The sequence below is a fragment of the Myiozetetes cayanensis genome, unplaced genomic scaffold, assembly GCF_022539395.1.
Source record: "Myiozetetes cayanensis isolate MyiCay16 unplaced genomic scaffold, myiCay2020 scf7, whole genome shotgun sequence".
In the NCBI taxonomy this organism is placed as follows: Eukaryota; Metazoa; Chordata; class Aves; order Passeriformes; family Tyrannidae; genus Myiozetetes; species Myiozetetes cayanensis.
In genome coordinates, this window is record NW_026087964.1 from 9,844,961 (window position 1) to 9,951,882 (window position 106,922).

A 106,922-nucleotide genomic window follows, 5' to 3' on the forward strand; every position below is an offset into this window, starting at 1 on the left:
AGGGTCTAGTCTAAAGTAAATGGTCAAAATAGGCACTGCTAGAAGAAGGTGTCTACCACAGGTGTCCCTTAGAATGAATGGCACACTTTACCAAAAGGGTTACTGGCTGTAGAGGTGGCTAGAGAATGACTCGAGACTGTGTACCAACTCTGAGATTATTTAGAACTAAGGAGTATCAAATCTTTCCTTATTTTCCCTTTAGGGACTAAAAAGAAGGATTTCTGCTCTAAACTGAAGGTTCATCATTTGGAAAAGAGAGATGGCCAGGAAAGCCAGGTCTCTGACTTTCAGTTATCAACATGAAAAAAACAAATTGGCTCTAAGACCCTGTCAGGTAAGGTACTTTCTGTATTGCAATAATAATGCCTTTGTACAAGTCTAAGCTGAAAGGCTAAGGGGATATGGTTACACTTTGGCAGAAACCATTCAGGGCACTAATACACTATGGATATGCCAGTCTGCTTGGAGCCAGCTCGGGGATCTCTATACAGCGTTGCTATGCAGGCTGCAAACATGCCAAATGTGCTCCAACACCTTTTTAATCTAGTTTAACTCCTGCTTCTACCAAAATAAGCAAGAATAGTGTCAAACACACTGTTTCTATGCCTCATCCACTGGCTTTGTGGATTTACGAAACTGAGATGATGCACATGAGAATAAAATTATTCTCTATAAGGCTACTGCATTTCCCATTCCTTCCCTTGTACCCACAGTAGTGCTTTGTGCAGCTGGGTTATGAAACATTCAGGGAGCTTAGCTGCAACAAAACTAGGCAAATACTGCAAGAACGTACATAAGTTCTAGTCATAAGTAATAGAACTACAGATAACATAATTTTGAGTACTGCAATGTCAATTAATTTGGTGTCTTTATTGGTGCTTTAGTTATTGTGAAAGCCACTGTGACAAGCCACTCTATTGCTAATCTGCATGATATCTAGCAGATAGTGAGCCATTGCCTAACCTCAGAAATGTCCAAATTGGAGCTATGGAATTACTCCAGTCCTCTGTGGGTTTGGCAAAGACTTTGTAAAATCTCTAGTGACGTAGGCTGGGCCTGATTCAAATCCCAACAACGGAAATGTCTTTGATTTGGCTTACTGTTATTTCTGACCCTGTAAATGTGGGAAGCACTCAGGCACTAGGACATTGTTTTGCTGACATATCAGTTGGTCATTGAAGTTTACATCAATTGAAACAGAATTAAAATTCATTTGTTTTTTCCTCTTTTACTTTTAAAGTACACATAATAACATAAATTAAATGCCCATCCAACCATCATGTTGGATGGTTTGTTATGTACACAGCAGGATTTGAGTTTCTTATGAGAAAATGGAACAAAAATGATCCAGATTTCACAACTCCTTTTCTTGTATCATTGTTTGTAAATAACTTCACTTTTGCTTGTTGTTAACATGAAATCAATGGAAGATCACATTTATATACAGTTCCTGTTTAATACAAGACATCAGTATACTTGTGTTGTGTTCCATGAGTGAAGTTCATCTTCATATTCCACAAGAGATTTTTTCTTATCCATTTTTATTAAGGGGTTGGAATTTTAGAGAGTAGCTAGGTTGCTTTCACTTCTAAAACCATGAATATTGAGAGATAAATTGAATCTGGTCTAGGTTATGGGGAACAGCTGTGTATGTACTGCTTTTCAGTCTTCATAGAAGGATAGTTCCAGAAAAGTGGGGTTTTTTTAACCTCTCTCCTACTCTTTTCATAGTTGGCCTACCAACAGTATTTTTCATGGGGAATTTCTGAAGGATCTCTTGCATACATTCTTTTATCTCTGCTCACTGCCAGGAACTCAGAACTTGTGGGACAATGTGACAGTCCCACATATACAGTATCTATTGCATAGATATTTTCAAGCCAAATCCTCTTGTATTCAATATTGTGGGCAGGGGCATGCAAAATTCAGGCCTGTCTTTTGTGCTTATTGTATCCCACTTCTAAGGCCTCATAGAGTGACATAGTGTGTAGTTGTTAGCAATATTCATTTTCTTCACTATCTATGTTAAATTATATGTGTAACAAGTCTGCATTGATTTCTTTGTGTTGGTTGCTGCTGTGTTTATAGGGGTTCATCTACTCAGGGAAGCTTGTGGCAAAAAACCAGGCTGTGAATGTACAAGGCACTACACCTGAACATTTCTGAGCTGCCTCTTAATATTCATCAGTGTCATTTAGAGCATATTCAAAGGAAATTCTGCCTCAGCTGTATATTTTCACAAATCTTAAAGTTCATTTACTCTAACTACTGCTGCCGTTGGATCAGCCAAGGAGCAGCAGTGATAAGGTGGTCAAAACAACCCTAATATACACTGCATTATAAGATTTTACACTCTGAAGTGTGATGCTTTGAAGAATAACACCTATATAATTGGGTTTATTTCTTTCTTACAAAACCTTGGCTATAAAGTAATTTTCTTCTGATGAAGACCTACAATTTTCTTCCTCACTTGGAATTATACCTGCTTTTTACATATAATGTCCAAAGGCAAGGACAGTGTTTTCATTTAACTGAGGAAGAATCATCACTCCTGAGGATTGTTCTTTCATGCAGTAGCCAGCTCTTTAATATTTCAGTAGTTCAAACTTAATTGCATTGAACACACACACATAGAAGCAGAAACACACACATACACTTCTTTGGTGATGTAATCTGGATAGCACGTATCATGTTAGGATTTACAGTACAACTAAAGGATGGTTTTATAACTGATTTTCTTTTGAATGAAATATGCTTCTGAACAATTGGAAAAATCGAGTTATCATTTTTTCTAAAAATTTATACATCATATATACACACCTGTTTTAAGGCAAAAATATATTTTACATAAAGGGTTTCTATTTTCGAACCATTTTTGGTGTAAATTTTAGTTCCAAGAAGAATAACAGAACCTTGATGTTCCTGCCAATTGAACTGGTTTCTAGCAGTAAATATTTGTTGCCACAGACAATATAAGTTGCCTATATCTATGCAGTTCACGTCCATTCTATCCACAGAACTTTGTTTCAATGTATACAGTGACCATACTTCGTTTGTACAGGTTGAATTGTCTTCCAGTTCTACTTTTAAACACCAAAGAAGATTTCTTTACACATCCGCAAAGTTGTATTTACTTTAGTTTGTATTTAAGTTGTATTTACAAGATGCGTGCATGCTGTTGGTTTAAAAGTCTAAACTGTCATCAAGTAACAGTTTCTCCCTTTTTGATTTGTCTTGATTACAAATGTGCACTGTGAGCAAACTGCCTTCCTTTTGATATTTTGTTCAGTTTGCCATCACATGAAGAAAGTTGCTGGGTTTATGCCGCTAAAAACATGAAATGCATAAAAATGGAAATCATGTAGTTTTCCATTGTCTGTGCCAAATATGGACCTCTGTTACAATGGAAAGGAAGAAGTTCAGGAGCTCTATCCCTGTGTTTACTTCGGACACCAAAGGATATTTGAGGAGTTCCCTGTCTGAGTGGAGAGAAACCCCACTGGCCCCTCTTCACTGGGCAGGTTCATCGACAGTCACAGGGAAACGACAACTCCTTTTCACTAGCAGGTTTGCCCAGGACATTTGAGTGGACGTGCCTGTTAAGAAGGTACACCAAAACCTGATGATCAGCAGGCTGCTCTCACACTGCACACAAAACCGTTGTAGTTTGCAAAGCCCTAATTTCTTCTCATCCAGACACGCTCCTGCTGAGGCACAACAGAGTGCACAGCACCTGTGGTCTTACAGACTTACCTGCATTGCTTGTGGTGGGACTGTGGTCCTTTGTGTGTTTTTGGAATTTCACTCCAACCTCAAAATCTTAAATTTCAAGATCAGGTTTTTTAGCTATTACAGGAAGCTCCAGCATGTACTATTGAAACCTATCTGCTCCAAAGTAAGCCTTAAGCTTTCAAAAGAAGGTGGCTGTGAAAGTGCAACTAACTACTGAGCAGATGCAGTTACTGTATACAGGAAGCTAGGATCAAGTTCAAATAAAAGCTCTGGGCACCAGTTCTTAACAAATGATTTTAAAGTAGTTGTAATCTTCAAAGGTATCTATTTAACTCTACAGCAGAGGCACTGGGTATTATATACCTAATGAGTTAGACCACTTGAGCAACCTTCTTTCACATTAAAAAGGTACTTCTTCTTTTACCAGATCAACTTTTCAGTCTATTTCTGACAGATGAGATCAGCTATATGGAATTTTAATACTCTGTTCCTTTTAAAATGTGTCTCTGTTTGTTTCCTTCGGCCTGAATGGAAGTTTTAAGACTGTTAACGTTCAAAATTGGTTGTGTACTATTACTATTACTAGTACTGTTTTGGGGTTTTTTTCAGTAACTATTGGTCACATACATAAAGCACAAATAAATAAGTAAAAGTAGAAATAAGGACATGATCTTGTTCCTGAAAAAAATGTCCAGGTAAGGTCTTGATCCAGTGAAAGAGTTATGTGCTTAACTGTGTGTGCTATCTGTGGTTCCACTGACCTCAGAGGGAATATTCACAGTAGTTTAACATGTGCATAAATCTTTGCAAAGTTAGAAGGTAAACTACAGTGTGTCTTTTAAAATTTACTTTGCTTTAATAAATTGTAGTTTCTGTTTTCTTCCAAAAATGTATAGAGTATTCCAGTTATTTTAAAGAATTTAAATTTCATTAGAAAATTATTAAACTATTACTTCACATAGGCACCAATAAGTGTTTTTCTCCTAAAAGCAGGACAGGAAGGTAAAGTTCAACATTTCAAAATAACTTTCATATTTTCATATTTCTACAGTTTAAATGTAAAAAAGCAGCACCCTCATAGGAAAAACTCCGTAGATTCTTATCCAATGGCCACTTAAATGGGAATACTTCAAGGGAGGGTAAATGTTTGCTTTATTAAATATTGGAACAAACTACATAGTTGAAGGTGCACTATCTGTGCAAGTGCCTGTGTTTGTGGAATGAGTTATTAGTTACTGGCAGAATCACAGCATACAAAGCATGTAGCATTCATGAACATGCCTCAGAAGAGCATTCAAGGAGTTTAAGAGTGAAGGTTGTCAGTGTGATCACAACATTCCTGGAATTTTATTAAAGGTACTTGCTTTGTTATGCAAGGAAAAAAAACCATCAATTTTAGGAAACATAACTGAAAGTATCTGATTTACCTTGTGTGAGTTTCACGCAGCTTTATTAAACATGTCCAAGTATCTTTATACTGAATTTTTTTATCTTTAAAGAGCAAAGCATTTGACTCAGGGTACAACCAAATACTGCTGGCCTTCCCGGAGTGACAACTTTAATCTCCTTCATTGTCCACTATTTTAATACTTTAAATATATTCTCATGGTAAATCCAGCACCGAGGACAGGGACTTAAAACAGTCTATTCCTTTAATTAGAAATACATATCTACACCACAATAAAAACACAATTTAAAATGGAACAATAATAACAAAGTATGAATGAATACTAATTGCAATATAACTATGAGGGAACCACTAATGTATAGCTAAGGCTGAGTTGATGGGAACTGAACTGAAAGTAGAATAGTAATCAACAAGAAAAGAAGGCCTGATACCCTGGAGTAGATAGGAAAAATAGTTGTGGTTGATTAAGTTCCAGTCCGCTGAGGCGGGGTAGGGTTTTGAAATTGTGTTCTTTGGAAACTGTCTCAGGGAATGTGCTTCTGGTCAGTGAAAGGACAGTTAGGAACTACACGATATTTGCTGGAACCCAGAGCATTAGAAAGCATATATATTAGATGCATATATTTACACATACATACACACTTACATATACATCTATATATATATATATATAAACACTACCACTAGTTAATTGGTCAAAAGCTTTCCTGTCTGTGGTATGCAATTTCACATAGCTAGTCTACTGCACAGAACATGGTAAAATAAAGTTGCCTCAATACCAAAGGTTACTCCATAAAGTTCGTATCCAGATTGCAAACAGTGCAATACATCTTACAGGGATGGGTGTGACACTGTTCCAGTGCAGGCTGGCCACAGGTGGGAAGCCCTCGCAGGTCAGCTTCCTGGTGCAGAAGAAATCATTGTGGCATGTTCCAGGTGATCACAGACATAGACAGAGTCACAGAATGTGCTGAGTTGGAAGGGACGTACAAGGATTGTTGTGTCCAACTCCTAGTCCTGCACAGGACCATTCCCGAGTCACACCATGTGCCCGAGAGTATCGTCCAAACGCTCCTTGAACTGTCAGGCTTGGTGCTGTGATCACTTCCCTGGGGAGCCCATTCCAGCCCTCTGGGTGAAGAACCTTTTCCTGATATCCAGCCTAAACCTCCCCGGATGCAACTTCAGGCCTTTCCCTCGTGTCCTGTCGCTGGTCACCACAGAGGAAACCACCACTGATCGCACGTGTGGCCATTTCCTAGGGGAGTCTCACACCAGCGCCCATCCCCAAACCCATGCAGATCTGCTAACGTGTATTAATCAACTCTAAGTAACCCATCTTTCCATGATGAAGCTGCCGAGCCTGGGACACCGCGGGTATCAGCACCACCGGGCGACACCTGCCACGGCGAGTTTTGCTGGGATATGACTCTCGTTCTCCGCAGAGCCGCTGCTGTATCGGAGGAGGCGGCAGCCCCGTGTCCGCGCTCCCGGCGCCGGTTCCCGCGGGGAAGAGCCGCTCCCGAGCGCTTCCCGACGGGAGCGGAGCCTCCCCCCATCCCGTCCCGCCCCGCCGCGCAGGGCGGAACGCGCCGCGCGGGGCCGCGTTGCGTGGGGACGGGCGCGCGGCGGCACCGGCGGCCGCCATGGCGGTGGACATCACCCTGCTCTTCAAGGCCAGCGTGAAGACCGTCAAGACCCGCAACAAGGCGCTGGGGGTGGCGGCGGCGGCGGGGGACAGCCCCCGGGACGAGCTGCTCAAGCGGGGCGCCGCCCGCTCCAAGAGCGACTTCACCGGCCGCGCCCGGGAGGTGGTGAGTGAGGCCCCGGGGGGTGGTGAGTGAGGCCCCGGGGGGAGGGCGGGCTCTTTGCCCGCCTCTCACCGCCGCCCCGGAGCGTCCGGCGGGACCCGGGGACAGCGAGCGGGGCCCGGAGCCGCCCGCAGAGAGCCCCGGGGCAGCGCTTTCCCACAGGGGTGTGGGCTGGGAGAGGCGCGGGCCGGCGCGGCGGTGGCGGGCGGGGACGGCTCCGAGCCCGGCTGTCGCCTCCAGGCTCCTCCGGGGCGGCCCGGGGGCTCTGGGGCCGCTGCCCCTCCTGCCCGGGCTGCGGCTCCTCGGTGCAGAACCGCCGTCCCTTCGGCCGTGCCGGCTGCGCGGGTGTTCCCTCACGCCAGCTGCCACGTAAGAGAGCGATCCCACGGCCCTTGCGCTCGTCAGCGTTTGTAATGCCTCTGCCTACCTACTGCCCTCAGTTTGGTTGCCTCCTCTGCCACACGGTATGGCTGTAAAATGCCAGTCCTAGGCAGGTGAAATGTACAGAGGTAATCGGAACGTTTTAAGACTTGAAAAGACAAGCACTGGAAAGTTAAAGAATTGCAGAGCTGAAAGCTGACTGGCACTAGTAACTCAGTAATTAGTAAGAACAGTTTTGTCACAGATTCTTTTCCTCCATACTGAGTTAAAGGCAGGGTTTGAATAACATATATTTAATAAGACACTGGACTGTACTTTGAAAACTAAGAGAAAAAGGCTGCTTAATACAATCTCTGAGGATACAGGCTTACAGAATGCAAATGCAAGTTTAGGACTAAATGAAGAATGCACGGGTTATCTTGTCCCCTCATTTTCTGACTTAGGAATGATTTAGTTTTCAAGCACAGATATTAATGTCATATTTCTGTGCTCTTTGTAGGTTTCCCCATTGTGAGAGAGAGTACATAAAAACGGATGTATTTTATAACACTTTATGTTTAGTAACTCAGTGATTGCTTCGAGGCCTAAGCAGAGGGTACCTGTGAAATGAACATATAATTATTCACCATTACAAAAAAATGATATGTGACTTATCAGCTGTGAGTTGCTAGGGGGTATCTATCTGCAACAATCAGACCTGTCCGTAAAACTGTATTCATGATCTTTGTCCATGAGATCTGCCTCCTCCCCCCACACTGCATTTTTTCTGATTTTAACTAAAGGCAGTGTTAAAGAGAACAGGCTTCTTTAGTCTTACCCCAGGCAGAACAGGGCAGACTTTTCAATCTTCTTCATCAACAAGGCTGCAACTTTTAAATCTACACTTGGGCTGGTGCTGAGGGCAGGTTGTTTCCTTGTAAGGCTTTAGCAGTAGATGGTGTTTGGATGTATTAATGAAGTGTTTTACAGCAGAGTAAGCCTGAGGAAATCTGAGGTTTTGTTCCTTCTGAAGCTTTTTACCTTCTACTCCATTGCCACCACTGTTATTTCTGTCCACACTTCCATTCCTTCTTCTCAGTTTTACTCTGTATTTCACATAACAGCCTCAAACTAGATTCAGGCTGTACCTCTTTGACAGCGAGCTAGCAACATGCCAGACCACATGTGAACATGTGAATAAAGCATTGAAACTGCAGCTAGAAGAATAAGCTTTATAGTAAAATAAATTATGATTTTAACTGCTTGTTTCAGCCAAATACAGTTCAGTTTGATTATGTATATGCCATACCCTCTTTCAAATACTTTGTTTAGCCTTGCAATTAAAAACTTAACTGCTTCTGGCAACACTGTGCAACCTGGGGGTCGGGGCATCGACCATCTCTCTGGGAAGCCTGTTCTGGTGTTTGACCACCCTCTCGGTAAAGAAATGCTTCCTAATGTCCAGCCTAAACCTCACCTGGCATGGCTTTGAACCATTCCCACTCATCCTGTCCCTGGACAGGGGATGTATTCTTTTTCTTCTTTCTGAACCTGAAGGACTATGAATCTTGCTCTAGAATTTGAGAACTGTGGAGATTGTTTTTGTTTTGTTTTGGGGTTTTGTTTGGTTTGTTTTTGTTTGTTTGTTTTCATTGTGTACAGTCTTAAGTGATGTTTAAGAAGGAAGATAGAAGGTGCTTAGCATTTGAGGAAGAAGCTGGCAACATTGTAGCAGGAATCCTACACAGCAGGCTTCTGTATTTATGGTGAAGTTTCATTGCACTTGGGAGATAGAATTATAAAGTCCTGGTTAACAGTCTCAAACTTAATGTGATTTTTTTGGCGGATTGACGTAGGCATAGAGAATGTAGAATATGAGTTTTGACTTGAATAGATATGGTGTGGGGAAGCTGGTTTAGAGATGAAAGGATATCTGTGTGCTCTTGGTATTTTGCATTAGTCACAAGAAAATACTTCAACATTTTGTATTACTTTGTATTTTTTTCAAGCTGACTATTTTATGCTCAGGTATACTGTATTTTTGCAGTCTCTGGGGAGCTGATGAAGGTTTTTGTATTTGAGACTAAGTTGTTAACACAAGGATGTTACAAGGTCATCTATGACCATGGTAATGTTGATTGCAGAGACTGGTGTTGATGGTGATGTTGTTAATCTGTGACAAAACTGATCCATATAAATCAAAGATTAATGTAATGTCTGTGAACTTGTTGAAAGGATTTTCTTTGCCCTGGCATTGACCCATCACTGTTTGTTTGGTTTGGGTTTTTCTTTCTTGTCTGTCAGCTGCATTGTACAACCATTGGGTTGCCTGATATGTAATGAAAGATGACTTATGCTTTATGTATGGTGAATGTTTCTGGCATCTCTCCATCTCTTCACTGGTTGCATATTGATTAGGACCAGGTAAGAAATGATTCTAGAGGGATTCCCTAGAGGAAACCTACAGTTACAGTGACAGACTTTCCATTCCTTGCAATTTATAAAAGATTGTTAGAATTCATTATGTGTACGTCAGTGCTTTTTGATGAATTAAAACAAAAGCCGTATTTTATTTCTCTTAGACTTTACAGTGACATGGCTATTTTAAATGCAGTATACAGGGATATTTAAGTTTGCATTTCATCATCACTTGTACAGGCTTATGTAGTTGTAGCAGGTTGATCCTGACTGGATGCCAGGTGCCCACCAAAGCTACTCTATCACTGCCCTCCTCATCTGGACAGGGGAGAGAAATTGGAACAAAAGGCCCATAAGGACAAGGAGAGATCTCTCAGTAGTTATTGTCATGGGCAAAACCGACTCAAACTGGGGAAATGAATTTAATTTGTTACCAGTCAAATCAGAATAGGATTGAGAAATAAACCAAAATCTTAACAACTCCTTTCTCCCACCTCTCCCTTCTTCACTAATTCTCTGCCTTCTCCTCACCAGTGGCACAGGGGACTGGGAACAGGGGCTGCGTTCAGTTCATTGCACAGTGTCTCTGCTTCGCATTCCTCCGCAGGGGAGGACTCCTCGCTCTCTTTCCTTGTTCCAGCATGGGTCCCTCCAAAGGGGTGCAGTCTTTCAGGAATGGGCTGGTCCTGCTTAGATCCCCTGTGGTGTCACAAGTCCTGCCAGCACACCTTCTCCAGTGTGGGCTTCTCTCTCCATGGGGTCACAGGTCCTGCCAGGAGACTGCATGAACTTCCCATAGGGTCACAGGTGCCTTTGGGCACCTCCAGTTGCTCCTGTGTGGGGTCCTCCAGGGGCTGCAGGTGGATCTTCATTCCACCATGGACCTCCATGGGCTGCAGGGGCAGCTGCCTCACCATGGTCTGCACTGTGGGCAACAGGGACATCTCTGCTCCAGTGCCTCTCCTTCTGCGCTTGTCCTTGGTGTCTGCATAGTTGTTCCTCTCATGTATTCTCCCTCCTCTCTCCAGCTGCAGTTACTGTTGTGCAGCAGCACATTTTTACCCCCTTCTTAACTCTTATCGCAGAGGCACAACCACTTTTGCTGCTGGGCTTGGCCTTGGCCACTGACATGTCCATCTGGAAGCTGGCTGGTGTTTGCTCTGGCAGCTTCAGGCAGCTTCTCACAGAAGCCACCCCATAGCCCCCCGCTACCAAAACCCTGCCACACAGACCCAATATATTTGTTCCTTGGTACGGTGTCAGATTTGGAATTAAGCTAAATGATTGAAGAATTTTAAGGATTAGAGCAGAAGTATTTAATTAAAAAAAAAAAACGGGCTTGCAGTAAGTGCTCAGTGACAATGTAAGCAGCACAGAGGCTGAGTTTGTGACACTGGTTCACAGCTTTACAATGCCTTAAATCTGTTATTTTGGATATTTTAAAAGATTGTCAGGTTTGGAAGGTGGTTTGCATTTGAGTTTCTGTTTTAGGACAGTATTAGGAAATTGGACTATTTAAGCCTCTCCTGTTTTTTTTTATGGCAGGTATGAGCTATTGGGAATATCGTCTGTATCATATGCTGCTTAGGTATTTGAAAATACTGAAGGAAAGAGAACATTTTGTCACTGCTCACTATGTGCTCACTATGCTCAGTGCGTGCTGGAGAAATGGAATCAAGGCTCATACAGCCTATTAACAGAAACAAATATAAATTAATGGTCAAGCAGAATTTCATGGTGGGCTTGATTGCAGGCATGAATAAAATCTCCTGATTTGCTATGGGAGGTTCTCTTCTTTTTTAAGGTTTTGCAAAAAGCTAAAATATGAAGTGTTGGGGCATGAAGTCTTCAAAAGCAATACCAGGCATATCTGAAAACATATCCTTGAGATTGGAAAAATTGAAAGGTTAAATGTTTCTGAGTCTTTAAATGCAAAATTTCAGAATGATCAAATGTCCATGTTTAAAGCTGTTGAACACATAAGGATGCCAGATTCATGAGACTGCAACATCTGTTATTCATATAAACTCTGTGTATGGATTCTGTAGGATGATTAACTGATTCTTCAAAAAAAATTGGTATGATAGGCCAATATTCACATAAAAAATATGTTCAGCTGCTCTGTACAAATGTGTAATGAGGAGGAAAAATCCTCACATAAAACTTGTCTCCAAAACTAGTTCTCGTGAAAGCCAGAACAAATGGCATTGAATATAAATTTTAAGCAAACCTTTTAATTTCAAGGCTACCTGACTTTTGTAGTACACTGCTTTGGCTACCCAGAGGGTAGTGGTGGCTTTTTTATTTATTTATTTATTTTTAATTTGACATACTCTGGGTAAAACAGCTTTTCATGCATACCTGCGAAACCCAATGTATTCCATTGTTTGGAATGCAGCCCATGGGATAATTCAAAAGAGCAATGCTTTTAGAAGAGATGGAGAGCTGATGTTTTGTCCTTGGTCCCAAATGTGGGGTCTTCCTGCACATCATTGCACAGTTTGGTATTTAGAGCATTCCCATAGGAGAAAAAAGGCTAGGAGTGTTTGTATATGGAGTTTACAATGGCTTCATCATTGCCACTGTCACTTCATTAATAAAGCCCAAAAATGCCCCAAACCAGTAGCTGGTCCCCCAAATTGACTATAGAGGACCACCTTGAATAGCATGATGTAACTGTTGACATAGCACAATTAAAACTGAGTGTTTTTAAACATCCATGGCTTCTGATCCCTTTCAGACTATTTGGGATCGTTTGAAGAAGAACCAAGAATAAAATTCAGCCACCGAGATTGTGTAACATATGCAGTACTAACAGAGAAAGACAAGTCTACACCCTTGTTGGAAAATTTTTAGGGATTCAAAAGCAAAAATTTGAAAAATATTAGTAGATGAAATCCAGAGATCTAGATTTCAAATAGAGGATTCCTTGTGCTTAATGCAATTTTAATATAATAAGAAAAAGAGTAGACTTGCAGACTGGGAGGTCCACAGGCTTTTCCACTGCCTGCTATTTTTGGATGTGTAATAACTTTGGTTCTTGGCAGGTACCAATGTGCTGATGCAGGGAGTAACACCATCTCTGTTCTAAAAGTAAAAGGTATATAAAAATGAAAATGCCAACTATTAAATGTTTTATTGGAATATACAGTAATTATGCTGCTGGTTCTGAGTCAAGGTCAGGTTGGTGACTCCAGAATTAATCACATTATATCTGAGCTTTTCAAAAGACTCAGAAATATCCAAAATAAAGAAATAACCAGTTTGCTATGTTTACTTTTATGGGATGGGACATGGATTTGCCAGGTCTAGGATAGACCTGAAAGAGACTTAATCCTTAAAACTTCCATATCCAAGAATTGTACCATTAAAGTCTGTGGCAGAACACAGGCAGAGCATCAAAGACTGTGTGGTCATGTAGTGAACTGCTTCTGTTGTGATTGAATAGCTGATACTAACCAGTGCTATGAGGGAAATAGCCAAAAATGGTTAAAATTGTTGCTTTAATGGTTTTGGTTTTATACTCAAACTAAAAAATTATAACCTGATTTAATAAGGTTAGTTTATACGATCGTTTCAACTCTAATGATTACATAAGAATAACTCCCATGAGAGAATATTTGGATACAGGGGAAATATATACTGCTTGTGGTATAGCCAATTATAGTCTTTATTAGAAATTAATGACTGTGCCAAATTTTGGACAGCGAGTGATATTTCAGTTCTCTTCTTAACTTTTAATGAGAGGTAAGTTCTAATAAATTGGGCCCATAGCTGAGGTCATTAGGATTAATTCTGACTTCTCCCATATGCAGTTATGAACAGTCACTCTTTTCCCCAAAGTTCACCAGTGATGCTGCATTTTGTACTCATTTACATCCACATGGGTTTCCCTCTCTCTCCCAGGTTGTAGGCAGAAAATATAGTTTTGAATTACACTTTTTCAAATAGGGAGTTAGAGTGTACTGCTGTCTAATATTTCAGATTTATCTTGTTCCCTGTGCAAATTATGGTTAATGTTAGTTTTTAATTATGGGCATTGTTTTTACTTCTCATTTCCTTCATCCTTGTTAGAGAAAAAGTTTAGCCTGACAAATGGAAGGGAAAGAATTTGGTAATTGTAATTAGTAGAGGACAAATGCATTAAAAAGCTGGTTAAAGAAATAGCAAAGATTTTTTTAAAAAAATACTTTTGGAGAAGAATGAAATGCTGACCTTGTTCAATGCATTAGGATTAAATACCAAATCACTAATGTTCTCCATGTAATGCTTCTGGTTTTAACAAAACTCACATCAGAAACAATGGTGAGAGTATAGATTGGCCTTCAGGGAAAAGTTATGAACTCTTACATTTTGGGAAATGTCTGTACAAATGTCTGTCATTGTGTCCCTCTGTCCCCCAGCTTTGTTTGTTTGTTTTAAAGTACATTCCTAACTCCATGGGAATTATTTTCTGAATATAACAGAATAGCAGGATTGAAAGTTGGCTTGGGAGACAACTTTCCTTAGTTGCCTGTTAATTTTGTTTTGACTAACTGGACTCCATGTGGTGCTGAGGAATCCAAAAGTATCTAAGGCTGCAGTTCCCATTTTGAGGATGTTTTCTTCGTCCTCACCTCCTTCCAGGATGGTTGTGGAAGGTTCTTTCCTTTCTTGGGATTGTTGGAGGAATTGTATCATGTAGCTGGTCACTGTGAGCTCTTTCCTGAACTGTGTTTGTCCATTAAACCAACACTTCTTGTGAGTTCTTGCTTTGTCATTCTACCACAGATAAGGGTAATGTTTGTGGAAGTTTCTAGAGCATATGGAAGTGGAAGAAAGCTGAGGTTTGTCATAGGTAGCTTCCTTCTTTTCTTAAACATAGTATACATTAGGATGACCTCTGAAGTAGAGAGGTGGGCTAGGGGCAGGATGGTGGGGCTTGAGGGGTCTGAAAGGCAGAGAGAGATACAGTGGAAAAGAAAGACAGTAGTAAGTGAGCAGGCGTAGCTGGAAGAAAATGGATGTACGATGGAGAAGAGATAGTCTAACATTAGAGGTAGAAATATGGGTTAAAAATAAAAAAGAAAAAGAATGAATATCAGGAAATGACATGGAGGTTATACATCTGAATAGGAAAAGAAAGGAAGGGAAATGGAAGAAGGGAGAATGAAGCTGAAAGTTAATATTTTCAAGGTTAGTGAATTTAATTGATGCATTTAGGCTTTTTACTATTTCTCTGAGTTCTTTATCAATGATTTTGGAGCGAGAGGAACTCATTATTTTTAGTACTTAGATACACTGTCATTGCTACAGTCTTTGCACTCTGTATTTATGTATGTTGAAATATAATCTCTTGCTTGGGACAGAAATGAACATAAAAATAAACATACTCTAAAGAATATCAGTGCGATTTGTTAAGAGATTTAACTGTTGGTGTTTATTTCCCCAGGTATTAGCAGTGAGGCCAAAATAAATCTACTTTCCCTGAAAGTTAGTTACTTGAAGGTTCTGATTATACTCCTCCTCTACTTTTTTGAAAATACGACAAGTTTGGTGGATAGCAGCTGAGAGAAGGACTTAGCTGTGACTCTTCTCACCATCCTGCTGTTCTCAGTTTCTGCGTGTGGAGTTTATCCTGCTTCTTCACTTACAAAGAGAGGGGTATTCTTAGACGTTTGAAAAGTAACTTCTTTTATCTGCTGCTAAATCAAGACTTGAACTGAGGAGTTTTCTTCTCTCTGACAGTTATCAAACAATTTCTGAATCATTTTGAATCATTCTGAATCAAGTTGCTTTGAAGTCGGAAGTGTATTAAAATATTAATTAAATGGGGAGATACTGTTATTTAGGATGCTAATTATGCTTCTCATGTGTGATCAGCAAAAAAGAGTTTAATTCTAATCTCAGTGAACAGCTATTTAAAAACATAAGGGTTTAAAAACTTCTCACAAAAATCAGTTACTTATCCTTGCTTTCAGTGAGTAGTACTAACACTTGTGCTTTTGTAATTGAGGCTGGGTTTGGTCATCAGGGTTAGTTCTTGCTGTAATGCTGAGCTGATTACTTGTGATTTTTGGTAATGAGTGGATTAAGTTTTTCTGTGTTTCACCATGGACAAAAGGATATAATTTTTCAGTGAGAGATTAGGTAATTATGGGCTCTGTCTTTGAAACTTCAGTTCAACTATACTTAAAAATATTTTTCAGACTGGAAATATTAAAACCTGGCATAATAGCTTCAGCAGTGAGAGCAATTAAAGGGTGAAAATTGGAGGCATGAATCATTTCCAGCAATTTGAGGAAACTGTTCTTTACTGTTGAAAATATTACTGTGATATAATTGCATAGAATGTTAAATGATGGATACTTTCTTGAAAATGTAAGTTTCCTGACTTCATGGTGGTGTGTCAAAGCTTTGTCTGCCAAAACATGACATTTTATAGTGATCAGGTGTTTATTGTCCCCTTTTACCCCTTCATTCTGACTCAGCCTTCCCTTTTGTAGTGAGAGCTGTAGAAAAGCAGATGTGCTTCATCTACTCAAATTTACATCTATTTAGTTTCCGTAGGTATTGTCCAGCATTTGAAAAACAAGCAAAACAAAACCCAGATACAATTAAATGTAATCCAGATTCCTTTCAGTCTTTGCTTTTCCATTATTAATGGATTGCCTGACATTTCCCTCTGGATATTTCCTTTTTTGGTTGACTTTTAAATGATTTTGAATGTGGGTATAATCTCACTGATTCTGAATTGAATATTTCATTTCTGTAATACAGAATGCAACTGACTGGTGCTTCCCACCTCTCCATGTCTCAGCTTAGGTAGGAAGTGTGAAATGGTTTTCAAGTGAATATTGGTGGAGGTTCTGTGAGGATATCCAGAAGCTCCTAAATATTATGTTGGTTTATGGTTGAAAATAAGAGAAGGGCTCTTGGTTTTACTCCTATGTTCATTAGACCTCTAATATGAAGTATTATTCTAATATTCTCATTAAATTCTAATATGGTCATTCGGTGAATTTTTCATTTCTTAATGGGAGGGGGGCAGTAAGGCCTCCGAAGTTGTTTTTCCTGCTTTTACTCTTTCCTGAAAAGGAAGGAAAACATTGTGTGAGCAGTAGAAGAACACAGTGCTTACTTAGGATACTTTATGTGTAATGGAAGGCATGTTATACAATGTATCTGTCTGTTTTAATACCAGTGCACTTATATTAAAAATAAGAAGTGGTAGCAAGCTGACATGTGAAACACCAACATGTAATGGTGATGGAAACCTCTTAGTGATTAGTGGAGAAACAAATATTTATTGAAAATAAAAACCGTGTCTAAAGGCTCTAATGGTGACTTCTGGAAATATTACCATGTTGTGGTATTTGCAGTGCTGTATGTCCTGTACAGTAGATATTGTTCAAAATTGCTTGGGAACTGGAGCTTGCAATTGTGAGCTTGGAATGTCCTGCAGATAATTAAGTTGTGGTCAGGCCTTAGAAAAATAAAAAGTTCTCGAACTATGATTTTATAAACATGCTACAATAACATTTCTTTATATTTAACAGTTTCTTATAGAAAGCCGATACTCTCACAAGGCATTGACTAAAGGTAAAACATCAAGAAAGAAAAAAATATTAAATTAAAACTTCACTTAGGATGTTGACAGTTGGCTTGTAATATTAAACAGATGTGTGTGTTCCTGAGATATTCTTTCAGAACCTTGTTGCATACTAGTTTTCAAGTGGCAGCTACAAATTTTTGATTAATTTAAAATTCTACTTTCTTCAGTTGTCTTTGTTATATGTTATTTTCTTTGGGTCGACTCAGCTGGCCAGTGTGATGCATACTGTAGTTTCTGCTGTGATATTCAAGGAAAAACATCCCTTTATGTGGGCTTAAATTGAGGCATGGCTCATTCATCCATATAGAAAATTATTACATGTGTGCAAAGATTCTTGAGCTTAACATTACCTTTGCATGTGTAAGCAGGGTAGTTATTGCTTCTGATTGTGAATGTGATAGGATATAATTTGGTCTCCTTGGATCTTTGGAGAGGAAATATTGCACATAGAAGTCAATACCGAAATAAAGGAACTGAAGTTTTTAAAAGGTGTAAATTTAACAAAATATAGAGGGAATTATCAATTAAAGGAAAAGTGCAGAGCACTACTAAAATGACAAAATCTTTTGTCCAATTCTGATGTCAACGTTTTTCAGAAATGTGATAGTGGTGGGAGCTTGCTTTGTTGTTTTGTTTTGGGTTTGTTTTTAATAGAAAGAGCTACAAAAATGATCTAAAGTCTGAAAAATCTACTTTGTGGTGAGAAATCCTTTAAATCTTATTTTGTTAGGGTACATAAGCACAAGAAACAGAAGTGTCTGATTTCTTCATGGATCTTATGAAGAAGCAAAATAAAATACAGGGCTGCAAGCAGCACAGATTATTTGAGGTGTGATTCAGCTGATCCTTCATTCAGTAGATTATGCATTAACTTAAAGTATCTTAAGTCAAGTGCAGGTATTTCAGAATACATAAAGTACTTAACAAATAATGCAGGAGTTAATGCAGAAGGATGGATGAGGAATTCCTTTTTACATGTGGGACACTGCTTCATACCAAAGCAAGGAATTGGATACTGGTTTTTCAGATCCCAGACTACTGCTCCAGTGACCTGTGACTCTGATCAGTCTGACCTTGGACTGTGAATGTATGAATGTTCTCTCTTCGTTTTTAATAATAAATGAACATATAGGAAACAACATGCTAAAGTATTTCTAAAATAAAATAGCCATATTAGACTTCACAGGCTGCTTAATCTGCCATAGAAGTTTGTTACTGTGAAATAAGCATCCACTTTTTAAAGTTGTTTCTCTTTCGTCAGACTTCTTCCTCACAAATTTCAGAGGATGAATTATGTACAAAGATGGTTACAGTGATTTTTTTTTTTTTAAGAGTGAAGGCAACACTAATGGATGTGAGGTGTTCATTGATTAAATAATGCGACATCACTGTGGTCTGCATACTGACTCAGTTTCATGTACATGGATTGGATAGCTCCTTTGTTTTTTTAAAGACTCATGTCAAGACACAGGGAGTGAGAGTAGCTTATTATAAGAATACACTTTATTTTTCTTGATGATACTGTTTCCAGTTCCCAAGATTTTTAGTTCGTTGTAAAATCCATTAAAGTGTAGATGGGAATACTTACGAGTACTGATGGGAAATACTGTTCGTTATGGTTCTAAATATAAGGAGAACTGTACAGCAAATATAGGAAAATGCTTATTAGAGATAGTGAAAATGTGAAGGAGAAGAAAAGAGGAAAAGATATCAGAGTTGATTAGTTGCCCTAAAATGTGGCCTAGTGTAACTTCCTATATTTTATTTATTTTCTGCCATGTTACAGCATACGGAATTCATGGTGCTGTGGCCTGGCTATTTAGTTACATTAGTATATTAGCTTCACAATTTATTGTCTAAAAATTATAGTAGTTTCAGGAGCAATTTGTGGGTTCACACAAAACACTTGAAATACTTATTTTGTAGGGAAAATAGGACATTTTTTGAAATAAATTTATATTTTTGCTTACAGTGAAGAGGAAGCCTTTTTTATATCTCTCTTAAATAAAAATCAAGATTTATTGAATTAAACATGTAAATTCTAATATGAATATTATTTCAGTTTTAAAGAAATAGATTTAAAAGCATCCATTATAGATGTGGGAAGGAATATAGTGTAAATATTACATGGATTTTATCTTTTGAGTAAAATTGCTTGCTTGTTTAATTTGTTTTTACGTGGTTGTTACAAAAACCCATCATCTGTTTATTGAACTGTTTTGAACAAACTGATTTATATCAATCAGTTCTTAAAATGCAGTGGAAGGAGTTTTTTCTTTCAGTGAGACTTGTAAATTGTGGTAGGAATTCTGTGCAGCCTGATGATGGCAATGGGCAAGATCTTCTGTCTGAGCAGGAGTACAAATAACTCTGTTACTTTATTGCATCTTTCTGCTGGGGCTTTGTGGTGGTTGGTTCTACCTTCAGGTTTTGTCCCTTCTGTGGAGGACTTTGAAATAATATGAATAAAGTGTTAATCATGGAAACTACCTGAGAACTTGCTTTTTCATTAGCCTACTTGGAGGCAGAGGGAGATTATATTAACATAGTTCCAATTATCCTTATTACCGGTGCTTGAATACTGAGTCTCTGTCAGAATGAGTCTATAGATGTCTGATCCTACAAAGATAACTTTTTTGACTGAGCCTGTTGCTGGTGAGATGTTGTTGATGAAACACAAATGTGATGTTGTAACAAAAAAAATACTTTCCTATTGGAATTTTATAAGCAAGACGATTGTTGTAATACAAATAAACTGAAACTCTTGAATAGTAAGTTTGGAATTAGGTTTCCTACGATTTTAAGACTATGAACTGAACTATTATATTGCCTTCTGATTGCATGGTGTGTTTTCTGCTTTAAATTGCTATTACAGTAGCTCTGAGAGTCTCTGAGAGCAGAGCTAGATACCCTTTGCAGAGCATTTGAACTGTTAACTAAGCAAAATGAAATCCTGGTTGTACTGAAACAGGCTGCAGAGTTATGGTGGATTTAATTGAAGAAAATACTTTGCAAAAAGTTCTTAGGAGAATGAAAGTTTAATGCTCACTCATTGTTTGTTCCCCATTTTATCTTGAGAGAGAGTGAAGGTGAAGGTTCAAATAAGAGCTTAAGTTTTCTCAAGTACTGTTCAGGATATTTTTATTAAAGTGTTTTTCTCTTTTTTTCTTTTTTTTTTTCTTTTTTTTTTTTTTTGTTTTGCAAGAAGTAAACTGATTTAGTTGGAACTGTTCAAACGTTGTTCAACTGAGTCCTAAGAGAACATTTTCCAAATGGGAAGGAATTATGAGTAAGGACATTTCTAATTTGTGTTACTTATTTGTATTTCCAAAGATATTCTGTACCCTAAACGATAATAATTCTACAAATATTTATGCATAACAGTTTTTGAGTAAAACTTGCAATTTTCTAAAAAAAGTGTAGTTTTGAAAATCTGTAGGAGTTGTAGCAATTAACCTACATGCACATTTATAATTCTAGAAAATGGACAGCATATTACATTCAAAGACTGGATCTGATAGACCCAAATTGCTTAAAACATCAGTTATTGAAGATGTCCCCCTGGGACTTTGAGAAACCATTTAACAGATGAAAGTACATTTTGAAAAGTTTGACCTTACAGGCAATCATAAAATGAATCAAAACAGTTCTTTCCTCCCCTGAAATGTACAGAGCCCATCTGTATCTAATCCAGTAATTATAGACTGAGTTCAATTACCTTTTCAAACTTAGAGCAGACTGGAGACTAGGCAGTGAACAAACACAGGGTTTTGTCTAGACCTCAATTGACCACAGTCTAAAACTTGAATTTACATCTAATTTTATTTTTAGTGTCGTTTGATAGTTTTTAAAGGATTTATTTTGCTACCTAGTTGCTAGATAATGATGGTTGTTACTTCTTGACTTGTGTTTATGGGTACATTTTTATCCCAGTAAAGTTAATAAAATGGGTCCAAGTTCTAATGGTTTACTGGATAAATAATTTTAATTTTTAAAAAGTGGGTTAAACAGCTACTTTTAATATTTTTAATATTACTACAATGAAACTGTGAAAGAATCTGAACAAAATTATATAATTTGACGTCTGTGCTCGTAGCTATATATTTAATGTTCAGATTAAAACACCTACCTTTGAAGTTTTTCACTCAAATGAACCCCAGACTACCTGACTGCAATATTACTAGTAGCTGACACAGATTAGAAACTATGCTGAAAATATATTTTCAACTATTTTATTATTTAATTTCAGTTAGAGCAAACAAAAACTATCCATTCAGCCCTATGAACACTGTTCAACAATACAGCTACAAGTTGTAGCAGTTAGTAAAGGTTATCACTTTGACCACCGACTGGAAGCCCGGGCATCTTTTGATATTATCCTACAAGATAGGATACAAAACAGACCACATAATATCCACCTAGCTGGGAAGTATCTTGTGCTGCATTCACTGTCTGACATAACATTGCCAACATGACGTTCTTATTCCTCATGTGACAGTTCTGTGCAGCCTTCTCTGGACAAGCAGCTCCTGCAGCAAAGGCGTGTGTAGTTTGCGGGAAGCAGCCCCAGCGTGCAAGACTTTGGTTGTTGCAACAAACAGTACATTTCCTATCTCTTGGACAGCAGAGGAGGAGCGATGACTAAGGATGGAATAAACGCTTTATTTTTAACTTTTTAATTGTACCCTCTGCTTTTGATGGAATGGCATCTCCTGGCAAGTGAAGGCTATGATAATTGGTGCATTTAGTTTAACTTACTGATTCTTAATAGTAATCAGTATTTTGTAGCAGTTGCTGTAATTAGTCAAGAATGTGGTTCATGATGACTTCCAAGTCAACGCGTATTTGATGAATAAGGTACACTGTTGCAATGAGTAGTAAATTTGACATGACAGGCAGGAGTCTTTTGATGTTTAATTGGTTTTCCTTGTAACACTTGAGGAAAAAAAGATCTAATGAATGTTGCGTTGACTGTAAAGCTGAGGCCCAAGAGATTGCATGGAATGTATTTCGTCTCTGTATTTTGTAAACATGGGAAAAGTTCTCTATCTTCTGGGGGTTTTTTAGGTTGTTTTTGTTTGGTTTTTAGTGTGTTGTAGTTTTCGGAATGAATGATACTGTTCTGAAGAAGTAATATGGAAATATATAAAATTATTTTCATGATCATAATTTTAAAGCAAAATTTGTAGTAGTGTATGACCAGGAAATGTAGTAGTTCATGGTATGTAACATCAGTGTTTTCTTTCCTCTCATAAAGGAAGGACTGTCATGCCCTGAGAAGTCAGGAAATTCAATTTTCAGTTGCAGTCCTTTCATCAAAATCCTATTTACAAAACTACTCAGGACTTTTTTCCCCCTGCCTTAACTCCACACTGGGAGCCAAGAAGACCTTTCAGCTGTTGCAAATGGTGAATGTCATAGTCTGTTGTACAATTGTATTTGGTTTAGTAGGTTTATCATAGAAGTTGCTGTCTAAAAACATAGAACACTTCCAGTAAACCCCCTATCACTTTTTTCCCTCCTCCTTACCATAATGTCCATAAGAAATAAAATTCACCTCGAAATTCTAGTAACATTTGTGCTGCGATTCAACATACCATCAAGCTTTGTAACTGAAAGTAGGGATGGTTGATACAAGTTCCTGAATTTTTAATAAAATTCTATTATTATGGCTGGGCTTAGCTTCATAGGAAAAGGCTACTACATCCAGGATGCTGGATCTGTTTCTTAGGCTCTGTTTCATTTTTGTAGGGCTTCAGTGTTGCACAGAACTTCAGCAATGAAAGCATTTCAGACTAACAGCTAAAATGAGTGTGTTCTGAGAGTAAACTAAGGCTGTACCTGTAGTCTGCAGGTTACGTGAAATGGGAAGTCTGGATTTTGCACTGTGTTTACTCTGACCTAGGTAGTTTTACTTCTAAGGTGTAGTGACACTCCTGACCCCAAATTCAAAGACTACTAACAGTAACTTTTTAAGAGGTTCACCTCCTGCAATAGACAGAAATTGTTTCACAGGAGAATGACTGTTTCGTAATCTGTCTCAAGATTTTTCATGAGCACATCAACTGTTTGTCCCAAGTGAAGGCTGGTTGGTTTGATTCCACCTCTTTGCTCATTCGAAAAAGGACTTTGTTTTGTGACTGTTGCAACAAACTACCAAATTTCAGTTAGTTGCATCCAGTTGACACCGCCTAGTAGATTTTCTGCTGTGTGCTTTGCATATACTTCATATTTGTACTGTAAGAGAAAAATAGTATTACTTTAAAAAATAAACAAAACAAAACAAACCCTGTGTTTTCTGTTTAATGGAAAAGGAAATTTTAAAAGTGAAAGTATTTGTTCTTTGTGCTTCAGTGAGTATTTGTGTGTTGGTTGTTTTCAAAACAGATAACTTCAGTCAGGTCTTATAATTGTACATGTCCACTGCCTCAGAGCACACGCTCTAAACCAGGCATAGAGCACATATCTTTTAACTCCCTCTGTTCAAGTAAATGCATTTAATTTTCCATGTAGGATCACTTTTAAATCTAAAGGGAATATTAACTTTATTATTATCTCTGAAATTGACTTTGGAAAAAAATCGTGGTTCTTCAGGAGTCACCCCATTTTCTCCTGTTTCACTTATTTAAAAGAAGTAGCTTTCTTTTTCCTTTTCATTTGTTCCTTCCAACTCTTACTTTTTTGACAATGTGTACTTTCATTTCTGACTCTGTTGTATTTTGTCCTAGTTCTCTGTTGGAATCTCTCACAATTTTAGTGTCACTGATTTCTTATTTTTGGTGTTTACTTGTCATTTAATTCCTTTGTTACGATATTTATTTTCTTAATTTTCAACTGGTTTTTGGTACGTTACAGAATTAGTAGACAATTGTTAATTTAAATGGTAAGAAACCATTAACTACATGTAGGATAATTTGTTTGCCCACAAACATCCAGTCAGTTGTTTTACTTTCATTCTGCAGCAGAAGGCAGACTTATTCTTCTTGTTGCTGTCTATTTTGTTGTATAAGACAAAGAAATTAAAAGTGCAGTCTGTGTGAAGCCTAATCTGTGTAAATAATTTTTCCTTTTTTTTTTTTTTGCCTGTCTTGTCCAGCTCTTATTTTCTTTACTTCATTTATATAATTATTTAGTATTAATAATGGCTACTAATTAAGCAGTAAAAAGATGCATGGAGTCATTAAAGCTATGCTTTAATTTTCTAAAGTGCAAATTCCTCAAATCAGTTTAAATAAAAGAAAAATCATCTTGAGTTACTTAAACTTCGTAAAAAGTCGCAGTTCAGCTAATTTGAGAGATTGCAACTAGACAGAACTAAACAGAGTTACATGAGTAAAACTTTCTATTTAGACAATGGATTTTATTTTCCTTCCCTTTGTTTTTCTACCCTTAGTCATTTTTGTCTCTTCTATGCTTACTGATGCTGTAGTCAGACAGACACTTGGTTTCTTTATGGCAGGAACAAAATTTGAATCATTATGAAGGGGACTGAAGAACATTCAGGACAAAAAAAAGAAAAAATACCGTCCAACTGGTTTAGATATCTTCAGTATTTGCACCGCTGCTATATAGTGTATTCAACAATATGCTTTTCCATTGGTATGACATTAGAGCTGCAGGCATTTGAAATTGTTGTGTGTTTCTGTGGAGAAGAATTATGATTTTGGGGATGCTCTGGTTCTAATGCTGGTGTGCCAAGAAGTAAAACACGCTATTAAAACATGAGGTCAGGTTAACCCCTTTTTTGCTAGCATTTATATAGCATAGTGTTTTGTTTAGGCTGTTTTGAATGCTTTCAGGGACAATATTTTGCATCCTAAGAGATTCATTCAGTAATTGTCTTGGGGGTTCTTTCTTCCCCCATTAAGTGTGGGGCTTTAGGGTGTTTTGGGGGTTTCTGCTTTATTTTATTACCCTAAATAAAGGTCCCATTCTTCCAAGTACATGCTAGCTCTTGTGTCTCTGATATGCCTTTCATTTGCACTGAAATTATAATTACTGCTTTAGCTTGGGTGTAGCTTACAATGTTTTGTGTTTTCATTCTTTATTCTTTACCTCAGGCCATGCCCCTCTGCCGCTTTTTTTTTCCCTCTTTCATCTTCGTTTCTTACCTTCCTTTGCTTTTCAGTGTTTCTCTTATTTTTCACCCCTGTGCCACAGTGAATTTTACCAGTTCCTGTTCCATCTACTCATACAGTCAGATATCTGCTTGACATTTACCACATAATCTTGACCAATCCCTGTGTGGTAAATTCTCTTCCCAGTGTTATGCTTTTGTGTTCTAATTGTGATTCATAGCCTTAACATTTTCATCTTACAGTTGCTAGTGAGATAGCTCCTCAGCAAGGAGGTAACTCCTATTTACCTTTCTCTCTTCTTAAGTTCATGCCAGAGCATGAGCAGAATATTGAAATATTGATGAAATGTATTCCAGTAATACTGATTCATGTGTAATGCAGAGCAGAACTGTGGAGCAGTGATATGACATCTGTTAAATCAGGTGTTTGTTAGTCAAATAGAAACTGGAAAATGTAGTATTAGTTCTGTCCTTGACGTGAGTGTTCACATAATTCATGTAAGAGCTGTGAAACATTCTGTGGCAAACTGCAGTACTATTTTACTCTAAACTTCAGTGAAAATTGTATACAAACCAGTATCAATCTCACAAGAGTTACTCCAGTTTCTCCATCCGCTTGTCTGCTGAAACACAACTGTTTTCCATCCAGTTTTTCTTTTATTTCCCCACACAATGCAGTAGCATTCAGCTACTGCAGCCTAACCTGGGCAATTAAGTTGTTATGGCAAAAGATACAGAGGTAACGTTGATTTCTTCATTGTGGACAGGCTGGTGAGATACAGAGAAACTGCTTGAGGGACACTGAATCTTAACACAAAGCTTCTTAGTAACTCCTATAGCTTAATCTGTAATCTTGTCGACAGTTTACTTGTTGTACATGTTTACTTGTTGACACAGGGGTGTTTTAGTTCCTTGACAGTTCCTTCCTGCCCTACATGCTACAACAGTGCCCATACATAGATTAGCAGCACGTTGTGAAAAGCAAAGTCTCTGAAAATGGTAATATCTTTGAAATGTTCATGTGCCACAAGCTGTGAAAAACTGTGATGTTGCCTATGAAATATCTTAAAACTTGGATAAAGCAAAGTAGTTCCTGTTTTATTCTTTCTACCAGAGTGTTTCAAGTAAAATACAAACTCAAATTAATTTGGCAAAATAGTGTTTTAAGATTTTTGTCTTCTGAAGCTCTTCTCATTCTTTAGAGTTTACTGAATAAGCACAGTCTCTTTCATCACACTGGTAGTTAATGTGATCTCATCTCAGCGTACTCAGGTGCTGGATAGCTGACGCGTACTCTCACTGCCAAGTGTTTGTGAACAGGAATCTGTCAATAAGTGTGTGTCAGTGTGTGTTTCATGATCCTGCTTCCTAAGATTGTCTCACAGCTGGCTGGGCACTTAGTAATTTCAGAATGGAGAGTGCATTCCTTTTGGGAGCAGCCACGAAGATAACTCTGTAGTTTGCAGTGCTCTCTTCTTGGAGGCCTTTGGAGGTGACTGCTGTCTGAAACTTCAGACTTAATGCAGCAGTATGCAGTGGTGGTACATCTCAGTGCAGATGCTGACTGTTTTTATCTAAGCCAACACTTTTATTTCTATATCTTACTTTTACCTTAATTTTTTTTGTTTATCTCTCTGCTCTCTCCCTGTTTACACTTTGTGTATTTTCTTTTCTGTGCATGCATATCATCAAAAAGCCACCTGCTGTGTGAAGTTGTGAGTTCCTATGAATTTGAGACTTTCTAGAGATAGATACAGTGCTTTCAGAAATGAGTTTCAGTGCAGGGAGAGGCAGCCTACTACAGGAAACAGGTGAGCTAACCAGGAGACAGGAGTGGATAGTTGTGTTTTGAGTTGTCATGTATGGCCTTGCAAGGTTCACTTCCCTGAATCTCTTCTTCCCCATTTGTATTACAAGCCAAGGCTTGTTATGTCCATGTGAGCCTTGGTTTGGCTGAGTCTCCCAGATCGTTCTCTTTTACATACTGAGAGTTAAGAAGAGGGGACCAGAAGCTTATATCTCTCAAGGACTTCAGAAGTGGTACTCTGGCTTATAAACAGTTACTGTCTTAATAGAAACTTCAGGCTTTTAAGCAATTTCGTTTTCTTTCTTTCTCTTCTTTGGTAATATCATATTACCATATCATGGTATAAGAGACAGAATAATTGGGTTTAGAATACAGAGTTCTGAGTTTAGCTTCCTAATTGTAAATAAGACTGAACTTTATTATTTTTCTTATATGGTCTGATAATTTTGTGTTGATGTGATCAAGGGAGGCTTAGAAGGTGACCTTATATACAGGCAGTGTAACAGCTGCAAGTGCCACAAAACTGTTCATCATAATACATAAGGGAATTAGAGAAATTATCAATTAGGTTGTATTTCTTTTGATAACGTTTCCTTCTACTTTATACTTCAGTATTTTTCACAACTTCTGTAAAATTTATGTGTCTGTTACAGATCTTCCTATAGGAACCTATATTAATGTATTGTAAGGTGAAGCTTTTTCTATGTTTTGGACTCTGTCTTTTGTTTTGCTGTTATATTGTGAAGCATATCAGTGTTTCCTCATGTGAACTTCAAGTTCTTTTCCTTGCTTCTTGAAAATACAATAAATGCTACAACTCTTTTACTTAAGTGACCTATAAATACTTAATTATTTAAACCTTGAAGTTCTTCATGCATTATGATTGTTGTTGAGGGTCAGTATGCTGGAACGTTTCATGCAAACTTGTAAATACTTAGTCTATGGGACCCACTGTTTTTTTCTAATATGTCATTTTTTTTTTTTTTTAGCTATGCTGTCAAATGAAACGGTTTCTCAGTTTGTGCTTTTCTATTCTTCTCTGCTATTTCCAAGCTTTCTACATTGGAAACTCTCAAAAATTTTCCTACTGTGTTCTTGTTCACCTTGGAATGTTATAGCGATTTCTCATGATTGCTCTTATCATTAAAAATGTTTTGTATATTTAACTGCAGCTTTTTAAATCTGCAGAGTCCTTAACCTTTTTTTTTTAACTGATTGACATCTATATCAAGTAAAATTAAAATACTCAGGAATCTGAATGCTTTGTTCAAATTGGTTAAATGAGTATGATTAAGTTGTAAGAAGTAGCCCATCAAGTAAAATCTTAAGGCTGCATACAAAGCTGTCAGTTGAAATAAAAAAACAGAAACCCAACTATCATTTGCAATAGCACTGTTCTGATTTTCATTAAATAAATTATGTTTTACTCTATTTTGTTTAAACTCAAGATTAATTTCTATGGTTACAGCGGATATAAATCTCAAGATTGCCTTTAAAGGGGTTGTTTATTCAGAAAGGACTGACAGTCTCTCCTTAAGAGAAACTATTACTTAATTTTATTTTTGTAAGTTTAAATGCTTAAAAAATATTTGTAATGATACCCCAAAGGCATCATAAAAATGTAAAAATAATTATACTCTAAAATTACCAAAATTACAGGAAGTGGACATTTAAAAAATCTTACTGAGGTTCATGGCTGAGAAAAAGTGAGAAAGCAAAAGTGCTTTACTTCACAACTTGAAATCTTGTCAGGAGTTTCTATTTTCAGTGATTAAAAATATACTTTTATATTGTCAGCGTTACTCAGATGCAAAAGAACAGCATTGATTTCCCTTTTAATTACAGCTAAAACTTTCTTCTCACAAATTCAGCAAACACTTTCTTGGGAGAAATTTCTATGTGATTACTTACTGGATTTTTTTCAAGTAGGAATTACTCTCCCCCATGGTAGAGGCATTTTTTTCCACAGGCAAACCAGCTGGCAAGTACCCCAGGGCAGATCCAAACCAGCACGAATAGCATCTTGTGATGAACTAATTCTGGAGTCCAGAGTTTTTTTCCAGACACTTCATATGATACCTTGGGAAGCTAATGGTCATTTGGTTGTTAATTTAATGGAACTATGAAAGAGTTATGTGCTCTATAAGGAAGGGATTATTCTCTTGCACTTTGGTCATGTCAGAAGATTCTGGCGTGGGGAGAGAGTAAGGTGCTTTTGTTCTGTGGTGATTTTAGTCCCACTTCTGCTCTGCTAAACTTCTTGCCCTTGCTGTAGAGAACCTGTCATGGTTTGCCTTATTTACCATTGTATAAGAAACTTCTATTTCTTAGAAAGTGACAGGGTGAACAGAACAGGATAATATTATAAGACTGGATTTCAGATTGACTGTTACTATCCCTGTCTGGTCCTACTGAAAGGACTATCATTTTTCTTTGCTATAATTTTTTTTCCTCACCTCAGTTTGCTGTTATAAGGACCAGTGAATCCCCAGGTATGAAGGAGGGATTTTTTTTGCATAATTCTACTTCCTAGGTACTCTAACAGAGGAATAGTGGCTTGCTTAGAAAAGGAAGCAAAGCGGACCATTTGAGGAGAGGTGGCACAGAGGAGATCCGTGTGCCTGATTGAGAAACTCTGGATTTACTGAGGATGTGAACAGCCTCTATCAGTGCGTCACTCTGCATCAGCTAAGGAATTACAGTTACCTTACAGGGCCCAGTAAGTCCCTACCATTTAGAGCAGAGGATCCAGGTCTTGTTTTCCTGTTACTTGAGAAGAGGGGGCAAAAAGGGCCCTTCGTCTTAATTTTTCTGCAGATACCATAAAGCACTTGGATTAAAATCTTAATGTATACAGAATTAGTTTATTTCCAGTATATTTATTTACTGCTTTTGTGCCTGATCTCTACATGTTTTTTACATAAGTAATCATTAACATCTAATTTCTGATTGGACGTTTTCTTGGTCCAGTCCAGTGTTTTAGTGGGGGAAAAACTTACTTGGTAAAAGTGCTGGAGCAATGTTCAATGTGCGTAATACAAATAAAGATGTTGAAACATATAAAAGGATTTTTTGCACTAAGAGCATTGTTGTACTGATGATGGAAATCCAGAAAAATACTTGGACACCAAAACAGAATGGTGCTTGTCCCTCTGAATCCTATCTGACAGGGTGGTAGGATTTTCAGACAGAGAGAGAGAGAGTGTTGTGACAGTTCGTGCTCCGTCAGTGTAGAGGTGCACGAGTGTAAATACGCCAAAGATGTAGAACTTGGAATGGGAATGTCCTGACAGAGCAGTGTGAGGGAGGCTCTGCTCGGACCGCAGCTCCAGCGGAGCACGGTGGCTGGCAGCACAGCTCCTGCCACAGGCTCAGCTGCTCCAGCAGCCTGTGATGGCTTATGCTGAAGCAGATTCACCTTAGTCCCAAAGGGAAGCACGTGCAGCTCTCTGAATTGCGCTGCAAAAACTTGGATTCTGAATTTCGTAGTGATGGCAGAAAGGGTAACCTTTTATTACTTTTGTATCTGTTAAATGAGACTGGAAATCTCTCTTTATGATGTTGTAAAACATCTTTGAGTCCAGAAAACATACTAAAGTGAGTTCAGACTGTGAGAACAAGGGACAAGAAAAATACTGCTTACAGAAAAACACGACGTTGAACGCAGTTACCGAAAGCTTGTAAGTGGAGCATTTTGAACAGCAATGGTAAAGGCCAATTATTGCAAATATGTATTTTGACCAATTTCTTTTTATCTCTCAACCAAAACATTCTGCACAATTGTTGTGGGGTTTATATTTTAGTCAGTGAGGTTTTCGATGACCATGTAAAAATATAAATGTTAAAGAAAGTTATGTTTAGAATTGGACAATAAACAAGAAAAAGAGAAATAGTAAGTTTTATTAAAGTCAGATGTTCTGCTTTTTTTTCTTTTAATTGAAAGTATTTGTTACCATGGAGAATAAATGAAAACTGGTTACTAAAACCATTTACCATGATGTTATATTGTAGAAAGCCTACTGTTAATTTTTTCAGGAGGTCACCTCATGTTCCTGTTGACTCTACAGACTATTTTCAGAATATTTAGATGTGGTTCTCTATGTGATGGTATCAAACCAGTATGTTCCCATAAGACCTAAGAAAACAGGGACAAAGTTAACTCAGACCTCTGTCTTAAATTTTATGTGCATTTGCATTTTTTCTGGTTCAGAGTTGGAATTTGTTGTTTATAAGTAATTATCCTATAAAATAATGTTTTTCCTCTATTTATAGATGCTTGAAGTACACAGCATTAAAATGGTTTAAAGGATATACAATATATTTTGTGATAATTTCACTCTTAAAAAAAAAAAATCAGTGACTTCAAAGTAATTTTTCTATACAGTTGGAGTTTGCTGTAGGTACCATGCAGATTTTTAAAACATGCAGCAACCTCATCCCCAAATAATAGCCCAGTAAAACCTTCATCTAGTAATAATACCGGGTACTTTCAGTCTTTTTTATGATCAGTGGGGGAACTGGAACGTTGAGCTCTTAGATCTTTATTTTGTGTCACTCTTTTTAGAAGAGCCTTGAACAAAAAATGTTTGCAGTCGTGTCACAAAATTACAAGAATAATCTCTTCATTGTACATTTGACCAAATTTTATATCAACTCTGGTTTACTTTAAGGAAAGCATAGTAAGGTGAAGCTTTTAGGCTGCTAGTGAGTTATTTACTACCAAATTTTCCATTTTGTATAATAAACAATGAATAAAAAAGAAAAATAACCAAATGCAGATCTGAAGTGCACTTTAGAGTCAAAAGTATTTTGGTGTGAACTGACAGTAGCATAAATCAATAAGAAAATTTTTGAAACAAAGGCAGTATTTATAAAAATATGTTAAGGAAGAATAAAAAGAAATATTTGTTTAGAGCTGACTGGTTTTTTTTTAATATAGTGTACAAGACAGTGCTATTTTACTTTTTCCTTTTGACAGTTTGATATTAAGCAAAATAATGTGTTTTCTGCTCCAGACCAGGTGCCAGGAAATTGGCTTTGCTTCTTAATGCAGGTTAGGGGTTTCTTAATCGATTTGTTACTGGGCACAGAATACTGCCTGTGGTATTCTTCAGACGAGTTTTAACTTCCAGTATTCCACAACAGCTAATGCAAACTTCTGCAGTGATTCCTTAAAATTTTGTTTTCATTTTACAAACAAACAAACAAACAAAAAAGTCAGAAAAAATATGGATAATATTTCGTTTAATTCAGTTTTGAATGTTCTTACCCCATGTACCACACATTTTATTAATATGACCCCCCTCATTCTTGGTTAATTCCTTTGCTCCAAATGCAAGACTACTAATAAAGTGCAATTAAAATGTTTCCCTGCCCTTTGCTGCTGCTGTAAGGTATATGCTGATGTAAAGCAGAAACTGAACAAAGTCACAATTTTCCTGAGATTAGAGGTAGCCAGGCTGGCTGTCTCCTCGCCTCCTGCTCCCCGCTTCCAGCTCCGGGCCACCCCCACGCCACAGTTTAGATATTATTTGCTCTTTTGGGTCTCGGATTACCAGAGCAATTGATCTGCGTGACCTATTTTAGAAACTTTCACGTTTGCTGGGGAAACCTAAACCAAATGTATCCCCTCAAGAGACAAATCAGCCGAAAACTGGCGGGTTGACATTTGGAGGCAGCAAATGAGCCCCTGCCGCGAATTCTGGGGGGACAGCACCACCTCATGGCCTGCTGGGGAGTCACCAGCCAAACCCCTCTGAAGAACTTCAAAGTCTTCACGCTTTTAAATTCAGAGCTTCAGCTCCTGATTTAAACTTTGGTTTATTTTAATTGGTTTAATCTCTGTTGCATGTTATTGGATCAGGGAATTATATAATTTCATCCTTTGAAGGTTCCAGTTCCTAAAATGTAGAATTCAAGTAACAGTATTTTGAAAACAAAAATCTCTTCTGTTCGTAGCAACATCCAGCAGGAGCCTGCGTTGGTTCCATGGGCTGACAGTGCTTAAAACATAACCTAGAAGGAAGCTATGTGGAACCTGGACTTTCATGTGTTGTATTTTTAAAAAGTTCATAATTCTATCTAATCAAAGGTAATTTGTACTGGAAAACTTCTCTATAGGAGTAATTTCTGCATCAAAGGTTTTCTGACTAGTTTTTCCCACCTGTAATAGTTTAGGTAAGACACCAAACTTTTAATTTTAGAATGTATTTAATATGAATTGTTTTTACTGTATCTATTCTGTTTGGGGTTTATTCCAGATTTCTGAAAACCTTTGCTTTCATTACATGCAGTAACCATGGAAAATTTCATCTGGTGGTTGTTTTTTGGTTTGTTGTTTTGTTTGGTTTTTTTTTCTTGGTTTTGTTTTGTTTGTTTGGATTTTTTTGTTAATATGGTTTAGACACTGGAAAAACAAGCTTGTATTCGTACAGCAATTACTGTATCTCCTAATACTGAGACTGTACTTTTTTTGTCAGAAACATGTAGTCTCTGTACATTATCTGCCACCTTATTGGAATTCTGAATTTCTTCTGAAATAAGCAGTGGGTATGTTTGGGTTGACTATATGTTTGGAACTGAAAACGTGATAGGCATCTAGATGTTCATATTATAACAATTTAAATTTTTCAATTTTTTTGAGGGGATTGTAGAATATAGTCACCTACTCATGAATCTGTAAATAGAATATATTTAGGTAAGACACTGGAGATAAAGCTTTTCAAACATACTGAAAAATGTGAAATTTTGTTTAGGCTTTTTATTTTTTATTTTCCTTTTTAGGGTTATTAAGAAACTTCAGCAGGCAGTGCTTTTCAGTGTTGCTGAATCAACAGTAAATACCCTGTCTCTCATGACTTTTACAAAAGCCTTTCTATTATGTTTTGATTTTGAGTATTTTTAAAGTTTCCTTCAACAAAGTACACCTTTTAAAAAATTCAGAGCGTCAATATAGCGCGAAGTGTAACAGTCAGTTTTATATGGTAGGAAATAGCTGCTTATTGTTCTGATGGAGGAGTAGATTTGATAAAACGCTATATTTGTTCAATGGAAATGACTATTCAGCACGGTTGAATTCCCTCTACAATATGTCACGGGAACCTACTCCAATCATTTTAATCGTAAACAATGCTGCTACTTCTTGCAGTGGGTTAAGCGTATGCAAATTGGAACCTACTGTTTCATGAGTGATCAATTCTTTGTTAGGGGTGGAAAGAAATGCTGTATGTATTGCTAAGAGACTGAAGGAAGCGGAGTCAGCAGCTTCATTCTAAAACCTGTGCATCTCCTCAAGATGCTGCTTTGGAGGGAATGCTTTCCTGTTTCTCATCTTATTTAATAACACAGCCTGCTCCGAGATCATTAGAAAAATCTCTAAATAGGGCAACATCTACCATTTCTAGCACAGGCCCCAAGTATAAATAGAGCTGTGCATGCCACCTGTGGTAGCAGATGGCAGCCATTCAAGGCTTCCTTTTGTGTCAGACCTGCATTAGATGCAATATTTGCCTTTATGTTTTCATAGGAGTTGTTTAAAAAATCTATAGAGGCAACAAAACACAGATATATGTATTAAAGAGATAGCTTACAAACTGAAACCTAAAGTAACTTTTAAAATGTCATGTTACAGGCTTTAATGTGAATTTATAGTGGTTTTCACTTGCACGATGCCGAGGCTTTTGTTGCCACAGAGTGGAAACCTGCTACTGCTTCACTGTAGAGAATCAATTGGGCTTTCATGATCAGAACTACACTTGGGACTTTTTAAATAACACCTGGAGTTTCCAGATTCAGTACCTGATCTTAGGAGGTTATCAGGTTGAATTTTTAAGTTATACTTAAATATACCTTCACACAAGGCAGATACATCTTGTAGGAAGTTCCCTACTGGTGCTATTCAGCATCTGCTCTCCCTTCTGGTGATACAGGTATTTGTGGAGCTGAAACGAAAGAAACCGATTCTTTCTATTTGGGTTTAAGCACTGTAAGCCCCATTTCTGGAACAGTAATCTTAAAAAAGTCATGTGTTTTGGGGTGTGATATTGACCCTCAAGGGGAATGCCAGGGGAAATGGGAAGAGGGAGAGGCTGGAGTTTCTTAACTGGTCTTCATTGTCAGAAGGCAATGTAACCTTCCATATTCTGATAGTGAGCAGATGCTCAAGAAGGTGCTGTTGCTATAATGATATAACTGGTGCTGGCAATATTGTGAGGAAAGGTCTTTTATTCCCCTAATTCTCATAAAAATGTCAGTTATCTGGAAATTCAGTAGAGTTCTCTTTAAAATAAGTTTAGTTGTAATACAAGAGTGTTGCAACTATGAAGGGCCTTTCTCTAAGCCCTCCTATCCCTTCAGGGAGAAAAAAGGGAATAATTTCTTTATTTCAAGGTTGAAGGAGAGGCTTTTCTTGGCTCCAGACATTCAGAAAAGAAGAAAGCTATTTTCGAGATGCAAAGGATGACAAGAGGCCAGTACTGAAATGTGTTTGTGCTGCTTCTTCAAATTGCTGTTACCCATCCTTTTGATGGGTGTGTCAGCTAGTGGTACAAATGTTTTGAAAACATGCATGTACAGCAAATAGGAAGTTGCAGTTATGATGGATGGGTAAATGGAGGACATTGGATGGACAAAAAATGAATGTGCTGAAATGCAAGTTGGATTTAAAATTTGTCTAGATCTACTTGAAAGATTAATTAGAGAAGATAACAAAAAATTATCCCAGAGGCAGTGAAAAGCAGGGGGAAAAAGAGAGACTGGGCAAGAAAACTGTCACAAAAGAGAAGTTATTATTATATAGTGAGGTTTAGCCAAATTCACAAAGTTATCTAATGGTATTAAGACCCTCTGAAAGTTAAAATATTCTTTGGATATTTTAATGAAAAGATAATTAGCAAAAAAAAAGGTGGATTTATCATTCAACTGGAGTATAGATCAAAAATAGTTTAAGCATGAAGTCAAGACTAAATTAATAAGGAAAAAGCTATGGACCAGCAGGGTAAAAGCAATATATGTACTGGGAACCAGAGCACGGAATTGGAAATTGGAACATTTCAGAACTTTAATGCAGCCAAATTGTGGTTATCAAGTAGTCTTTGGATTGAGTTTAGACACAGTGGATTTGAGAAATACCAGGTTCACATGTCAGATATTTTTAATGGTAGTAAATTGGAGATGGTACCATTTGATCAGAGGGAAGCCAATTTAATGCCTTTAATTAGGTCAGCAAAGGGAAACTGATAATGGCATCAGCAGGACCTAACTCAGAAGTGATCCAGGATGCAGAAAATATTTTAAGGTAAAAAAGACAAATAGAAAACAAGATACAATGAGGTATGATTTGCTATCTTACTAAAAATAGAATGTGTACAACTAACTTGATGCTTTAAGAAAATCTGCTTTTCCTCGGTTAAAATGACTTGGAGTCTGATGGTAAAGTGTCTGAGAAAGTACCAGCAGTAAATCTAGAGGAAATTACCAGAGGAAGTATTAACGGAATGAGGTGAATAAGCAGAAGCGATTCTTCTACAGTGAAAGAAGTATTGGACTGAAGAGAGGTAACAGGGGAATTATTTTTTTCATTCCCTAAAACAAGAGCAAGATGAGTCTAAAAATCTGTTCCCGAGTAACATAGACTGATAAAATTTGCTGATGAGGGAATGCTGAGAGGAAGGAGAGGGAGGAGTGTGGTATGTTACAGCAAGTACTGAATGACTTTGGGGTCTTGGAACTCTGGGGAGAAGAAAGAAATTCAGGAGTATGTGTTTGGAGACCTAAACAAAGAATAATCTTGAATGTAATAAATGGAAATGGTGGAAGAAAAGCTATTCCAGCTACAAAGTTATTTAGTTAGTTACAAAGTAACTAATGCCAGAGAATGCCTTTGTAATCATCTACATTGGAATGGGATGGATACAAACTGGAATAAATGCAAAGGAAAGCTGTGGGTTAGGCAGCTTCAGAACTATTTCCTGAGAAGAAATAAAAGGTTGGGGTCAGTTATCTGTGTTACAGAAGTTAGAGAAAGATAGTTATTGACAGTAATGTCAATCAACATACACAGGGAATCAGAGCTTTTAAGGGAAAGGACTGTTATGAAGCAAGAACGGATGAATAAAAGGTGGTAATCAATAAATCTGGAAATTAGACAGTCATTATTTGTAAAATGAACAGTAGGATTCTAATAAAACCACTCAGTTGTAATAGGGAGAAGCCATTATTACCTTTAGGCTGGAGCTTGATACCTTTGTAAAGAGTGTATGGTGTGCCTCTGATAACACCAAAATAATTGCAGCTTGATGACCCTGGAGATATCTTCAAGATTTATATTTGTATAATAAGAGATATTTTGTGTCTGCAGAAGATTGAGCATCATACAAAAAGACCCAATCTTTTTATTTGGATAAAATTCACATTAATGCTAGTGAGACCTTCTTTTTCATAAAAATTGTTTCATTTTGTTGATGTGGTAATGACAAATTGAATTCAAAGCTATTCCAGTAGTACACTGTAAAAAGAGGCAAAAGAGAAATAAATATCAGCAGTGCAGGATCACAGAAGATGTTGTTAGAATTTGAGGGAAAGTAGAACAAGAAGTCTCACTTCTGATGCAAATCTTGGGAACTAAGAGCTTGGTGTGAGTATGGGCATAATGGTGTCATTCTAAATTCATGAAAATAGCTTTACAAATGGAGGAGAGGCAAAGTGGGGTCAGTGCAATTCAAACACACGATGACAATTTTAGCCTAAATAGAATGCTCTTTGTGACTAGATGAATTAATTACTGTAAGACAGTGTTCTTGCTTGTCATTCTGATTCTTTCTGCTTGTTAATCACTCCTAAATTGTAGCTATTGCAGTAATATTAAGATTTATTGCTTACAAAATTTTGCTAATCCATTTTCTAGTTTAGCGTTTGTTCACATATTAATGTAAATGTTTTGAACATGTTTCTTATTTTACATTTGTTTTGTTTTCTGTAGTACTGTCTTTCTGCCTATCAAGTATTTTTGTTCCATTGAAACTCTGTATGACTGTTTTAAATGTTTTGCTTTCATAGTCAAGCGTAATTTACCTATTCAACAAATTTGATGACATACCAAGTCTGAGCTGAGGAAGAGATTACTGTACAAGTAATGAGTTCAAGTGGCAATGAGAAGAAACATCTGCAGGATGCTTTAACTGACTTTGTGCGCCTCACTGGACTTGTAGCGACTGCAGTGTTTCCCTTCTTATTGTGGATGATGGTGCTAATGCGCTTCAGGAAACTTTGGATCTGCTGAGGGTACTGACAGAACTCAGTTTTCTGTGAATGTGATGAAATTCCCTGAGCTGTTAATCACACAGAAAACTTTAAACATGAAAACTGGGGAAATGGTTATCCAATATAATGAGTTATAGTAAAAATGAAACAGAGCAAATAATAATAGGGAAATGGACGCATTTTTATTTGCACACGGAAACATTTGAGTTGTACATATCACTGTGGTCTTATAACTATGTTTTTTTCCCTCTTTTTTCAAAAAGCTGCTGATCTTTTGAAAAAAAGTAATTGGAGGAATTAATCTTCTATTTATCCAAACTATTCTGTGTTCTTTCTCTGTGGTTTTTTTGTTTGTTTAATTACAAGGACCATTTGCATGAAAATAGGATTTTAGGAGTTGAACAGCTTCTGATGCTTTTTCCCAGATACATTGAGTAAACCACATTTATTGCATTTATAAACTAAGCCAACTTTTGTTATGTAAAATTCCCTGTATGCTTTTTTTACACTGAATTATTAATGAATATTTAAGAATATGCTTTAAAAAGGTTCCCCCTGGATCCCTCTGAAAATATATACCATTAATGTATAAAATTCTCCTCCCTTCTCCCCATCATGTCTTCTTCAAGACTTGCCAGGAAGTCATATTGGTAGCCATCTCATTTCTCTGACAAATTAAGCCACATTTCTGTAGTTCCTCCATTTTCCAAAATAAGCAGCTTCTTATGCTACACAAAATCTTCTAAATCAGACTGAAGTTTGCAAAAGTTCATCAGATTTTCCTTTTCTTTCTTCTTTGCAAAGGATCTTTGTAAAGATTTCTTTATAAAGAAAATAGAGTGATTTATTGTAAAAGTTATCCACAGTGAGGTGGAAATCCAGAAGCAGAAATTTGACTGGGGCGTGTGTTTTGGCAAAACTTAGTAATGACTAAGATGATAGAGATGCTACTTCAGTTTGGGCACAAACTGGTCACTGTATTATGGCAAAAATAGAAAGGAGAGGGATGGCACCTTTGGCCTACAAGTTATAATAACTTGAATATTTATCTCATCAGTAAAGAGTTTAGTCTTCCAAAATTAATTTATTTCCAAAGTGTACATTAAATTCTGGATTGACAATTTAGATACTGATTTGTGTTATCATATTTAATATTTTTAATGTTAATATTGTAGTTATATTTAGTGTTTGGTTTATGCTTTTTGGATAGAAGACATGTATTTTTACTATTTTTAATCTGAGCGGAACCTTCATACAGCACATCTTTTTAGATGCTTGGCAAATGTGAAAATGCTAGTATAAAAGAATAAATTTTATTATTTAATTTTATTACAGAATAAATAATTTTACAAATTCTTATTTGAAGTGCAGAATACTGAACTTCAAACATAAAATAGTTATCTGACTGAAATTTCAATTATTTTTGTTCATTTAGATTTCTCATATTGGAAAGCTGAAAGATTTTCTTCTACAACACAGAAAGGATTACATTAATGCTTATAGGTAAGTGTGCATTGTGTTTAAATAGATATATTTATTTATTTAATTATCACTTGTCTTACTGTAAGCTACTGTGAGATGAGGAATAGTGCTGTCCCAAGAAGACAATGTGCCTGAATAAAATGAGGCTCAGAATTTGAAAATTATTTCTGGCTCTTAGGAGTGAGTTCTGAAAAAAAACCCAGAAGTCTGAGTCCCACACCTTTTAAGGACCTGCAGAGTAAGTTTCTGAAGTGGTTCTCGAGACAGCAGGGTACCAGGTTCAGTGATTCAGGTTTTCCCTTTCACCTGTGACACTGCACCTACACAAAGGGTGCAGTCGGTAGCCTCAGCAGGTCCTGGAGAAGAATGATGCAAACTCTTCAGATGCTGGAATACAAATTCCAGATGGAGGACACCAGGGAGGATACAGTGTCAGGGGACAGCAGCACAAGATTTGTTTTTCTGTGACAAAAACAGTAGGGTTCATCTCTGCTAGTTATTCCTGTGTCAAGAAAGTTTTGATTCTCTTCAGCCGTTAGGAAACATTCAAAACTGCTGTATCTACTTACTGCTGACAGCTTTAGTAGTAGGATTTTTAGAAGGTTAATATACAAGTTTACAGGTGGTTGTTAGTAAGAAAAAAATAGGGTCTTGTGGCTTGCAGATACTAAATCAAGTTATCCTAAGAGCTAAATGTTAATGCAACTTGTGTTTTGGTGAACTGAGTACAAGTAATAGTTTCATTTGAGAAATGTAAAACTTGCTTTTTAATGAAACTTTGTTTCATGCAAACTTAGTGAGTCAGCCCTGTCTGCATTCCAGTTCTGCCACAACCCTGACTAAAGCTGAGCTTGTCCTTCAATCAAAGTAGAGAAAATGCAACCTGAGTCATCTTGGGTTGAAAGCTTCACAGATAGCAAATAGAAGCAATATCGAGATAGATATCCATTCCCCAGGAGAAGGCAATAGAACAGACAAGCAAGTCCATGTTGGAGGAACAGTCTTTCTGAGAAATAACTTCAGGGCCTGAAAGGGTCTATCACAGCAAAAGCTATACTGCCCAATCAGTGGAATCAAAATGTGCTGCTAAGTAAGTTACTAGAAGACTTCTGGCACCCTTCTTTTGTCTCCCTGAGATTTTTAAAAGCTGTATTTTGTTGTTTCGAAAGTGAAACCAGTAAAGGAAGATGGCATATTTTTGTAAGTGGGAGACCTTGAGAACTATTTGTAGTTGGTGAAAGTGAAGCTCAGGGGTGTCAATTCTGTGTATGAGGTGGATGAGGGACTGCTTTTCCAAAGCAGCAAGCAGAAGTAACTGTACAGTTACGTGTTACAACTGACTCCCTGCTTTTCAATGCCTGTTGGAATAGGTCACGAACAACACAAGGTGGAGCTGTTTAATGCTGAAGTAACTGGGTTTACTGTGTGAAAATTTCATGTGAATGCAGAGGTTGAGAAACTGCAAGTAACTGCAGCGAGAACAGTCAGAGGCAGTTAAATTTTGAGTACTGTTTGTATTAACAGTACTGTGCATAAAATGAAAGTGATTAGAGGACTAAAAATTTGTCCAAGTTATTTCAATTTCTAAAATTGTTAATGTTTTTTCTGTAAACTCTGTTGTAACAAGTTATCATGGTAATTCTCAGTGCTGTTCCCACAAACACACCTGACCCTCAGGTATTCATTAGGGAGAGGAAAGAAGTGTCATTTCCTTTATTAAACCATAAGTAATCCTGCAGATCTCATCTGCGATTGCAGTTGATCCTGTCCTTAATGGTCAAACTTAAAATAGGTAGTACTGTCAAATTACATACAAGATTGTTTATGCTGTTCTACTTTGTGGATGCTGTCAGTCTGACAGTCTTAGCAAATGCTGCTCTCAAACAGCAGTTTCAGTAACTTTTCAATACTTATATAATTGGGTCAGTTTTTGAACAATTTAATATTAAAAGGCTGTCCTGAAATTTATGTAGGAGATTTAATTTTGTTCTTGAAATTTGACTACTCTGTATTTTGTCAGTCCTGCTATTTGTTTTTCCAACTAGTGCAATATGTTGGTGTAATTCAGCTTTTGAGTTACCAAGTTGAACTATTGTATGCCTTTTAAAACTTCTTCATGATGTGCTACATCCAGGTTCTTGATTGCTTCTTTGACCTTACTTTTTCAGACTATAAATTCTTTAATAATAGAGTTTTTATTTTTGGCATACATAAAATATCCTACCATAGAGGGGATGTCTCTATTTCGTTTTTAGAGGAAAATTTTTAGCAATGTGAAAGTCAACTGGAGGAAGGGTTATTTGAAAGCGAGGCCCTGACCCATTTTATCAAACTTTAAATATTTTACTGAAATACCTAAATTGAGCCCAAAACCCCTCAAGATTGCTTATTCACCTTCTTTCTTCTTGATTTGACTGTTATTTATAAAATATGTAAATGGCAAAGCGCATGAAACTATTGATGCAGTGATCTAAGCTTACTGACTTAGAAACCACTACACCTTTATCTTCTCCTGTTTATCAGGATTTATTTGCTTTCTCCTACATGTAGGTTTTCATTCCTTTTAGATGAGGATTGTTACTTACCTTCCCGTTTTTAGTGTATTGACTGCTACACATTGTCTATATCCTTTCCTTCAATCCATTTGCTGTAACACATCCCTACATTGCTTCTTACACTATGCTCCGTGAGATCCTGTCTTCAGTCTTTGGTAACTTGTCTGATGTTTCATCTGTGAACAACTTGTGCCTTCTTTTCATCATCAGCTCCTTCATGCTTTTGATCATTGAATCACCAAGACAGTTTGTATGTTTGTGTTAAATATGATTTGAGGAACTAGTGCCCTAACACTTGGGAATTTGAAATGGTTCTCGGGATTCCTCTGTTTTTTCTGAAGGCTCTTTCAAGTTTAAAGATTCCTACTCTTTTAATCAGACACTGGAAAGGAATTGAGGGAATTCCAAATTCTGATCGCAGAACCTCATGTAAAAGGAAAATGTTTGAGAGAAGACCTTCCCATCTGGAATTATTAGACATCTAATATATTGTGTTTTGCAACTGCAGAGATACTTATGTAGCCGATCAGTCTGGTGTAGATGGCTTCTGAATAGAAATGATACTTTTTCCATGGGAAAGGCTGGATGAGTGGCTTCTCATACATCTTCATTACATACTCCTGTGGTCCTATGCAATTAAGTGTTTGAACATTCCAATTGTTAATAATATACTTTAAAAAAATTCTGAACAAATTATTTTTCTGTCTTAAAACATGATGTTGGTGCCCAGTAATTATATCTCCTGCCCTAGTATTTATCTGTGTAAGCATTTACCTGTCTAAAGGCAATAAATCAGTTACATCATTTACCACTTGAATGAAAATCATTGGATGCTTACACAGTGCTTCATGGAGAGTGTTTTCATGTCTTTAACAATAAAAGAAAAGAAGCAGCCATTAAAGGACTCTAAAAATACTGTTTTACTGACTCCTGTACAATGCCAGGCTGCTTTCTTGTCTAGGCTTAATCACATTTTTACAGGAAGCAAGACTTTGTTTGTTATAATGATAGTAAAACATAGATGATCTATAGAGACTTTCCTGTTCTCCAGGGAATTATTTTCAAATTATTTATATTTTCTTTTTTAATTGCACTAAGATAATATATCACATTTCAGAAATAGTAGGTTTTTTGTACTAGCACTCCGGAATTTCTCAGCAATATGTTACGAAACTGAAAATGCTAATTCAGGTTTGCCTGTACTGCCTGTTCCAGTAGCTGAGGCTTCCACACAGAATTAAAAAAATACATTTTACGTGGGTTGTTGTGGAATGTTTTGTCATTTGAGTAGACAAGCATTTACCTTGGATTTATGTCAGACAGCATTTAGATGAAAAAAGGCGGTAAATGAAAATGCACAAATCTTTGTTAAATAGGAAATCAGACAATCTAAAACATACTAGATGCCCACAGGGAAGAAGTTTTAAAATGTCTGCTGTATTTGCAACTAAGGTTGTACAGCCATGTCCTTGAATACTGACAAGGAGCCTTTCTTTATGTATTTGCAAGGCAGTATCTGCAGGTGGTAAGTGGGGGAAACCTCTTCTAAAAACAGCATGTATCAATATTTTAGAACTGATTTTTTTTCTGCTTATTGCTTCTCTCTCTTTCGTAATACACTGTTGGAAGAAAACCAAGGTTTTCTTCTTGATTTGTTGTCTTTATTGACTTAGTAAGGAGAAAATATTTTATGCACCAGCAGAAGGTTAGTAATTCCAAAAGCTGATGTAACACCTCCATCAGCTCCTCTCCCTTGTGCTTTGCCAGCAAAATAAGCTGGAAGAAGCATGGCTGAAACATCCAGAAGAGAACTGCTAGTGCTTTGCTTGCTTTTAAATGTTTCTTTAAGTGAGATTTCATATCCTCACTGTAATGAGGACCCATTGTAATGATGACTTTTTATGCAACAACATGTTGTTGTTATGTTTGGTTTATGATCTGATACAATCCCAGCTGACTTTCTGAAGTACTGTTCCCTGATCAGTTCTTCCCCATTCTCTGTGGGTTCAGATAATTGTTCCTGCTCCAGCAAAGAGCCTCTGACCATTCCTTATTGGAATTCTTCATGTCATTTCTCCAGGTTGGCAGTATTGTTTTGAACTGAAGTCTTGTTTTCTTGATACAGTTTTAATTTGCTTAACTTTATGCCTCTGCAGGTTTAGTAAGCATATACTCCATTCTGCTGAGTTGTTAATGGAAGTATTAAATAGCATCAGATTCAGAACAAAATCCTGTGGAACACAGCTCAGTACATCCTTCTGTTTTGGTATACAACTACTCCCAAGTTCAACTTTCCAGTTTCAGATTCATATGGTGCTTGTTTCTTCTAACTCATTTATTCACTGGTAGCTTATGAGAATGTTGTGTGAGATGGTAACAAAAGCCATACTAAAAAATATAGCAATGGTTGCTTGTCCTCCATCCATAAGACCTATTACTGCATCCCAGCAGTAAATTACACTGCCTGTGGCATAGTCCTGATACATCTTGGCTATTGGTGATCTTTCTGTTCTTTCCTAAGTGCTTAAATGTTACTTATTTATTCTTACATTTTTCTAGGCTGAGTGGTCTGTGAGTCCTCTGCGCTTTTTTTCCCCTTTAACGGAGTTTTTTTAAGATAGTTGCTAAACTTCATCTTTTCATTAACCTCTCATTGGCTTAGTCTCTCCTAGTTCTTGGCAGTGAGGATACATCCCTTCATTTGATGCATTTCCTATTTTATTCCAGGACTTGGTCTTCTGTTTCTGATCACTGTATGAATGTGCATACACCCTGGGCTTTTTTGGAAGTTGGTTAGTTCCATTCAAGAGCACATCTTTGTCATACAGATAGGAGGGATATATTAAGTTTACCTTCAGCATTATTCCAGGAGCCACTGTACCTTCAGGTACACTTGTGCTGTGGCCTCATTCCCATAGCTCTCTTTCTCATACACTCATTTACTCAGCAGCCTGTTGTTCATGTATTGTCTGACACTTGATGTGGTTGATGAAAATATCAACAAAGAACTATGATGAGTTCAAAATGAGAGAGGTACTAAATTGGGCTCAGATGATTTAGAAGCAGTAAGCTAAAGGGTCACTGTCTTCGTTGTACTCTTCACCCACCATCTTAGAAATTACAAATAAATCAAGTTGCCTTCCAGCCCAAGTTGTGAAGTTTTCTCATATTAACTAGGATAAAAATCCAGAGGAAGTTATTTTCCTCCTTTGTCCCTTCTTTATCTCCATGCATTAGCCAGTACACGTCTTGGCTACTGTTTCTCATTATTTCTGGAAAACCTGGTTTATTTGGCCTTTCTTGATTTAGTGACGGATCAGTCCATTGCTGTGATACTGCCACTGCACTTCTGAGCAAGTATTTATATCTCTGACATAAGAGACACAGCTGGATTTTTTTTCTGTTCGTTTGTTTTTTGTCTGATATATTCACGTGGTTTTGTTTTTCTTTGGCCTGTTTTATTTTAATGAATGGTTCTTTTTCCGGTAAGATTGGAGGATGATGATTAAGTGAATTTTCAGTGTAATCTCCATGTGCAGATTTACTGGGGAGTGCAATGGGGACTTCAGTACCCTGTTAATACTAGTGGATGCCATATGTGTTTTGACATAATGGGATATGATTGTGTGACTCCATTCTTGCCTTCCCAAGGAGGTTGGGTTTCAGGTATCCTTGCCTCCGAGTTGCTTGACCAGCTCATGTTCAAAAGCACCAGTGCCAGACGCTGTGTAAGCTGTAAGCAGTTAGAAAAGGAAAAGGATTCTATTTCTTGTGTACTGGGTTAAGCTGTGTTTTGCTAGCTTTGAAGCTGTGAAACTCCTGTTTAAGATCGACCCTTTTTTTATTAGCAACTAGGAGACGTAACTTAACAACTTGCTTCCCAATGTTAAAGCTGTTGCAGTTATCCTCAGCATATCACTACATTACCACTAATAAATGTACTCCGTGCTCATTTTCCAGCTAAATCTGTGTGCTCAAGTAACTCTGTAGACAGAGCCCACTGAAGGATGTTATACCTTATGCCATCCATACCAGATGAACTTCATGGTCCCCTTCTGTCTGGGCCTGTGTGGAGGTGGTTGTAGGAATGCATTTTCTGACTTTACACATTCTAAGAGCTTGCTTATGCCACAGACAAGTAACAAAAAGAGTCATCTATACAAGCTGTGCAAAGGGAGTATGGGAGAGGTCTGTCTTAAAATATTTAACAATATGAGTTATGTTCTGTTTTTAACTGCCAATATATCATCTTAGCAAAGTTGGGAAAAGCCCCTCTATTAGATTTTTTTAAAATCAGGCAATTTCAAATCTTTCATCATTCAGAATTTGATTTCTCAGAAAGTGCAAATTAGAGTTAAAAATCACTGATTACAGCTGGGATAGGGATTCTGCTGCAAATTTATGAAACCTGTCAGGCCTGACCAAAGAGAAACAATTCAGCTAGTAAAAGATAAATGGAAACACTATATATGGCTGGTTTTCTGTAAGTATTAAAAATTAATTTTATGACATTTAGAATAGTTTTAACCAGAGGGGGGAAAAAAGCCCTGATACTTAGATCTCCAATACACGGCAGTGTTGGAAATAAACATGTGAAATACAGAATATTCCTTCTAATTTGTTTGTCTTACTGTTTGCTTGCTAATCTGTGCTGGTGTACTAGCTGGCCAGTAAGCAGAAACTAATTTTTAAGGCAGATGAACCATGTGCTGATTTTTGATGTGCAAGCAGTTATGCGGAATGGGAATGAAGAGATTTTGGTATAATACTCAAGGACATTACAGTACACTTAAAACTTTGTGGAAGAGGTCTGATAGGCCCATTCTTACAGTACATCAGTGATGCAGGAAGGAACTGATGTGTTTGTGTATGATGAGAGTTGATGAGGTGGGGTTGTGTGAACTGGTTGTGGGCGTTCCTGTGGCAGGGACTGCAGTAGACACAGGGGAGCTTTGGCGAGCTAGTTTTGCAAATTGAAGATCCTTTCTTTTCACTTGTATTGCTGCATTAATATCATTGCATTATACATGAGGAAATGTTCACTTATAAAAATAGTAAATTCAAATGTGCGTATAAGTTAAGGTTTTCTTTCTGTTTTTATAAAGAGCAGATATAATAGGCTGTGATCACTATATCATCAGGAAACTCAAGATGAATATAGTATAAGCTGCTGTAGCAAAGTTTTATCATGCTGTCACCTATGGCTGTGGAAACACTGTTAAATACCTTTATACAGTATGCTTTTCTGGTGGTTACCTACAGTGTGTTAATATTTTAAAAACAGGCCTCTATTTTTATTAATTTAATAAGAAAAATATGTATTAATACAATTAGAAAATACTAAATGCATTATGTATAGTCTAAAATAGAAATAAACAATGGCAATAGGTTTTCATGAATATTACATTCAACTTGATATTAAAAATGTGCATTATTTTCTAGTATTCTTAGTCTGTTTTGAATTCACAGGTTTCATAGTACAGCTACTTTAAAAATAAAGCTCTGTATTTTATTGAGGCTATTTATTATTTAGGATAATGAAAATATATTTAACTAAAATAAATTCCTTCTTTTTTTTTTGTACTTCTTTCAGTATTTGCACTATTCCATTATCTTAATTTTTTCATGTTTTTAGAATTTAAATAAACTTCACTGGAATAAGTGCTGAGGGCAGTCATATATTTTCTAGTAGTATTTTCTCCTTATCTGCTCAGTATTTGATTATGTACAAGATGATAGGATATATTGCTTTTTAATATATTTTACTAGTAAAAGTGTTTAAAAAAAAAGGTTAAAAAAACTTGCTAGAAGTGGCATTTTTATCAGTGATATTTATTGAACTTTTTACTGCTTTTTCCATGAAAATCAGTGTTCCAGAAAAGTTCTTGTGAAGATGTTGACTGGGAAGGTCTAAGATGTGTACTTGTGGATTTTATGTTGGGGATTTTGTAAGTGACAAGTTTGTCTTGTTTCTCAGCCATATTATGTCTGAGTATGGGAGGATGACGGATACAGAGCGTGATCAGATAGATCAAGATGCTCAGGTGTTTATGAGAACGTGTGCTGATGCCATTCATCAACTGAGAACAGAAGGTAAACTAAGCAGCTCTTACATGTTTTTTCTCAGTTATTGATGAAGGGTAATGTAATGCTGAATATTGCATGGTGAATCTGAAACACTTTTAGAAAGAGATTAGTGAAGTCTCATTGCCTTTCTGTGTATATCTGTTTTGTCCTGTTGGATGTTTAGTACTGTACTTCATTTTCTTAAATGTTAGTGGAAAGAGAGGTCAGAGCATGGAATTTTACTTATTTATTCAAATACACCAGGTAACATGTGTAAAAAAAGAGTCTTAAATATTTACAACTTGAGTAGTAATTCATCACTGTGGCACAGAGGCCTGAACCAAAGCTCCCTAAATTCAATGGTTGCCTCTTTCTAGCTTGTCTATCTGTAAGGTATTACAGGTATAATATGTCCAAGTTCGAGATAATTAAATAACTTTAACAGAGTTCTGGTAAATTAACAGCATTTTTGACAACTTGAATATGGGATCATATCTCTACTACACTATCTTGTGGAAGTTGCGGAGAGAATTTCTGTTTGGCCGTTTTCAAGTTGACTTGCTGTAGCTCTGTGTTTTGTTGATACATCAAAGATTTTCATCAGCTGTGAAATGCTATCCAAACAGTTGTAACATTATTCAGAATCAGTGAAAGTCAGGCATGCATGGGAACTACATAGTGTAAACATAAGAAATATCAATATATGTGAATTAAAAGGATGTTTGACACAATAAATCTCAAATACTTCCACATAGTCTATACACTGGAGAATTTGAAGAAGTTTGATATTTTAAGCAAGTTAAATCTCTAGATCTGTGTTGCTGTGCTTAGCTAGATGATACCTAGTCCTGTTTAGAAATTTAATTGATATAACTTCTTGGCATATATAAAAATAATGTAAGACACTAGCTGGCTTTATTTTTTGATTTCTTGTGATGATTTGCTGGTTTAGAGAACCTATATTTAAATATAGTTGTATTTAAAATAGGCTTTTGAGTATAACTTTCATGTCAACTGAAAGTGCAGACTGTTTTGGAATTCAGTAAAAAGTTACAAGATTCTCCTGTATCTTTCTTTTGTATTTCAGCACACAGGGGTGTCCTGTCTGCTCAGGTAAAGGAGCACAGAACCGCTGTCTTGGACTTCATTGAAGATTACTTAAAAAGTACTTTGTATTTATTGCATGGTTAAAAATAGATGATTGCATTTTCCAAGAAAGGAATCTTGCTCTTCTAACCTGAAATTTTGTTTACTGCTATCCTGAACAGGAGTGTGCAAGCTGTATTCTGAACAAAGAGCTATCCGAGTTAAGCGAGTGATAGATAAGAAGAGACTGTGAGTAGTGTCAAAAATAGTTAACTGTACCTTTTGCTTGTAGGACATTCAACAAAACTGTTATTCGTGGCTAGATTCTAAGGAGATTGTTTTAATGGAAATCTGTGGTTGGATTAAAATCTTCTGCTGTCAGCAGGTGCATTCCAGGGCTCTTTTACAGAGCGCTAATAGAGTGCTGTACTTCTCACGTAGGTAAAGGATTAAAGCACCAAATCAGAAAAATGTGGGTTAATAAACCTATTTGACTTCTACAAATGCACCAAAGTATTTTTATGTGTCCCATTAAGTAATATTCTGAACAAAATTATTTACAACAAAATCCTGCATTGGTAACATGTCTCAAAGATGGGTTGTCTCAAAGATATGCCATTTAGGATACTGTCTGTTTAGGTACAATATATGATCACTTTTCTCTCCTATTCTCTTTCTGGCTTTCTTTTTTCCCCCCCTTTTTTTTTTTTTAAGCCCCTATCTTTCTGCTAAAGCAAGAGACTGTTGTTAGTAAATGCTACTTGAGATGACAGGTGTTCATGGCAAGTAGAAACATGATGTACCTCTTTGCCTCTCTTTATGGATGTAAGAACTAGAAAAGTGATGTTGACCAGGTAGAGTCTGTATGCATTGCAGATGTCATATAATTGCCAAATTGTCATTTAAATTAAAATTCAATTTAAATAAATCACAGGGCATAACCCAACATTTATTACGACTCGAAGAAAAATGGTATAGTTAATTTGTGATTTCCCCAAGGATTTCAGCAGATGCTTTATGTGATGAGAAGTGTACCTTCACTTAAAAGAACTAGGCGTTCTTTAAACAATGCATCCCAGACACTTTGTTCATTTTAAATTGGAAGTTTCCTACATTAGCATACTGTACAAAGTAAGGACAACAAACAATAAAGGAATACATTTCTTTAGAAGTAAATTAATTCTAGTGCAGCTCTTCTTTCCTGCCGTTTAGTCAATTTAAAATATGTATCAGACAATACTGAAAGGTTTGCAATAGAAATATATTTCATCATGTTTCCTTTCATACTGATAACCATCCTAAGCTCTTCAACAAATTGCCTGAGTATTATAATTTTTTTACAGAAGTTGTCTTTGTGTATTAACTCATATTTTTTGATTAAAAAGTTCTGCCAGTTAGGACTAGTTCCCTGTAAATAAAAGCTGAGAAATAGAAACACAAGCACTTATTTCTGTAAAGATACTTGGTTGAGATTTTCAATTTTTGTGTTTATTGGTATTCAAGATTATATTTCATTTCAATTTAAAACTTCTTTTCCCATTAGAGCATTTTGTGAATTATGTATGCAATTATTAAAATCAAGCTGATAGTTTTGTTAGCTGGGGAATTGGTATTTAATATTATTAGTCTCAAAACTATTATTTGAACTGCATAGACATCTAGATAAGTATTTTTTTCCTTATTATTAGGCAAATTAGGACTTGAGAGGGAGGAGATGAGAGAAGAAGAGTTCTTTTTTGTAAAATTACCAAAAGCCCAGTACTTACAGAGGTTTTATAACTAAGAAAGGTTCCCTGCTACTGTTTTTTTCTTGTTAAATAACAGTCACTCAGGGATGACTAATGCATTATATTCTGTTTTTTGTAGAATTTTCTAATTATGGGTTAGAACTTAGACACAATGCAAAGAAGGAAAGGAACACAAAATGCATCACCTGTTAGGCACAGGGGAGAATTGCAGATGATAATGAGATTAACTGTTGATTATATTTGTGAGGGGAGGAAGTGATGAAGTTGGCACAGCAGGTGATTCAGCCCATTGCTTTTTGGTTTTTTGGTTCTTTACCTTCTCCAGTGGCGTAATTGCTAAGCATTTAACTATCTGCTATGTACCAGTTACAGAATTCATTGTAGACAACAATAAATCACAGAAATTTACTGGAAAAAATATGTTGCCACTGATTTTTGACTTTTTTGGTGCCACACTGAAACATACTTGACAAGTACTTAGAATATAATCATAGAATGAGCTTCTCATGTTTTGTATTGCCTTTGTATTAAAATTACATAATAGGGACCTACATGTAGTATAAAAAAAGCTAATTCTGTTGTATTTTGTATTTTCTTACTTTTCCCTTATGATGATTGAAAATATAAAGTAAAATTACAGTTATCACTTGAAAAAATAAAGTAGTAGTGCTGACCATGCTACTAAAAAGAATTTTTCAGTATGACCAAAATGTTGTTGTTTTTTTTTTTAAAGATAAATATTTTAATACACTGGATTTTTGAAAGGAAGTTTATTAAAGTGTCTGTATTTTTATGCTCTAGCCTTCAGTATTCTCCTCAACTCTGAACACGTGGTGTGTTTTGGCCAGGAATACTATTCGTGCTTTCTTTGCCTTTGTAATAATATTTCAGTGAAAGTTGCTAAGTACATTTTGTATCTTGACTGGAATATCTTTAGTGTGAAGTCTGCAAGAGTTAAAATATTGGATTTAGTAACCTGTGGTTCTCATTTTGTGTAGTATCAGTTAAATTATAGGCTCTTGTTCTTCTAGGTCCAGACTTGAACCTGAGCAGACCAATGTGTCCAAATCACCTCTTTCCACTGAAAAATCTTCATTAAATCCTATAGATGATTCTGAAGAAAAACTTTCTGCTGAGGAAAGCAAAGGTAAGAATAAAATGTAGTTATATTTTACTATTTGTGGCAAGGCCTGTCTGGTCAATAGTACTTCTTTCTCATTAGAAGTGCCAATTGCTGTGACTTGAATCTTCCTTGAGCTGATCAGGCTTTTGAGAAGCATACTGAGAGACTGAGGAAGCAAAATCTAAAACTTTTTGACATGGCAGCTAAACAAGTCTTATGCTTTGCTGAATTCCTCATCCTCTTAATGAGTTCTGTGTGAACTTTTTCCTTTTTATTTATTTTTATCAATATCCTATCTTCTGAAATTTGTCTGATTTTTCCATATTCCCTTCACTGATGGCAAGTTATTAGAAAGTAGGTCAGTGACTTTCTGGGAAGATTCTCTAGTTTCTAAGCAGAGAGACCTTGAGTTGGACACTTCTACATAGCAGCTTGAAGGTAGAATATACTCACAGAGGGTTACTGGCTGGCCAGATCCAGTAGTTTTGGGAATTTCTCCACAGCATTGAGCTTCCCTTCTGGGATGATTGAATCTCATCTTTCAGTGGGCAGGAGATAACCAGAAATCCAAAGCAGTATCTCTGACCCTTGGGTCATTCCAGATGGTGCAGTTCTTGACAGGACTTGTGAACATTGGTTCTGATTCCTTGGTGGCCTGTTTCTGAGGCCAAGGGATATAAGTCCCTTCCCTTAGTCATTTCAGTCTGTCCCGGGATGTGTACACCGGCAGATCTTTGGAGCAGAGTGCCTTTTGGACTACCACCCCTAGGCAGATAATTTCAGGTTTCATGCCTAAAGAGAAATCTTGTTTCTGTCATTCTGGAGTTGCTGTCCCTGGCTTGAGTTCTCTGGCTTGAGCTGTCTAGAGGAGACCAAGGTACCCTGTGATTGACAGCAGGAATTTTTTTTCTTTAATTATGTTACATTCGGAAAATATTTCATCAAGATAGTACAAATGCAATGGTTATCCAAGTTATTCTGATAAACAGTTGTTGTTTCTTTAGTGATTTTTATTAAAAGAGTGAAGTTCGTCTGCTTAGTGACTCCAGGGCCATCCAGAGGGTGGATTCATGTGAAGTGGGTACTCCACTTCTGGATGAAGACTCTAATACTGAATTATGGCACAGCGTGCAAACGTTTTTTGATATGTTATTGCTTATCTTCCTAGCCAGTTTGTACTCCTGCAACCCTATCAGTATGCTTTTTTCCCCCCTGATGCTGAATTTATTGTAAGAAGCACAGGTTTTGATTATGTGCCGTTTCTAGTGGTTACTACCTTTTCACGGTCTGTCATGAGTGAGGCAGCACACAGGCATATAGACGAGTTTCACCTTAACACGTTATCAGTGGTTTGCAGCTGTGAGCTGGTGCCACCAGAGAAGCAGCAGCACAGTAGCATCTTCATTGCTTTGTGCTCTTTCCTTGTTACCAAATGCCCCCACAATCCCTGGAAGTGTGCACTCCCACCATGTAGTGTCATTACAGTTTTTAGCTCCAAAAGTCTGCACCACACCATGGAAAATACTGTTCTTTGTGTGCCTTGGACACAGCAAACCACTGCAGTAAATAGAAATGCAGCTTTGTTTATTGCATGTTAATTTTGATTACTTCAGTTTTCACTTTTATGAGTTTATGCTTTAATTTTTATGAGAAAGTAGGGGTCCTGCCACGCAAGTGATGCTGATGTCCTTTAGAAGGACTGCTGACTAGACTTTGAGGAAAATTATGGAACTTGTATATCAAAACATATCTGTCTGAAAGAGTTTGTAAATGCACACAGTCTGTGATTCCTCACATAAGTCCTGGTTGCTGCTGCTTATAGAAATCAGCCTTGTGACTTTGCTGGTAGGTGGTTGTTGAAGCGTGAAAATAACATGAACAAGATGACGAGGAAACCAGAAGCTCAGTTTAAATCTTACAGCTTTTGATTTTTATTTTTTTTCCAAGTAACTTTTCAAATTTTTAAAGAAGTGGAGAAATTATCACATTAAAAATAAACTATTTCATCTTCAGGATGCTGGTGGTTTAGAGAGTGATGATAATGTGTTTTTATGAATTAGCCATCATCAACATGCCTGGATCTCTTCTGTTAAATTTCTCTGTAAAGATACTTGTGAGAGCAGCTTGTGGTCCTGTCCATAATTTGAGCACTGATGAACAGCTGAATGTCCTACTTGGTGTGCTAAAGCACAACTTGGGTTGTATCTGGTTTCTTTGGCAGAAACCAAACCAAAATGTGGTTACTTTTGTTTCGAGGCAAAGCACCTGTTTATATTAGAATTATAGTGGACGTGCCTCATGGTAGGGAAATAGACTCTCTAGAGATTGCTTTTATGTGCTGACAGTATTTATTTACATATTACAAATTTGACAGTTTATGGAAATAAATGTAAATAATGAGTAGCTTTTGAAGTGGTCCACAAGCTTAGCAGCTGTCTTTTTCAGTGTGGAAGAGGGATCAGAGGATTTGATGATTATTTTGTATCTTCATCATGAGTTAACTACTTCTCTTTCTGAATCAGAAATGTAGTTTGTTTTTTGCTGGCTGAGTTGCAGAAAAGCATTATTGTCAGCTCTTTGAAAGCTGCAGAGAGCCCAAAATGTACCATGGTGACAGGAAGAACCCAGGGGAGATATGTGTTTCTTGCTTACCTATTACCATAAGTATAATTGCTTACTAGCAATCACATTGGATACAGGTACTGTTTTTTTAACAGTGCTGAGAGTGCCTGAAAGTAATTGGTTCCACTGGGATAAAATAGGAACATGTCTTTTTTTTTTTTAACTCCTCCATAAACTAATTATCTTCTTTTGTTTGAATACAGTAAATAATTTTAAATTCTTGTAAATTTAAAAAATGTAAATACACTGATTACCTAAATAAATTAGTTTTGTGTTTCTGTGAAATAGACTTGAAATACTGATAATACCCAAGGGAAAAAAAAGAGTAAAATACTTTGTAAAAATCTTTAAAGATATTCTTGGGTTTATTTCTTATTACTCAAAAGAAAGAACTGATTTTTTTTTTTTTAATATATTATATTCCTTATCCACATCCCTCATTTGTAATGCTGCCATTGTTTGTGCCTCCTGGTTTGGTTGTTAGAAAACCAAAAAAAAATTATAAAGGAGGCATACACAACAATACTCCTTTACGATATTTATTTTTCAAGAGTTTTCACAAATACTATTGTGAAGGATAAAAGGGAAAACTTCTAATAACCCTTTTCATATATGTGTTTATAAATAGCCCTACTCTTTTCAAAGGCTTCCCAAGACAGGTTAGTATCTGAATGTTGATGCATCAGTGCTGCATATGCAATTGAAAAAAAAATAGGTTTAGAAGGTTATAACAAAATAAATTAAAACAGTCATAAATGCCTGAAAAAATTGACTGGGATAAATAGGAAGCTGGCATGTATGGAAAAAGTAAAAGCTAAATCTTTCTGTATTTTAATTTGCAACCTGCATCTGATAAGTCCAAGCAGGTTCAGCGTTGATCCATTGTGAGGTGGTGCAAATCTCTGAGTTTTGTAAAAATGTCACAGCCAGTGGAGAGAACAGAGGCCCTCTCAAGGGTATAGTCTTATCATGAGGTTTTTAAACACTGATGCTAAAAAAGCTTCAGAAACCGTAGGTTCCTTTAGCATAGTTTCTTTTCTTCACCGTTCTAACTTCTTTGTCTATAATCAGAAGTGTATAATTAAACCTAAAATTAAATCTTCCAGAAGGGAATATCCCAGAAATAGCTGTTCAAGATCTTTTATGCCCAACTCCTGCAAAGATTTATGCAGATGATTAGCTTTAATCAAAGGGGAAGTACTGCTGAAATAGATGAAGCAGCTTTGATGTGTTGAGGTTAATTTCTGAGATTGGAGCTGATTCCTGTTATATGCAGGAAGACCCCTTGCACAGTGTGGTGTGGGATTTGAGCTGTAACAGGAAGTTTGAACAGCATGAGGAAATGGAGTTTGTCCTGTGAACTTTGCACAAATTATCTTTGAAATTCTGTTTTTAGTTTTTGGAATGAGTAGCTGGTGGTACTGTCAAGTCTCATTGGAAGATAATAGTTTGCATATAGACTGTTATTTTGAAAATTGTGTGGTTTTGTCTGTTGGAAGACGACTGCTACAGTATTTTGTGCCCTAAAAACTCTTAGTGCATTGTGAGTTGTTTTACATCTTTCACTGTAGGTATGTTAGTGTGACTCCTTCTAGTTCCTAAATTAAACATGCACAAAGGCTTTTGGCCCAGTTTGGATGTTAAAGGTTTTCAATGTAATTTCATGCTGTAAATGTAGGGTGAATCCCAGTTATGACAAAGGAGATACAACAATTTCATCAGCAGTCTAACATGGCTGAAAAGTTATTTTCACTTTACTATTCAGTGCCCTGTATTGTCTCAAGTGTTTGGTGGTTTTTTTACAGACAGGAATCTGCCTGATGCCCAAAGTAACCTTGGATTATGGGGGGATGGCAAAGGAGAAGATGAGCTGTCACCTGAAGAAATACAAATGGTAAGTTTATCCTGTGTCTTATTGTCTGTTTTATCATATTTTCTGCAGTATTCTTATGTGTTAAAATGATAGTACAGATTCATCCAAATTAATTTTTAACATTCATTTTATGCAGAATAATGCCATAACAAGATACACCATTTGCATGTGACTTCCTGGTTCTTCTGGTAGCAACTAATATTTAAAATTGCTACAAAATATTTACATGGAGACATGAAATTAGTACAACTAATTTTCAACAATTGAAATTAAAATTGCTTTTTAAAAATTACAATCATTAGCTGCTTTTTTTTGGTCAGGAAACAATAGAAGGCAAGGCAACATCAGAAGCAGCATTATGAAACTTCTGAAAGAATAAAGTGTTGGCACTTTTTTTCTTGGACTGTTTTTAGGGCACAACTTAAGCAGTTGTACTGTTTAACTATAAAGTTATACTTCATTTTATTTCTTTTTATTTTTTTATTATTAAAATCAGATTGGTTTCCTAGAAAGAATAGATATGTCACAACAGAATTTCATGAATTTTAACTTTTTTGCATTTCCCTGTTATTAGCATGTTTATGTACTGATTGATCCAATTATGCTTACAGTTGAACTGATATAGTAGAAAATTTCTGACAAAGTCATGGTTGCTGACAACTTCTCAGATTTTTTGATTATCCCTAAAATGTATCATTTTGAACAGAGTTCAAAATTCTTAGAAAACCTCTCTACGTAAGCACACATTGCCTTGGGTTTATATGAAGTAAATCAAAAATATATTTCAGTCAGTAGTTGTGCAGATTTCAGAACAGTTTAACTAACGGAGAGGGCTGCTGCAGAATGAGTTTGTGAAGCTTCCTTGGCAGTTATTAGAAGTGTTCCCAGACATGCTATGCATCACCCTTCCAGTCAGAGATGAGTAAGTTGCATGTAATTATGGTTTGGTTTGCTAAAGAGGAAAGGTTCTTCAGAGGCTGCTCTGTGTGCTCTCATAGTGTTCTTGAGTGCCACTCTAAAATCTGAAGACTTACTCCTGCTTTCTGTTTTCATATTAAAGAGAGCTTTTTGCATATTTTCATTCTCCTGTCTTTAGTCACAATACCATGAGCCCCCTTGCTTCCAGAGGAACGGGGGAAATGAGAATCAGAGGTGATGATTCTGACAGGGCCTTCTGACTGACTGCTAAATGGGGGTTGTGTTTTATAGGCCTCACACTGTAATTAAGTTTTAAATGTGTTTGTTACATCCCTTGTCATGGTATTTTGGGAGTAAATACATTTCTTTTTCATGAAATCCTATCATACCTTTATACTTTTCAGAGTAAGGCTGCAGATAAGACAGAAATCTATGTTCATAGTTTAATGATTTGAAAGATTTCTGGACTCCTAAAATGTCCAATCCAAAACTGCTTATTAGGCATTACTTGAGTGTTAGTAGGAGCCCCTGGTGGTCTAGGGGGTAAAGGCGCCGCGCTACCACCGCGGAGACCCGGGTTCGATTCCCGGTCAGGGCCACTCCCGGGCAGGTGGGGCTCGTTAGCCCTTAAAGGCAACCCACCTACGTCCTAAGGACCTCGCTGCCACCGTCCAAGCTCGCTTGGCCCCGGCAGATGAACCTTAGGATTAAAGGGTGGGCTCAGTTCCGCGCACACTGTGTCTCACCTAAAAAATCCAATGCGCAGGCTGGAAGGTGGAAAGACCTTCCCCGGATCTTCGCTCGCGAAGACTGGCCATTATTATTATGAGTGTTAGTACTGATAGTAAAAAAGTAGAATTGAAAAAAGCATACAAAGGGTAGGTACCACTACAACACCCTCCTCTCAGCAGAACAGCCTTCCCCAATGAGGGTCATTTCTTGTCACGTAGTTCTTTTCTGTTGGCTTTGAATACATATTATAGGAGTTGACAAACTGTAAACAGAGTGGTATATTTGTGTAATATGTATTTGTACACAGCAGGTTTCAAATGTAAATGTTGCTCCAATATGTAGATGCTGTGCAAACCACCTCTCTGTTCTGTGGACAGATTTTTTTCCCCTTAGGTTTGTTGTTCTGTTTTAGAACACTATAATTAGCTGAATTACAAACACTAGAGATGTATGTGGTGACTATTCCACAGAAAAACTGCTCTTTCAGTGCCTTTTTGAGGAAACTTAGAGCTAAGAGTTGACCTTTATTAGTAAAAGTTGGATTCTATATAATTTCATTCCTAAAAGACTTTAAATTCACTAGATCCATTATTCTGATTTTCAGGTAAATCTGTATCCAAGGTGTAAATGTAGGTGTAACTAGGATATAATCTGAGCATTTGAATGTGCATTGCTTTCTTCACTGCTCATCTAAATCCTTTAAGTTATGCAAGGAGAGGTTAAAGTTATGCAGGGAGAAAATTAGAAGGGCCAAAGCCACCTAGAACTTAATCTGGCTACTGCAGTAGAAGACAATAAAGAAATGTTTTTAGAAATGCATTGGCAACAAAAGGAGGGCTAAGGAGAATCTCCATCAAGTACAGGACATGAGGGGAAACTAACAAAGCCTGAGGACAAGGCTGAGGTACCTAATATCTTCTTTGCCTCATTCTTTAATAGTAAGACCAGTTGTTCTCAGATACCCAGTGCTGAGCTGGAAGACAGGGATGAGGAGCAGAATGAAGCTCTCATAATCCAAGGGGAAATGATCAGTGGACCTGCTTTGCCACTTAGACATACACAAGTCTATGGTTTGAGTAGGATCCAGCCAAGGGTACTGAGGATGCTGGTGCAAATGCTCACTGAGGCATGTTGCGTCATTTACCAGCAGTCCTGGATAACTGGAGGGGTCCCAGTTGATTGGAGGCCACTAAATGTGACACCCGTCAGCCCAGAAGGGCTGGAATGAGGATCTGGGGAACTACAGCCCTATCAGCCTGACCTCAGTGCTGGGGAAGGTCATGGAACAGATCATTTTGAGTGACATTATACAGCACTTGCAGGACAACCAGGGGATCAGGCTCAGCCAACATGGATTTATGAAAGGTGAGTCCTGCTTGACCAACATGATCTTCTAAGATGAGGTGATCCACTTAGTGGATTAGGGAAAGGCTGTGGATGTCTCTACCTAGAGACATCTCTAACTTTACTCAGTAAAGCCTTTGACACCATTTCCCACAGCATTCTCCTGGAGAAACTGGCTGCTTGTGGCTTGGACAGGTGCACTATTTGCTGGGTAAAAATGGTCAGATGTCCAGGCCCAGAGAGTGGTGGTGAATGGAGTTAAATCCAGCTGGTGGCTGGTCACAAGGGGTGTCCCCCAGGGCTCAGTACTGCGGCCACTCCTGTTTAATATCTTTATCAATGATCTGGACAAGGGGACTGAGTGCACCCTCTGTCAGTTCGCAGATGACACCAAGTTGGGTGGGAGTGTTGATCTGCTGGAGGGCAGGAAGGCTCTGCAGAGGGGTCTGGACAGGCTGGATCGATGGGCTGAGACCAATTGTATGAGATTCAACAAGGCCAGGAGCCAGGCCCTGCCCTTGGGTCACAACAACCCCAGGCAGTGCTACAGGCTGAGGGAAGAGTGACTGGAAAACTGCCCATTGGGAAAGGACCTTCAATCCTGTGTTCAGTTTTGGGCCTTTCACTGCAAGAAGGACATTGAGGTGCTGGAGTGTGTCCAGAGAAGGGCAGTGGAGCTGGTGAAGTGTCTGGAGCACAGGTCCTGTGAGGAGAGGCTGAGGGAGCTGGGGGTGTTTAACCTGGAGAAAAGGAGGCTCAAGGGAAACCTCATCACTCTCTACAACTCCCTGAAAGGAGGTTGTATCCAGATGGAGGTCGGTGTCTTCTCCCAGGTAACAAGTGACAGGACAAGATGAAATGCCTTCAAGTTGCCCCAGGGCAAGTTCAGATTGGATCTTAGGAAAAATTTCTTCACTGAAAGGGTTGTCAAGCACTGGAACAGGCTGCACAGGGAAGTAGTGGAGTCACAATCCCTGGAGGGATTTAAAAGATATGTAGACATAGGACTTAGGAACATGGTAGTAGTGGCCTTGGCAGTGCTGGCTTAGTAATTGGACTTGATCTCAGAGGTCTTTTCCATCCCAAACGGTTCTATAAAGAGGGTAGGTTACACAACTGCTGTGTTGGTTTTAAACTGGGATATGTTGTGTGTCAAATCATACTTAACAAATCTCAGTCATGGTTCTGTGATCCTTCCTGTAGATAAAATAATGAATTAAAGCACTGTCATATTGCTAGAGCAGCAATTTCTATCAGTATTTTATTCTCAGGAGAGAGCCTGAAATTGTTCAAAATGTTTGTAGGTTATTGCATGATTTGCACAATAAATTTCAGTTTATAACTCTGAGTACAGGTGTATTAAGGGTTTTTATAGTTACTGTGAGCAGATATCTTCTGGTTGCATTAACTGGGGAAAAATCTGGCTCTGACATTTAGAGTTGTAAAAATATCTTCTCTATCTTTTTTTGGTTGGCTTTGTCTTAAATTCAGGAACAGCATATCTAATGATTTCTTTTATGGTGTAACAAAAAGAAGTGGTGATTATTTCTTTTATGCATTAGATTTTTAGCCATATATTAAGCAGTTTGTCACTTTATGCTATATTTTGCTAACAGAATATTTCACTATCATAAAAGAGGCTACTTCAATAAGCCATAAATATATTGAGCTCTACTGACTGCTAGAGCTTAGTTTTAGGTTCCCATCATGTAAATCCCTTTGTGACACACTGGTATATGATGTGTTCAGTGCTCTAACCCTTTGTTAAATTGACTGTTTTAGCATATCTTAACTGCTGTCTGTGCCAAGTGCTTCATCAGCCATGATTTCAAGTTGCAAAGATCATTTAGCAGTTTAGAAGGTAATCTGTGCCAGTGGAGGATTTTAAGTATCAAAGGGACTTTTTAAAGAATACTTTCTCAAGTGGATTTGTGCTATTTATAAGGGATTAAAATCATTCACTGTTTCTCTATTAAAAATCTGTCTTCTAAATTAGTTGTCATCTCAGTTTTACTAAGGCAGCAAAATAGGGAATTTCTGATGTTGAGTATTTTACAGAAATACTTATCCTTACAGAAGTCAGAAAAACAATTACAGCTTGGTGGCCCCACTTAGTCGCTCAAGGAGCAACCAGTCATCCCAGCACTAGAACTCGTGGCTCTGTTTCACTGCTCTGTTCCTTGGCTTTGTTGTGAGGTGACTCTGCCAAAACCAGACATACAGTGGTGTGAACATAAAGGAGTGCAGTGGTGAAACACCTTTAGCCATCCACCGCTATGAAGTAAATATCACTGTATTTTAAGCAATTATATTTTAACAAATGGTCTGCTCTGTAGGAGGAGTCACTACTGACAGCAATGACTTGCAACACCAATATTTTCTTATTTAACAAAACCATTGGATCTTTAGAGTGGAAATCAACGGGACTTCAGGGAACTGTGTAGTATGTTGCTCTGTTCCCACTCAGCTCATGGGGCTGGATGCCTTCACTGAGGCCTCTACCCCACAGTGAAGGTGACAGTGCCCAATAACCCTCCTCTTAGACTCTCTGGAATCCTTTAACCAAAGAGAGAAAGCTGTTCTTGCCAATCAGGTAGACAGTGAACCTCTAGTACAAAAAGAAATCTGTATGTTAAGGAAATAAAAAGTAATTTTTCTTTATACTTCATGACAAAAATTGCCCATGTCAGGAAACTAAACTGTTTTCTATGAGATTCACTGTTACCCTTCTTCAAACATACCTGTCATTTAACACTCGCTTCTGTGAGATTAAATCTACAAATTTCTGATTTTTAGCAGTAACAACTTCACCTTAAGGCATGCAGTTGACATTTAATATGCTCCTTACAGAGAGTCAGGTACTGTTTCTCTGAGGCTCTGATGGGCCTGAAATAAGATGAAAAATGTTACAGCACAAAGTGTAGGGGACAGGGGCAACGGTGTGGGAGGTGATGGAGGGAATAAAGGTGAAGGCTGTGAAAGCTGCCTTGCCTGTTCTCAATTTCCTACTTTTCTGGGCTGCTCTGTGTCAGTGCAGAATCCTTGCACAGCTCCTGCTCTCTACTCTCCCTTAAGCCAGTCCTATCTTGTCTGGCCCTGTGGTGGGATTCAGTTTACTAATCTCCCAGAAAACTCAGGAGGAAGGAGTGGTTAATGAGCTAAAATGTCATACTGTGAAATCAGACAAGCATCACTTGCTTAGGATTTGTAGGCAGAGAGAGGAGCAGGACAAATTCCTCAGTGGCTGCACTCAGTAATTTTCACATGATTTTCACTAGATCGTTTGCACCCTCAGTAGTGTACAAGCTTTAGGCTTCTCTTAGTATTTGATAGGGTAGAAGTTTCAGCTGGAACACTGCAGATCATTTCAGGGGATGCTCACATCAGTACCTGAAGCAACACACAAGAGGTGTTGCACAAGCTGTATAAGGAAGATCTTACGAAGATCTGGATAGAGATGCTGGTGGCACAATTGGGGCAGGGTGGAGGGATCACAGTGGGGTGCCAAAGATCTCAGCAAATGTGCCCATGTAAATGTACTTCTACAGAATGGCTCTGTGAGAGAAGCAGTGGCTCAGGTGAAATGTCTGTCATAATTTTCATTTTGCATCTTCATGACTGTTGTTTAAATTACTTTGAGTATCAAGTGCTTCATTTTCAGCTATTTCAGTAGCATTGCTCTGAAAGAAAAGTCCCCATTTGCCTTTCACTGTTCTAACACAACCCATGGTATAACCATAGTGCTTTGGGATTCAGACCCTTTCCCTCTCTCTTCTTTTGCTTTTTGCTCAGGACTGTATTTTTTCAAATCCTTACTTTCTTTGGGCAGTGTCTCCTTTTCTTGCCAGCTTAATTGTTGGGTATGTGCTCAGATAGCGAGCAATTCCTGTGGCACCGACTGAGAACCAAGTTGGAACTGTAAGCAGTGCTGTTTTGTTGGCATTTCCACCTTTGACAACACTCTGCTCTGCCTTCAGAAGGATAATGAGTCCTTGCCAGGTGGCTGAGAGGACTGCTGCATTTTTACTGCTAATGAAACTGCAGCATGATTGAATTATGCCAAAGTCCTAGTGTGTTACATAGGATAGTTCAAAATGGGGAGATTAACTGAACTGGAACAGGGCTCACTCTCTTGCACAGCTCCATTGTCCAATTCTTTGCATTCTGAATCCTGTTTTCTGGCACTCACACTGCAGTGTATCTCACTTGGGTTTGCCAGAAGCACCTAGCAGCAATGTTTCCAGCAGAAATGCGTATCCTGCGTGCTCCTGCTGTGTAATTGCACAGGACAGGTGTTTCCTAGCTTTGTGACAGAAGTGCAAAGCCTTGGTCAGTTGTGTCCACACCACGAAGGGCCAGCTGTTACTGAGGCTTTGGCCCAAGAGAACTGCTAGGACACCTTGAATAAGCTTCCCCTGCCCCCTCCAACATTGGGCCTGTGACCCTTCCCAGAGGAACTGCTCTGCTGTCCCTGATGGCAGGACTTTTTGGCTGGGACAGACAGGCTGCAGAGCTCCCTGAGAGCAGCTGGGGGCAGCAAGCAGGGAGCTGCAGGCCCCCATTGGCTTTCAGACCCTAAGACCAAACTCATGCAGGCCCTTTGAAATGAAAATCCGAGCTCTGTGTGTCCTAATGCTAAAACAGCCCTCATCACATGGTTTCCAGTAAGATCCACTGGGAGACCCTTCTCTCCAATATTATGGCTGTGCATATTTTGTTTCCACAAATCCTGTCGTCATACTTAATGCATGGTCACTTGTTCTGTAATGAGTCCCAAATTATCTGGGAGTCAGGTACGCTTGAAAAGCCAAAGCTTATTTCCCTGCATAAAGCCTTCTATTTATGCCTGTATTTGACAAATGCAGTGTTAACAATATATTTAAATGTTTCATTAAATACTCATGAGTTTTAAATGGAAGAGCTCTTCTGGAATAACTAAAGCCAGTGCATTTATAAAGTATTTCATACTGCAGCAAAATCTAAAGGCTCCTAAACTTCATTCCCCCAGCAGTACATGAATGTAAATGACAGTGCAAGAGAATCACATGCTTTCACAAGCATGAAAGATTTCTCCACTAAAATTTCTAAAATAATATAAAAAGATTCATCCACTATATCCTTCCTTACTGCTAAGTAATTTGAGTAACTTTAAGACTGTTTTAGCTGAGACATACTGTAATGGATGGCAAGGAAAGGGTGGGAGTTGGTTGATTGCCATGGGCATTAAGAAGGGTCCCTGAGTCCAAGCATCTGAACTCATGTGTGTCATTTCCTTCCTTTTTCCAGTTTGAACAGGAGAACCAGAGACTTGTTGGTGAAATGAACAATCTCTTTGATGAAGTCAGGTACAATTTTCTGTTACTCAACAGACTGGGGCACAGTTTACTGGCTGCACGACATCTGCCTGCCCCAACTGGAGTGGTGTGGGAAGAGGCGGGATGAAACAGGAGCACCCAGGAAAGGTGCTGTGTGCTGTCCCACAGTGTAAAAAATGATTCTGAGGGTCACACAAACTATATAGAATAGTACTGGTTAAATTGGGAAGGCTTACATTCTCCCTTACCCACGTTTTAAAATACTCGGTTTTCCACTCCCATCCCATTTTCCGCTGCATACACAGACAGCAGTGGGGGAGGAGCCATCACTGACCCTGAGCAGAGACCTGGCTATGCTTACAGTAGCACCATTCACCCTCCCTTGCTGTGCAGAACACTTGAACAACTACTCAAGCTAGAAACTGGTTTCTGGATTGTTAGTCCTAGGCAAGGTGAATTCCACAGGTCACAGTAGCATATAAAGAGGGTATGTTAAAATCAAGTGCTTAGGGCTCAACATGATGTTATATGAGATGGAAGAAGGGAGACAGATGAACCCTGGCAGTGAAGGCAGCTTGCTGAGCGCTGCTGGGTAATGCCTTTTCCAGGGCTCCTCTATGGGCTGGTTGTTTTCCAACCAGGAACATCCGAGCCCTGATCACAGGCTAGTGCTGCCCCACTGAAGGCTGACAGTGGCCACTTACTGGACTGGAGAGTCTCAATCTGCAACAGCAAGACATGTTTTCACTTAGTTTTTTAATGGAGTATTTCTCTTCTTTGCCAAGACAAATTGAAGGAAAAGTGGTGGAAATCTCCAGACTACAAGAGATATTCACTGAGAAAGTCTTGCAACAGGTTAGTGTATTTTAATACTGCGGCAGCAAGTACAGCTTGAAGATTTTCTTGGGGATACTTTGGTCTTGCTTGCATGCAATGTGTAAACGTAAGATCAGTGAGTCTTTGGAGCAAATGTGAAGGAAAAGATTTGTGTTTTTCAAATTCAAAATCAAGATATTCACTGTTGTTACTTATTAGCGCATACTGGGAATGGAAAATACAACATATGTGCTAGGATGATTCCTCTGCCTCAGAACTGGTGTTCTGTTAAATGTGTTCTTTAATAACATCCTTTCTGGAAATTGTGCCACCTCTTCCAAAAGAGCTGGGAAATATCAGACAGGTTAAATTTGATTCTGGATAAGTGAGAGACTTCCTACTGATCTTGGTGGTCTCCATTCAGCCTCATAACAATCACAGATAAAGAAGTTACAACTTAATTGTAATTACTCTATGCCTTTGCATCAATGAAACAAAGATGTTAGTAATAGCAGATTTGATTTTATTTTTGAGTTCTGCCTGTTCCCCAAGTGCTTGGAAGTGTTATTTTTCCTAACATTCATTACTGTTTCTCAATTTTATTTCTTTTTTAAACAGGAAACTGATATTGACAATATCCATCAATTAGTTGTGGGTGCAACAGAGAATATCAAAGAAGGCAACGAAGACATAAGAGAGGTAAAGTCTTGAAGTTGTGTTTTAAACTGACTTGTTTCTCTTATCTGTTTTTCCCAAGTGTTGCTTTAAACAGCTCATGAGAGCTCACCCATAGGGACTGGTGCAGTGGGTGCTGGGTTGTCAGGACATGGGTTTGGGAAAACTGTACAGGTTAGCTGAGGTTCTCATTAGTTCTCACCATGATCTGAATAGCTCACAGGTCTGCAGAAATCTGCTTGGCCTCATCAGTTTTTTAAACATGAAGGTCACCTGGCTTGCATTTAAGCACCTGTGAAGTTGGTTTAAAAAAAAGGTGGGGAGGGACCAGAAATTGCAGACTACAATAAAATACAGTGCTGAAATCGTTGAAACTAGAGTTAAACTTCTCACATGTTCCTAGTAAACAAATCACTTCTGTTATCTTACTAATTAGAAGGAAAAGATGCTTTCTTTCAGTAACTGAGATTTCAATAAAAACAGAACTGAGCCTTTTACTCAATAGCCTAATTTAGGAACTCTTTCTTCTCCCTCCTGAGAGCATATGGAAAAGGTATCAAAAGGATGTTAATTACTGTTCTGCTCTCCTGAAAAGTGCATTAAATGTGGCAAGAACTGGAATTATTTTTCTTCATTTTTCATGTTTTTAAGTAGAACTAAGTTTCCTAAACCACACTGAGAAACAGCAGCAAAAGCTGCTAAATACAAAACTTTGTCATTCACAATAATGTTTGTACCATGTAAAAAAAAAATCTTCCATCTGTAAATCTGAAACATGAGAGCGAAAACCAAGTCCCCTGGTACATGCTGGTCTCAATTTTGGGAAGAAGAATCCTAGAAAAATTTGTTTTAAATCAGATGTTTAGTAGCAAGATGAAGGCCTTATTACTTCTAATCATGGAATTTCACTTTTGGGACTTGACACTAATCAAGAAGCATGTACTTTTTTATGTAGTTCTTAATGTTTTGAGTTCAGTTGTATGGGATCTTGGTTTTTTGTTTTGTTTGGGGTTTTTTTGTTGTTTTGTTTTGGGGTGTTTTTTTTGTTTTTTAAATGTCCAATTTGAAAATTTTCAGTGTGACTTCACTGATAAAATCTAAAGAGGTACAGCCTACCTGGCCTATATTTACCTGAAATTAAGGGCCAATTATGTTACTTCTCACGTGGGAGGGAAGGGTGATGCCGCTAACAGGCATCCTGGGTTGCCATTGTTGAAATACTGTGTGTTTACTGGTGATGGTAACAGGGATAACCTTTTCCTCACAGGCCATCAAAAACAATGCTGGATTTAGAGTATGGATCCTATTCTTCCTTGTGATGTGTTCATTTTCCTTGCTTTTCCTGGACTGGTATGATAATTAATTAAACATACTATTGTCTATGTGCTTTGTTTTTAAAATGTCTTTTTTTTCAAGGGAGTTGGGTATATTGCATACCTACATATTTTATGCATTTTTCATACCTCTATGATGGAAATATTTTCTAATAAGTGTGTGCATATATCCATTAGTGCAGAGGGAACTGATAGCATTCACTTTAAATCCCTTTGTCAAATATAAAACCACACTTAATCCTTTAGAGGACACTCTTTAAAAGGGCTGGGAAGAAAGCTACAAGCTGGAGCAGAGCTAATGGAAAAAAATAAGAATACTGGTTTTGTCACAGCCACCCATCTGTGATGTTGAAAGTCCAGCTCCCATCATAGAGCAAGAGAAAAGTGTTACTGTGCAAAAGTATCTACACTCTCAGGTGTTTATTTACCACTTCAGTACAGAGTGATCACTTTGCACATCTATGACTTCTAATCCTTTGAAACTACTTGACTGAGAAATCAGCTTGATTTAATAGTAGCAATGATGATAAGGAGTCAAAGAGCTTTACTTCTAAGTGAAAAGAGGAAATACAGCACAGACAGATTGTGTAGAGAAACAGATGTTCTGGGATGCTGGAACAAAGCCAAAGGATAGACAATATTAAAGTCAAAGTACTAAAACTGGGAGCAGTTTGTTAACTAAGAAAAAAATACCTCAAAACCAGCTGTAGATAAGAATCAATAAACTCCTTCCTATTAAATCAGAGGAAAAATAATTTTGACTTCAAGAAGCATAAGCAATCTGCTTGTTCTAGATTGTAAGGCTTACTAATTTTTATTGTTTATTGTTACGAGGAGAAAAAGAAGTTGTTTCTCATCAGTATTTACTTGTGCATTAAAATTTTTATTGTCCTAAATTTAAGGGGAAGAGATGTATCATGAATCATTTCTATGTAGGACAGTCTTAGGGAACAGATCTCTCCATCCTGTAAAATACGTTGGGATGAAATGTGTGTGTTTTCATATCTCTTCTGAAATGTATATTTCTATACATTATATGCAACAAGCAGCATCATTCTTATTCTTTAGTCTGCACAGAGTAAAAATGTCAAAAGTTACATGTGAATGAATTACATTCAATAAAGCAGGTGCCTGTTAAAAACTGCAAACATGGTATGTGTTGAAGATCTTAACATAAGCTTTATATTTTTAAATGCAAAGAAAAAAACTGGCACATAATTTATTGCTTTTGATGCATTCTGCATACCATGATGACTTAATATATTAACAGCTTTTACAGCTGCACATTTCATTATCAAGCCTCGAGCACTGAGTCATAATGGTTATTTTTACTGTATTGGAATGAAAGGCTTTGATAAAGCAATTCTGCTGGAGAGAAACAGAAGTAGAGCTAACCATGTTTTTTCTATTACTGATCTTGAGAAACAGCCCATACTGATGTTTCCCTTTCAATTTTTTAATAGACTCTACCAAAAATAAAAGGAACTTTTGACATGTCCACTACCCCTTGTCCCATTCAAGTAACATGAACAAAAAGGTGATTTGCTTGCCTAGATGCTTCACACACTTATTTTGTATGTTAAATTAATAATATGTTCTTTGTAATGTATATTTAAGATTTATAATAAAAATGAAAACATGATTTCACACAAAGAATAGGTAAGTTTGTAATTACAATGGAACTTTAACGTGCATCCACAATACTATGTTCTTCTACGTCTTTTCCCCTCCCAAGCCATACACAAACAGTTCTACTCTTCACTCGGTTTCACATGTAGCTTTAAAACAGCCAGTTGTGGTATCTAATATGCTAGTTTCATTTGTGATGCTCTGTGTTTTAAAAAGTATCAAACTGCAAACCATACATAAACAGAAAGCTCTTTCTAATTAATAAAAAGGGAAAAAATGTGAATGTAATACAAGAGAAAATTTAGACATATTACTCCCTCAGTTGTATCCAACAAATGACATAGTAGACTACATGTACTCTTAAAGTACGATCAAAAGATCATCAAAAGATGTCACTTCTCATTAGAACATCCTGAACTGTATAGTTTTTACACTATCCTCAACACCCACCACTAAAACTGTCTGTGTTTTTCCATAATGTCTATCTAGTTTGTGTTTCAGTGCACATCCTTACCAAGATGCTAAAGCCACAGTGGAAATGCAGTTAAATCCTGTTGACAGCAATAAGAAAACATTGAGCATGCCTTGTTGCAGAGAACTTCATTATCACTTACAAATAAACAACAGTAAAGGAAACGTAAGGAAAAATGCGACCTGACAGTTTCTTTTTCCATACAAGTCATTACATTACGTCCCCGACATCAGTGCTGACTATCGTTCTTGCTTGAGCCCAAACTAAATATTACTTACAGCTTTCAGCTAAATGAGAGATCACTCTAGTTATGGCTGGGGTGTTTCAGTTTGCAAAATGACAAAGAATTAAAAAATGTAATAAATTAAGTATCTGTTCAGACAACAGAACACATCGTTTATCTAAGGTCCAAGCCCTGGAAATCCAGTGATGAAAGCTATCAGTATCCAATAAACTGCAAGAACATATCTAACATTGGACTTTTTTTTTTTTTTAACATTGAAAATGGTGTCAAAGCTCTACAGCAATGCTGATATGCACCTGGGGTTATGCCCATGAATGTTCTGCAGCAAGTTTTTGTTTTGGTTTTTTTTTTTTTTTTTTTTTGCAAAGCAGTATCAGCAAACAGAAGCAATTGCACCATAAACATGAGTAACCTCTAAATTATCCATAATTATATTCAATGAAAAGTTCCTTGAAGTCCCTTAGTTACCTTCAAATTACATATTTTTAATAATTCGCTTATCACACTAAGCTGATTTCTCAGCAGCTTCAGTCTCCTGTTCAGACAGTTTCTCTTCTGACAGTACTGTCATCCACGGGGACACGGAGCGCGTGATGGTTTGTTTGGCCAGGTTGTAGTGGTTTATGACTGTGTAAAATTTCCCTCGAGCGCTGGAATCTTGTTCAGAGTAGTAGTTTTCCAACCCAGCTGGAATGCACTGATTATTCTGAAAAGAAAATCCATCTCTTAGATTACAGATACAGCCCCACACACACCATCAGCAGATTAGGGGTTTTTTTCTCCTTTTCTTTTTAGTCTAAGCCAACAGTCACGTTTTGTGAGTCAAGATGCAATATACAGCAATTAACTACAGTGTTGTCCTACTGTGTTCAGAATGTTCTTCCCTGCACTTCTTAAACTATTCATGCATTTGCCAGGAAGACCAATCTGGGTTTATATGCCAGAATAATTAATGTAACATGCTTGCCTAAAATTATTTTTTTAAGTTTTCACTCTCTAGTTCCAGCCATATTTTGCTGTTTTTTCCTGCCCACTTAGTTCCAACTGTTTGGTTTACAACTACAGCTGTCGGTATCCTACCATTAGATTAACTTCAGGCAATTTGCTATTATGTTTGCAGTCCAAGGGATGGAAATTAATACAGATATATTGGTGCCAATGTATGAACAGTTTTACAGCCCAGTAACTAAGACATACAGGAAAACACTGTGGGTGGCCAAGCGTATGCACAAGTGTGTACACACATACAAAATACTTCACTCTTCATCAGAAAGATGTAGCCAACAGCACACTTAAAAAGTTCTCTGTAACTGTGGGACTGCATTATTTCATTTCCCAGAGTGCAGGAGCATTACATAGAACCTCCTAGATGCTTAGAGCTTTGGAGAGTGAAATAGGTGATTTAGAGGGTTAAATACTAAGTGGGATCCCAATTTTGCTGTCATCTTCAAACCCAAAGTGAGTGTGCCTGGGCCGTGCATTTGTCACAGGTCTTATCTTGCAACTGTTCCAGTGATGGTGGAGTAAGAGCCTGCAGAGAAGCTGGCTGCACTGAAGGAAAAAATGACTTGGACATATACTGTGACCCCTAGGTTTTGCCCCAGAAGGTCATGGGGTCTCTCTGCAGGTCCTCTTTCCACTCCAGCCAGTCCAGGCAGTCTTGCTTGATAACTCAGCATGTTGGGACAGTCACGTGAGCAAGTGAATTGACTCAGGAAAATAAGTTTAACCATCTCTACTCTGGCTGTTTTAAACAGAAATAGGCTGTTCAGTCTCCCTGCTTCCAGCACCAGAGCACTAAAACTTTTAGTATTATGGCACAGCAAGTTTGAACTCCTAATTTTCACCTACAGCTCAGCAAACAAACTTTTATACTGGAAATTTCTTAGCACAAAAATTCCATGGGTTTTAGGACCAGATGCTACCTCAACTGTGTCCACATTTACTTCTGAGTTCACTTTTGTCCTTGTCCACAAAAAAAAAAAAAAAAGAAGAGAAGTGGCATAAATAAGCGCCAGTAACAACAGTTTCAATTGATTAAAATCATACAGCACAAAATGGAGGAAGATCCAGCAGACAGTCTTGGCTTAATACAAATTTTGCATCCTAAAAATGTTAGTGTGAAAGAAAAGGCATCAAAAGGTAGGAAAGGAAAAAGGGAGACCTGCCAAAACAACAGGCCCATGGGTAGTCTTATGAACCTGCCTGCCCCTGGGGAATTCAATCACATGGCACATTTGATGTCTCAAAGAAGCCTCGCTGTACTAACAGCCCTCCCACAGACACAACACCTCACCGGCTCGAACCTGCAGGTGTGACAGAAGCCTTGGAAGTGTGTCAGACTTGTGACAGTGCCCAAAGTTACCACATCTGCCCAGGTTCCCTTTATTTGTTATTTTTTATCAAGGCAGCAGCTGGGGCAAATCTTCCCTCTCAGTTTTGTTGAAGTAGCACAACAAAGCAGAAGGGATTTAACCCCAGCTGAGCAGCACCTGTGCCTACTCAGCACTGTTTAAATCAGCAGAGGTTTTCAGCTGCAAGACTGGGATCTAGATTTATAAAAACATAATCCAGGAATGTGGAATAGAGCTACTTGATACACTTGTTCAATTACATCAATGTGCCATTTTCTGGAAGTATTATCCATGCTTTATCTGGGATAACTGACACTACTGCTGATGTGATAAATGGCTAAGAAGTACACAGACATATTTGTAGTGATTATTTCACCCAGTCATGGGATGTAGTCACAATTCTAAATATTTAGAATGGGGGAAGGAATACAATCCACTGAGCTAATGAAATCTGCAAAGGAAATTCAAGCAAATATAATTATTAGAACTGAAGACAAGTCAAAATTGACAGTCTTAAAAATGCCACAGAATCCTTCATTGCCTTTAGAAGCAGTTTGCTTTGTAACACGCAAAAATGACTCAGTAATGGTTTTTGGTATGTGTGTTGGTTGTTTGTTTTTGGTTTGTTTTTTGTTTTTTTTTTATAGTCACAAAAACGCACAACATCTGACAGAAGAGCCTAAAGAAACACACAGTAGTTTCCATCTTGACTGCATTTTTGCTCATAGGATTTTGTTCTTCTAGAAAAGATGGGAAAACCTTCCCTTTTACTCATTGCCCCTTGTGTTCTGCCCAGGGACAGCCCCATTGCTTAGTTCCCAATCACGGCAAGCCATGCAGCACCCAGTGACTGAGCTATGGGAACTGCTGCCAACTGTTATCCTGGCACTTGCCTAAGACTTTCAGCTATGCAGAACATTTCTCTCCATCCTTTTTGTTTTCATGGTTCCCAGGTAAGAGAAGTAAGAAAGCCACGAGGAGAAAGTGGGATGTTCCACAGTGAGTTGCCAGTCTCTTCTTTGTTTTACAGCCCTTCAATTTTGGAAATTAGTTACGGGCTATGGCCTTTGATGCCAGAGAAAACCCTGGATGCCAGCCTATATCTGGTTGAATTAAGATGACTCCTTTTGTTCCTTTGACATGAAGACCCCAGTGGTATTCACTTATAAATAGTACCTTTTGTCACGTTAACTTTGCTGGGTCAGTAATTCCCAATTACACAGATGATGGTGTGGTCTCCAGTTCCCTGAAATGACTTTGTGGTACCGTCCACAAGTCTGACAGAACGCAGGTGCTTTGGCAAAAAAAGCTGAAGGGTAACAGATATGGTACAGAGCATAATGAAGTCCTGGAGAAATTCTTCCAGGATGTAAGTGCACTCAGGTTCCGAGTCTCCCCAACAGGCTGTGGCCAGTGCTCAGAGGAGTGATCTCCACAGCAGCAGTACTAGGGCTGTCAGCTTAAGCAAGCACAGAATTAAGGCTGGAGCAAGTTCAAGACTGCTGTACAAAGGAAGATGAGCACCTTTTTAAACACACCTTCAAACCCTGGAGGCGTAGGACAGCAGAAATGTTTGGAACTGCTCCATGTATGAGAGCATCAAAGCAGAGAAGAGCGAGTCTGACTCAGCTGCAGTAGCTCAGCCTTTATGCAGAGATTCCTACAGCACCAGGTTTCCTGAAGCAGGGACACCTTTGCCCTTAACCAGGAAATCATATCAGCATCTCAAACGTGGGGACATCCAGGCCAGAAAATATTGTTGAGTCCACCTAAGCATGAAGCCAATCCACTGAGACATTGCTCACAAGGTGACAGACTTCACATCTCCTAGGACATGTGTGCCAAGCTATACCATATCATGGACTCTCCCCAAAACACATGCACAAGCAAACAAATAAAAATTCATCTCAACACTTGTAGTTTCAGGCCTTGTGTCATTTGCCAGTGTGTTTATCCTGTAAAACTCTTTTAGAGTTACATTACCAAAGATGCCGTGTCTCCTGGCATTATGTGATCAAGCAGCTCTAAACAGCCTCCAGAAAACCACCAGGAGAGTAACCATAACACATTGTGCATGTGCTGCACCTTAAAAACAGAGCACAAGCTATGGGGCATTCTGCCTAACTTCTGTCCCAACACAGGACGCTAAGGAAAGAAACACAACCGGACTCAGTGCAACTAAAATGTAGCTAAGAAACTGTTCTTCCCTTAAATATGTGTGACACTAGCAAGAAAAGCCAAAAGAAGCCAGAAGGCTGCAACTCAAAAGGAGAGGACAGCACGGTGCGAAAGGAAGCAGAAGCAGGAGACTGTTGCTAGACCTACATAGGAGCAGGCTGTTCCTGTCAAGTCAGGATCACATCGAGACAAATTTGGTAGGAACATAAACTCCATATTCCAAATTCCTCAATACCAAGAGAAAGCTTAGGGGGGAAAAAATGGCTATTGTCCCACAAGACATGAGCACAGAAGGGTTTCTGTGCTTGTCTAAGACAACACAAAAAAACAATAGCAGAACCAAAAGCTGGATCTCCTGAGTTACAGCCAAGTGTTCTAACCACAGTATCTTTTGCTGGGAAAGTAGCAACCAACTGAATGCTTGAAGCTAAATGAATCCAGCAGGGCATCACTGATTAGAATTCGGCGACTAGATTCTTGTAAGATATTTATGTGCCTGCAGTGACAGATAGAAATCCTGAATTGTCAAGAAGTTCTTTTTTGAAGTTCATAAAGGGTATCCATTTGATTCATTATGTGACTAAATATTATGAAAAAATTAGAGGGAAGACTGCCATCATCACTGCTACTTTTCTTATCTAATTACAGCCAAGTTCAACCCTGCTAAATTTACAACTAAGAAATCAATGTTACTTTTCTGACTTTCAGCCCAGGTCATAGCTGAGGAGCCAGCACTACCATCTCACATAAATGAAGTCAGCCCAGCCTCCCTTTTGGTTAGAACCCGTATTTTTTTCCAATAAATGTGTTTTCCCTTTTTTGGCATCACTTTTGGCCTGTGGCAGTAGGGCTCAGAGGTCACTGTTCTAGAACAAGAAGTTCTTCTTACAAAAATAACCCTCATGTAACTTTACTACTCTTAATGAGAACATCACTCTGTTTCTCTGACACATATTCCAGAATTTTTTTACTCCGGGTTTTATCATTCTCTTATGTTCTAAGACACAGTATTTTGGAAGATCATTCAACATTAAACCATACGACCCATAAATGAGGGCTTTGTCTGGACAACTGCAGATGAAGTCTGAAGGACACCAGTGTTTGGACTTTTGCTATATTTTCAATGTTTAAAGCATTAGCAAAATAAAATATTAAAACTGTGCAACAGTGCAACCTCAATTAATAAGGAAGAAACATAGCAGGAAGCACACTAACCTGTGAGAAGAATCACAAAATTCTGTGCACTACAGCATGACTTAATCAAGGTTATGCATAGAACAACACGGAATATTACATACTCTCCTGTGTTTCTAGAACGGGTATGCAATTTACCTTGAAAACAAATCCTTCCGGACAGGTGTGATCATACTTGTAAACCTTGTAGACTACCAGAAATACAACACACGTTAAGAACGCAAGGGCAAAAAGGACCAGCACAGTTACCTGTAAAGAAAAATAAAACATGCTTATGTTAGCAATGCACTGCTTGTTATACTGCTGCTTGTTACTGCAGGCAGCAGAAGCCAGCTATGAATGCACTTCACAGTAAAATCAAGCAAAGGATAAAACCAGCTGCTTAATTATTGAGGGAGAACAGGGAAGCAGCACATAAGTGCTTTTACCTTCCCCTTCTGAGAGAAGAAGGCAGATCATCTGGTCAGTGACCCACTGTGTCTGTACTGCAAGGCTTTTTTAGGCTGTGTTTCTGTTCAGGGCACACGTGAGGCCAGAAGGACACAACAAGGTAGCTTGGGTCTGCTGTTTTTTCAGTATTTGGATGATGTAAGCATAAGTCTAGTTTATGTCAGCTGATAGACATGTTTGTCTTCTCCCTGTGCCTGTCCAAGAATGGAGTCAGGTGACAGTAAGTTAGCACAGGTGTCACACAGATAATACAAAGGTGACTCTTTCAGGGCTTGGAGAAAGTGATGTCTGCTGTCTCTTGGTAGGGCCAGCATTTGTTGTGCCTGCTCTGAACGTATGGATAGTTACACCAGTAGTCTGCATGCTTGGTTGCTCAGTGCTCCTTAATTTGTAAGTTGAAACAGTACTACTTCATCACACAGAGGTTGTACAGGAATAGTTCACTGCCAGATCTGTAAGGGAACACCCCATGTTCAACACTGGGCAAGCCTGGAGGAGCTCTGTTGAACCTCTTTCCTCAGTGCTCACAGAGAAGCCATTACAGACTCCCTTACATGGCACTGGCTTTTCACATATCCTTCAGTACCTCTCTGGTCCTGAATTTGGGATGGAGAAAAATCCAAGACACACTTAAAATCTGAACAACTCAGTGTCGGTATCAACTGTGAGCAGCTGAAGACTGGCAGCCTTTTAGGTGTGACAGGAGAGAGAACTACCTTTAGAATTACATCACCCATTGGCAAACGAAAGAACAAAATTTTGGCCTACTAGTTACACTGCAAAGCTCTCTAAATCAGACCTATTTTTGTGGAAAGTGTGAGCTGAGCAAATAGCATTCATTACCTGGGACAGTATCCCTGATGTGTGGTATTATTCTAAAACAACTATTCATAGACAAACTAGTACCTCAAGGAGATTACACAGTAAGAGTGGTTAAGGTTAATTTCCTTTTTGGCAAGTTGGAAAGTAAGCCAGCATGTGCTACAGCATAAGAAACAATAATAAACAGAAACAAATAAGATTATGATTAATTTCTTCAACCAAAGTATAAAATTATCTAAATTTTAAAGTTAGTTTCATAAACCAGCTATATACACCTCCTAAAAAAAGAATTTAGGCATGTTAGGGTACAATTAATTGAAACAAGAATAATCTGAAATTTGAGAAAGCAACAACAACAAAAAAATGTCGCTTTGCCTTTTGGTACAAACAAGTCCCCTTACAATAAATCCCTGAACTAACAGACTTTGCAACACCACAAACTGTGTGTGCCAGTGAGATTAGGACACTGCAGGACTGCGATGAACTTTAGGGACTTCTCATGCTGTGGAAGCAAACTTCATCATGGGCAGACAACAGTGAGTGCTAAATTTCCTGGCTGAAACAAGGCTGGGGATTATCGTGTGTTGCTGAAACCAAGGATTTTGTGAGGATTTTTGATAGACAGAAAATAAGCAAAAAAAGGAAGGCTGGAGTGGAGGCAAAGAGAACTGCAGATCAAAAAGTAATTTATCAGAGGAAATGTAGGTATTAATGTAACAATGCTGTTCGAAATGAGACATGGAATGAAGGACATTTTTGGTTAATAGCAACAGATTCAGTTTCTCAACAGTCACTGGATTAAAAAAGAAAATTAATTCAATCATAATCAGCCTCTGAAACCTTCACATTGACATGAATTTTCGTATCTAATTAGTCTTTCTTTATTACTCATTTGCAAACACAAAAGTTAACATGGATAGATCACCCTGTCTTGCCAACCTCATGTTTTCTGCTTATATGTCTCATGTCTCAGAATATCCTGCATGAATCCAAGAGATAAAGTACATTTTCACTTTCCTTTCTGGTTATTCTCTGTTTAATAACAAACACCACACACATGCCCCCATTTCTGGCCCAGCTCAGCCCTTCTGATAGGTTTATAATCAGGCCTCTCCCTTTATTCTTCTATGGTTGTGTTCTTCCAGTGCTTCCTCAGCTATCCCACCCACACATATCCTAGTACAAGTGCATGTACACGTACCCTTCGCACTCTGGCTTGGTCCAAGCCTTGCATTCCACCCTCCAGGGCTTTCCCCTCCCCACACCTGTAATGAGCCTTATTCTCTGTTCCCTCCCTCCAAATTTACCTTGCACTCCAGGCTCTAGAAAAATTGACCCTTCTCCCCTAAGCCTGCAATTCCCACTTGGGGCTCCTTGTCCCACCTCCTTAATGCCCTGCTGGTACCCCGTACCTGTACACAGGTGCCCTGGGTCCTCCTGCCCCATGGGCCTCACCATGCCTGGGCCCCACTGCAGGTCCACAGCCTGCTCTGCCTGCAGGGACGTGAGCCCAAGGCCTTCCCCTGCTGAGCTCCAGCAGCCGCTGGGCAGCATGGGAAGAGGAGGAACCAGAGAACAGGGAGCGCTCCTCACCCAGCCCAGCAGATATACAATACACACAGGGCCCAGTCCAAGCTGCAGGTTTGGGTCATTCACTTCCCTCTGACTCCCAAGCGCATGTTACAATGTTCAGAATGCTCTGACAGTGGCTGCTCTTTCCCTTAGAGAAGAAAGGGAAAAGAGAGATTAGAGAGCTGGGATAGAAAAGCTAAAAGCCAGATAGGATGATTGCTGAGGCTTCCCATGCCCCACAAGACATACTCCATGCAGCCTTCAACAAAGGCTACTCTCTTTAGGAGCACAGGCCTGTGACATGGGACACGGACATCAAGCAGAACAATTGCTATGGCACAGATCAATTCAGTTCACATTTGTCTCTGCCACAGATAGGAGCAAACAGTTTTAAAATGTTTTGAAAAATATTCTCAAACCTTAAAGCATTTTAACCCTATTTCCTGGTCATTCTACTAGCAGGCAGTAGTAGAATTATAACAGTATTTCCCAGTTCTAACTATTCTGACATACAGATGAGGTTTCAGGAATGTACCAAGACAACATGGTATTTTATATCTGAGGATAAGTATTAGACAAAAGAAAAAGACTGTATTTCCACAATCACTGCAATATCACTCTGTTCAAAGCTCCAAAATTGTTCTGGAAAGTGACTGTGTTTTCTGAAAGAGGACAAAAGCCCAGTGCTGTGTGGATTGCTGGAGCCTGGCAAGTTGCTCTGACCGACATGGAGCTGTGATTTCTCACTGCTCGTACAAGTTCTTCCATTGCCACCCAGTAAGCCACTGGAAAGAGCTCTCAGGGCTCCTGGTTCAAAATTCTCTCTCACTTACTGTATTTCCTAATGTTACTAATTTTGGTATTAACATGTAAATTTTTACTCTCATTATCTTTAATGATTTGCAATCACACTCCATTTGCAAGTCCCTAATCAAGTAAGCTCTTGTCTCCTTCCTATTAGGAGAGAATCTCCCTTCTCTTACTATCCTTCAGGATAAGAGTAACTTCTATTTAAGGACAGTCACAGATGCAAACGACAGAGATGGAATCCAGTGATGGATTTCTTTCCAAGGTGATCGCAATCCCCTGTTAATCTGATCTACTTCTCCCTTATAAGCTGACAATCCTCTTTCTTCTAATAGCCATTTTTCTTCACTCTCGTAACAACCCACACTGATGGTCCACAGTTGTCAGATCCCCATGTCAGCTTCTCTCCCCAGCCAGTAACAGTGTAGCCCAACCTCTCTGCTTCACCTTTTGAGCCCTCTCCTACTGGATGCCTTTCAGAAATAAAAGCCTGGAAAGAGAGAAGGCAACAAGCTGCTCTTAGACCACAACCAACACCAAAGCTGCCATTTTACTGCTTGCTTCCACAGTAACTCTGCACACCTGCTGTAACCTAAGTTATTCTTGTCTTCCTACCGACACACTGACAGCAACTTGCCCTCTTCCTCTGTTCCAGGCAGGAGCAGATGCAATACATGCACAAGCACCACTCCCATTCTTGAATCTCTTCTCTCTTTGTGGTAGCCAGCTGGCAGTGCAGGACCATACGCACTGGGAGCAGAAGTCTTGTGAATTACTATGAGCATTCACTGCCATGCACATCCTGCAGAACTCCAAGGTGACTGTCACACTGCAAGAGTGATGGGCTTTTAAAATACTTTTCATGAAATAACTACAAGGTAGGACAAACAACCATGTCTTTTAACTAGGAATTCTAAGTGTGGCTTTGCTTTCATCTTGATTGTGACATTTAAAGTTAGTTTTAAGGGGATCAGGCAGCAAAACCAAGTGAACAGAGAAGATGACAAGATGTATGTGGCAGATTTCTGAATAGATTGAAAGTGAAGAGCAGAAGAAGGACAACGTCTAGCCAGAAGCCATTACAGTAATCGAAATGAGAGATGACTAATGAATGAACTAAGCATACCCACAGCAAAAAAACCTGTCTTCAGACTCTGTAAGTGGGTAGCTAAACAAATGAGATTCACCATATCTGACAACTACACTAACATGTAAGCAGGTTATAAGGCCTTTACCATAAGATCTGCTAGGTCTTCCCCATTAGTCCATCCTACTTTGCCTCAGCTGTGCAACACTGCAAGCTGTATTTTCTCTGCCTGGCTACTGCAGTCTCCTTCTTCCTTACTCCACTACTGTTTACTGGACTCCCTTTTTAATCAAGCTGCAATATTATAGCAAATTCATCAATTGCACCAACAGTGCTTGCTTCTCTTCATACCCTTTCCTGGTTCCTGTCCCTTTCTGAACAAATTACCAGTCATGTTTCAAGGCATGCACGAGTCTACTCCTTTTGCTCCTCTCAGCTCCATCCATTTTGCCTGTATCCCACTGTCCCACTAAAGCCTGGGTACCATCCGTTTCTCCTCTGCCTTCACCTTTCTAATGCCTCCTCCTCTTGCCTGAAATACTTCCATTAACCCACTCACACTGTGCTGCTTTGCACCACGCCTTCCTTCATGTTTTTCCTTCCATCAGCACACAAACCCACGTAGAAGTATTCCCTTTATTACAAGAGGTGTGGAACTAAAGTGGAACTAACAAGATATGCAGTAATTTTCACTGCTCCATCACTGCACTTGGTCACATCTCATCTCTGCTCTACATCTATGCATTATCTATTTCAACTCAGCCTCCTGGGAAAACAACTTTCATTTCTGATCTGTCTGTAAAATGTGAGGTACAGATTTGGTGCCAGCACCGAACAAGCAGAGTGAAGACATACAGACATAGAGCACCTTTCATATGAAGTGATTTACAACCAATTTATGCTTTGCTCACCAGCTAAATGCAAAGACCTCAGGGGTGAAATACAGCAACTCTGTACAACCACTTAGGACAGGAAATTAGGACTATTGCTATTGAATTTAAACTACAAGAGAATTTTAGGCAGACAGACTGTAATTACAATAGATTGTGTCTGGCTACATCCCACAGACAAAAATTCGTAAAACACTGCATTGACTTCCCTGCAAATGGCTGTGACCTCCATTTCACCTCTCTCCACTGAAATCCTGTGTCTCCAGCTGCACAATGCCCTCTACCAGCACACTGGAGAACGCCAAAATCAGCTCTCCACTTATCACTGCTTTTCAAAAATTATGTCCTTGTTTGCTACTACTTCAGCCTGCCTCTGAAAGTTTACATGGAAAATGTGTCTGAAACAATTCAAGGATTAAGAAACTTCAATTTGCAGGAAATGGCAACATAAAAGAAAAAAAAGAACCTTTACCTCTATACACGCAACAATTGACTTGTATTCATTTACAGAGCAATGTAAATTACACAGAACAACTTGGTACAATGTCTCATACTTGCTGTGGGAATATATACACATATACAAGACAATCAGGTGCCTTGTTTCAAGAAGAGTATTTCCAACATCACATGTCAACGTTTAGCTATTTGACTGGTATCCATCTATTGAACTCAACTTCTTCACCAGAACATTCCCATCAAATCTTTGTGCTCAAAGAGTTTGACAGTTTTGGGGCAGCCTGTATAGAAAAAGCAGGAGAACTCAAAAGACTGTCCCTCCCAAACAGATGACACAGAGAAGGAGAGAACTGTCTTGGATGCTTACCTGGAGATGACTGGGAGTAGCAGCAAGAAAGGCAGATAGATTCATGAGGACAGTAACAGAAGAGAAGATAAAAAGAAGCTACAGAATCAGCACTTATTAACAGCAACTGTGCAAGGCAACAGGAGCAGTCTGCAAGGGAGTTGATTAATGAAACCTGAGGGACATACTGTTAGACAAAAACAAGTTAACAAGGCAGTGGCCTTGAGTTCCTAGCACTGTGGCTTAACTCAGCTGTTCATGACAATGTTCCATCATCTTCCATCACATGGCACCCTATATTAGTTTCTTAACTAGAGAGATCTGAGGAAGCAGTTCAAGAAACCCTGTGGCACAAAGATAAGAATCTTATTACCTTCACATACAAACCCAGAATATATTACTGAGGCCAGGATAAAGGCTGCTTAAGGTTACCACAGAAGAGGAAAGGCTATTTAAGTGCTCTATCTAGAGAGATCCAAAACATCTTTGTCAATGTCACTGGTTCTCTTCCAATAAAAGTATTTCAAATAGAGACAACAGCAGAGGACACCTGACTAATAACAGAAAAGCTGCTGTTAGGCATCCACTTTACTTAAATCTTCCAGCTCTGACTGTAAAAATTCCTTTCAGCTAAAAATTTAGCAGGAGGATTGTCAATACCATATCAGAGAATATCAAATATGAAGAGGAAAAAAAAAAAGGAAGTGACAGTTGCCATGCAGTGCCTTTACATCAATTCTTTTAAAATAGTAGTTACATTGAAAAAAGAACCTCCTTTATTTTTCTTATTTTAAACAATAAAGGAAAAATTCAAAGCCTGCCAAATGCTTATACTTATGAACAACTTTAATCCTGTGAGCAGTTCTACTAAAGAAACAGAACTACTCCTGACAGTAAGTACCTGTCACTCTTCCAGCCAAAGTGACAGACATACAACGTACTTAAGGAAGCGATATCCTGTACAGGAGACATCTCATGCACCTAATTGACTTTTAATGTGGGAGTAAAGAGCTGCTCAACACACAAAGTAATCACAGAGCAACAAAGAGAGAACTATCTTCCCTCTCTTTGATTATTTTTGCAGCAATACTAATTGGTGGCATTACTAAGAAGAGGTACAAAAGTCTTGAGGCAGAAATATGCTTGAAGGGTGCCCCTTTAAAGATAGGAAAAAAAACTCAATAGTTAGATACACGTTGCCTACATTTTTGCAGTCTTAAAATGACCGGGTAAAACTGCGAGAACTGATCTTGAAAGAAGTCTGAATTCCTCTTCCATAACTTCATGCAGACATTTCAACAACCACTTGTTACTTGATAGTACCTGGCTTGCACCATATGGTCTTACCACAGAAATAAGCTTCAGGCTTTGGCTCTGCAGTTAGATGTATGTAGAGATGTCAAGGATAAAGTCTGAAGAACTGAACTGCCTTTCAATAGAACCAAAAGGCTGAAGGCATACTACAGCTTGGGTTTATTTAAGGGCTTGAAGTTTATTGGGAAACATAAGTGTTTGCTTTCAAAATACCTCTGAATGTTCTTTATTGAGATTTTCCCAAAGACGGAAAAAAAATGTCATGCATTGCTAAAACAGACATTTTTTTAAATTGGTGTGTTTGTGCATAACTGTCAACTGTAGCCCAATTCAATGGGTGCCAGAACAGACATCCCACTACAAAATCCAAACTGGAGGTTGTAAAAACACTGCTCTGTCAATGGGGGAAGCAAAGGTTTGGCCTTGGGTAACTCACACCATCAATTTTCTTCTGTCATAGCTTCTTCCTGTGTCCTGATTCACAAGGGTCCTTTGCAATGACATTTCCAGCCTTGCTGTGTTACTCTGTACGGCAGACAATTTACAGGAGAGAAAAATCTGCCTCGTTCAAAGTTGTTTTCCAGTTGCGAAGAACCAGCTCCCCACATTATACTACACTGTTCAAAGAACAAAAGCAAGACTTCTATGTCTCAATGGCAGATAATCTTCAGTGAAAAAATCACATCTTTCTTAGTCTGGTTAGTGCCATAAAACTAAATTAAGACAACAGGGTTCCCATAATCAGGAAATCTTCACATTCTTCTGAGGTATTCTGATTTGAATTCAGAATGTGGCTTGATAGAAAAAATTATACTTGCAGTTTTCTTTGTAAACATTCTCAGCTCTGTTGTAATAACTGTGGTAATGTGGATTGAATGCAGAAAATACATTTTATAATTGATTATTCACCCAGGTGCTAAAACACCATCTACATGACATATGCACAGGCTGGAGTTGCTTCATTTGTTATAATGTATAACTTCTCAAGAAGAACAGCTTTAGGTGATTTGCACTGCTGAATCCTAAAACTGCAATCTGCTTTGTCCTTATTTAAGAAGTACATCCTAGAATACACATGTAAATTATTTGTAAATATGACTGACTGACTTGCTTTATTTTTAGCACAACACTTGGGCTGTGTCTTGTGGGCAGGCTTGTGCATCGATGATGTACAATACTGAAGTCATTAAAACAGCATCTGAAACTTTTTTCATGAACATGAGCCAAAGTCAATATCTCACTAGTTAAATAATGCATTTCATAATTATAGCAAATATTTAATTTTCAGACAAATATCTTTTTGCTCTTGGAATCAACAGCAGCAGTTGACATGATGGTTCACAATTAATAAGGACCCAGGAGAAAACCTCACACAATCAGTACTTTTCATCTACATATTTATGAAATGTCATCAATTATTCATCTAATATTTACTACTGGGAGTGGTGAATATGACAGTCATCCCTGCTGGAGAACCAGTCAGTTCTCTTTAAAATGTTTCAAGCAGCATAATTCAATTCTAAAACTGTTATATGGAGATTAAGGGACGTTTTTAGGACCTGAATGTTCTGCATGAACATTGTTTTCAATTAACTGAACCACAATTTTCCTAACTGATCAACCCCCACACTCTTCTTCAGAAGCCTAGACTTACAGCCACAGTGTGAATCACCCTGCAATTCCCAAGAGATACCAAATCTTACTGAAACCTCTCTCTGATGCAGTAGTTACCTAGCAGCAAAACCTAGCAACCCCATAGTATGAGATTAATCCCAGAGCGATCATCATAAAGTAATATCTAAAGGATATTTTACTTAAGTATGCCATCCAAAAGTATATAAAAATGCAATGCAAAGATGCTCAGGCTTCTAACTGTTCAGCTGTATGTATTAGAAAAGACTACCCAACAGCATGACAAGCTTTTTTACGTATTTGTTGTTCATTTAGGTCTCATTTGCTCAGCTCTCCCAACAAAGGCAGAAAAAAACCAGATCTACATAGGGATGTGCAAACTACTTAGATGTGACTAAGATATCTTAATTTAATGTTCCAGCAATTAAATCCCTTAGTCCCTACAGCTAAAGCATAAGTGCAAAATTCATCGGGTATAGGTTCTGCTCAGCTGCTTGGAACCAAAGTCCCAGCAGGGTACTCAAACTTTCTCCCTTTTCTCTTCTACAACACAGTAAGCATTTTCCAGTCACCTTAGTGTGACCAGGACACACACAAAGGCAGGCAGACATAAGTTCCCCGTGTTCTGAGCTGTCTATTTGCATTTTCCCAACCTTCGCCTGACAGAAAGGGGATTACTCTCAAGGACTGAGTGGCACTATGGTGCCAGGAGGACAAAGAGAGGATGTTAGTCAGAATGTTGCATTTTCCCTGAGGGATAGGACATCCTTGCCCCAAATCAGGGAACAGGAAAAACTGGAACTAAGTTTCTTACCTGCTTAGTAAAACCCTACCATACTCCACATAATTTCTTCTTAGCTAATCAGGGTGGTTCCCCATATAGCTTACTGGGAACCTACATGCTTCACTGTGTGGCTGAAGACTCCTCCAGGTAACTGGCACTTAAAACATTTGTCATGGCAACACTCTGCAAAGTTCCTTCCCAAATATATTCTGATCCCTCCTTGAGCCTTCACTTGGTTTGTTTAGCATGCTCTGATTCCACTGAGAGCTGTACATACACTTCTGAAGGTCAGCTTGGGCTTGGGCAGCTTTTGGAACCACTGCTCAGGCACAACAAAACCAGAATCTCTGGTGTGCCCTAAAATCTCCTATCATGCAGAGTTCAGAAGCATGAAATATAAAGAGAATCCACATCTCTACTGAAGCTCTGTATTTCTCCCTCAAATTAAATGTTAGGCTTTCCAAATATATTTGTACTTGTGCAGTGAAGAGTGTGGTTGCCTACTGTTAAAAAATGCTTTGGCATCCTTGGGTAAGATGCCAATTAAAAGCACTGAGAAGCTGCAGTCTTCCTTTGTTAAAAGAAAAAGTAGGGAAGCAGGAGTTGAAATGCCAACTTTCCTGCTTTGCTTTGCTTTACTTACACAGAGCAAGAAAACCTATCCTCCAGTGAGAAGGGGGAAAGGTAATTCAATCCTTGCTCTCAAACCAGTTAAGCTCTCAGGTTTCCTATGGGACTACTGAAGGGAGTAATAGGGGTGTGGACACTGCAGAGTAAATCTGAGTCAGATTCTTGATGAACTACCATCTGACAGTAAGAGTCGTCACTACGCTTTACGATTAAATTGGACCAGGAAAACTGATAGCAAAGAGCTCTGGTACATATCCCTGAGCTGCCAAGTCATACACTTAACTATAAAAAATACATAATGGACTATGACAGTGCTTTTAAGAGAATGGTTTGGCCACAGTGATAAATAAGAAGCCAACAAGAAAATAAATGTTCTTGTGGTTCTTGCCCTTCAATACAAACAGGAGTTTTATCCATGCCACGAGCACTACCTGTGTGCAGCCCACAGACACCCTGGCCAGCCATGTTCTGAAACCCACACGCTGACAGAAACACCTTCTGAACTCATCTGCCAGTGAGGGATTACAAGCAATAATGCTTCAAGATTTGATTTTGCTTCTCATTGTTAAATACTCAACTATTATAACACTGAATTTATTTTTCTCATGTCCAGCTAAAACCACAATAGGCACTCTGTTAGAGCCAGTTCTGACTACAATCAGCAACTAATTTTAAGCACTTCTGTGAACACAACTGAGTTATTAACATCTTCAGACAGCACTGCTTACCTTAAATCTTTCCGAAACCCCTTCAGTGATGCTGATTGTGAATTCAGCTATTTTAGGAGTACGGAACTTTCCCTTCTTGCGATCAGGTTCATATTCTGTTTTTGTTTTGACCACAACCTTTAAGAAAAAATAAAAAAACTGTCAGCTGAAACTAGCCACAGAAACCTTAATTATTCTTTAACTCTTCTTTAACCTGCTTACAAGCACATCTAGCAAAATATTCCTTCCCTCCCCCCCATCCCCCACTTTGTGTAATTCTTTGAAAGCTGTAAATTATTGTATATTTTTCTGGCATATCAATCATTAAGAAAGTTATCTCTCAAAGTGATCTTGATGGACCTACAGGAAGACTTGTTACACAACAGTTTCACAAACTTTCAATTTTTTCATCTGTGGTAATACTGTGCTCCTGTACTAGGCAAGCATAGGTCAAATCCAAATCATGGTCCTTCTCACTTCATGTAGTCTGAAAACAGTCACCTCCACTTGCTTCAGGAAATCCCACTGATGGGATTTCAAACTGGAGACCAACAGGAGAAGATTACTGAAGAGGACCCACAGAAATCCTACAAGATGCCATGTACTTTGACGGCAGAATCTTGAGTTTAAAGAAAGTGAAATGACCCATCTAGTTGCTATCCACTAAGTGACAGACTATGGTCTTTGGCACTCTTATTTTTAACTTCTAATTTCTGATTTATCAGCTGCAAGCAGCAAGTTGCACATATATGCTTGTGTTAATGAGATTTCTTCAAACACCCAAGGCTCTTCAACTTTAGTTTATTCCTTGCTATGAACTACTGCCCCAAGCTGCACCATTTAGCACCTTACCTGTATTCCCAAAATATTCACTACGTCAGCCTAATCTTTACTATTCTCCTAGGCATTCTAATTGTACAACATTTTCACATACGTAACCCATTTACCTCATTTTTGTCTTCTGCATTTTTCAGGATCTTTTTCTAACTATCATGCTTGAGATAGGGTGCAGTTCATCACACTGACAGTGCCATTATGATTTTTTCAATTTTCTCTGTTTTTCCAAGGAATAAATACCTACTCTTTTAGATTTTTAGAATCAAATTCTATCTTTGGCACAGCCCGTGGTATTAATAGCAAATATGTTATCACAGAATCATAGAATGGCCTGGGTTGGAAGAGACCTTAAAGATGATCTAATTCCAAGGGCAGGGACACTTTCCACTAGACCAGGTTGCTCAGAGCTCCCTCTAGCCTGGCCTTGAACACCTCCAGGGATGGGGCATCCAGAGCTTCTCTGGGCAACCTGTTCCAGAGCTGCACCACCCTGAAAGTAAGGAACTTCTTCCTAATATCTAAAATAAACCTACATTCAGCTTGAAGCCATTCCCCCTTCTCCTGTCACTATATGCCCTTGTAAATAGTCTCTTTCCATCTCTCCAAAATTAAGATTATGACACTCACAGGTAGCCAGGCATTGAAATTAAAAGCTTTGGGTTCCCCTCTTCTCACTTCCTTGAATGGTACCTAGAATGTATAACTGTGCTAGACTCAGTACCATAAAGCTTATTAGACACTTCAACAGCATTACACATATTTGTGCAGGACAGAGGTTTCGAAACTTCTTTACCTATTTTCAGCTCTCAGTAGTAAGGCAGTAGTTATTACCTATTTTAACTTTGTAACTGCCCAACAGCAGCATGAAAGTAACTGCCTGAAGAGTTCTGAAATGCTTTTTAGCATTTTACTTACATTCCTCCCCCCTTTATGTTGCGTAATCTCAGGCAACTCAAATCACATTCAGCTGACACTGAATGTACAGTTCTAACTGCTTGGTTATGTAATGTCTTCTTTTGTTTAACATATCTGAATATGAATTTAAATTACTTCACCCCTTTAATTTAGAAACTGTCAAAATCATCAAATCCTTAGCGCTGTAGTCACTACTTTTCAAGGAGTTATGCTTCACTGCCATACTGGAGCCTTGTAAGTGAATAATAAGCATAGATATATGAAGTATGTACTCCTATTCATTATACATGAGTGTCCTCATACTTAAGAATTTGATCTGTGTGTCAATCTTTCCTTAATACTGTTTCTTCTTTTCGCATCAGTTGCTCTGCTCCTGCCTTTGAGTCTGTAGCAACCAGTAAAGAAACACTGACATGACATGACTAACCACTTACAGAAGGAAACCAGCAGGACCAATACATTCATGACTTTAATTTTTCCCCTCTATGTCTGCAAAAGGAAAAAAAAGCTAATACACAATTAGACAGTGGAGAGTAGAAGAACCAGTCAAATATTCCTTTATTTCAGCTTTTAGCCTAGCTGGACATTTGCTTTTGTTCAAGGCAAATACCATAAAGGTGGGAGGAGTTCTGCCCCATTCTAGTAGGAGCCGTAGGGCCGGCACAGAACCTCCTGAACTTACTGCAGAGGCTCTGCTCAGGTTAAACCTATTACCATACAGATCCCTACTTCAGACTTCTGCTTAGCAGTGCAGGAACATAACAAAATCCTTTAGACACTGGTCCTTGGTAATCGGTTATATCCAGTCACCAGTTGGCAGGCGTATCAGACACAGTAAGACTTAACTTGTTTTAAAGCCTTAGGGTACAATTTTGTCCTCAGTTACAAGATTTACACCCATGTAACTGAGGGCGTAAAATGGACCCTTAGGCTCTCCAACAGCTGTTATGGCTTATGGCATTTATGCCTGCCAACTGGTCACCACACACAACACAGAATGGTGTTGATAGCAGTTAAAATGGAGGTCAAAAATTTATTTGTATTGCTTACAAGCAACAGTCTACCAAGGAAAATTTTACACGCTAAAATTCTTTACCCTGAGATACCATTATCTGAATCTTTTTGAGCTTTGAGGAATGTATATGTCTGTTTTTATGTATATGTATTATATGTAATGTCTATATCACGTAAATATCAGTTTAACTAGACGTAGAATTGAGCTTGTGGAAGGCCAAAATAAAAACTGTATGAAGACCACAAAACTTTTTTTTCCAGATGCATGTGAAAAATGTGTAAGTAAGTATCCTATTAAAATAGGATATTGAAAAACCTGAAAAGGTTATCCTACTACTGTGTGCCTTACGTGGTAGTAATACTTACTGTATTCTTTATTGTGGACAATAAACATATTTACAGGCTATCACATCACCTTCTTAAAGCTTTAAAATTAAATCCTTAATAATCAAGCCATATAATATGGAATGCAGGAAGCACACTTATCTTCCAACCTGTAAGCACTCACTGAACTGTCCCCTTGCAACTATAGAGGATCTGAATCACCTATTTGGAGGTTTCTGAACCAAATAAATTGCCATGGAGAAAACTCAATGGCCTATTCTCATTATTTCAGCTTGTCTAGGGTTAGCATTAGTTTCCTGCTGAAGCACAGAAGGAATATGGAAGCACTCCCTGTTGCCAATCTGCCTGTCCCCATGTTGCAGAGCAATATAAGCAGGGCTTTATCTCCCCATCAGAGAGGCATTTTCTGGACAGAGAAAATTCACACATTCACACAGAATATACAGTACCTTACAAATAATAATAAAAAAAGAAAGATGCAGAATAGGAAGGGCTACGACAATACAGCATAGAGAAGCTTGCATTTATATGTCTGTATGTTTCATACACAGCACTGAAATCTATATACGCTTACTGCTAACATTTTCCACTGTTTTTTTAATGCAAATCGCTATTACTGGATTTTCATGAGCTTAACTGTTTGGGTTTTTTTCCCCAGAGGGAACTAGCACGTTTTAAAGCACCCCAAATTTCTCACCGTTTCTAAGCTGTTCGTTACACATAACCTATTCTTTTGTTGTTTGCCTGTGCTTTGGGTGTGATTCTCCAGGGTGGAAACTAAAGCCTACTGTACCTTATCAGGAGGTGGGAACTGGAGCTGATTGACATCCAGGGGTGTGATCAGAGGGATGGTGTCAAATCCATCCTCCAAAAGGGGCTGCTTTGTGCTCTTCTCGCTGAAATTATTCCCCAGTTTCACCATTCTTCCAGGATAGAGGGATTTTCTGCTGGCACACACGAGCACACACGCACAGAAATGCAAAATATCAAAAACCAGACCTTTCCCCAGCGGGTCCGAAATACCTAATGACTAAATGACTGAAAAAAAAAAAAAAATTACGCCTTCGTCCTGTGACTCGGTTAGGCTTTGGCGTTCTGCGAAGAACGATGGCCAGAGCTTCTACTATGGAAGTTAAAAATCAATAAACAAAAAACCCCACCATCACGCACACAAAAAAGCGCCCCAAAATCCGCGGCACGTCATCCCGATGCGAGCGATGCTGCCCGCGCGGCCCGGTGCGGCATCGCCCCGCAGCCCGCGGGATGCGCAGCGCTCCGGAGCCCCATCCCCGCAGCTCCCCGCGCCCCCTCCCGTGCCGTGCCGTGTCGGAGGGCTCCCCGCTCCTTTCTCCCGGCCTCCCCTCCGCGGGGCAGGGGCAGGGGCAGCGCGGCCGGCACTCACCGCCGCGGCTCCCGGCCCTTCCTCGGGGGGCGTCGTTCGCCGCGGCCCGCGCAGCGATGGCGGAGCGGGGGGCGAGGCGGCGGCTCTCCCTCCGCGGGTGGCTCTGGGCGGCCGCAGCGCCGGGGCCGTGACGCAGCCGCCGCCTGGCTGAGGCAGCTCTGGAGCAGCAGCAGCACAAAGGGACCCCGCGGGGACGAGCGGGCGGGCGGCTCCCCCCAGCCGGCGACTGGCGCAGCGGCAGCAGGTGGAGGAGGAGGCGGCGGTGTGGGGGGGGACCGGCCGGGACGCGCCGCCCTCCGCGCCCCTCCCTCCCTCACGGAGCGGGGGGTGGTGGCTGCCCGTGCCCTGCGCCAACGGGGGTCGGCGGAGCCGCCGCCCTGCCCCGCTCGGTAGCCCCTTGTCCCCGGTGCCAGCGAGTCCTGGCCCTGGGGAGCCGCGGCAAGGGCATCGTTTGTGCCGCGGGAGGGGAAGCTGCGCTACATCAGGCGGCGACGATGGGCCCCGGCCTCGCCCTGCCCGCCGCCGGCCCCCGAGCCGGGAGGGATGGCGGGGTCTGCTCCGTCCGTCCGCCTCAGCCGGGGGCGATGCCCGGCTCTCCCTTTCCAGCCGCTCCCGCGGGGAAGGACGAGCCGGGGCTGTGAGGACGGTGAGACCCCGTCCCCGCTCCGCAGAGCTGGGGGAACGCGAGCGTCGGAGCCGGCGCCCGCGTCACTTCAGGGCAAAGGCGTATTGCGGAGCCTGGCAGAGGACATCTTACCAGCCCGGCTGGCTCGGGGCGGAAAAAAACAATGAAAGTGATTCATATTCACTGCGCTGTCTCCTCTAACCTAAGGCAAACCAGCATGCTCATCTTGTAGTCTTGCAGGTGCATTGCTTTCCAGCCAGTGGAGGGAAAAGCGCTGTGGGCGATGCAACAAGTGGCTGCGATGGTAGGCAGCTCTGAGAAAGAAGAGGCAGACAGGTGCCCAGCCTAGAGCCAGCTTTATGCTTCAAAACCAACCAACCTCTCCTCACAGATGACAGCATGAGCAGCCCTTCCGTGTGTCTTGTTCCAATTGCCCAATCCAACGTGTTTCATTTTTCTGAGGTCAATGGTCTGTAATGATAGAGGCCCAGAGCTCCTTTCTGACTGTGGCATGAAGCAAGTCATGTCTCCAACTATGGATCATCCTGTCTATCTCATTTATTTCTCCCATCAGTGTTCTGTCCCGAGTAAATAAAGTGTAAAATAAGCTTGTCTTACCTGAGTAACATTTCATAAATCATACTTGTGTGTGTTAAATAGAAGAAAATGTTTTTCATTTTATATAGAAAATTGCACCTGTAATTGGAAATGAAGGGGTTTCTCAGAAAACAAGAAACAATTGAATAATTTAATTTTGGCAAAACCCTTGTCTTACAAGTGTTCTTGAATAGAACAGATGAATAACCCACGGATGGATGAGTGTAATCCATTCATTTGTATGTGAAGCCAAAGTAATTTAGAATCCAAATAACATCAAAAGTCCAACTGATGATCAGAAGTGTATTTGACAGTATACTACAGGGAGCCAAAATAACACAGTGAATGGTTTAACAAATTAAGTGAGTAGGTCCTTTCATCTCTAGCTTCTGTGATTTTATATTTGAGCCCTTCTGTTGGCTGAAGATGGTCAAAAGCTTTGGGCAGTTGTGTATTAAGTGTGTGCCAGAGGAAGTATCAGTATCAGATTGAGTGGATGTAAATTCCCCAGCTGATTGGTGAGGCATTTTTTTCATTTATGTGAGCATATTTCTGTGGTCCTCAGTTTCAGTGTCTCTTGCAGGGAAAATGAGAAATTTGGATAGTCTACAGAGTAAGTTATTCTTCCCTTTGGCACTGTGCATTTCTTTAATGATATCTTCCTTTAGCATAAGTTTCCTTTTAGGAACTCATGCTAACTAATCTTACCCGGTTTTCTAGTTTTACAGAAATATCCTTTGGTTAAGCAACTGGATACTTCACTTGCTGCCACTCAGTATAACTACAAATACTTGGCTTACTCTTTTTCATTTTAAGTGCATTTCACCCCACGTACTATGATGTAAAAGAAAAAGAGCTATGTGTTTGCATGTGCATATACATACACACGAATATCTCTGACTAATAAATGTCTTTATTTGCCAGGTATGTGAAATTGAGCAGTGAAGAGGATTTAATTTCTGATATTAAATAACCAAATATAATTTGCTACTGATGGTTTCAGAGAAAAGAAATGAGGTAGCTTAGTAAGAAACCCCTCATACTTCCTAGTCAGAAAATGCTGCCTTAACGTTACAAAAAGGTATATATTAACACAGAGAATATGTGAAAAGAAATGAGTCTTCAAAACTAGCACACCTCTTTCCTCCAGGGCTCCTGCTGTAGGTCATTTTGCTATGGTTATTCAGGGGATTTTAAATTTGGGGGACTGTTATCTGTCTTCCACAGAGTAACTCAAGTTCCAGGTGCTTAACAAGTAACACACATCCTTGCTGAGCCACTGAAGTGTCATGGCCAGCAATCTTTATCTAATGTTAGTGATCTCTGAGGAAACACAATAGCTCCTTGTGGGCTTTGACTGGTATGTGGGCAACAGAAAAAGCAGCACACGCACAGAACTGATGACCTAGTGGCTAGTCTCATTAAGTCAGGTTGTACCCTGATTTACTTACTCTGAAATCTTAATGGTCTCAGTGAGGTTAGAATTCACTGTGTGTACTATCAGCCTAACTATGAAAGCAGAAAATTCATCTACCATCTACCACCACTAACTACCATCAAGCAGATGTAGTTCTTCCCAATGAACTAACTAGTGGAGGAAAAAAAAAAAAAAAAGAAGGTAATATGAAGCTTGTGTTTGCTGGCACTTAGTCCAGGAAATGATACAGAAGTCTTTCTTAAATAACAATAGGCCTGTGTCTCATGAAAGCTGGAGAAAGTCCAATTGCACTGGACAGCTTACATTTTGACCTAAACTGAGAACACCTGCCAAGCCCTCATTTTGTAGCGGAACTATGAAGAACAAAGTCACACACTCCCTACATATGGAAATCAGGAAATGTTGTGAACTGCTAAGTGCCATAGGGCTAGACTTCTGATTCATCACAAACAGAAGCCATGGGAATTACAGGATTATTTTTCCTGCAAAATTCTTTTTCTAAAAATGAGGACAAAAATTGTGACAATTAATCTATTATTTGTGATTTGATGATGCTTTATTCAGGCTGGCCACATGTCTTTTTCTTTGTGGGCTGTGGTTTATCGGCACAATCAACTGAGATGGCTCTTCTGGAACCATTACAATTTGTTGTGTTAGTGCAGCTGAAAACACTTCAACATACCATGTGTCACGCTTTGTCAAGTTAACAGTTGATGTTTCCAAATCAGGATCAGGAACAGTGCTGATGCAGTGCAATGCTGCAATTGCTTGTGCAACATAAGCATTCATGAAAAGGGACAAACTCTGCTGAAGTAAGGCAGCACTACCTGTTGTTGTTCATCAAGTATCCCTGCTCTTTATTCACCCTAAAGCAATGAGTTCCTTCGGTATCTGAGATTATTTACAAATACCAGAGGAAGAAGAGCATTCTCACCAGTCTGTTTTAAGAAACCAATAATCTTCAGAAATTATATTAAACTCTTAGTCAGCGATAGGGAAACATGGATTAGGTGATGTACCAAAGGAGATGCAAGTGCATGGTGAAGCCATATAGGTAGAGCCAGCTGCATAGCTACTAGCACGTGATACAAGCAAGTGCACCTCACCAGGAAGTGCTAAGGTTTATAGAACACCTTTAGTCCCTGTCCCTGCCCAGTAAATTCAGACTGGGACAAAAATGGAGCTAAAATTTAACTTTTTCTTTAGGATTTTCTTCTCTGACTTGTATATGTGACAGGCTTATATGTAAATAGCTGTAGAATTGTGACATTCATACTGAAATGGATAGTAGATAAATGAATGGTGAACCTGTGCATGAACAAAAGTGATACCTCAGTGACAGAAAACAGCAATCTGAAATGGATATGATTTTCAGTTACTGTCACATTTGTAGAATTGTCAAATGGAAATAAAGGTATTGATACTGAAGAATGCACATTTGCTATTTCCAAAGTTACTGAGAAGGAGGAGATTGAATTATTCCTTGGGGAAAACTGAGAAATGATCACTGGAAAGCTGTGAAATTCTTTAAAACATCGAACATTTTTTCAAGTCTGGCATCCTTATGTTCATCATCCTGAATTCAGACATAGACATGTATATAACATTTTTCAGGAAGAAGGTAGTCCACACATTGGAATAATGCTGAGACAGAGGAAGTTCTGAGCACTCGGATTCTCAAGAGCAGCATTTCTCAAATGGTGACGCAAACCTCAGTGATACATCCCCATAAAATACAGGGCAGTAAAAGCCAGAAGGATTGCTCTGAGAATCAGTGCTCTGAGCTTGCAGGTGCAGCAGAAGGGATAAATTGTGCTGCAAGGCAGATTATGTCCTGTACCTCCTCACACCATCTGTGGGCCTGCAGGTTCATCTCTTGGTGAAGAGAAGGTGCCAAAATACAGCAGGGAGATCAGTGCTCTGAGTCCAGGGGAGAAAGGGAGAGGGGAATCAGTACAGACAGAAAATTGTTCTCCAGGACTCCTGTTATTCCCAGATATCAGGCCCACCACTTTGCTAAGTTGGGGCAGAAAAATGACAGTCCTGACGATGAGGAGGCAGAGCTCTGTCTGGCAGGGGGATTTGGGGAGACAGCAGTGATGGGATATACTTAAAGGCAAGGAAGCACAGCTTTAGGGGTAAAGTGAGGTTGATCTTTTACTGATCTCTTCCCAGGTTAATCCTGCTTATGATTTAAACAGTCATTTAAATGGCTAAAGTTACCTGATTTAGGAAAGCACAGTAATGTTTTGGCTATTATACAAATGGATTTTAAACAGCATCTAAGTAACACAAGGTCATGTAGCTATCCTAAACAATCCTCTATTAATTTAGAGTATTACATGAAATTAAAGGATAAGATCAATTTCAACAGAAGCTGGACTTAACAACTAAACCATTTATTTAAAAAAAAAAAAGTGCATAAACAAGCCTGTCACCAGGAATGCTAGAATGTAATCCTAGACTTCTCTTTGGCCTTGAACCACTTCAAATTAATTGGTTGGGAGCCAAAGCAGGTGCATAATATAACATCACAATTTATATTTAGGAAACCTCATTAGAAATTATAAAGTTATGTAACTCCTCAGAGAAAGAAAAAGAAATATAGGACAAATTATACTTAAACACTGCAGTTAAATTATTTTAACAGCAGGGTAGCTTTAAAAAAAAACCTGTTAGGACAAAATCCTACATAGCATGAGGAAAAAAAGCTCTTATGTCTTACTGTAATTAGAAACTCATCAGGTTAATGGGGCAATTTCTCAAAAGCTGCCATTTAAGTTTTTGCACATGGCATTGATCTTGCTGTATTTCAGTTTGCAAATAGAACTTGGCCAGAGGGAAAAAAAAAAAGCGATCAGACATTTTCTAATGTGCATGTAAATTCAAAGCTCTGTATCTTTTGTGTCTGTGCTCTTTCTTTCATTCAATCTGCAATTGTGATGGAGTTCTAAGACAATGTCACTTTAACTTCAGTATCCACTGCCTGAAGTTGCCAAAAGCACCAAGTGATTTTGGGGTATCTCAGTCTGTAGCAGGGAGACTGACAGGCTTCAAGAAAGCAAAGGGAAGAGAGCCAGCTAGTCAAGATTCACTCTTAATTTGAGCACTTAAATTCTGAGGCATAGGAAATTAAAGATCACTCTTGATAATTTAGGTCAGCACTTTAAAAAGTTTCTGCATTTAAAGATACTATGAGAAGAAATGCTGAAAAGAATGGAAAGGGATGTAGCATTATGGGAGAAGTTTTCCAAAACAGCCAAATGACAGAGAAGCCAAAATCTGTAGGGCATTCATTTATTGACTATGCAAGTTTTTGGGGACTCTTAAATATGCTTATTTACACAGATATCTGAATGTCAAAAGACAAAGAGAGGAGGATGTACAAAACATCTTCTCACTCCAGATCACTAACAAGTGAAAAATAAGAGGGATTCAGCAAGGCAAGTAATGAATGAGCCAGCTACTTTTACTGAAAGGATGAATTATACCTTTTAGAAAGTAATGAATTATTAGAATTAGGTGCCTTAACTGCAGCAGCTGTCCACTGAATTATTTTTTTTAGAAAGCTTTAAATATGGTACATTGAAAAACAAAACTGCAAACAGATGTTACTAAACCCAAGGTACTATCCTTACTATTATATTCATATTTTTCAGGGTGGGTGGAGCAAGGCAATTTTGGGAATGGAATGGAATGGAATGGTATGGAATAGAATAGACTATTTCAGCTGGAATGGACCTAAAATGATCTTCTAGTCCAGCTGCCTGACCTATTCAAGGCTGAGCAAAAGTTAAAGCACATTACTAAGAGCATTGTCCAAATGCCTCTTAAACACTAACAGGCTTGGGACATCGAGCTGTTCCGGTATTTGACCACCCTCTCGGCAAAGAAATGCTTCCTAATGTCCAGCCTAAACCTCCCCTGGCACAGCTTTGAACCATTCCCATGTGAAATAAAGTAACTCAGTGAATGAAGGGACACTGTGTAACTAATTAACTAATATGAGAACGGTACTCTTGACTTAAAAAGGTATTGCTATTAACATGTAATATTATTAGTTTTATATTCTGGATAGAAACGGTTTTACACTTGCCTGTTATTAAGAACTGTAAAAGTAAAAACTGTGATATGCAGTGCAACTTATGTGCACTGTATATCACACTCATTTGTAAGATGAGAGCTTTATCATGGCTTTAAAACAGCAGAGTTTTTCCTATCCTGGTAACCCATTTTGCATTCCTTTAAACTGACAATCCGTGCAACAGGAGACACTTTGAAAAAGGACGACAAAAAGATGTAGCAAGCAATAGCAGTAGTAACTTCAAAGAAATAGCATTAACCCTGCAGGATCTGGTTGCCACAGGAATAATTGCTTCTCTGCTAGCTGAATAAAAATAAAAAACAAGGCCAGCTACATCCAGACAGCACAGATGTTGACTAGCACAGGATTACTGGTACTTCACAGCAAGAGATCTAAGAACCTAAAACCCCCTATTTGTATTCTGTAAAATGTGCAGCATCGTCACCGCTGTATTTGAATTCCTTATGTTACTTTAGGAAACTGCAGCTGAGGGCATTAAGCACCCTACATGCTAAGAAACCTAAATCCAGTACTTATGAATTTTAAATCAATCAAATGGTGCATATTTGAGAAAGAATTAGTCAAAATGAAAACACAGTGAAAAACAAAAAACAAAAATGAGAAGCGAGGAATAATTCCAGAAAGAGAGGGTTCCCACTGCACATTAAAGTACAGCAGCTGAGGAAATCTGCCAAACACGTTCAAGACTCTTCATAAATTGGGTTCTTGAATTGGTGTCTTCAAGCAGAGGTGGCAATAAAGGCATCCAGTTGCCCTGTGGGAACAAAAGGGGAAAGAGATCTCCTTGAATACTCCACTAAGGGCAGGCTGTGGAGAGCAAATGTTAGATTTGTTTCCCTGAGGAGAATATGGGCAACCGTACCAAGCAGCTTCCAAAACTACTTCATATCTTCAAAGCACTGGACAAAGATGAACTAACAATTCCCTGTTCCATTTCCCCCAACAGACAAAACTGAATTCCAAAAGAAAAACAAATCAAGCCCGAGGCCTGAGAGACAGAAAAGGACAATTCTTTGAGAGTGTTTGCATGGCCAAAATAATTTATAGTAGTAGTAATAGTTTAGTGAGAATCTCAAGGTTTTAATTCCTACAGAAAAGTCCAAAGTGGCATATTCTAATAGATTCCCAGGTGCCTGACTGCATTTTGCTCAGCTGAACTCAATCCAACTGGCTCTTACCATAAGAAGAATTTGCAGACAGTCATAGGATCATAAAGAAACAACCCACTGGATACACAGAGAGCAGGTGGATAATTTTTTTCATTTCCATAGTCTGTTCTTGTCTCCAGTTATCGTATATGGATGTTGACTACTGGAAAGTCAACAAGGAGTGCTATGTGAGTAAATAATCGGCAATGATGGGAAGAATCTACCACTTCTGCTAAAAGAAGACATCAGCCATTCAAGAGTTTCCCTGTCTGTCTTGCCAGCCTAGTCCTACTGTGCAGCTAGGGATATTAGAAAACATTCTGGAAGCAGCAGCAGCAGGGACTGGTTGCCTTCTCCCCTCTGCAGGGGGAGGACTTTTAATCCATATTGACATTTTTTCTTAAACTGGATCACACTGAGTTGCAGTAAGTCTAAGTCTCTAATATTTGCTTTTGGAGAAAAGTTATGATCTTAATGTGTGGAAGATTTTTAAATTATTTTCTTATGCAAGACATTTTTCTGGAGGATTTTAAGCATGTTCAAAACATGATTTTTGCTTAGGCTACAGCTATGTGACCTTGGGACATAGTTTGGTTGTTTTTTCTAAAAAAAACCCAGTGTCCTCATGTCTACAGGACAGGACACACAATGGCAGTTCCATTTCTATAAAGACATCACATCCTGATCAAGTTTATTCTTCCTCTCTTTTGAAAAAAATTACACTTATAAGAGGTATAAATAATTATATTGACTACATATAAACAGCACATGTGGACCGTGCATTCCCTCAGTAATGTATCTAACCCAACATGCATTGCATACACAAACTCTAAAGAACACCAATGACCAGATCTGCTGGAAACTGAAGGCCAGCATTTAGAGACATTTTTACATATTTCTGTAGGTACCTGTATATAGGTAGGTACAAGTGGGTGTCTTTTTGAGGCACCTCATTACTTTCACAAATAAAGAGCCTGAATATTCTTAATATCCAGTGTACATAAATTATTTAAATTAAAGAAAACGCAGTTTACTGAAATACTACTAGTATCAAAATACTAAAAATATTTGGAAAGTAATGGTTTTCTACAAAATAATTCATTCAAGTTGTTTTAGAAAGGTTTTGCGGAACAGTATTTTAACAGATCTCTATTATAAAACTGCCCATTAATAAAGCAATTGACAGTTCTGGTGGAGCTGAGTACTTAAAATACTTACAATAAACAACTGCAATACTTGTTGTTATCAGCTGCTGTGCACTCACAAAGCAATATGCTTCCAGAGTAATAACATGTAAATAAACACATTGACATTTAGTTAAGATTCCCTTAGGAAAATACTACTGAACAGAGTTGAAAATGTTACAGCAGTACAATCCCTGTTGGAGCAAGAGGGAGGTGCACATCCTGTGTCAGTTTAGGCAATCTGCTGGCACAGGGTGTGGCAACAAGGCAATACCAGTTATAGTGATAACAGCCCTCACCTCAAGCGGTAAAACAATGAAATGTACTTGGATTGTAAAGCTATAGTATTGACAAAGTCATACTGTTTGACCCATAACACCTTACAGATACCTTTATTCCTGCCAGATGTGCAATTAGGTTTAAAACCAGTGGCACTGTTTGATCCTCATCTATTACTAAGCTATTCAGCCAAAATCCCAAAGCCAAACATCTCAACTCCATACCAGAAAATCTTTAGAAACTACACGAAGGGACCAAAATCTATGCTTTTCACTTTACTATTAGAGTTTAGGTTTTGTATTTTTTAAAGCGAATGTTTGCTTACTCTTAAAGGAAACACTCTCACGATTTTTTCCCCTTGATTTCTGACCTATTCTCCTCACGTTCTGGAGAACAATTTCAATCGTGCAATTTCCAAACACTTATACTTTAATAATTCTGAACACAGACAACTTCTCACTGTTGATGCTTTGACTGGCTTCTGCCATCCCTGCCTTTTCATTCTGAATACATGCAGCAGTGCAATACTTTCAGATCCTTGCCAGAGGTAGAAGGCAAAACATTTGTTCTTCAGGGAGAGCTGGTGGGAATAACTTCCTAATTTGGCAGGTGAGTTGGCAGGTGGGCATCATACAACTAAAGAATGGCAAAAGATGGCTAACAGTTCAAAATAGAGTAGTGTTAGAACTACTTGGTGTACTGAGCGTTTTCACTTAATGTGAAAGTGAATAAGGGTATATTTTTTAAAAAGTATCAGGAACTGCTAAGAGCTCTTGAGACTCCACAGAGCTCTGCCATGGGGTCAGAGCATTTCCCAAGGGACCACTGCATGAGTACCAGGGAGTTGGCTTATCTTGTGCAACAACCTGCAGCAAGAGAAACAGCTGTAAAGTATTCAGGCATAAGGCAGGAGCACGCGTTCTCAGAGCACACAGAGATAAAACACATTATAAAACTACTGATATTTATGTCACACATCACAATATCCGTGAGACTGAAGCATAGACACGTTCTGGCTGTCACTGCAATGCAATCTCCAGCTCTTTTCGGCAGGTGTGCCCAAGGGCAAGAAATTAGTTACTTACAGTTTGTTAAAGATGCGGATAACAAACCATTTAACACACCATCGCTTCCTAACATAACGGAATGAGGTTTATCATTATTACAGATAAAGCCACAGCCTGATCGCCGCGGATGTGCGGTGGGAAGGCAGAGCAGCTCAGCCATCAGGACCAGCCCATCGCAGCCCATCCCATCCCCTTTGTAGCTCGGGCTTTCACTGCCACCCGGCGGGCAAACAGGCTCTGAATCCCACTGACTAAGGATGATGCATCAGATGCATTGGCTCTGCGGATCTACATGAGAAAATAAATTGCTCGGCTTAATTCATGGAGGAATAAAGGAGTGATAAATGTATCATTCGATACAAACCACACATTCAAAAATCATGTGGGTATATCATAAAGCATCATGAATGTGACTTACAGATGGCTACAAATATGTTGAAATACTTTTTGTCTTCTGATTTCTAGGCACTTGCAATATGTCAGGCTTCTCTTGCAAATGTAGGTTTTATCTAATCCTCTCTTCAGAAGGAAGGACTTTTGGGAACAGCAAGTAGCACAAATTGCATAATTAAGCTGCTGAATAGTGGTGATAATATTAATGGTGGTCGACAAAGCTTTCTTGTTTAAAAGAAAACTTTCTGATGTGATAACTCGGATGATTCCACTACAACCAGGTTACTAAGAAGGATGAAATGATATATGCAGGACAGTCAGAGCACTCAAGGTGGTCATCCATATCGCAGTCCACATTCGACAGCACTCCATACCAGAAATATATTAGATAGTATCATTTAATGTTCCTGACTTTGATTATTATTTAGTGTTTTGTCACAGTAGGGTTCTTCTAAGCACTTAAAAAAATACAAAAGGATGTAACATCAAAGCAGTGAGAAAGAAAATTCCCAATGCAAACATGAAGTGGAAGTACGTGGCTCGTAGCCTGTATAAGACTTGCATTAGGACTTCAGACAAAAGCATTGTTTAGGGTCATCACTTCTAGACCCTGCAAAAATCAAAACTGACTTGGTCCTAGATATTTAAAAGCCACATTTTATTTTGAAAGAGACAGTTCTTTTCACTTGACACAATTAGGATTTCTGTTTTGCCCATGTGCCAATGTAATCATTTGGATCTGGAGCTCAAAAAGTTGTATTCCTGACAAATATTCAAATTACCAGAAGAGTCACTTACTAGCCAGTAGCAGAAGAAGACAGTATACTTTTATTACTCTTTGACTTGTTACTGGATGGTTCCAAAGGCCTTCCAGTTGTTTAGCAAAGATCCTTGGTGCCCTAAGGCCCTTCTGCCAAAGAAAAGATGAGAAAAAAAGAAGAGCTTTTAAGGCCAAAATCTTTTTGGTCAATATCCTTTTCTGGCAGCTCTGAAACTCATGATTACGAGACAAGTAATTTATTAGCTCCATGATTATGTTTTCCATTTCAGGCTATGAAGTAACTGCTCTGAAGCAAACATGGCATAATCTGATCTCCTTTACCGTAACAGCAGCTGTACTGAGCTTTGACAGTGATTTTCTTTTTATCTGCTCAATTCCTAAACTCGGACTGAAGTTTGAGCTTGAGAGGGTGCAGAATACAATGGGTGAAGCCAAAGGCAACATTTATATGAATCTTAATGAAGTGAAATTCTCAAGCTTCAGGCAACTTCAGGTCTTCTGCAAGTCAGACAAGATCTGCATTACACAAGAACTTGATGTAACATTATGATACTTTCACAAGTACAAAAGGTTTGTATTTTCCAGTACCTGATTCCCCTGTGACCCAGCTTTTAAAGTCATGATTATGAAAGGTTTTGGGAAGTGAAGGGAGTGTATGGAAAAACAGTGCAAATTGTTTGCTTAAGACCATTTGCTTTTAGAGCACGTCCAGAAGTGTTAAAAATATGCTGCAGATGACGGGAGTGATTCACGACTAGACAGCTGCTGAGAGAGACATCACTGACAGGAGAGAGAGGGGGAGAAGCGTGTGTGAGAGAGAGGGAGAGAGATTTGACATGCAAATTACTCAGAGAAAAAGAAATTAAATACCTTTTCTTCTAAGCTTTAGAAATTAGGAATTATTTTAATGACTTTTGAATTGAATTGAAGTTGTGTGTCCTGAAGCTGTCAGAATTTCATTGCCCCTCAGACCCGTTTCACAGGCTGCAGTTTTTACCCAGCTGATGCGATGACTGCCCTCACTTTCTGGGTAGGAAAAGGCAATATTCTTTTGTCCATTTGGTGTTTTGCAATATTAAGAGACTGACTGCTGCATTTCCTGTCAAGGCCTAACTTCATAAATAATGCAATTGTGACACTGGTGTCAATCTTCAGACAAAAAGTTTAATAGAATTGGTTGGAAATAAATCCCTGCTCAACAAGTAGAAGGGATACTTTCCCCACTCTGTATCCACAGAACAAATTCAGAAAGTGACTGATTGAAATCCAAATCCAAAAGCAAGGACTAAACAATTTAACACTTGAGTTTTGAACTTTGATGTTTTAGTGACCTATAGCATTCCCCATCTAAAAATTATAGCAGAAGTGCTCACCTCTGGTCTATACCTACGGTCCCTATCCATTTTTTACTGACCAACAGCTGACCAACAAACAGCAATCTTGAATGATTTTCTGCTTTGTTATTGCTAATATCATATATACTTACATACTTATAGTGGAATGATGTTCCCTGAAAGCCCAAACTTAAAATTCTGGTGTTTGTCAAAACTAGTTAGGCTTAATCTTGGCTTTTTCACAACTCCACATATACATGCCTTCTGGATGATTTGATGCTTATGATTGTTCTGTATAGTTTTTTTCCTGAAATAAGTGTGTCTTACTTTTTGTGCATGGCAAGTGAAAATGTGGAGGGCCTTTATTCTAAAGAAGAAGTAAAACAGTTAAAATCAGCTAGAACTCTCTGTACCTAAATTTTACAAATTTTCAGTCACTTCTAGAGTAAGCATGTTAAACATTCACATATTTGCATTGAAAAAGCTAAGCTGATTTCAGAAAACCAAAATGATTAAATCATAGGCAATTTGTGATGACCACCCCCTTTTCAGAAAGGGCTTTTTTAGCTTTCTTTGTTTCACCAGAATACAGATTATCTGTTTGAAATACATGAAGTGAATGGACTTCCCATTGAGGTTAGTGTATTCTAGCATTGTAATAAAGGTTATGAAAAGATGTCCGAGCACCAGCTGGCCTTCCTTTGATCCTCTCCATTCTTGTGATGATACATTTTCACACTTAAGATGATTCCCTTCTACCTCAAAGGCTGAGAGCTGCTTTGGTCCTTACAAATATTAACTGCAATCACAATGACCTATCTTTCTGGTTCCAGTCATCTGTTTAATATAGAGTGGAAGGTCAGTACTACATTAAAAGGGTCTGAAAGGCTTTATTTCAGTATACTGCCCCATGCAGAGCTTCACAAAAAGCTGGCAGACTTGTAGTTCATGCATGCACGCTCCTCAGCACTGCATTGTGCGCTTCTATTAATGGGCTTTTGTAACCTTCCAGGAAAAATTTCCCTCACCAAGAGAACAAAACTGTTGTCAGATCTGAACACACATGTGAATATCAACTACAAAAAAGAAAAAAAAAATTAAACAGTAGGAGTACTGTCTTCAGAAAAAAAGAATGTCTGAGTCACTAGCTTGTGTCTTCACTAGGCTATGTTTTAAAGGTAGTTTTTATCTATTTGCTAGGATGGAGATTTAATAGCAGAGGTGGAAACCAACTGTTTAGAGAAGGCAAATTCAATAATAGATGTCAGTAAGGATTAATGAATAAGGTTATGGACCAGAAAGCACAAGCCCGTGTGTACCAATACAAAGAAATCTATTTGCAGCACAGTGGAGCACAGGTCACTTTGAAGTCATTAGCATACGGAATTACCAAATAGCTGCATCTAATGCCCTTCAGTTGTCATTAGAACACATTTCCCAAGCTATCACATTTTCTTCCTTCAAATCTGTCTATAAAGCTCAGGTTTGTTTGCTTTCTATTAACTCTGTTCAAGCAGGACCATCTGCATTTCCTGTCATGTTTGTTTTGCGTATTATTTCTCAAACAAGCTCTTTAGAAAGAAAGCTAAATATCCCAAACCCCAGCACACACCCCCAAGTGTGGAGACTGGCCATTTTTATAAAGTTTTACAATTATGTGGGACTCTCTTTACCTATGTGCCTCTACACTTTTCCTTACTGAGCTTGAATACGTTAACCTCTGGTCTGGATTATG

At 38.6% G+C, this 106,922-nt stretch overlaps 2 protein-coding genes, 1 long non-coding RNA gene and 1 other non-coding gene across 5 annotated transcripts; 2 read left to right on the forward strand and 2 right to left on the reverse strand.

Annotated features, from left to right (window-relative positions):
- The first annotated feature begins 6,769 nt into the window (after window positions 1–6,769).
- Window positions 6,770–70,861, forward strand: STX18 (syntaxin 18). The gene is made up of 11 exons (XM_050338593.1): window positions 6,770–6,954; window positions 39,902–39,969; window positions 48,481–48,596; window positions 49,657–49,734; window positions 49,838–49,904; window positions 52,435–52,550; window positions 56,954–57,042; window positions 65,302–65,360; window positions 66,116–66,185; window positions 66,765–66,845; window positions 68,089–70,861. Exons 1-11 carry the CDS (start codon window positions 6,787–6,789, stop codon window positions 68,182–68,184), a joined length of 1,008 nt encoding a protein of 335 aa, XP_050194550.1. The 5' UTR covers window positions 6,770–6,786; the 3' UTR covers window positions 68,185–70,861.
- On the forward strand, window positions 58,464–58,537 carry TRNAG-ACC (transfer RNA glycine (anticodon ACC)). The gene has a single exon. It is a non-coding gene; the product is annotated as a tRNA-Gly (tRNA).
- On the reverse strand, window positions 69,798–92,540 carry NSG1 (neuronal vesicle trafficking associated 1). The gene is made up of 5 exons (XM_050338595.1): window positions 92,237–92,540; window positions 91,628–91,778; window positions 87,745–87,861; window positions 76,365–76,475; window positions 69,798–71,206 (listed from the first exon to the last, which is right to left on the reverse strand). Exons 2-5 carry the CDS (start codon window positions 91,754–91,756, stop codon window positions 71,006–71,008), a joined length of 558 nt encoding a protein of 185 aa, XP_050194552.1. The 5' UTR covers window positions 91,757–91,778; window positions 92,237–92,540; the 3' UTR covers window positions 69,798–71,005.
- Window positions 92,541–97,279: 4,739 nt separating this feature from the next.
- LOC126652059 (uncharacterized) lies at window positions 97,280–101,733 on the reverse strand. 2 transcript variants are annotated; one of them, XR_007631862.1, is made up of 3 exons: window positions 101,368–101,733; window positions 100,180–100,312; window positions 97,280–99,755 (listed from the first exon to the last, which is right to left on the reverse strand). It is a non-coding gene; the product is annotated as an uncharacterized LOC126652059 (long non-coding RNA). The 2 variants fall into 2 exon arrangements; XR_007631861.1 differs by having other exon boundaries at window positions 100,180–101,733.
- Between the last annotated feature and the right edge of the window lie 5,189 nt (window positions 101,734–106,922).

What these genes read in the sequence shown, in the direction of transcription:
- STX18 (XM_050338593.1), top strand. Translation starts at nt 6,787, where the DNA reads ATGGCGGTGGACATCACCCTGCTCTTCAAGGCCAGCGTGAAGACCGTC. An exon ending in TCATCAACTGAGAACAGAAG is followed by an intron (nt 48,597 to 49,656) that starts GTAAACTAAGCA and finishes TTTGTATTTCAG; the next exon opens with CACACAGGGGTGTCCTGTCT. An exon ending in CTGAGAAAGTCTTGCAACAG is followed by an intron (nt 66,186 to 66,764) that starts GTTAGTGTATTT and finishes TTTTTTAAACAG; the next exon opens with GAAACTGATATTGACAATAT.
- NSG1 (XM_050338595.1), bottom strand. Translation starts at nt 91,756, where the DNA reads ATGGTGAAACTGGGGAATAATTTCAGCGAGAAGAGCACAAAGCAGCCC. An exon ending in GGGTTTCGGAAAGATTTAAG is followed by an intron (nt 76,476 to 87,744) that starts GTAAGCAGTGCT and finishes TTTTCTTTACAG; the next exon opens with GTAACTGTGCTGGTCCTTTT. An exon ending in CGGAAGGATTTGTTTTCAAG is followed by an intron (nt 71,207 to 76,364) that starts GTAAATTGCATA and finishes TTTTCTTTTCAG; the next exon opens with AATAATCAGTGCATTCCAGC.